The sequence below is a fragment of the Vipera ursinii genome, assembly GCF_947247035.1.
Source record: "Vipera ursinii genome assembly, chromosome: 1".
In the NCBI taxonomy this organism is placed as follows: domain Eukaryota; kingdom Metazoa; phylum Chordata; class Lepidosauria; order Squamata; family Viperidae; genus Vipera; species Vipera ursinii.
Genome location: NC_139512.1, coordinates 291,828,429 through 291,972,607, shown reverse-complemented (window position 1 = coordinate 291,972,607; position 144,179 = coordinate 291,828,429).

Here is a 144,179-nt window from a genome sequence, read left to right as displayed (position 1 = left end):
TTATTATGATTAATTCTATTTCTTGGCAAGAAATCTTTTCTAAACAATTCTCTGAAAAGAGGAGGAAAGTATATAAAAAGGTATGTGGTTTTTTTTTTAAAAAAAAAATAACTGATTGTTGAGTTTTTCAAACAACAAATGAGCTTGCTTCAGCTTTCAGCAAGGGGACTCTTTTGGAAATCAGTATAGGATAATATAGTAGTGCACCAAGGATCATGATGCTCACAACATTGAGCCTCCCCCAATTTCCAATTTTAAAGAGATACAAATTAATAGTTAGTGCACACTGATCACGCATAATCCCTATATATTTGTGTATATCCCTGCTGCAAAATGTCAGCCCATTTAGCCTCAAATGTGACAAGAAGTAATGGCCATGCATTTGGTTTTCCATTTGCTGATTGTAAAACCTTTGGGAAAGGGGGATTGAGAATCTCATTGAGAATCTCTAACTGTTTCTGGGATCACACCTAGGCAGGACACAAGAATGAATGATCAAAGCAGAAAGTGTCCATTGTAAAAAGTAACACATCTTTCTTCTACCTGAACTGTAAGGTAACTCTATCACTTTGGCATCCATTCCATCCCATTTATCCAAGGCTATGATTGGGGGAAAAAATAACTTCTCTACTGAAAACTGCTTTAGGATGGCAACTTTGGGAGATGCAAGTTGTGCATCCATGGTGAATGGAGGACATAAGCTTCAGAAAACTGAAGTGGAAAGCCATTTTAAACTCAAAGCAGAATCAAGTTTTTTCTGGAACAGTCCAAAACAGCATGGCAGCTCCCAAAGGATTTGTTTTCCCCTATGCAAATCCCAATATCCTGGAGTGCTATGCATGTCACAGTTCCACAGTGTCTCTAAAATATACCAATTTTATGAAAGATAGCTGGAAATATACAGTCTAGGTCATATAAGAAGGTCAAAATGGTGCCACCGTGGCTAGAATTCTTTCAATTCTTTGAGGGCTGACATTGACATGGAAACTAGGGCTACCATATTTGGGCTTTAATCTATATAATCTACAGCTACATTATACTATATATGGATGTGTATCTATATCTATACATTTTTGTGTGTATGTTTCTGTGTCTCAGTGTGTAATCTAGATAACTACTAGAAGAATTCATAATGTGATTGTCATCCAAATTGTTTGCAGCCCAGATCTGGTAGGTCCAATAGGTAGAAGCTATTCTATATTAGAAAACACAGAAGGAAGAAAGCCATTGCTTGACAGTGAAGTAATTAACATTAGGTCCTAAAAATGAAGTTTTCCAAATTGCATATGATATGAAATGTGAACTACATAGGATGACAGTAAGAGCTTCATAAGTCTAACTTAATGAGGCAAGAGGGTAGGTTGAGGCACATATAGTAAAGCAAACCAGCAGTGTTCAGCAGAGATTCATAACAATAAACATTTGTGACCAGAACTAAATAATATGGATATCCTTTAGGGTTCTGTCCTGAGACTCTAGTCAAACTAAACTGATTTTGACTTCTTTAAGATGAAACAAGGTCTACAAACTGAGCTGAGTTGTTGTTAGGTTGTGAAACAAATTTAACATTTGTAGTGAGCAAGAGTATCTGCAAAAAACAAACCTTCTTTTGGTCTTGCTTTTCTAGGATAGGGGAAGAAGAAAGGACAAAAATAAAAAAAAGATGGCATATTACAATCTAATAACTTGAGACTATTCATTGGGGGGGTCCATTTAGATTACTTTGGTGAATTTTTGGACTTAAATATCATTTAACTCTGTCCATAGTTATAGTTCTTTCATAAATCAGAACTGAAAAGATTCAACAGACCTACACTTGTACCCCTGAAGTATAAGTGTTAGGTAGTGTGTAATTAAAGGTATCTATCACTACATGGAATATTTTCAGTTTGCCTGCTAAACAATATGGAAGATTACTGAAGTCTTTAATGCTCCCTCCAAATATGAGAAAAATAAAACTGAGAAACTTAATTGGTGGGGGACAGCAGCTTTCAGGGTTCTTCCCCCCTGCATTGGCTTCCAGTTGCCCTCCAGGTGAGATCCAAGGTGCTGGTGATGACCTATAGAGCCCTAAATGGCATGGGTCCAGACTATGTTCGGGAGCACCTGCTGCCAGCATCAACTTCCCATCATCCTGTGCGCTCCCACAGGGAGGGTCTCCTCAGGGTGCCACCGGTCAGGGAGTGCCGGCTGGCGGCCCCCAGGGGGAGAGCGTTCTCTGTGGGCACGCCTGCCCTTTGGAATCAGCTGCCTGTGGAACTCCGGATGGCCCCCGACCTTCGCTCGTTTTGCTGGGACCTAAAAACTTGGCTATTTGAGCTTGCCGGCCTGGACTGAGGGTTTTGGGTTAAGGTTTTAATTTTTAATTATTTTGGGGCTATTTAATTTAATTTTATTTTAACCTGTATATATTGTATTGTTTTAATTTGCCCTGTAAACCGCCCTGAGTCCCTAAGGAAAAGGGCGGTATATAAATCGAAATAAATAAATAAATAAATAAATAAATAAATAAATAAATAAATAAATAAATAAAATTGAAATAAAGCCCTATCTAATAGTCCCACAGAAAATTTGCTGCCCTGATTGTATCCTCTCTCAATGCTAAACAATAATGTTCTTTAGAGGACAGAGAGCAGAAGGATCCCTCAGATTTTGTTTACTTCCCTATCACAAAATCTCTTTAGTGCCCACCAGCCTAAAATGATCTAGGCTCACCTGACTATGCAACCAAAATAATGGTTGATGAAGCATGGTAGATAGCATCCACAGTGAAACCCACCTTCTGAGAAAGAGCAAAACACAGCTTTAATTCTGGTAACACAAAAACAATTTAAGGCTGCCTCAGTATGGGGTGAGAATCAAATGAAAAACTCATCATGAAAATAAAGTAGACAAGATGTTGGTTGTGGCACAGTTAGATTCAAGTGAGAAAAGATTTTGAGATGCTCCAACTCTGTCCATTTTGAAGTGGATCCAAGTGAAAATGACACCCTCCAATTTGGTCCAAGCTAGATTATTTTCCAAAGGACCAAATCAAGCACAAACTCTCTGTTGACCATATTTTAGCATTATTAAGAATCCCTTTGCTGGCCAAGTTTAAAAACTGGCATTCAGGTTGTGCAGCTGACATCCTTCCTGTCATCTGTTCTGAAACTTACATAAACCTGAGTGCAGAAATCACCTATTTAACACCTAATAGAACAATCTCATTTGAGACTTCAAAGATCACATTAAAAATAGAAAAGGATAATAAAATATAACAATTTATTAATATTGACCTATGACACATGTAGCAGGCCTCTCGTTTGTGGAGTTCCTCAGGGGTCGGTCCTCTCGCCTCTCCTGTTCAACATCTATATGAAGCTGCTGGGTGAGATCATTCATGGTTTTGGAGTTGGGTATCATCAGTATGCCGATGATACCCAGCTTTTTATTTCGACCCCAAACCACCCCAGTGATGCCCTCGACGTGATGTCCCGTTGCCTGGAGGCGGTTCGGGTCTGGATGGGGAGGAACAGGCTTCAGCTCAACCCTGACAAGACTGAGTGGCTGTGCGTACCGGCATCTCGGGAAATTCAGAATATTCCATCTCTTTCTACAGGGGGTGAGTTATTACCCCCCGTAGATAGGGCTCTCAACTTGGGAGTCCTCCTAGATTCACAGCTTTCTTTAGAAGACCATATATTAACTGTGACTAGGGGGGCCTTCGCCCAGGTTTGCCTGGTGCACCAGTTGCGGCTCTATCTAGACCGGGATGCCTTGTGTACGGTCACTCATGCGCTCGTGACCTCTCGATTAGACTACTTCAATGCTCTCTACATGGGGCTGCCCTTGAGGACCACTCGGAGGCTCCAACTGGTGCAGAATGCAGCCACGAGAGTTCTGTTGGGAGTCTCCCGATACTCCCATGTTACACCTTTGCTCCGTGAGCTGCATTGGCTTCCAGTTGTCTTCTGGGTGAGATTCAAGGTGCTGGTAATGACCTTTAAAGCCCTACATGGCATGGGTCCGGAATACCTTGGGGAGCACCTGTGGCCGGCATCAACTTCCCTCCGCCCAGTGCACTCCCACAGAGAGGGCCTCCTCAGGGTGCCACTGGTCAGAGAATGCCATCTGGTGGCCCCTAGGGGGAGGCCCTTCTCTGTGAGTGCGCCAAATTTGTGGAACCATTTACCGGTTGAGCTCCAGACAGCGCCTGACCTTCACTCCTTCCAACGCGATCTTAAGACCTACTTGTTTGAACAAGCCAGCCTGGCCTGATGGGTTTTGGGTTTTATTATTGCTTTTAATGTATTTTAACTTATTGTTTTAAGGTATTGGGCACTTTGTTTAATCTTTTCTTTATTTTTGTATCCTTGTATTAGTATTTATTGCCCTGTTCACTGCCCTGAGTCCTTCAGGAGAAGGGCGATATACAAATAAACTTATTATTGTTATTATTTTCTTTTGACTTTTTAAAAAAACTGCACTTGCATCTTAAACATTTCTTGCTAATAAATTAGATCATTGTGGAGTGGGCATATGTATTTATTCTGGACATACATACTTATTTTTTTCATCCCATATGCTCCTCATTCTAATATCCAAAACCAATAAACAATTAGGGTATCTTCTCAACTCTGAACTGAATTTAACTATCAGAATTGTCAAAGAACAGCATTAGGTTAAGATGTTTCTAGCCACTTTCCAAAAAAATAGTTCTACAAAATATAAATAAATTCAAAAGGAAGGCTAAAGTGGATGATTATTAGAATTAATATAATGGTATTTTTAATGGGCCATTGTTACAATGATGGATTGTTCTTGTATAATCAGTGTAGAGCTCATAACAGCATTTAATTATCAGTGTTAATTAATATTCTATTATGATTGTTCTTGTATTTCATAGTTAGTTGAGAACAATTCTTTATTAAAGAAAAGTTTTATGAATTGTAGTTTCATCCTTTTCATGCAGCCCTTAAATGCCATTCAGCCCTTGCAAAGTGTTAGCTACTCTGAGAATTCAGAGTAATCAAGAAATTCAAGCTGCATTGGAAAAATGTGGACTATAAGGCCAAAATTACTATAAAATGAAGAAATAATGCAAGAATATACATTTCCCTGCCTATATTTCAGAACATTTCATTGACTTGTTAGTTTATGATATACGTCTATATTTCTTTATAGATTCATAATCACCAGATGAGAAAAATAGAAGGCTAAGACTCATAATGCAAGGTTGATTGATTGATTTTATAAACTACCATAATCAAATGGACCCTTGCCAGTTTACAATCCAGTGAAAAATAAATCTACATTAAAACTACAATTTAAATGTTAAATGCAAATCCCGATACAATCCTGGCACCAATCCCAGCAGCCACCATCTGGATATCAAAAACTCTAGAAAAGAACCTGTCTTCCCTACTGCGTGAAACGATTCCAAGGATGATGTTGATTAGATTTCACATGTCAGGCTATTTCACTAGTTGGGAGACCCCAGAGGAAGACATAGATTACCAGCCCTGACCCTCTTAGCTCCAATAGTTAGGAACTTAAACATCTCCACTTGGGAGAAACATATCAGTGGAACTGTTCTAAGAGAAGGAATGAATCCTGAAAATATCCAAGAGCCAAGGCATGTAAGGCTATAAATATTAAAATCAGCATTTTGCCTTGTAATCCAAAACCTACCAAAAACCAGTGCAACGTAGATATTTTGGCTTTACTGATTCTCACCCACCAATGTCTGTACTATTGCATTTTTCACCAAGTTCATTTTACAAGTAGATTTCAAAGGTAGCTGTTGGAAAAGTACACAGCAATGGTTAGTATTTGTGTTGATAAGGCTGTGAATCTTCCTTCAGGCTTGTTTGTCAGGCTTTTTCCAGTCTACATTTTAGGAGGTAATAATAAACTGCCTGTTTCCTGCCTGGATCTCATGTAAAACAAAACAAAACAAAAACAAAGCAAAATAAAATGAACAAAAATCCCCAGAGCCCATCTTATTGAAGTCATGGTTGCACTGGAGAGTGGGAAAAGGTGAAATTCCTGAGCTGCCTATTATTATGGGAACCTTGATGGTGCAGTGGTTAGAATGCAGTATTGCAGGCTAACTCTGTCTACTGCCAGGAGTTCAAGGTTGACTCAACTTTCCATCCTTCCGAGGTCAGTAAAAGGAGGACCCAGATTGTTGTGGACAATATGCTGATGTTGTAAACCATTCAGAGAATGTTGTAACGTATTGTGGAGTTGTATATATGTCTAAGTGTTGATATTAAACCTGATGTAGTTAAAGAATAGGATTTTGCTTTTCAAAACTGGGAAGGATTATGACAATTAGTTTTATATGTATGGCAGTTTAAATATTTGTAATTCTTTCTGTATTTTAAATGCATAACAGTAAGTGTATATCAATTTCATGCCATGATAACCCTTACGATTGTGTAAAACCAATGTGATGGATAAATGTTTTTTTTAATCCCACCTTTATTATTTCTATAAATAACTTCAAGGCAGATAATATACCTAATATTCCTTCTTCCTATTTTCTCAACAAAATCTCGAAAGCTAAGTTGGACTGAGAAAGTAACTGACTCAAAATCACCCAGCCAGCTTTCACGGCTAAGTTGGGACTAGTATTCAAAGCCTACCGGATTGTAGCCTGGTGCCTTAATCACTGGCTTGTGATATTTGTTCACGTAGCTCTCCACCCATCAGAGTCCTTGTGTACAAGTGTGATTCAGGTAGGAATTTAAGCAACTCTACTTGGGAGAAACATGTCAATGGAACACATAATGTTCCTTTTCTTATACCCATTTTTGCAGTATGACAAAAGTCCATGAACCTGGTCATGAATAGACAATCACAGTATTGCCAGGATATTTGGCTGCCCTAAGAGAAGTAAGCTTCAGTTATCTTCTGTTTCATATTGCCTTTTTTCCATTGCCTCCACTAGCTAGCTCTTCCTCTTTTTCCTCCTCATATGGTCCAGTATGGAAGAACTATGTAGACCTTGGGAAGAGAGTAGAGAGCAACAAAGTGTTATGTGAGAAGAACAAATGACTCAGCCTTGAGAAAGAAGAAAATGTTAGAAAGTAATTCACTATAACCCTGACTTGATATCATTTGGTATAAAACAGAGTAGAAACTCTGAAAGATTTTCAAGATTATGTTATGGCTTTGCACTGGCTTGCCACAGGGCTGTGTGCTTAGCCCCTACCTGTGTTCACTGTACACGTACGATTGTGTATTGTCTGACACATCCACTGGGATCATTAAGTACACAGATGATACCACCATAGTGGGTCTTATTACAGGTGGAGATGAAACAGCGTACAGGGGGGAGGTACAAAAACTATCCTTATGGTGTTTAGAGAACAATTTGCACCTGAACATAGGCAAGACAAAGGAAATGATGCTAGATTCAGAGGAAAAGAGAGGAACCTGCCCCACTCTACAACGGGGGGGGGCTGTGTGGAGACAGTCTCCTTCTTTAAATTCCTGGGAGTCTACCTCTGTGAAGAACTTACTTGCAAGTCAATACAACCCAGGTGGCCAAAAAGGCCCAATGTAGACTCCACTTCCTCATGGTCTTGCAGAAGAATAGGGTAGAACAATGACTAATGACCTTCTTTTACCGGTCTACTATAGAGCACATTCTTTCCATTGCACTCATTTCACAGGCTAGTAAAGTTATGCTTAAAATCCTACAAGCTAGACTCCAGCAGTATGTGGATCAAGAACTACCAGAAGTACAGGCAGGCAAGTTCTTAAAGAGATGGGAGTACCAGACCATCTTATTTGTCTCTTGAGAAACCTATATGCGGGTCAAGAAGCAACAGTGAGAACTGGACCCAGAACAACTGATTGGTTCAAAATTGGGAAAGGAGTCCGGCAAGGCTGTATACTGTCACCCTGCCTGTTTAACTTATATGCAGAGCACATCATGAGAAAGGCAGGGCTAGATGAATCAAAAGTTGGAATTAAGATCGCCGGAAGAAATATCAACAACCTAAGATATGCAGATGATACCACTCTAATGGCAGAAAGTGAAGAAGAACTAAAGAGCCTCTTGTTGCGGGTGAAGAAGGAGAGGGCAAAACTTGGGTTGAAACTTAACATTAAGAAAACCAAGATCATGGCATCCGGCCCTCTCAATTCCTGGCAAATTGATGGGGAAGAAATGGAGGTAGTGACAGATTTTATTTTCCTGGGCTCCAAGATCACTGCAGATGGGGACTGTAGCCAAGAAATTAAAAGACGCTTGCTCCTCGGGAGGAAAGCCATGGCAAATCTAGACAGCACACTAAAAGCAGAGACTCACCCTGCCAACAAAAGTGCATATAGTCAAGGCTATGGTCTTCCCAGTTGCATTGTATGGCAGTGAAAGTTGGACCATAAGAAAGGCTGAGCACCAAAGAATTGAGGCCTTTGAACTATGGTGCTAGAGAAGACTCCTGCAAGTCCCTTGGACTGCAAGGCGATCAAACCGGTCAGTCCTAGAGGAGATCAACCCTGACTGCTCTTTAGAAGGCCAGATCCTGAAGCTGAAACTCAAATACTTTGGCCACATAATGAGAAGGAATGACTCACTGGAGAAGAGCCTAATGCTGGGAAAGATTGAGGGCAATAGAAGAAGGGGACAACAGAGAATGAGGTGCTGGATGGAGTCACTGAAGCAGTAGGCGTGAGCTCAAATGGACTCCAGAAGATGGTAGAGGAAAGGAAGGCCTGGAGGAACATTGTCCATGGGGTTGCGATGGGTCAGACACGACTTCACAGCTAACAACAACAACATGCTGGCCTGACAGCCATGGATAGAAAGATATTACAGAGGGTGGTGAGCACAGCACAAAACATCATGGGCTGTCCCCTGACACAACTGGATGACATCGCCAGGGCTTGCTGCCTTGGAAGAGTGAGGAAAATTCTCAGGGACGACTCACACTATGGTCAGTACCTCTTTACTCTCCTACCATCAGGTAGGAGATATAGAAGTATAGCCAGACGTACCAACAGGCTGAAGAACAGCTTCTATCCATGGGCTGTCAGGCTCCTGAACAGGAAATAACTCTATGTATGATTGACTTGTGAGGCCAGTGTGTTGTGCAATTTGCTTACATGGTGGGTTTGTTGTCACTGTGAGTGGTGGTGGGGGTGGGCACGAAGGGAGGCTCAGCCAATCATACTGTATACATGTTCATTCCTTCCTTCCTTCACTACCACAATAAAGGGCATTTCTGAAATCCAGGCTGCTTCCTTTTCTTGAGCTTGGGCTGATATCAGGTGCTTCTGCTGGTAGGAGATCTATCTTATCCTGTCTGATGATACATCACATTGATGCATGAGTTTGTGATTGTGCATGCATCTATATGCACAGTATGTGTACATATGTTTTGTGTGTGTAGGAAAGGACACAGTAATAGAGACAAGTAGAAGGGGAAAAGAGAGTCCCTCTTTAAGGGAAATGGATGGTTCCAAAATGTGAAAAATAAATAAAAGTAAAGAGAGCTGCCTGCTTGAAGTCTACTGATATGATTGTAAGCCCCTTAGAGTTGCTTTTGGCAAGGTGAGTAGCATATGATAGATAGATAGATAGATAGATAGATAGATAGATAGATAGATAGATAGATAGATAGATAGATAGATAGAAATTGTAATATATACTTTTTTTCCAAAAGAAAAAGAAAATGTTAAAGGTCATTTTTGAGGCAATAATATCTGAAACACATACATTATCAATTCAGAGAATCCATATAACATATGATCCTAGCTAAGCAAAAGGAAAACATGCAATATTCTGATGATTGTGTTGGAATTATTTCTGTCATAGGTTTCATTCTCTGAAACAATTTTATATAGTTTTCTATATGTTATTATCTGGTCTAATACTACTGCTGAAGGGGAAATTAGCTTTTATGGGGGTGTTTTAAAGCAGTGAAGCATTTACCACTGCCAAGGTGATAAACAGAAGAATATCCAAAATATGCTTTCTAGCCTGAAGGAATAAATTGTTTTAAAAATAATAGGCTTAATAGGCTTACAAAGCTGAGGTACACTTTTTCTTTTTTATATTTGTACCCAAATCCCTCCCCCAAGCAAATGAGCTGTAGTACATATAATTAAATCTACTGCACAGGCAAAGTGAAGATAAGAATCAATAAATGCCTCTGTTCGAGATCTTGTCATTTATTGATTAATGGGCTCTTTATCTCCTTCTAGCTGCCACTTTAAAAACAATAATCAGTTAATCAAATTAAACAGATGGAGATAATAGAATGGAGACTAATAGCATTCCATAAGTGATTTGTAAAAGGAAAGGGACGTTCATGCTGGCTTGAAACCAAAGTGATGGAAACATTTTTTTTACTCTGGCAGATAAATAATGTGTCTCTCAAAATGGTAAGCTAGGTTTGGCTAGCACTGCACCAGATAACCCAGCAGAACCCACCCATCTGTGGTCTTATGGTCACTTGGAATGCTGGTCACTGACAAACATACATGTTTTGATATTAAATAAATGTATGATCAAAATGACCTTTCTTGAAGTTGAAGATTTAAGCCTCCTTATATCATAAATAAAGCTGGCAGCACCATCCCATTGGAAGATACATGAAATAAGCTCCACAGAGACCAGGATATGGCAGGCTTCAGATAGGTTATTAATAAAATACCTTGAACAACTAGACAACATGAACAATGACTGTGATGACTAGGAATTCTGTGAGCTACATAATCTTAACACTTCTGGAAAGGAGCTGTTTATGAAAATAGGATTTCCGGCTAAATTTTTAAAGAAGAGATTTGACAGCCAGGCTTTAGTCCATTGCTTTTTGAGAAACAATGGATAACATTTTAATGGGACTGCAATTTTTTTTAAAAAATGCTTTATTTACCAATCCAAGATTTGTAATATGACAAAGGATAACTATACAGAATCCTTTTAAGAAGGACTTATAGGCTGACTTTTATGAGACATCAATTAATTTTGTTGATTATGAGAAAAAATGAGATTAGAATCCTTGTGAGAGTATAGTATATCAAGGCTACCTAACAACCTTGATCACTATGACTTAAAAAGTAAACCATTCTACTTGTTCTAATTTCTTCAGTTCATAGACTTTTAAGAGAACTTTTACATTCATGCATTTCCAGGAGAGAAAATGCCACCCAAAATAACATGTACATCAATGCTTTTAAAATACCAGATATTACTTACATTTCATTGCACCCAAATTTGTTACCTTTCAAAATCTAAATTGCTTGTTTTTCTAAAACTATAACATGAATTAACTGATGTATAATGTTTTACTTTGGTTTTATTCTGTGACTCTTCAATCTAGCATTGTTTTTTTATGTTTTTGCATTTTATGGCTTTCTTCCTCCTTTGTGACCCATCCAGAGAACATTCTGAATACTTGGGAGTAAAGTAAATACATGGCTTCCATCTTACAGTTATTTACATGGGAACAAATCCCACTGAATTGTGAGAAGCTATTTATTTATTTATTTATTTGTGCAATTATTTATAAACTACCACTTCCATAAAGGACTTTAGTAGGTTTGCAACAAGCATTATAACAACCACTAAAAATAACCAACAGTCAATATATTCTAATTCAATAAAGCAATACCAAATGCTTTACGGAATAAAATAGTTTTTAAGATCCTCTTGAAGACTGAGGACATTGAGTCTTTCCTCATCTTGAGAGACAAGGTTGAAAAGATATAGACCTGCATGTAAGTGTTATGAAGAGCATAAAGGAAGAGTTGTATCCTCAAGGAGGCATCAGCAAAATGTTGGGTTACAGGGTAATCAAAGCCATGGACACCAAATGCATGCAACTCATGACACGTGCATTTAAAAAGGACAGCACTTCAATTCCTTAGATGTCACCACCATTTTGATATTATTGATGATCCCCTTTCTGCAAATGTCCTTGCACTGAAACATAATATTGTTACCTTGTCATTATCAATTCATTATGTATTATCTATGTAGTTGATTGGGGCCAAATGAGATTATTGAGAATTGGGGGCAATAGGGTTATGTGAGGATATGAATATAGTCAAGAAGACAATTATCTATTTCTGTATCTATATTTGTATAGTAAGGCAGACCCTACCTCCTTTATTTTAAAAAGGAGCTCAATCTTGATATCACAGTACTTTCTTGTTTGTTTATTTGCTTGTTGATGTAGCCATTCATGAATACTTACCCAGTGGTTTGACAACAACAACAACAAAAAACCTTCTTACATCCTGTCAGTTGGACCATTTGGAGATGCTGAAGATCAGAAATGAAAACCCTCAGAATGGAATGGGTAGAAGTAGAGTACGGTAAAAAAAAGCCCATGAAGTGGGAGGTGAATATAAATGTTTTGTTGCTTGCCACATCCTTTATAAGTCTAATCCACAAGTTCCTGAGAATAATGAGGATTCAAAGTAGGTAAAGAGAAATGGCCACATATCCTGTTTCTGGGTCCTGTCTTCCACTTATGTGCCCACCTGTTTCTTTCTCATATTGTGAGGCAAAATACAAATTGGACCTGCGTTTTAACTCTCCACACAATCCTGACATCTAATAAGATAACTGTGAGGAAAGTTTCGGTGTTCAAGTAAACATAATAGTGTACTTGTTCAGAGGCTGTAGCAAAGTTGGAACTACCCTGCAAGGCATCAGGGGAAATGGTGATGATGGGAGCCATAGATGGCATAGCTAGCATGAAGGAACCCAATGAAAACTGAATAAGATCATCCCACCTCCCAAATCCAATAATTAACTTGTAAACAGAGGCCAATACTGCAAAATACCATAAACTCTTATGCATTTGTTCCTAGTATCAGCAAATCTACTTTTAGGCAATGACACAGTGTAACATGAATAATAACAGTGAAACAGCATTCAGAGGTTCAGTTGTGAAAAAAAAGATAATAGGGGAACATTGGAGGAAGTAACACTGATTCTGAAGCCAAATGGTTTGATATGGAGATCACTCGCATAGAAAGAAGCACTTTTCACTTTTCCAGGGAGGCATAGAGGAAACAGCACCAAGAAAATCAAGTCAGGATAGAAAATAAAATTGAACCAAGGAACAAACTGTGAATCTAACTTTTGTGGCTCAGATGGAAAGAGCTAATGGCTTTTGTACCAAGGGCACCAGGAAATCATAAGTCTCAAGAGGTACTTTTTAATAAGTGAGAGAAGAGATTTCAAAGGTGTTGTGCTATTTGATAGCAAGCATTTTCCCTTACAAACCAAAGCCCTGATTATGGAATTAGTTTCTGCAAGGAAGGAGAATTTTCACACATATTTGAATTCCATGTTCAGAGAGATAATGGCTTCAATATGTGTTTTGAGTTCTGAACTTAGAAACTTTATTGGGAAAAGGGACTTTTGTATAATTGTTTGTGAGAGATAAAGGTAAATAATGTAACAAAATTTAGGGGAGCAAGAATATGAGTTTAGAGGCAGGTGGATGATATAAAAAAGTTAATATATATATTTTTTAAAAAAAAAGTTAATATATTTTATTAAACTTATTGCATTTATCTTCTGCTTTTTATCAAAAAGATGAAGGCAGCATACATTAAGGCCTGTCTTAATTTTATCCCTAATCTTATGGTGTATATAATAATAATAATAAGTTGGAAGGGACCTTGGAGGTCATCTAGTCCAACCCCCTGCTCAGGCAGGAAACCCTATACCATTTCAGACAAATGGCTGTCCAGTCTCTTCTTAAAAACTTCCAGTGTTGGAGCATTCACCACTTCTGGAGGCAGGTTGTTCCACTGATTAATTGTTCTAACTGTCAGGAAATTTCTCCTTAGTTCTAGGTTGCTTCTCTCCTTGACTAGTTTCCATCCGTTACTTCTTGTCCTGCTCTCAGGTGCTCTGGAGAACAGCCTGGCTCCCTCTTCTTTGTGGCAGCCCCTGTGATATTGGAACACTGCTATCATATCACCCCTCACCCTTCTCTTCATTAAACTACACATACCCAATTCCAGCAACCGTTCCCGATATGTTTTAGCCTCCAGTCCCCCAATCATCTTTGTTGCTCTTCTCTGTACTCTTTCTAGAGTCTCGACATCTTTTTTACATCGTGGTGACCAAAACTGGATGCAGTATTCCAGGTGTGGCCTTACCAAGGCATTGTAAAGTGGTATTAGTACTTCACGTACTAATATTAGGTTGGTGGGGTTTTTTTCCAATTAGGGGTTTTTGATAGTTACAGAGCTTCCATCTGTGCAGTAACAAAGTAACTAGCTTCTATTATAGTTAGGGATCTGCGCTGAAATAATCCAAGTTTAGAGTACACGATAATTCACTTATCTAGGATGAGTGGGCAGGTCCAAAATTGCCCTATTCTGACTGAATTCCATTATTATGTTTCTTGGAGCTTGGTTGTTGTGTGAAGGGTTCCAGGACAGTAACCCACAGTCTTTTCATCAATGGGAAAGACAGGGAGATGTATTGGATTTAGTAATGAACAGATGTGCTTATAAAGCAAGTGACTCTTGTCATCATAACCCTCTTTTCTTGATTGATTGACAAGTTTTTTTTTAAAAAAAACTTAGTTTCACCAATTGTTCCCCTTTGTATAACTTCACATTCTTCAGTCATGTCTTCTGAAGTACCTGCTAGCCTAGCCTAATATTTTATAGGAAAGAAAAAATGAGTTAACTATTCCTACCAACCTCTAGCCATTCACTGCATCAGTTGCATCATATACAAGAAAAGACTTCATCATACTTCATCATACCATTTCCTTTGGGATGAAACCTATCTGTCTGAAATCTGGCACTAATATTCCCTATCAATGGAACCGCGTCTCTTGAAATTCCATTACAATCTGTCTTTAAAAAAAGAGTAAATATCGTTATGTTGATAAAGAGACACTTCTTTATTTGACATACTTTAGCACCACTTAGAAATTTAAGGAGTTATGTAATATATTATGCCTTTTTCCTGATTCTGAATGTTTAAATAGTGAACTGACATTAGTTATGAAAATGATATTAGTTTGATTAAATACCTATCCTAGATAATTCAGAACAGTTTTAGTTACTGAGTAATCAAATTATTAAATACATCTAGAGGCAATCCAAATTAATTTTGCTTTCAATGAGGAAGATGCCAAATCTAATACTGACAATTAACCTAGATGGGACAATGCAATTTTCATAATTCCTTATTTCTTCATCAAAAGTATTTTCTCTATTATTTTTAAGTACTAGAATAAGATTCTTTTGAATATTGAATTCAAAATCACAATGTAATTAGAATTCTTAGAGTAGTTAATAATTGGAAGCATTACATTTGATTGCCACTGGGTGCACAACAGACATTTTAATAACACTTTGAGACAGATTCTACCTCTGTATCTGAAGAAAAGTGACTTCAGCTTTCATATGGGAAACATATATCTACCAGCTATTGCTCTAAGAAGTGGCATCCCAATTCAGACCAATGTAAATACTCTTCTGTAAGGAGCAGATAATATGTAGGAATAGTCCAGAAAGCAGGAATTGTGCTATCAAAAGAAACACTTTGTATATATCCAGAATCCAAATTTTCTGGTGCTATTCAGCCAGAGTTTTATTAAGCACCAAAACAGGTGATGCTGATAAGGTAAGACCTCAATGAGCCAAATCATCATTAATTTGTCATCTTAGGGTAGAAGAGAATCTTTCTAGCAAAGTAAGATGGATCAAAGAAATTCCTCAATAGACTTGCCAAATTCTAAGATGGCAATATCTTATTAAAACCCCAAGAAAAACACAGCCTATTTCCAGCCATGTTAGTATATTAGAATAAGGAACAGTCATATTTCAAGTGTCTTGACTGCATGGCTTCCCAACTAGGAGACTTTTTATAACTATAAGGATGAGCAAAGTACAATGTAAAATTCAGAAGTTTGGCTTTAAATAGCTTAGTTGCTGCTTGGACATAATTATCACCAACCTGGCCTCAAATTTGGCATTTAGAAAGAATGTATTTGGTGCTTTAACTAAAAGCCCTTGAGTTTGAAAGAACCAGCAGGTAGAATATTGAAAACAGATACCTAGATATTTAAATGTTTTTTTTGCCATTGAACATCCATTTCATTGGGGCTTTAAAGTGCTTCCTGGAGAATACTGATACTTTTGTTTCAGAATGGTTATTTCAAGGAATTCTTTAGATAAGCAGAAGATAAAGCTTTAAGGCATCTTTGAAGTCCTACTTGAGTTACAGTATAAAGGAGACAGGGGTGGGAGTAGGCAAGGGAGGGATGATGGAATTCTGATTTAACAAACATCTCAAAATATTATTAATGTGAAGGCTGAATACTAATAGGGTATGTGTACATGTACCTTTGCTAGTGAGGATGGATTACGTTAAATCACCAAAGGGTATTAACCTTAACTTGAGTGACTGTGACTTGATGTAATAGTATTAGCCTGAGAAGCCAGTAGTGTTGGATTGTACTAGCTAATTTCCTCCAGTCATTGTTATTATTAAACTTCTATGCCACCCATCTCACCAAAACAACTGTATAGAATACAATAAAAAGCCACTCTAAGATTTATAAAGGCTACATAAAGGGCACCTTTAGTTGGCTGTAATTAAGTGATATAGAAAGATTTTTTAAAGGTGGAGATTTTACTCAAGTTAGATGATTAGGATTTAATATTGCAAGGCAAGTGTCAAACTTATCAGACTGATAATTTTTAACCAGAAAGGTAATGCAACATTTCCATGTATAAAAAGCATAATTTGAATGTTATACCTGAGCACTTTCTGCAAAAATGTTTACCTATATTTATTGTATAGTAACACTTTGATTTCACTTGAGTTTTCCTTTCTTCTGCTGTTTTGCTTTGTATAAAAATACTTTATCAACTGATAATGGCATCCTAATGAAAGTAATTATAATTACAAGTTTAGATAATACAACCTCATGTTAAAATGAGTACAATTAAGCCACCACTTTGTTGAATAAAGTGATCTGTACCAAGCAATTTCATACATGTTCAAGTTGAACATTGTGGCATAGTTCAAGTTACTTTGCTGTTTAAGTAAAATATGCAGTGTCCTTCCACCATCTCATTCAGAAATTATCTGAACTAACACCTGAACCTCATCCAGAGTTAGCTTGGGGCAGTGTTTTTCAACCACTGTTCCGCAGCACACTAGTGTGCCGCGAGATGTTGCCTGGTGTGCCGTGGGAAAAATTGAAAAGTAATTATAAAATACTTTCTTTGTGTTTATTTGATTCCTATTCAAGAGAATTACTTTATATATAGTCAATATAGGCACAGAGTTAAATTTTTTAACATTTTCTAATGGTGGAGTGCCTCGTGATTTTTTTCATGAAACAAGTGTGCCTTTGCCCAAAAAAGGTTGAAAAACACTGGCTTGGGGGATCCAGGGCAGGAAAATTGGCTTATATAGCTTAGTTCCCTAAGAGTGTGATATGACTTGCAAACTGAGGATTAACTGAAAAGAGGGCTGCTAGCAGAGTACCAATAAAGGAGAATATTTGTAGATCAGGGTTAAAATGAGGAGTCCTTGGTGCTATCTGAGCTTGGTTGTTTTCTTGCACTGATGATGTTACCTGGTTTGGGTAATGAAATGTCTGCAAGAAAACAACCAAGCCCAGTGAGTACCTCATGCTAGCATAGTGTTTTGAAACCATCAAATTTGCTTGTAATATTTTGATAATATATAGATTCGTCTTCCTATTTTTTTATCAACTCAAGGGCCTGCCTTTCTGAGGAAACTGTCCATTTTCCCACCTTCTTTTGGTAGCCACTGGCTATCTCTAGAGGCTCATAGCTCTTCTGCTACTCCTTAATACCTAATTGGCCCCTCTGAGAGAGAGCCAATTGAGATGGAAAGCAGGAGAAGCCATTATTATGTCTGAAGCCTGTGTCATCTGACCAGAAGAATAAAGGGAAATAACAGTATCAAACAAGAAGTGAGAACAAACTTATAATGACATTTCCTTAGAGGGCACTTTTGTAGAGGGCACCAGGCCCTCTACAAAAAGAAACAGAGCATTGTGTTTTATTATTGCAACCAGAAACCTTTTATTGAAGGATAATTAACAAGAAACTTTGAATTAATAAATGCTGAAGAAAGCTTTGTAAACAGAATGGGGTTAACATACTCTGGAAGAATGAATACTGTAGAGTGCTGAAGAACTAAAATACATATGAGATAAAATATTAATAATGATAATATAATGTCTCAGAACACTTGAGAATCATAGAATTTTGCATACTTTATTCTGAGAGACGCTTTATCTTTATAATATGTATTGTTTTATAATACATATTATAATGCATTTATAATATATATGACATATTGTATCATACATTATACATGATTTTTACTCCTACTTGTTTGTCTCAACAATTTATATTATCAAATGATTCTTGTGTATGACATTTTCTATTGGATACCATATCTATACAATGATTTCTCAATCTGATTACACATTTCAGTGACATATCCATATAATTGGTGCGCTTTTTTCAAGGTAATATTTGGTTACTTTAATATGTTTTCATAATTATCATGGCCTTACTATTAATCTCTTTTAATTGTAAGGTGGGGAAAAACCTACACCGCCATCATGTCATAAAAATGTTCATCTTTTTTTAGCACCAAATTCTGCCTTTGACAACAGATGTGCTTTGACTCAAATACTGCATGTTTCCACTTGATCAAAAGAGATTTTCAAATATTAAAAACATGCATAAAGATTAAATGTAAGGCACAAATATATTTTCAAAATGACACCAACAATAAAGAAAGTAATAATTTCTGAGAGGAAAGATGATGGCTTCCCTTGGGTTAAACTCTATATATCCATCAGCTGAAGAAAGTGACTGAAATCAGCCCAAGAAGAACCAAGGTAATAAAAATGCAACAAACATTAATTCCCAAGTCAAAGAAACCACACAGGAAGACAGAGTTGTGTATAGAAGTACAAAGGTAAAGTTATAGCTTAGAATGAACATCTATATTCATATTTTTTTTATGTACTGACAGTCTGAGGTGGTTTGTTATATTGTTTCTTCAGTGATACATGGAATGTGCTTAAGGTGACAATAAAAGGCTGGAGATAAGTCTGCTGTTGACACATGATGGAATTTTAGAACAAACATTTATTCACAAGAAGTGTGTGCCTGCAAAATTTTCTAGGGCATACTTTGAAAAGGCATTTTGAAATAAGGGTACACAGTTTTATTCCCCATTTCAGAACAGATTCTAAACATCATTCAGAGGATTGTATAGAGATTCATTAATGCAGCTTTTCAGGCTTGCTAAGAAATGAAGTCAGCTACTAAACTTCAGCCCAATGAACTGGTTCACAATATGATAGGAGATAGAGGAAAACTATCTCCTATCCCAGGGGTCGGCAACCTAAAAAAGAAAAAGAGCCACTGGGAACCGGTTCCATCACAAATTAAAAAAAGAGGGAGCCGCGTGCGTGTCCATGCACGCGCATGCGCAAAAAGTTTTTTTGCGCATGCGCGGACGCACGCGGCTGCCATTTTTAAAAAAATGAGATGGAACCGGTTCCCGGTTGCCCGATGGCGACGGCCCGTCTGCAAAGCTGCCGCTTTCGGCAGCTTTGCAGACGGGCCGTGGCAGCTTCCGCAAAGAGCGGCGCCCCTGCCCATTCCGAGAGGTGCGCGCGCACCTCTCCGAACGACCGGAGGTGCGCGTGCACCTCCCCAAACCTTTGGGGAGGTGCGCGCGTACCTCCGTGCGAAGGGGCAGCGGTGCCGCTCTTTCAGGAAGCCCGCCGCGGCCCGTCTGTGAAGCTGCCGAAAGCGGCAGCTTAGCAAACGGGCCGCGGCAGCTTCCGCAAAGAGCGGCGCCCCTGCCCATTCCGAGAGGTGCGCGCGCACCTCTCCGAACGACCGGAGTTGCGCGCGCACCTCCCCAAACCTTTGGGGAGGTGCGCGCGTACCTCCGTGCGAAGGGGCAGCAGCGCCGCTCTTTCAGGAAGCTGCCGAAAGCGAAGGGGCAGCGGCGCCGCTCTTTCAGGAAGCTGCCGAAAGCGGCAGCTTCCTGAAAGAGCGGCACCGCTGCCCGTTCGCGCGGAGGTACGCGCGCACCTCCCCAAAGGTTTGGGGAGGTGCGCGCGCACCTCCGGTCATTCGGAGAGGTGCGCGCGCACCTCTCGGAATGGGCAGGGGCGCCGCTCTTTGCGGAAGCTGCCGCGGCCCGTCTGCTAAGCTGCCGCTTTCGGCAGCTTCACAGACGGGCCGAGGCGGGCTTCCTGAAAGAGCGGCACCGCTGCCCATTCGCGCGGAGGTACGCGCGCACCTCTCCAAAGGTTTGGGGAGGTGCGCGCGCACCTCCGCCCATTCGGGGAGGTGCGCGTGCACCTCTCCAAACGGGCGGTGCCACTCTCCATTTGGAGAGGTGCGCGCGCACCACTGCCCGTTGGAAGAGGTGCGCGCGCACCGGGCGGCTGGGAGCCGCAAGAGACGGCTCAAAGAGCCGCATGCGGCTCCGGAGCCGCAGGTTGCCGACCTGTGTCCTATCCTATAGCCAAAAAGATCCAATTTGTTCCACTAAGAGAGCTACATTCAAAAGTAAGCAAATAGTTGTCCTCCTCCTCCTCCTCCTCCTGAATTTTGACAAAGCTAGTATAAAGTTTAGCTCCCAAATTATCAAATAAACCATTTAATCCTGAAATAATGCAAAAAAAAAAAAATAGAGCAAGTTTATTAGAGCTATGGAGAGATCTGAAATTTGTCACTGTGTTCTTAACCAGCCCACTTTGAGAAACAGGGAAGGAGAATGCAGCTGTGGACATTAAGCTATGGTGAAAGCTACTTTTTCCAGTTTAGCTGCTGCCTAGCTATGCCTCTACCTTGAAAAATCAGATTGTTACATTAATAGGAGAAGAAGGAACATTGTTTACTACCTGGAGCTACTTATAAAATAATAAAGGCAGCATTAAAAAATAAAATCCAGATAAATTATCTCCTGTTGAGCCTTTGTTTTTTATTTTTATATTCCTTTTTTCACAAATGTAAACTATTCTGACTGTTTATAAAACACTAGGTCAATGAAGATTATATTTAAAATTAGGCAAATTATCAGTTGCTCACAAAATGTAAAATAAAATGGCAGCTTTCTTTTCAACATTCTCAAGTATAGTAGTAAAAACATAAACAATTATATAAGCTCTACTATAGCACCCATTTTGTAGAATGTCTTCCCGACATGGGTCTTCATATCTAAAGCATCTGACCTAAACATGATCGTTTTAGCTAATGGTTGTTTTGCTTTTAGCATTTAATGCTCATCCACCACAATTAAAGTCTGCTGATTTAGACACAGGGGCATAACTTTATTGCAAATATAATTTATGTTATATTTCTTCAAAGGTTATAATTGACAATAATACAGAGGTCTTATAAATTCTTCAAACACCTGGTTCTTAAATGAACAAATAACTCTAGAAACCTAATAAAATATCTGTTCAAATACAATGTATAATTTTTGAAACTGCAATTGGAACTCATTTATTCTATTTTTTTTCCTATATTTTCCATATGTGTCCTTAATGTCAGCTATTTACAAATATTAATATATTTATTTTAGTTAGTATAGAGCAGTGTTTTTCAAACTTTAACCTGTGTGGACTTCAATTCCCAGAATTCTTGAAGTTAGTAAGTTTGAAAAAGACTGATATAGAGTATCTGATTGAAGTGCTTTGGCAAATGAAAAAAAATAACCAGTCTTAGCTGCTCAGAAACTAAGCAGGCTTGACTTAAGTTATCAGTGAACAGGAACTACATGGAATCTGCTATACTGTTCACTAGAATAGGAAGTTTAAAGCAACTTGCTGGAAGATAGAAATGGAAATAAATTTCAAACTTCTTTTGAAACAATGTCAAGAAAAGTGCATGGCTATAGCTACCAGGAATCAAGTCTACTGTAGCTACAGGCTTGCTATCATTTTGATTATTATTATTCCTATTATTCTGAAATAGCAACTATACCAATTTATTATTTTTAGCTTTATATTTCAGGGAGTTTAAAATAAAATGAAGTTAGGTTGTATGCATACCTCTTAGAAATAAGAATATAACCTCACCAACAAAAACTTCAGAGGTCAAGTAAAAATGTGCCTTACTACAAAATCTACTTATTTGTACAGTCAAATTCATAATAGAAAGCAGACATAAATGAAAAAGTTGTCGTGGATGCTAGGAATAACATGTAGGCGTACATATTTCCACAGCGAAACCTAACACTTCAATTTCATGTTACTGTCTGATTTACTAGAGATTTCTTTTGCAAGAGATGTGCTTTCTATCAAGAAACCAATAAACCTACACCCCAGTATTTGAGTATATGATACTTCCCCTCTGAACAAAAATCATTTCCATTGCACTGTTGTATTTTCAGAATAGATTTTTAATTGAATTTCTTCAGCAGCATTTTTCCTCATATTCCGTTATAATTTTGAATAAATCTAAAACTAGCTGATTGTCAGAGTAATGGAAATATTGTAAAAGTGATCCAGTAAGGAAAATATAAAATAGCCCAATAGTTAAATACAAAGAATAGTTTGGATCACATCCATTAAAATATTGTCATATATTTCTCCTAAGTATTAATGTGCCCTCCCGTAGTTCAGAGTCACTCAACCACTTCCCTGCCTAATATATTGCCCTGTTCACCGCCCTGAGTCCTTCGGGAGAAGGGCGGTATAGAAATCAAATTATTAAATTAAATTAAATTAAATTAAATTAAATTAAATTAAATTAATGGAGAACTGGAATCTGGGCCTCCCATTCCTAATTCTACATTTGTATGCATGTCTCTGTGTGTGCATGTGTGTGAGCATGTGTGTACGTATGTGTGTGTGTGTTTGCATATTGCACTTAAGTAACAGATATATTTACATATCATGCATAACATTCAGTCAATTAAAAGTCAGCCTATGATCTCTCCTAAAGAGAATAACTTTACTTCTTTTTAAATTACTTTCCTTTTTAGACACAATTTGATGGCAACATACCTTCCTATCTTTTCTTCCTCATAGTTCTCAGCCTGTAAATAATAGATTGTACAGCAAGAGAAAGGACACTATTGGTTATGTGCAATTGAATGAATTTACACCAAAAATATGTTTTGCAAATCATAGGAAATAATCACTCTACTTCATTCTGTAGTTGATTCAGAAATCACTTTAAGCATTGCATCCATTTTAGGGCATCACACTTTTTTCCAGGAACCCAAGGAAGCATAGCTATTTTTCCCCAACTCTAAGAGCTGTGACAGTGTTACTGGCCTAAAATCACCCAGTGAGCTTCCAAGACTGTGAATAGAAGCAACAGATAAGAGAGGAATAGCCTCCATAGTGGGTGGAGAAAGAGTTTCAGAAGGACCCCTTCCTGAGTTCTTAGTCTAGAACAGGGATGAGCAACCTTGGCTGAGCCAGCAGGAATTCTGGGAGTTGAAGTCCACGAGTCATAAAAGAGCCAAAGTTGTCTATCCCAAAGTTGTCTAGAAGGAAGGAGAAATCAGGCAATTTATACTTTCAAACTTCCCAGATTCTGTAAATAATAAAGTGGAATTAGCTCAACTTGTCATGTTTCCTGTCTGGCCTACATGGGAAGGCTGAAAATAGCTGAGCAGTGAATGATTTTACAGATGAAAGTGGTAGTGCTAGTATCGGTATTTTCAGAATAACCTAGATTTACACTGAACATTTCATAAAGAAATGTTCACAGTAGAGAAGAAGAATATATAATAGAAGCAGAATATATAAACATAGTAGAGGAGAAGCAGAATACACACACACACACACACACACGTGTGTGTATATGTATATATATGTACATACACACACACACATATATATACAGAGCTTGTGTCAAATGGTAAATGTATGTGATGTAAAATATGGATAAAATGGTCATTTATGGTTATTTAATAATCTATTATTTAAGTCATATTACATTCATATAGAAGTAAATAAAATTCTGACTTTTATTGTACTTCCTTGAAGAACACAATCTAAACAATCGCATCTTATGGCTGCTTATAAGTCACTTGCAACACTCGCTCCCATAAATTTAAACTGCTATTCTATAGTTATAGATATATGGATGCTAGCAACAGCAATTTTGTTGGATTGTATTTGTACAAAAAACACCCAGTGGATTTCATTATGATTTTGCAATTTATTAGAACTTTGAGAGGTCTTTTCCTTGAGAGCTTAAGGTGGCATATATTAATGTTAGATGCCCATAATGAAAAATACAATTGTCCACTAAATGATTATGACAAGCATAGTATGCCTTGAATATATTTCCACCCTTTTCTTCATTGTATGCTTAGTGGAAACAGATCTTCATAACTCACAAATCCATAAAGTGTTTCTTTTATCTTGAAAGGCCAAGTGGACTTCATCATGGCAAGGCAAAATTATTTGAGTTTGTTGACATTCATTGTACTTGTGAAGAATTTTTTTTTTAGAAAAGTTCTGTAAAATTACAACAATAAATGCCAGGGAAAGTTTGAGATTGTTGTGTGGGAGAAAAAGTACAACTGGAGAGTTTTATATAACTTTCCAACAAAAATACACACATTGTAGAAAGGTGCACTTCAAATTTCTGAAATAAAATTAGGGGGAAAAAACTAGACACATAAAGCTACAGCCAGAAACAACACAAAGGACTGCGTGAATGTATCCATAATTTATTATGTTGTATTTTCCTCCTGCATGAAATACCATGTCCAAGATTATCCAAAATACCTCACTGAAGCCTAAAAAACAAGAAAGGAAAAGAAAAGCAGAGTCACTAGGCATTAATCAAAATTATATTCAAGTTTACCTTGAAGTAACAGCTGTATAAGAATGATTAATTCCCTTAATTTGAATTTAAATAGAGATTAATTGGTCTAGTTGCCAACTGTATCTAAACAATCCCTAAACAGTGTTGAAGGATTCACAGGCACCTGATTAACAGTAGTTTTATCTTGTAACAATGCTGAGTTTAACATGGTAAAACATTAAACAATTATGCCCCAGAGTTTTGACTCCTGTGCTAAGTTCACCTCCTGCTGGATTCATGGGAATGCAGAGCAGGGGATCAAAACCTGGGTCTAAAGCTTGCTGAATTCAATTTTGGAGAATGCATGATAATTACACCACTGGAATTCTATGTTGAAAATAAAAGCCAATTCAAGCCAACTATAGTTATGCAGACTGCTTATTTTTGTTCTACCTTCTTGGTAATTTTCTTGTTTACCAGAAGTATTATAGAGAAGGATATAGAAAGGAACATCCCTAAAGGTTTAAATAGTGAATATGTTGTCACTAAAGTTGATCTGAAATGATTGACCTCCTGAATTTGACCAAGAGAAGGATAGAAATAATATGAAGATTATGAAGAGGAACTGGCAGTCTCTGAAAATCAGACACAATTGAATTAAAATAATAATAATTATGATGATGATGATGATGATGATGAGCCTTGGTGGAGCAGTGGGCTAATGCCTCCTTAAGTAACACCAGCTGCCTGCAATTAGTGCAGGTTCGAGTCCCACCAGGCTCAAGGTTGACTCAGCCTTCCATCCTTCCGAGGTAGGTAAAATGAGGACCCAGATTGTTGGGGGCAATAAGCTGACTTTGTAATAATGCCGCTTGGGGTGTGTCTGAAAGCCCTAATAAGCAGGCATATACATAGAATGAAGGCTACTGCTAAGCTTGTAAGCCGCCCTGAGTCTTCGGAGAAGGGCGGGATATAAATGGAATTAAAATAAAATAAATAAAATAAAATAAATGATGATGATGATGATGATGATGATAGTAATAATAATACTTTACAGTCTATAGGTTGTAAGAGCAGGCTTCCTCAAGGTCATCTGAAAAGGGCTTTTCCAGAGCACATGTATGCATTGGTGAGAAAATGTGAATGATTTTTAAACCTTACCTGAATTATGTTTTGCTGGAAATTTAGGTAAAACGAAGAAAGTTTCAAATATAGATATAGTATAAAGGTTATATAAATGCTCAATCTGAATATTATACCACTGCTGTGATTATAGAGTACATAGAGATAGAGGACCCTCCATAATATCTGCGCACCCCTAGCACACGAGACACCAGCAGAAAACCTTGCTGCATTTAAAACTTACTCTGAACAATTCCAGTTTTACTGTTTTCCTGACAATGAGGCATAGCCCCCTTTTTTTGTCTTAGTGATCAATTTATCAGAGCATTGTGAATTTGGAGCCTCTATAGATCTAATCCTTAGAGGCAAAATTATCTCCAGCACCTTAGATTTTCCTTTCCCTCTTTCCTTTCTAAGGCTTGTGCACAACTGTTGTGATTCAGGGTCAGCCTGTGGGTCCGGCAGCCGGGTCGGATGACTCGGATGACTCAGACGAGGGGGAGGAGGAGGGTGAACTTGCTGATGATGGCTTGGAGGCTTCGCAGAGCCCCCAGCCAGGCCCCTCTGGCTTGGTGGAGACTCAGCTGCGAGAGGCCGACAGTGCAGATGAAGAGGACCCACAGCTGGCCCTGTTCAAGGACGCCCGACGCAGGAGGCAGACCAGTAGAAGCAAGCAGAGAAAGGCTGTGGGACTCCTCGGAAGGAGGCACAGGGAGGCCATGCCCTGAACTCTAATAAAGGGAGTGTTTGGGGAAGGGCTGGTTGCTGAAAGCAACCGCTCCGTTTGAGGATCAAAGTTCCGGTATCTTGTTTCTTGTTCTGTTGTTTGTTTGTGAATTAAACTTGGCAGACGTTTTCCAGCCTCAGACGTTCCAGCCTCTGCCGTTTGTACAGGGGTTGCCTTTCTGCAAGGCCGGTAGCAGGCTGGTACAAAACAGTTTGCTTTCAGCCTCCCACCCCTTACAACTATTATGGAGCAGCTTCGTGCCGAGAATGCTCAGCTCACTCAGCAACTCACTTTGCTGGCAGCTCAGGTGGCTCAACTGCAAGCACAGGTTCATGCTGCACCCCCACCGAGGAGAAAATGCCAGGTAGCAATGCCGGACAAATTTACAGGTATTCCTGAACTGTTTCCTGCTTTCCTGGGACAATGCCAGCTCTTTATCAGCGTGAGAGCGGCTGATTTCCCCACCGACCAGGATAAGGTGGGGTTTGTGTTAAGCCTTCTTTCGGGGGATGCAGCTCGTTGGGGCACGCCTCTGCTGGCTCAACCTAGCCCATTGTTGGACAACTTTGTGGGGTTTTGTGACCATATGCGTCTAATGTACGAGGACCCAATTAAGACGCAGACTGCCACCCGACGCCTGAAAGCTCTGAGGCAGGGTCAACGCCCCCTACAGGCCTATATCAGCGATTTCCGGATGCTTAGCCAGGATTCCGCCTGGAATGAGGCTGCGCTCGTGGATGCCTTCCAGGATGGATTGTCGGAGGAGATGTTGGATGAGCTGGCCCGTGTGGACATTCCCTCAGACCTGAATGGGCTGATCCATCTTTGCCTGCGGATCGATGCCCGGTTGCAGCAGCGAAAGAGTCGCCGTGCCACCCCACAGACCCCTGCCGCCCCTGTTGTGCGTGAGCCCCCAGTCCAAAGGGAGGAGCCAATGGAGCTGGGTGCCTCCAGGTCTCGTCTATCGGTGACGGAAATGAGCAGACGATGATCGGGGGGGTTGTGTTTTTACTGTGGGGACCCTGGACATTTGGCTGCTTCTTGCCCAAAGAAGTGTCAGCGGGCATCAGTGACCAAGCCTGCCCCGAGACAGTCCCCTACTTTGCTGTCGGGAAACGCCCCGAGCCCGATCTAGACGGTGTGATAGATTGGGCATCCCACAACAACAACACCGAGCGACGCCGTTCCGATGGTGCCTGTGAACCTCCACGGCATTTGATTCTGGAGGCACGTCTGATCCTTCCTGGCAAGCCAGAGGGGATTCCAGTCCATGCCTTAATTGACTCTGGGGCTACCACAAACTTTATGGACTCAGCCTTTGTGGCCAAATGGGCTGTTCCCCAGTGTCCGGTAGATCCACCCATGTTAGTGGAGACTATCGATGGTCGAGTGCTCCTGTCCGGGCCTATTACGGCCGCCACGCAACCAGTATGTATGGCCATCAGTTCTCATGTGGAGGCCATCCAGTTCTACATCACTTCGGATCTGCACTTCCCTGTGGTCTTGGGACTGGCGTGGCTCCGGGCGCATGACCCACAGATCTATTGGTCACAGAACTTGGTCACCTTCCCAAGCTTGCAGTGCATGGACCACTCCCGCCATATCTGTGCCGGCCAGGTGGAGGGTTCCCCAGGGGTTTCCTTGCCTCCCGAACTGTCCGACTTTGCTGATGTGTTCAGCGAGTCAGAGGCGGATCAATTACCCCCGCACAGGCCCTATGACTGCTCCATTGATTTAATCCCTGATGCGCCTCTCCCAGTGGGGCGTTTGTACTCCATGTCGGAGCCCGAGTTGGCTGCATTGCGGGACTTCCTGGAGAAGAATTTGGCTCGCGGTTTCATCCGGCCCTCGTCCTCGCCAGTGTCTGCACCCGTGCTCTTCGTCAAAAAGAAGTCGGGTGAATTACGGCTTTGCTGCGACTACCGGAAACTCAACGCCATCACGGTGTGCAACCGTTACCCGCTGCCCCTCATCCCTGAGCTCTTGGACCGACTCCGGGAGGCTAAGATCTTCACGAAATTGGACCTGCGTGGAGCTTACAACCTCGTCAGGGTTCGGCCGGGTGATGAGTGGAAGACGGCGTTTGGTACTCACTATGGACATTTCGAGTACACGGTGATGCCGTTTGGCCTGACCAACGCCCCCGCTGTGTTTCAGCATTTTATGAACGACATCTTTCGGGATTTGTTGGACCAGTTTGTCGTGATCTACCTGGACGACATCCTGATCTACTCCCCGTCGCGTGAAGTGCATCATCAGCATCTCCGTCAGGTCCTGCAGCGCCTCCGAGAACATCGGCTGTTTGCCAAGTTGGAGAAGTGCCAGTTCTACCAGGTGACCATCGATTTCCTGGGTCACCGCATTTCTCCTGAGGGCATCGCCATGGAGCCGAGTAAGGTTGAGTCGTTGCAGAGTTGGCAACCCCCGCGTCGCATGAAGGATGTTCAGCGACTTCTTGGATTTGCCAACTACTATCGAATTTTCATCCCTGGCTTTGCTGCCTTGACAGCCCCCCTCACCCGGCTCCTGCAGAAGAAGACTCGGTTCCAGTGGAACGCACCAGAACAACAGGCGTTCCAGGCTTTGAAGGAAGCCTTCATGAAGGAGCCCATCTTGAAGCATCCTGACCCGCAACGGCCGTTTGTCGTGGAGGCAGACGCCTCCGACATTGCCATTGGCCAGTGTTACTCCAGGCAACGACGCCCAGCGGTACCCTTTTCCCTTGCGCGTATCACTCTCGGAAATTGAACCCCTCGGAGCGCAACTATACCATCTGGGAGAAGGAGCTGCTGGCCATCAAGGCGGCGTTCGAGGCTTGGAGGCATCATCTGGAGGGAGCGCGGCATCAAATCGAGGTCTGGACGGACCATAAGAATCTGGAAAGCCTGCAGACCGCTCGGAATTTGAACCAACGCCAGATCCGGTGGTCTCTTTTCTTTGCGAGGTTTGACTTCCGGGTTCGGTACATACCAAGCGGGCACAATCAGAGAGCGGATGCTCTGTCCAGGAAGCCCGAATATACCCGAGTGGAAGACAAGCTTCTGCCCAGGACAGTGATCCCCGTTGAGTCTTTTGCTGCGGTACAGGAGCCGGTTGATATACGGGCTCGGATCCGGGAGGCGCAGCAGCAGGAGGCGTGGGTGGCTCAGAGGAAGGAGGAGGTGGGGCCAGATTCGCCTTGGACGGTCACGGATGGACACTTGTATTATCGTGACCGGCTCTATGTTCCAGGAGGGCCACTCAGGGGACTCGTCCTCAGCCAGTGTCATGATAACCCGGCAGCGGGGCATTTTGGCCTGTTCAAGACTCTGAACCTGGTCTCCCGTACCTTCTGGTGGCCCCGAGTCCGACACGACGTCCAGTCTTATGTCACCTCCTGCATCACATGCAGGCAGGCCAAGTCAGCGACAGGGGCCCCGCCTGGATTACTGCAGCCTTTGCCAACACCCAAGAGACCCTGGGGGGCTGTGTCCATGGACTTTCTGACGGATTTACCCCCATCCTCCGGCTTCACGACAGTGTTTGTGGTGGTGGACATGCTGACCAAGATGGCGCACTTCATCCCCTGTCGCGGCTTACCGTCAGCTCGCGCCACTAGTCGCATGTTCATCCAACAGGTGTTTCGGCTGCACGGCCTCCCCGATAGAGTCGTCTCCGATAGGGGGGCCCAGTTTACAGCCCGCTTCTGGCAGGAGTTGATGCGTGCGTTGGACATTAATGTTTGCCTCTCGTCCGTGCATCATCCTCAAACTGACGGGGGTACCGAGAAGGTCATCGGTATCCTGGAGCAGTATCTGCGCTGCTACGTCAACCTGCAGCAGGACAATTGGGTGGACTATCTGGCCATAGCCGAGTTTGCCTTTAACAACTCGCAGCACACCTCCACGCAGATGACACCGTTCTTGGCCAATGTGGGTTATCACCCCCGGTTTGTCCCCCTTTCTCCCGTGGACTCACCGGAGCCAGCAGCGAACGACTTCATGGCAGAGTTACAGGCGATCCATCGATTGGTGCGACGGCAGTTGGAGAAGGCCAAGGCCGATTACAAAAGGTTTGCTGATCGGTCAAGACGGGATACGCCTCCGCTATCGGTGGGGGATCGGGTCTGGCTGTCCACCAGGAACTTACCGTCCACACGGCCGGTGAGGAAGTTAGACCACCGATATTTAGGACCGTTCCCAGTCGAGGCTGTCATCAATCCGGTCGCCTATCGCTTAACTCTGCCACGTTCCCTGCGCGTGCACCCCGTCTTCCATCGGTCTCTGTTGATCCCCGAGCAACCGGCTTGTCCACTCCGCCAAGCAGAACCTCCCCCATCAGGACCTCGTGATGGAGGCAGCACCCCCGAGTACAAGGTCGCCAGCATCAGGGATTCCCATTGGCTGAAAGGTCGTTTCCAGTACCTGATCGAGTGGAAAGGTTACGGGCCAGAGGACTTCACCTGGGAAGACGCGACCGCCGTTCATGCCCCTGCGTTGGTGACTGCTTTTCACGAACAATTCCCATCCTGACCGCATCCGGATCGGCAGCCCCGGGGGAAGGGCCCTGCGGTGTGGGATAGTGTTGTGATTCAGGGTCAGCCTGTGGGTCCGGCAGCCGGGTCGGATGACTCGGATGACTCAGACGAGGGGGAGGAGGAGGGTGAACTTGCTGATGATGGCTTGGAGGCTTCGCAGAGCCCCCAGCCAGGCCCCTCTGGCTTGGTGGAGACTCAGCTGCGAGAGGCCGACAGTGCAGATGAAGAGGACCCACAGCTGGCCCTGTTCAAGGACGCCCGACGCAGGAGGCAGACCAGTAGAAGCAAGCAGAGAAAGGCTGTGGGACTCCTCGGAAGGAGGCACAGGGAGGCCACGCCCTGAACTCTAATAAAGGGAGTGTTTGGGGAAGGGCTGGTTGCTGAAAGCAACCGCTCCGTTTGAGGATCAAAGTTCCGGTATCTTGTTTCTTGTTCTGTTGTTTGTTTGTGAATTAAACTTGGCAGACGTTTTCTAGCCTCAGACGTTCCAGCCTCTGCCGTTTGTACAGGGGTTGCCTTTCTGCAAGGCCGGTAGCAGGCTGGTACAGAACAACAACGTCTCTTTCTCTTTTTCCACTAAGCCCCTTGATTAACTAAGCCCTCCTTATGAGTTGGGTTAATTAATATTATAAAATAAATAAAACTCTTTTGTATTTATTATAATACATTAACAATTAAGCATATCTTAATCCTCGAGTTGCAGTAATTGCCCAAGATGGCGGACGTGCTCGGCTGAGCTCCGTGCGGAGCTCCGGCAATATGGCGACCTTTGGGAGCCTCACAGGATTTTCCCCTGTGATGGACATGGGATGGAGGACGAGGTGAGCTTCTGGATTATTATCTTTTGGCCCCGTGAACCCCCCACGAGCCCCGCGAGCCCCGCGAGCCCCGTACTCTCCGAGGTTTTCCATCTGAGCCCGGAAGAGTTGCTGGAGGCCCTAGAGGACGCGGAGGAGCTGAGCAGTTCCCCGTGCCGCACGACCAGCTGTTTGTCGGACCCCGGGTGATCGGCGGACTCGGCAAATTTTAGCGGAGGCGGCTGGAGTGCCGGGAAGACATAGATATTTTTTGGAGCTCTGCTCTACGCGGCGCCGACCAGTGAATGATGATGCCGGGGGAGTTTGAGAGTTTTGAGAGCCTGACTAAGAACTCGTTGGAGCCGGGTGGAGGATCTTGGAGGCCTGCGCTCCGCCGACCAGCTGATTGTCGGCCCCTGATGGACCAGCTGATTGTCGGCCCCTGCTGGAGTCTGCGGATCCTGGTGGTGTTCTGAAGCCTGCGGAGCCCGGGACAACTTTCTAGAGCTTGGTGGTGTTCTGGAGCGCCTTTCAGCTGCTTGGGAGAGCCGCGTGTTGACTGACTAACTATGAATCGCGGCTTGGAGCAGTGTTGGCGTAGAAGTGTTCAAGTGGTGGTTTATCAGCTGTTTATCGGTGCCGCAGGGACCCGGCGAACTCCGATGGAGGCTGTTGGGCGCGGAGGAGCTGGGCGGAGCCCCGATGGAGACTGCTGAGGCTGCTGAGGTGCCCGGAAAGACCCTGATTTTTTGCTGAAGCTCTGTTCAGCGTGGCTCCGACCGGCTGACCGTTTGTGCAACGGAGGTCCCGAGACCCCTTCTATGGAGCCTGGTGGTGTTCCTGAGATCTGTGACGCCTGGATTAATTTCTTACAGCTCGGTGATGCTCCGGAACGCCTTCCTGCTGCTTGGGGAGCCACGTGTTGCTGGACTGACTATGAATCGCGGCTTGGAGCGGAGGGGGGGTGAAAATGCTGGAGTGGTGGAGACGTTATCTAGCTGGTTTCCGAGATGGCTGACGGTGAAGGGAGTGGGCCTTTCTGATATGGTGACCTGGCCTGGTGGTGGAACGCGGACGCTGTTGCCTCGGACATTTGTGAGGCAAAATTTAATCTCTGCGCCGCCAGAAAATCATTGGACCATGTTGTGGTTTCCTTCTTGACTGACTATCATCCAGTCTTTTTTGCAACATGGAAGTGACTTATATAATCGGAATCTCTCCTACCATTTTGTGACCATGCCGGCTTATTAATTCTGATGTATTTTATAGATTTTTTGCTCTAACTCCCTCCCCTTCTCCCCCCTCCCCTATAATAGAAGGCCCGGGTTGTAACCACTGTGGGAGAGTGGTTAAGTTTTTACATCTGCTGCCTCCCAGAGGTGAGAGCTCTGGGGGGTATTGCTCCCCCGGTTTGTATGTACCAGGTTGCCCCCCGGCTTTGACCGCCGTGAGAGGGCGGGATTCGATCTGTTCCGGGATTTCCCAGCTCTAGTGGCAGTGGAGCTGGGCTGGCTCTCTGGTCATTTGCCTTCGATTTATTTATTTTGAGATCCTCCCATGTTGATCTGGTCTGCCTTGCTGTTTTTTTGTCGGACTTGTTAAGATCATGCGTCTGACTTATTCTAGCACGACCTTATACGCTCTCAGGGGGCCCCCCATCCTGGGAGCGACCCACCTTACTCTTTACACCTCCTCTTGATGAAGGGCCCGAGTGTTGGGACCCTGAGAGATGGCTGGGCATGGGTAGGGGCCTCCGATATAAGTCAAATAAGAGGCCCCTGGTTAGTTTTTTGGTTAAATTTTTTAGGAGGTTAGGGAGGGGGGTGGGAACTTCTTTTGGTTGTTCAGATACGGGGGGCAGTCCAGCAACCACTGTTCAGGCCAGGGCCGGGATTGATCGCGGAGGGGAGGAGTGGGGGTCGGTCGCCCCCGGGGCTCCAGGGCAAGTCGTGGGAATGCCTATTCCCACGACGTTAGGGAATGGCAGCGGGTGCAGGAACAGAGGGCCGTATCAATCTCAGGGAAGGCCTCTCCGCTACTTGCAAGCGGGGAGGTGTTCCGACCCTCTTGTTCTGCCCCGAGGTCCCGGGAGTGAGGATGTGCAGCCTCCTGAGCTCCGGCTGGTGTACTTGAATGCCAGGTGTGTCGTTAATAAAGCTTCTCTCGTCCGTGACTTGGTCGAGGGTGAGCAGGCGGACCTGGCTTGCATCACAGAGACTTGGTTGGGCCCAGAGGGCGGTATTCCTCTGGCTGATCTTTGCCCACCAGGTTTCCGGGTGCTACACCAGCCTCGGGCTCAGGGTAGGGGTGGGGGAGTGGCTGTTGTTATGAGGGAGACCTTAGCTCCGCGGGAGGCCACCGTTCCGCAGATAGTCGGGTGTGAGTCTCTCTTCTTGAGATGCGGCCCTGGTGCGCAGTTGGGCTTGCTGCTGGTGTACCTTTCGCCTAGTCACGCAGCAGCAGCCCTGCCTGAGCTTCTCGATGTCCTCTCTGGGTTGGTGGTTGAGTTCCCGAAACTTATAGTTTTGGGGGACTTCAATCTACCATCTCTGGGAGGATCATCTGAGTTGGCTCGGGAGTTCATGGCTTCCATGACGGCCATGGACCTGACGCAAGAAATTTCAGGACCGACTCATGAGGGAGGCCACACCCTTGACCTAGTTTTCTTATCTGGTCGGTGGTTAGATGATCTTGGTGGGGGCTCCCCAATTATTATGCCCCTGTCATGGACCGATCATCATCTCCTGCGGCTGGTCTTCCGCTTTGCCACCCCCCGCTGTGGGTGTGTGGAACCAGTTAGATGGTACCGCCCCAGACGCTTAATGGATTCCGCGAGGTTCCAGGCAGCGCTGGGGTCCCCACCTGCCTCCCCCACTCACAGCTCGGCAGATGCCTTAGTGGAAGCTTGGGAAAGGGCAGCCACTGAGGCTCTTGACCGAGTTGTACCCTTGCGGCCCCTGACCCGATGCAGATCCCGTCGAGCTCCATGGTTCTCCGCGGAGCTCCGGGAGATGAAGCGCCGGAGACGGGGCCTAGAGAGCTGTTGGAGGTCCAGCCGATCCGAATCCGACCGATTGCGACTAAGAACCCATATTAGGTCTTATCTCACTGCGATAAGGGTGGCGAGGTCTAATCACTTCGCTACCCTTATCGCGTCCGCAGATAATCACCCGGCCACTCTGTTTAGGGTGACTCGCTCCCTCCTTAATCAGGAGGTGAGGGAGGAACCCTTGCAGGGTCGTGCCGAGGAGTTTAACAACTATCTGTCGGACAAAATCGCTCGGATTCGGACCGGTCTGGACTCTGACTGGGCAGAGTCTGGTGATCAGGACGCGGGTGGTCTTGTCAATATCACTTGGGAGGAGTTTGATTCTGTGACTCCAGAGGAAGTGGACAGGATTATGGGGAGACTGAGCTCCACCACATGTTTATTGGACCCGTGCCCTTCCTGGCTGGTTTATGCAGCCCGGGAGAGGACACGCAGCTGGTTCCAGGCAGTTATATCTGCTTCTTTGAGTGAGGGTAGCTTCCCTGCCGTCTTGAAAGAGGCGGTGGTGAGGCCCCTCCTCAAGAAGCCTGCCTTGGACCCAGCTGTATTGAACAACTTTCGTCCAGTCTCCAACCTTCGCTTTCTTGCGAAGGTTGTTGAGAGTGTGGTGGCGCATCAGCTCCCTTTGGTCCTGGATGAAGCGGATTATCTAGACCTGTACCAATCGGGTTTCAGGCCCGGACACAGCACGGAGACGGCATTGGTCGCGCTGGTGAATGATCTCTGGAGGGCTCGGGACAGGGGTCATTCCTCTGTTCTAGTCCTATTAGACCTCTAAGCGGCTTTCGATACCATCGACCATGGTATCCTGCTGCGGCGTCTCAGGGGATTGGGAGTGGGAGGCACGGTTTTACAGTGGTTCTCCTCCTATCTCCAGGGACGCTCGCAGTCGGTGTTGACAGGAGGGCAGAGGTCGACTGCGAGGTCTCTCGTTTGTGGAGTTCCTCAGGGGTCGGTCCTCTCGCCTCTCCTGTTCAACATCTATATGAAACCGCTGGGTGAGATCATTCGTGGCTTTGGAGTTGGGTATCATCAGTACGCTGATGATACCCAGCTTTTTCTTTCTACCCCAAACCACCCCAGTGATGCCCTCAACGTGATGTCCCATTGCCTGGATGCGGTTCGGGTCTGCATGGGGAGGAACAGACTTCAACTCAACCCCGACAAGACCGAGTGGCTTTGCATACCTTCATCCCGGGTCCATTCGGATATTCCATCTCTTTCTATGGGGGGTGAATTATTACCCCCCGTAGATAGGGCTCGCAACTTGGGAGTCCTCCTAGATTCGTGGCTCACCTTGGAAGATCACATGGTGGCTGTGACTAGGGGGGCTTTTGCCCAGGTTCGCCTGGTGCGCCAGTTGCGGCCCTATCTAAGCCGGGATGATTTATGCACGGTCACTCACGCGCTCGTGACCTCTTGTCTAGACTACTGCAACACTCTCTACATGGGGCTTCCCTTGAGGACCACCCGGAGGCTCCAACTGGTACAGAATGCAGCCGCGAGAGTTGTGTTGGGAGTCTCCCGATACTCCCATGTTACACCTCTGCTCCGTGAGCTGCATTGGTTGCCAGTTGTCTTCCGGGTGAGATTCAAGGTGCTAGTAATGGTGTTCAAAGCCCTTCATGGCATGGGGCCGGAGTACCTCAGGGAACATCTGCTGCCGGCATCAAGCTCCCTGCGCCCTGTGCGTTCCCACAGAGAGGGCCTCCTCAGGGTGCCACCGGTCAGAGAATGCCGACTGGTGGCCCCCAGGGGGAGATCCTTCTCTGTGGGCGCCCCGGAGCTATGGAACCAGTTACCGGTTGAACTCCGGACAGCACCCGATCTGCGCTCCTTTCGCCGCGATCTGAAAACATACTTGTTCGAGCAAGCCGGCCTGGCCTGAGGGGGGATTGGTGGGGTTTTTTATTATTTTTATTGGGGTTTTTTACTATGTATTAATTGTATTTTAATTGGGCATGCATTTAATTATCTTTTAGTTTTTGTAAATTTCTGTGTTTTATTCTTGCCCTGTACACCGCCCTGAGTCCTCCGGGAGAAGGGTGGTATAGAAATATTAATAAATTAAATTAAATTAAATTAAAATCTTTGCATATCATGCAGTTTTAATGTAACATGATTTTTTTTGAGGAAACAAACAGGCAATTTAGTTTTTAAATCCGTTAATGTCAGCAGATAAGACAGATCAGAAGCTGATGGACCATCATGTTATATAATAACATCAATTTATGTTTTAATTGTGATATTTTATTGACAGGGCTGTCAGAAACCATAAGTTGTTTCTTTGTTCAAATGTTTTTTTGTTGTTGTTGTTCTTTTTGACCTCTGAAAAATATGCCTTTGACTCAGCTTTGGCTCAAGTCTTCTTTTCTGTCCTACGGACTGTAAAGATGGTGTAATGGTACTTCAGTAACATTTCACTCCCATTTAAAAAAAATAAAAACACAGAAAGTGGGAGACTTTTCCTCATGAATCTGTTCATTCACCTTTGTTAGTTAAAAAAAATGCATGGCAAATTCATGTTTATGAAAGAGGAAGATCCTCACCTAGTCCTGGTAATAATAATAATAATAATAATAATAATAATAATAATAATAATAATAATAATAATAATAATAATAATAATAATAATAATAATAATAATTTTATTTGTATACCGCCCTTCTCCCGAAGGACTCAGGGCGGTGAACAGGGCAAACATATAAAAGTACAAAGATACAAAAGTTAAAAAAGTTAAACGAAATGCCCAAGCTAAAACAATAAGTAAATATATTTAAAACAACAATAAAATCCCAACCCATCCCCCATCAGGCCAGGCCGGCTTGTTCGAACAAATAAGTCTTCAGATTGCGTCGGAAGGAGCGAAGGTCGGGCACCATCCAGAGCTCAACCGGCAACCGATTCCATAAATCCGGGGCACCCACAGAGAAGGACCTCCCCCTGGGGGCCACCAGACGACATTCTCTGACCGGTGGCACCCTGAGGAGGCCCTCTCTGTGGGAACACACAGGGCGGAGGGAAGTTGATGCCGGCAGCAGGTGAACCCTAAGGTACTCCAGACCCATGCCATGGTAATCACACAATCAGTTAGTGTTAGATTTCCAAAGATTTTACAATATTCGAGACAGTTAATCTGTTAATGTTGCTCACTTTATACCTAAATTAAAATAAATAATATACAGTATATTATGTTCCAGTAATGAAATTGTGGCTTAATATCATATAATGCTTCTAGTATTCAAAGGACTTCTTTGACATCAGCATGGCTGTTCTTACAACAGCCATCTAAATCAGGGGTCTTCAAACTTGGCCCTTTTATGATTTGTGGACTTCAATTCCCAGAATTCCTCAGCCAACATGCCCTAGAAAATGCCTGGCTGAGGAATTCTGGGAGTTGAAGTCCACAAATCATAAAAGGGCCAAGTTTGAAGACCCCTGATCTAAATTAAGCAGCTATCTAATATCTCTGACTTAATCTCTCTCGTTTCCTAAACATATATGCTATCATAAAGATAGTGAGTGATGCAGCCTGCCAGATAATAACACATTGTCCTAGCCATGGTGAGACACAGATGACATCTGCTTCTATACCTCTATGCATGAAATGTTGGAGATGTCAATTTTATGCCTCTAAAACTCCCAGAAATCAGTGTCCATAAGGGAAAGATTTTTCTTTCCCCTATCTACAGAACACATCGAAATAAATACAAATAAATGAATTTTCTTTGACCATATTCATTCTGTCACAAGTAATTTCAGGTCAGATGACCAGCCAGTTTAGTGATTACTCAAGTATTAAAATGGTGCAGTCTCAGGCCATTCTACTTCAGGTTCAATTACTGCCTACCCATTCAAACATGATCAGAACTAGAGAACAGAAGTGACATCAGAAAATTCCATACACGCAGGTGTCAAGTTGTGGTTCAGGTGGAGAGAGGGAAGGTATTCTTGGTTAATGTTTCAGTCAATTTCTAAGATACAGGACAAAATAGTGCATGCTCTCTTCATAGTTTGAGATTTGAATCTTATCTCTCTATTACCTTGGCTCTGTCCTCTAAGAACAAGCTATGGCTCAGGGACTGGGGAAAGCATGTGCTACTTCTGGGGCCAAGTGATTTTCCAATAAATGGTGGTAATAGCTGGCAATAAAGTTATTAGTGCTTAAAAAAAATCCCTTCATTTGTTTTTCAAGTAACTAGCATGGAAACAGATGCATTGATTTGATTGGTTCAGTGACCACCATTTTCACTCCATCACAAAATCTCTGGGCTTTAAGGTCACCTTACTAGGTAATCCTATTTCAGGCAGATACAGAGTTGCTGAAGAATCCCCGCATGGGAGTGTGTGACTTGTTTTGCTATCGAGCCAGAGACTAGAGAGGATTTTCTTGAAAAATGAAAATTATTAAAATTTCCAACTTTAGATCTTTTTCTATTTTCCTGCCCTTGATACATTCCAGTCCCACTTCCCTTAAGAACGAACTGAAATTTTGATGTTCTCAAACAGTTAAAATGGAAAAATCATCAATCCATCACATATGTTAAACCAAATTTTTGGTTAAATCTTAGGAGACTTGGCACTGCATGAAAGCATGGATAGGAAAATAGCAAGATCCTCTTGTCTAAGTGTCACCTACTAATACTTTAATTTGACAATGTTGTAATAGTGGTGATGAGAAAATGTTTTCATACTATTTTGCTTGCTTGGCCGCACAGTATTGCTGTCGCAATGTTAATGTGAACAGTGATTTTGTATCTATTGGAAGAGAAGCCACAACTCTGAAAATAATTGTCTCCCTGGGGCATTTTGGCTCTCCCACTAAATGCTTTATAAGACCAGTAGCTTGTCAGAGAAGTTATTAATGTTCATGAAAGTCTAGAACAGAGGAAGGAAAGTGAAAGCAGCACTTCAGCTTTGGTAAAAGGGGTTTGATTGAGATATGAGTTCTCCCCGCCCCCTCCACTGGAAGACATTGAAGAGCATTTGCATTTTCAGTGACTAATTTTTTGATTTAAGACTCTAGAAAGTAACTTGGTGTTCATTGCCAATAATAAGATTCATACTGAATATTAAGAAAGAAAACAAGTAATTAATCTTACACAGAGGTAGCATTTCTGCTGTTTGCTTTTAATTTCTAAGTCTGCCTCCTGTTCTAATTGTATGAAATTTAGATTTTTGTTTCCAAAAAAATAGAGAAGGTGGTACCTGAACTGATTACTGCGAGGTGGGTAGTATGCTAGGCCCCAAATCTGGCTTGTAAAACAGCATGAAATTTGAACATGTACCTCCTGGAGATCAGTATTAGGCTAATTGGAGACTATATATAGTGTTAGAAAATTGTTAGTTCGGGGCTTTGATGGACAGCTATGGAATGACAGCAAAAGTCTCAAAAATAAAATTGTGAGCACTACCCCATAGGAAGGAGAATGTGATGGAACTTGGGCAATATCTTGGCTTACGACTAATTCACACTACCAGATTGCCATGTTGTTAAGTAGAGGCCAACATTTTCAGAAGGCAGGAAGGGATGTCATTACCCTGCATTCACCCTTTGATCATTTTGACTGTGATCTCTGAATGCATTTTCTTGTTTCACTTCCAAAATAGTGTTTTTCTACTTCTCTCACTTCAACTGCTGCTGTCTATTTTGCCTGCTTTATTTTGATTTCTTCTAGGTCAGCCATTGAATTCTGGCTATTTGAGAGAGATGAGAATGTCCGCCTCACTGCATTTTTCCTCTGATTTTCCAGAGTAACCTTTGCTGCAAATGCTATTCTAGCAAGTCTTTCTTACTAGCATAATGGTTATAATACTTGTTTTACATACAGAATATCCCCAGATTGAAACACAGCATGTTTTTTTAATTAATATTTTTTTCTTTCCTTGAGCTACCTACTTCTCTGTTGGAAGGTTTTTTTTCTTTTTCTTTTAATAAGTCTATCCATGTATAATTTAATGTTGTTATTGTAGTTTTGCTTGAGTCAAACAAGCATGAGAATAGGACTGGAACAACATACTGTATTTTTCCATGCATAAAACATTATTTTTTCCTGCAAACACCCTGTTCAAAAATCAGGTGTGTCTTATACAAGTGCAGTGTCTTATACATGGAAAAATAATGGTAACCTCCACAGCCCAGGGCATACCTGTTTGGGTTGCCATGGCACCTGGTGCAGGTGTCAAGCCCCTGTGGGCTTGCCACTAATGGGAGGGGGGAGGGGGAGAGATCCTTGGCCAGCTGAACTTCTGGATTTGCCGGCTTAGCTGTTTGGTGCTCTGCCAAACAGCTGATTGGTGCGGAGAAACTCGCATGCCAGAGTGTCTTATACAAGGGTGCATCTTATAGACTGAAAAATACGGTAGGTATGCAGTGTAGATTTGCTCTTAGAGTATGACTTTCTCCCTAACATAGTTCTTTCTTATTTACCCTTTATCTTCAGCCACAACTGGAACTGATTCTTCAGCCAAAAGCTATTTTCGAGCAAGCTTGCCTCTTTAAAGTACCTTATTCTGTTTTGTAATGAACAATAAGTATCACCACTCATAATGCTTCTTGATGTTAATGGACTTGGGTCTGAACAGCATTTCATCCACAGATCTTTTAATAATTACAGTAAAGCATAACTGAAATCAGTGGTGGTTCAGAGGAAAATGCTATGATTTGCATTTGGCAGATCATGCTTAAGGTTCAGGTGTAACATCTCCAAGAAGGAACAATGTTTCAACAAACTGCTAAAAGGCAATGTTGAAAACACCACATTACTGTAGTATGGCTTCTTTAGAAGGCACATTCCTTATGCTATTATTACAATCAAACTCACTCCATTTGAATAACTGATTGGAATCATGAGAAAGAGTTTTCCCCACCCCCCACCCCCCAAAAATGATTGGTGCTGGAGATTGTTGAGAGAAAGTTACAGGTAGCCTAATGTTATCCCAGTTGGTATCCTTCAACTTCTGAAAGCAACCAAATAATAAAATGAACTAGACTGTACTCAGCATTGGCATGAAACGCAGACCACTGGTCTTCCATTGGAGAGAGAAATCCATATACATAGTGAAGGGAGGGTAGAGTTTCTTTGACTGTACACAGTTCAGGGTCCTTGCAATTTCAGGGAATTAAGATTGTGAGGCTTACAGTTAGTTTAGATGGCCTTCCTTTCCTCTCTTTTCTTTGAGATAAGCTGATACCATTTTAGTTTTCTTCCAAACTTTGGTGTCTCTTGAGTTGACTCTTAGTTTGTCTTTCTTGCTCTGCTACACATTTTAACATTTCCTGCTTGCGAATTCATTTAAATTTTCCTCAGATCAGTCAAGTGTACTTAATAAGGAGGAGCTGCTGCAACAGATAAATCATAAAAGCATATGAGCTTTTTAATGAAACTACTACTTCTCATTTACTTTTTCCCCACAGCATTTCATCCATGTTTTTCCTGCTCCTTCAGACAAGTCCATATTATCCACTTGATCATTTACCCACAGGTGCACAAATTGCTTTGATAAAATGCAAATATTCAAAAGAGAACAACAATAACGACAATGACAACAACAACAACAACAACAACAACAACAATAATAATAATAATAATAATAATAATAATAATAATAATAATAATACAACTCAGGTTGACAAATAGCACACTTGTTACCAAAGACTTTATTTAGTATGAATATTCATCTTTGCAGTAGTGCTGGATGAATTCCCTCTAATAAAGTGCTAAGAAATCTTCAGAATGCAAGATTTTGCCATAACTTTATTGTTGAAATAATTGTGCATGAACCTTGATTCCTTTTGTAATTCCTACCGAGTAAGCAGCATTCATAAAGATGTATTTCATGACTAATTCTTAAAGAGATTAATATTTATTTATTTGCAATATTTATGAGCCAGCCCATCCCCCAGGTTTCTCTAGTTAGTTGAGAAATCCCAGAGAGTTAAATTTAACCATACCATTTAAAACAAAATAAAATACAAATTGCAGCATAAGTGCCTTAAGGAGCAGAGAAATTCACAACATTGCCAAGCGTGATAATCTTACTTAAATATTTTTACAAGTAGTAAAAAGACTACAGAAAATAATAATATCCCCCAGTGATTTGGATGACTCTCAACCTGATCATGTTCAGGAAGCTATTAAAGATCTGGCTATTTTCTCAAGCTCTAGGGCAGAATGAAAACTGGATGGTGGGGTGGCTTTTTGGGGGGTGGGGGGGTTGATTATATATTGTTTGGGGAACATTTGGGGTTTTTTTCTTTTTTGTATTTTTTAAAAAAATATTTTGTAATTGTAAGCCACCCAGACCTGTTGGGAAACAAGTGTCCTATGCCTTATACAAGCAAATGAATAGACAAATAAACAGACATTAACTTTAAGAAGCCAAAAATGAAAACTTAGTAGGCTTTAGGATATGTGATAAAATGACAAAATTGTATGAAATGCAGAAAGGAAAGAAGAAAGAGAGAGAGAGAGAGAGAGAGAGAGAGAGAGAGAGAGAGAGAGAGAGATGCAGAAAAAGGAAAAAAGAAAGAGAAAAAGAGGGAGGGAGGGAGGAAGGAAGGAGGGAGGGAGGAAGGAAGGAAGGAAGGAAGGAAGGAAGGAAGGAAGGAAGGAAGGAAGGAAGGAAGGAAGGAAGGAAGACTAGCACTAATTACAGCAGCCATGAAGACCTTGGAAAAGATATTCAAATGCCATGATTTGTCTATACCTACCAAGATCAGAACTATGTAAAACATGGTATTCTTATGATACTCGATGGAAGAAAAATTGGACTTTGAATAAATAGGATATGAGGAATATTGACACTTTGGAACTTTGCTGCTGGAGAAGACACCTGAGAAAGGCCTGGAAAATAAAACATATGAAGAACGGGTTGCAGGATTTGGGAATGGTCAGCCTAGAGAAAAGAAGGACTGGAAGGGGGGGACTAGCAGTATTCCAGTATTTGAGAGGCTGCCACAAGGAAGAAGGGTCAATTTATTTCCCAAAGCACCAGAAAGCAAGACAAGAAACAATGGATGGAAACTAATCAAGGAGAGAAGCAACCTGGAATTAAGAAGAAATTTCCTAACAGTAAGGACCACTAACCAGTGGAGCAGCTTGCCTTCAGATGTTATGGGTGTTTCATCACTGGAGGTTTTTAAGAAGAGACTGGACAGTCACTTATCTGAAGTGATATAGGGCCTCCTGCTTGAGCAGGGGGTTGGACTAGAAGACCTCCAAGGTCCCTTCCAGCTCTATTCTGATTGAATGTTAGAGAGTCATGAGAACAAACAGATTATTAAACAAATCAACCCAGAGTTCTCACTCAAGATACAAGTAATGATGGTATCCTCCTTCAGATGCATTATGTGAAGGCCTAACTGTCTGGAAAAGTCTCTAATGGTAGGAAAGGTGGAAGGAAAGAGAAGAAGATGACAACCAGCAGCAAGATGGAGGGTTTCAGTTACAGTTGTGATGAAGGAGCCATTGCAAAAGCAAAAGGACCAGTCTGGGGGTGGATCATCATGGAGAATGGATTATCGGCAGGAAGGACAAGGGAGACGCGTCTTCATTAACAGGTTGTTTATTCAGTTAGCCCGGACAACAGAACAGGGAAAAACATGCCTTATATAGGCAGCTGTCAAACGGGACAGCAAATCAGCTGGGCGCGTTTTCCCGCCAAGAACAGGGGGCCAATCGGTCAGCTGTTAGGGCAGAATCTCCCCAGAGACAATGCTAGTGCGTTAGCCAGGCAGGGGATCCCGTCAGCTGGTTTTGGCGCGCGGCCGGCGTTTTGACAGCTCGCCGCTGCTACTGCGCATGCGCTAACTTTGACAGCTTGCGGCGGCCGCCGGGGGCTTGCCGCGGTTTTGACAGTTCAAGTGGTAATGCGCATGCGCGCCGTTTGACAGCTGTCAAACGGCCGCGTGTGCTTGTAGGCCGCGTGGGCGGTTGCGCATGTGTAGTCCTTTGACAGCTGTCAGTGCGGCCGCGTAAAAGCGGCCTATGACAGCTGTCATTATGTTTTGAATATAATGCAGAGAAAATCTATTTGGTTGCAAAGAGCTGATAATAATTTAATGGCACATAGTCAATCAATCAGTTAAAATGCATGTTGTATAGCTTTTTCTCCAAATATACACATTGTTGCAGCATTCATCAAAAATTTACATTTTCTGGAAATATACATTTGGATCCATTTCCCCCCCTCTAATATACACATTTCTGTATGGAGTGCAATAGCTCAGTGATTAAACATGCTGACCTTGTCAGCTGGAGAGCTGATAGCCAGGTTTTGACACCTGAGCTCTGTGCAATGGGGTGAACACCCACTACTTGCCCCACCTCCTGCCCACCTAGCAATTTGAAAGCATGTACATAAAAGTAGATTAATAGGCATCACTTCAGTGGGAAAGTAACAGTGTTCTCTGTACCTTTGCATATAACTACGCTGGCCATATGACCATGGAAATGCTGGCTTCCTCAACCGAAAAACAGGAATAAGCACCATTCCTTAGAATCAGACATGACAGACAGGGAAACTTACCTTTCTACACATTTCTATACATATTGTTTAAATTGCAAAGTGTATGCTAACATACTGACCATTCCAGTATTTAGACTGTACATAATAGGCAAACACAGAGAAATTGTATAATCTACTACAACGCTGCATGCTTTCAAAGATTTCAGAGTACTTCTTTGCATTAAAATCTTTATAGTGAAATGCTATAGCAGTTATACTGCCCCCCCAAAAGATCCTTTATATTCAAACATCTAACATTGGGTTTTTTAAAAAGAAACATACAAAAACTTCCAGAACTGAGTCTTTCCAGAAGTGCAATGATTATTTAAAAGGATGGTTCAAATGTATCTTGCTCTTTCATAGGGAATGCTCCAAACAGATGCACAGCGTTCTGTCTGTTGGTTGTTTTGATGGCACAACATTTAGTAGGGCAGCAGCTGTTTTTGTGGCTTGTGAAGTTATTTGCAGGAATATTTTGTAACCCTGGTGCTGTAAGTGTTATTTACTGATCTTTTCAGAATGACATCTACAAAGATTCCCTATGGTCACTAATTTATCTAGCTTTATTAATACACAATGTATGCTTGTACTGTTTACTGCATGCCTTTGGATCTGTGTTTTGCATTGGAAATATTGTAGGTATACTGTGACCAGTAATTACTCCACATGCCTTGTATTAATAGACAGAAAGAGGTTTCAAGCCAGCTGAAATTAATTGTGACTTTGACATAGGTCTCACAATCAGCAGATAACCACAATGAACAAGGGCCTGGACCATACCACTTCTGAATATAAATGGACTATCTCTCCCAACTTCTATAAATGAACTCTTCTCCCTTCCCACCAATCCTTAATGCAATGTTTAAAATTCAAGTTCTTCCTTAGACATGGAATCTGAATGTGTATCAGGACATGTTATTTCCTTCAGCCCAACCTACCCCACTGAGTTGCTCTTGTGGGCATGATCTTGAGTTCTTGTAGGAGAAATGGAATAGACATCTAATGAACATATAAATAATATTACCACTGACTGATCTGCTCCAGTAATTGATTACACCCAGGTTGAAATTCTATCCATGGTTCCCTTAGAATAAGGGAAAGTTTTGCCTCTTTTGTAGTGAACAGTTTCAGTTGGCAGAAAAGAATAACATTATCACTTAGCTTTATTATTGTATTATTTTGAATCATAGAAGCTTTCTGATGATAACTAATTACATTTTTAAAAAAAATGCAAAACGAAACTGTGGCACTGTCTTCAGGGCAAGAAAAATAAAGGAACCTCAGGGCACTGAAATGGGGATATGTGTTTCAAAACTGGTACAAGAATACTCAAAGCATTAACCATTTTAAGAGACAGAAGGAGAAATGTGTTTCTGTTTGGCACACAAGGCCCATTGGCAAAAGACTTTGCAGAGCCAACTTCTTTATTTCTGTTCCTTGAAGTCCGTGTGGACTCTTGGCAACTCAACCAGTCCCTGTGGTTTTCTCCACAAGTGGTTTATCTTTGCCTTCCTCCTAAAGCAGAAAGAGAGACAGAGAGGGAGAGAGAGGGAGAGATTGGCCCAAAGACAGCCAGTTACTTTTTAGTCTAAATCAGGACTAGAAATCACATCATCCTAGTTTCTAGCCTGGTGCATTATCCACTACACCAAACTGGCTCTCAGAAATTATCTACTAGTTAAAAGACTGTTCCCTAATCACCATTCACTGTGGTTTAGATGGAGGTATTATTTAGGAACAAACCAGAGTGACCATCTCAATCAGCAGGCAGACAAAATATCCCAGCTTTAAATCATATAGAGCTTTAAAAATCAATCCAGCTCTGAACTGAGCTCACAGTATAGTGGGAATTAATAAAAGAATCTTAGTAGTGGCTTAATATGTCAGTCAGATAGTAACCACAGTTCCTGAATTGACATCAAGCAGTTGAATACATAAAGATCATTGCAGTACAAGGTTCACCTTTGGGGCCAATATCCCTGAACCGTTGCTAATAATCTGAAAACTCAAGAAGGTCCACCAGGACTGAGCAGAAATTATAATCCAATATGAGATGTACTTCTGGCCAGTGGTGGGATTCAGCTGGTTCGCACCATTTTGCCAGTACTGATAGCTAATTTTTTGTTGCCCAGGCCCAGAACAGACTTCTGGAAGTGGCATCGACACAGAGAACCAGTTGTTCACATATTTGAATCCTACCACTGCTTCTGGGTAATTAAAATCCAACAGGTGCCTGTCTCCCACCTTGATTATGCAAATCCATGAACCTTGTCCCTTTGGTATCTAGGAAGACAATTAGACCGCACTTGGAAACTTTTTTTTTCTTGGCCAAACATTCATATTTCATCCTGATTCAGTTCCACTAAATTAACTGCAGCAGTTACAAGTGTGCAGGAAATGCATTGCAGTGTACTTCTAAAGCACATTCTCATAAATGTTATCTGGAGTACCCAGCAGTGAGAAGTCACATTTATAAACTACCAGAGTAAACAATTGGTTAATTGGGGTATAACAATCTAGGTGGTGATGACAATGGGCAAGAATTATCCTCTTGTGGACATTTTGGGACCCTTTCTCATCAAGAGATGATTGGGCAAGGGGTAGGAAACAAGTTGTATGTAATACAGCATTATGAATTTAAAAACATCTACATCTTTTTCTTTCTTCTATTCAGCACCGTGATATGCAGTCTTGTCTTACCTGGAAAAAATGCTAAGGACATACAGGGGAAAACAAAAGACCAAAACGGTAAAAAGAAATTCTTATTTTAGGAGGTTAAAATGCATAAAGACACCAATAACATGATTAGACCTGATTCTGTCCTCCCAATAACTATTGTTTAGCTGTACAACAAAGTCATCAGTGTACATGGTTAGTTTGTGCTGGTGTAAAAAAATGTTTGAATTATGAACAATCCTGGGAATATTTCATAAAATTTTATTGACCTATTTGGACTAACAGAGCAAATATAAGCTTCCTACTTGAGGTAACATCCATTTGCTGAGGCTTTGCCATCGGGAAACGGACCTATTATTCTTTTCTGTATCACTCACTACCACCCTACCAACCAAGTAATTAGACTTCCAGTGTGTTTTATTCAAGTCACAGTTGAAAATGTGGTGAGGGGGAAGGTGGGAGCTGTTGAAAAGCAATCTCATTTAAAGAGTGAAAAGCATATTTCAGCTTTCAACTCTATCTTTGTTTAGCTGGTTTTGTTATATGGATGCTAGCAGGTAAGCCAACCTAAATTAGAGTACAATTCATTTCTTAGGGCTTTGACTCACCACAAGAGGGGAGGAGAGGAACTGGTAGGGTCTGAAGTGAATGGCCAAGGAAAGGAAAGGAAGTCAACAAAAACAAAATTGAAAGGACTCCTGTTCTTTTCTGGCAGCCACTACATAAAATGGTAAAAGACGGTATGTTTGCTCCTGAGTAGATTATAGCTCAAAATGATAAGTGAAATTGGGTAATAAATGAAGCAGCTAGTGTAATGTATGCAATAGCCTACTATGAGTAATACACTGCAGTAGTATCTTAAAGCTTGGCATTCCTCTCGGAATATGTTCCAAAGGATTTGGAAGCGATAAAATACAATTTTCCTCCCTGTGTCTCCATTACAAAGGAGCACAACCTCAGTTGATGGCATGTCAAGCAGATGATTATTTGGGCACAAATAAAAGAAAAAGATGGATCCAATGAAAACTTTTCCTGGTATGTCTATGTAACAATCTAGCTTCATTAACATTTTGAGGAACAAAAATAAAAACTATCAAGAAATAATATTTAGAATAAAGAGAAATATAAAGGGAAAAAAAGCTAAAAGTGGAACAAGAAAGGAAGGAAGGAAGGAAGGAAGGAAGGAAGGAAGGAAGGAAGGAAGGAAGGAAGGAAGGAAGGAAGGAACTTCTGATTGTGTTTTACAATGGCTATAAATATAAATGTAAATTAACCTGTTACTCTATTGTATAGCTTGACTTACATTTTTTTACAATTTATTTCTCATAATCAAAATCTTATATCATAATTTCTTTTTTTTTGCCAATAGGGAATCTTAAGCATTACTTTTAGTCAATATCTTGTCTTTAATCAAAGCTTTCAGTTTGGTCTTCTCACAAGTTCCATCATCTTCTCCATTCATTCCTCCATTGTGGGCAATGTTCAATCTTTCCACTTTTGTGCATATATCTTGCTTCAGTTTTCATATATAAAGTAAAAACAAAGTTCTAGTTGAACTGTTTGTCTCTCAGTTCCAAAAGAAAATCCAAACAAATCCAAAAGCCTTTTGTTTCTCAACGACATTCTTTTTTTTTTCATGCAGACTAAGTAACAAGCTTTCAAATCAGGTATTCTCAATCCTCCTACTACATTTACATTTTGTAACACCTTATATTGAACTCATTATATTGAACCCCACCCCTACACATAAATTAAGACCATGGAATCATAGTAGAGACCTTGAAGGTCTTCTAGTCTAATTCCCTGCCTATGACAAGAGTCATTGTGGGCAAATAGTTGTCCAATTTTTTCTTGAAAATCTCCAGTGATAGAGTACCCACAACTCCAGAAGGCAAGCTGTTCCATTACTCTCACTGTCAGGAAATTCCTCCTTATTTCCAGGTTGAATTTCCCTCTGATGAGTTTCTATCCATTGCTTCTTGTCCTGGTCTCAGGTACTACAGTATGCAAAATAAATCAATGCTGTCTTTCCTGTGACAGCCCTTCAAGTACTGGAAGACTGTTATCATATCTCTCAAGAGCCTTTTCTTCATTAGGCTAAACATGCCTAGTTCCCTTAGACATTCATGGGTTGATTCAGCCTCCAGACTACTTATCATCTCTGTTATTTAATTGGTACATCAAATGTCAAAACAGATATTGCCTGAAATAAAAATAACATTCTAGGTGAAACACACATCTTAATCACAGAAATTCCCCAATAATGACAATTGTGCTCACTCTCATTTTAACATATCTTTTTTATCTTCATTCCAAGTGGCAACATAATTATTTTGAAATAATGTTCAATTCATATTTGTCATATTAATACCAAGGTATTGTCTTCTTGATCTTAAAACTTATTTTATTCATTAATTTGTAATATTTTCATCAGAGTTGTCAGGAATAGTTCTTAATCTTAGACAAAATTCTTTCAGTTCCAATAAAGCCAAATTATCCAGCTGTCATCCAAAAACCTCTGTTGCCAACATCAGCCAAGCTGGCCAGAACACTAGCACCTGGCCCTGCTTAAAGTTCTTAAATAATTCTTAAAAATTCTCAGACCAATAAAATTGGTAGTCAATGACTTGCTTTTCTCACTCTGCCATTCATTTATTCTGCTGAGGGCAGTAGAGGAGGTAAGTTAAAAGTTTATTTGAGATTTAAGATAAGAAAATCCTAAATATCCAAAAGAAATATCGTAAATGACCTCCAGGACACTGTTGTTTTCATATTGATTGGTTTATAGTAATTGTATGTTGTCTTTTAATAAGATTGTAAATGGAATAAATATATATTCATAGAGCATAGAATAATAGAGTTGGAAGAGACTTTGGAGGTCTTCTAGTCTAATCCCCTGCCTGAGTAGGAGACCCTATACTATATCAGATAAATGGTTGTCCAGTCTCTTTTTGAAAGCCTTCAGTGATAGAGCACTCACAACTTCTGAAGGCAGGCTATTCCATTCTTTGATTGTTGACAGTAAGGGATTTTTTCTTTATTTCTAGGTTGCTTCTCTCCTTGGTTAGTTTTCATCCATTGTTTCTCAGCTTGCCTTTTGGTGCTGTGGAAAATAATTTGATCCCCTTTGTAGGATCCCCTCAAATGTTGGAACTCTGCTATCATATCACCCCTACTCCTTCTTTTCACTAGACAAGACATACCCAATTCCTGCAACAATTCTTTGTATGTTTTATCCTGCAATCAATGTATAAACACTCCTTTTCCACCAGGCTGACCTGGACTGACAGGCATTTTAATTAATTATATTTACAATTTTTAATTTATTTTTAGTTTTTAATTTTAATTTATTGCACAGATGATTTTAATTTTATTTTTATCTTAATTTCTGTACTTATTATATGTTTTGTTGTTAGCCGCCCTGAGTCCTTCGGGAGATAGGGCGGGATATAAATCCCATCAATAAATAAATAAATAAATAAATAAATAAATAAATAAATAAATAAATAAATAAATAAATAAATAATCAATTTGAAAACAGACGAATAGTTCCCTATGAATTGCATGAGAGAATGTGCACTACAAAAATTATTTAATGAAACTTTTACAGTTATTATGACTGACAATTCTTTTGTACACACAAAAAACAAAATGTAAAATGCTGATTAAGAGACTATAGTAAATGAAATAAAAGTGTCTTTAGACACATTTTGCTTTTATGCCATTCTGTTTTTTTCTATTCCAATTTTTATTCAGTTCTCCATTTCTATAAAACTATTTCTGTTGGCATATAATACCCATGAATGATTTACTTAACGGTTCTTCCTGGAAGATTGCTTTCCTTCTAATGATAATTGCCTAAAATCTTTAGCATGAAACAGTATTTTTGCCAAGAGATGATTGGTAGTAAAATATGAAATGACAGTAGTAAAAGTATAAAATAATTTGATGACTATTTGCCTACAGGAAAGTTTTATTGTGAAGCTTCAATGTTTTTCTCAACCATGACAGATTTACAAACTCAGAAGGGAATTTCCATAGTTCGAAAGCAAAAGTCTCTGCTAAATATTGTAACCGCAAGATGAAATGGCTAGAGAAATATGAAGCACTTCATCAAGGAAATTCATATTGCCTCCTCACCTTGGCATCAAAAATCATGTTCCCTTTGAGGTTCCATATGATTCAAACAAAGTACAACCAATTTATACAGTCCAAAAGCAAAATTCAGGTTCATTAAAACCCCGTCATCAAAAAGTATCTAGCTTTCTTAAGATTATTCCAATATATGTTTTAGTAACTTCCATTAAAATGTGCAGTATCATATTCCTGTGGCATTCGTATTATTGGCTATTAGAATGAAACCACAGGACGTAGTTTAAGATATTTTGAATTAGAAAGAAGGAATATCCACAAAGTTTCAAATATGGCAAAATGGAGAGTACAGCTAGGAGATCAACCTTTTCAGTATATGTGTTTGTCTGTGTATCTGTGTTTAAAATGCATGTTAAAAAAGTGGTGGAGCTTCACTCACCTGCTGTTATGACATCATTGGTAGTCTTAGCCTACACACATTCATAGTCTTGCTGGAAGTCCTTTTCAGGTTTAGGACCATAAGAAGTGAAATAACCTACTTTCCTATGTATTTCTACCAAGAGCTAAAATCATTTTCAAATGCCTTTCTTCAAGTGCTCTCTTGTTGTCCAATAACAAGACTTTTCAGTGAACTCTGAAAATAGTTTTCCCAGAAATTACATCCATAACTATTTTATGATGTGCTACCTTGTTACCAAAAGCTGCTTTTTCAAAAGGCAACTGGACTTTCTTGATTATTTTCCCCTTGAAAATGTTTCACTTCTCATCCACGAAGCTTCTTCAATTCTGGCTGAATGGTGGGGAATCAAAGGATTAGCAGTCATCATCCAGTTAATATACTTCAGATATTAAAGTACAGGGACAAGATATAACATTCATAATATCAGCCCTAAAGGTTGCACCTCCAGAAAAAGGTGAACTCTTTATTCAAAATGTTTTACTTTTTCCTCTCTTTAAGAACCAAACAAAGACTTGCAGTTACTAAATAAGAGTGTTCTTTGACCTAAGCAAAAAAAAAAATCAAGTCCAATTACCAGTTGATATAAAGTAAAAGTAAATAGCATTTTATACCGATAGAAGAGAATATTTGTAGCTCGGGGTTGAATTGTGGAGCCCTTGCTGCTCTCTGAGCTTGGTTATTTTCTTGCAGAGATTTCATTAGCCAGCATCATCAGTGCTAGAAGGCAGTGGGTAATGGTACTTGCTTATTAAAGGATACAGCAAAGAGTATTCAAGAACGTTTAGTGGTAAGTTATATAAAAGGTAGATTTTGCTAATTGAAACTTATCAGGTGTAGCTGTGCAGACAATATCAGGTTACTTAATCTTTGATTATACTTACACAGCAATTATCTTTAATACCTTAGCAGGGTTTTGCCTTTACTCCCTGTTAGCTCTGGAACACAGAAGAGTTTTATTTAACCAGAGGTTTTTGAGAGGATGGGAGAAGCTTTTAAATAAGAAAATTCAATCTGACCCATCAATGGTAGACCCTGAATGAGCTGATCATATGTCGTCCAGGTGCTTCTTACAGTTCTTCTTTATCATAATCCAACTGAGAGATAGCTTCAGTGAGATTTGCCAAGGGAGTGACTGAGTACTCCAGGATAGGTCCTTTGTTTAAAGGATGGCTCTACCCAAAAGACAGGGGAATCTGGATTCATGCAATGGGATTCACAGCAAACTGCAGTCGCATGAAGATGATCACGTGCAAGAAAACATCACCATATAAATATCACAGCTATGCACTTGCTCCTTGATATCTGGTTCTAGTTCATAGGGCAAGCATTTGTTGAATGCCATCACCTGCATTTCAGCATTTGCCCTCTCATGGATGCAGGGATTCCAATAGAAGGCCCTATTTTCTTCATGACCTTTGCAGAAACTGAATGTTTGACCTGGAACCTGTACAGATAACATTATTGGCATCAGGAAAAGACATTTTTATTCTCCTGGGCCTTTCAATGTTAACTTTCTGTTCATGCTGCAATGGAGCTTTTAAATTAGTCTTCTGCTACTTCAGTTCCTGCTGTCAGAGGCTGTTTTAATTGCTCGTTTAACTTACTGCTTTATTTATGTTTGTGCACTTAACTGTTTTTAGGATTCCTTTTATAATAGCATTTTTTACTTTAAACATTTTGATGCTGTTTGTTATTTTGAAAGTCATCCAGCCCACCCACCCCCAGGTGGATATTGTTTTGAAAAACACATAAACCTCTTAAATAATAAATAATTTTCATGGATACAATTAACATGCCGATTTTCAAATTAATGGGCACTGCAGAGAAAGGTCTCCCCAATTTAGGCTGAAATGTGAATAACTACTAGATGCCAGTAAAGAAATATCGGGGTGGAAACCTTTTACCCGTTACTGCCCTCATCTGGATGTCTGGATAACTGTAGTTTAGATCTGTTATGCCTGTCCTGTTTAGGGATGTTACTCTTCCACACAGGATCAAGAAAATGGTATATAAGGAAAGAGTCTTAAATTCTTTCCCCTGTTGTAATCTCAGTAACATTTCCTCCCAAAGATCCTTTTAAATTTATTAGACAGGTTCCTTTTGGTGGAAATAATGCTATACTGATGCTCATAGTCTATCTTGGAGGGAGGAGTATCTCTACTCTTCATTCTGGATGAGTTAATTTGTTCAGCCATTTTACGTTTGTTTTTCTTAGAAAAAAAGCTTTGCTTTTCTATTTAGAAGCCATGCTTACCAAGGGCTGAAAAGGTCAACTCAGAAAAGTCAAGCCTCGGGAGGAAGGAAATATATTTTCTATGGGAACAGGCAGTTATCAAAACTTTATCACCCTTGTAAGGGAGAAATAGAATTATATGTGTAAGCGCTAGAGGCAAGCAAGAAAAGGCATGTTAAGGAGAAGGAAGAGGAGGAGAAAAAAGAGGAGATAGGATAGTTTTGCAGAAGAACTTTAGGCAGGAAGAAAAGAAACTCATCTGAATGCAAAAAACAAAATAAAGCAGAACTACAGGACAAGTAGAGTAAAACAAGCTGAAAGAAATTGCTTCAGTACTAAATCTCACCCGATAAAGGGAAGCCAAATGATTATACTTAAACTGAGGTGTTTCTCTGAGAATTTTATGGTGAACTGAAAAAAAAAGTGATTTTACATCTCTTTCCTCTCCCTACAAAATATCTCTGTAACAACTATAAAATTGCTTTTTCACCAACTATAGCGAAATCTAAATTTATTTTTGGTTTAACATTGGTCTGATGACTTGATCCTGGTCCCATGCCCAATCACCTCCTTGCTCTACCAAGTAGAAACAATATAGGAGGTATTAAAAATGTAGTAAATGACAAAAAGTTGTTTCCGTGAAGGCAGTCAGAAGTGGTTTCTTCCTCCTTCCCTTTTACAGTTCAGACCATCACAGGCTTGGTAGGAAAAAAATAAAATATACATTTCCACATTCTAAGTTTCCAGTTCTGTTCAACCTACCTGCATTTGTTATTTAAGAATTTGTACATAGAGACAGTGATTGGTATGTTACTGCCAATAACCTGGACTGAAGAAGGAGAAGAAAACACAAATTAAGGGCAGTTGACTACTTTGTTGAGAGAAAGTTGATCTGTTTTTAAATATTCAAGTCATCTCTAAGTGAATAGTATTTACTCTACATTTTATTAGTGTCTTGCAGACACGGGGCAAGGTGAGACTGTGACTGTGAATGAGCTGATTGTAGTGAACTGAGACCAGAAGACTAGCAATGCAGTTATTTTCATGAGAAGTTACAGGTTCATCTTATGTTACCATTCAACATTCCTAATGATGCACATTGAATCAAATCTGATCCTTAATGTACACCATAAATAATTGAAAAGTGAGTTATCAACTTCTCTTGACAGATCAAAGTTAAAACAGCAGAGTTTGCAAACTTCTTTATGCCATTCTGTGGGTTTGGAAGTGAGTAGAATGGAGCTGTCTATTCATGAAACACAATCAGATTTCTTATGATTAAGGCAAGAAAAAGTAAAAGAACTGCATTGCAACATTGTCCTATAAAATAAAATCATATTTTCTGATTAATGAAATAGAGACATATGGCACAATTACATATGTTTATCCCAAACTAAGATGCTATAATGTTCAGTGAGATTTACCCTCAAATAAGTGTCAACAGACTATTTAAACCACAGATTTGTTTTGCCTAATCTTGCAAGGAGAAAAAAACAATAAAGAAACTTGGCTATAATAAATAGATATTTCTTTAAGGTGATAAATGACTTATTACTGAGTTGGAAATCATAGCTTAAAAATCTAAAAAAAAAAAATGTTCTATGCCAGGGGTGTCAAACTGCTGGCCCACGGGCTGGAGCATCACGGAGAAACCGTGCCCATCCCATTGCCGGCAATGGGAAAAATTTCCAATACGTCGTGCGACGTCACATGATGTTGCGAGTTTGACATGTCTGTTCTATGCATATTGTAATGTATTGGGATTTTACTTGAATTGTTTCAAACCCCAGAAAGCTGACTTATTTCCTAATATTGCCATTAGAAGTGTGCAAAAGCTATTGTTTATTTTCTTTGTACCCGGATGTGAAATATTAATGTACACAACTCTTTCCCCAACCTGGAGATCTAAAGTTACTTCAAAATACTGGAATCTGTAAACGTTTGCATTGACTGGTCATAAACACTTAATGTTTACTCTGTGTTTGTGAGAATACAAGAGACTAGAATGATGCAGTATTATTTACACATATGCTGCTGAAGATTTTGTTTTTTGAATAAGCATTTATAGGATTACTACAATTGCAGATTGAGGATATAATGAACAGAGGACGTTAGCAGACTGGTTTCTGTAACATTTTAGCCAGAAAGAGCAAATGCTGTAAACAAAACTAGCATTATACCTATAAGAAAGTTCAGAGAGTCAATTATCAACAAAACAGACCTTATTTTTTTTAAAAAATTGCCTCATTAAAGTTGTGACACTGTGTTTTTGATGAAATAATGTTGTTTGCAAGTTCCAAATGCTTATCCACAGGTTTTGAAATAAACTATCAAATATATTGTTGATAGAAAAGCAAAAAGGACAGTAGATATCACAGTTTCCAAATTCGTCTGTAACCTTTCTCTCAAAGCTAGTATTCAAAGTTGCTGATTGGTTCAACAAGCTATGAAATTCAGCTCCTCCATCTCATATCTTGCTAAGCTCCAGTTCTCATTAATTCACCCAATTAGCCACAAAGCTAGTCATTCAATAAAATAAATAAATAAATTATGTTCATCTGATAGGAATACAATCAAGCTAAATAGGAAAAAAAATCACCATTTGTGGAATCCAAATTCATCCCTCCCGCCACATTTTCCAAAATCCACCTAGTATTTCACAAACGCTTCCAAATGTCTACATTGTCCTGACCCAATTGAACATGTTATTTGAATAGGCCATTGGGTCTGTCTGTTGTCCTTTTAGTCCTTTCAAATCACAACAGGTAGTTGAAGCCACAAATGGAGGAATGAAATTTTTAGGTTTATGATTACTGATGGGCAAGAGCAATCCAATAGCTCAGGTAGTCCCTCTGCCCCCCTTTTTTGGTTCCTTAAGTATCCCAACCATAGTTGTTGTTCTTGCTATTGTTGTTCTGATGCGAAGTTTTGAAGGAAAAAATGGTGCACAACTCCAAAGAGAAAACTCATATTTTATTGTGTGGGAAGAATCCAGAGAAATAAACATATTGGGGAATATTAAAAAGGCAGAATATATTTCTCCAAAGAAATAATGGAGAAGATCTTTTAAAAAGGCAGAAATGTCTCCCTCCCCCAAGCCACAAAACTCAGCAGAAACAAGCTTTTAGAAATGCAGATGTAATAATCCATTCAGGAAGGTTGGAGCCAGGAAGCTAGAAGCTGATGAGTTTAGGAAGACAAAGACCCCTAAAATCTACATACCACACCCAAACTCTAAAAAATATAACCTTTGGGGACATAATAGGATTAACTCACCAATAGCAAAAGGGCACACTCAGACTCAGGTCAAAGTACATGACACAGGAAATACAAAGCCTCAAACAGGAACAGAAAACAACCTTAAAAGCCCAAGAAGGTATAAAAACCGACCACTCCCAGAAACATGTGGTCAGCTTTCCCAGAGCCTCATTTTGTCTGGCTCTGCTCTTCAATAAACTACAGCCTTCTTTCTAAAGCAGTCTCCATTTTGTTTATTACCGCCTTGGACTGGACCCTGATGAAAATTTTCCTTTCAACAATTGAAATGATGAGCCCTGGGTTTCAGCATACAAATGAAGAGAAACAGAGAAGAGCAGAAAGGTAAAATAAGAATCTGATCTGCCATCATATCTTGGAGATATATAAGAAAAACCAGGCAAGTTTTGTTGTGTAATGAGACTTTTATTATTAAGGAAAACTGTGTTTTTTAGAGGTGGCAGCAGTGTTGGAAATAGCCATTATCTCTTGTTAATGAGTGGAGGAACATTGATGGGACCTGGCACGTGCTCTTAATTGACAATGAAACATCTGCAGTTTTGCACAGTTATATTGCCACCTTTTTCTTATTAGATTTGCTTTGGAAAATTGCATAGAGCTGGATCTCCACTGCCTCTAGTCAATTTCACTCTGCCTTTGTTAAGGTGAGCAACATTTCTTTCTTTTTGGCAAGGAAAGGACTAGGGAGAGCTTTGTTCTGGGAAAGGAATCATTTCCTAGGGGGTGATGGGATTATGTAAAGAGGGAAGATAAATCTGGTCTCTGTCTTGTCCTCAGGGCAGAGAGAGAGATGTGCTAAAAATACTTTTTATTTTAGTCATAACACCCTTTTCCTGCCAAAAAAGGTACTCCAGCCTTTTATGGTCAAATATAGTGTCTAATTTCTTTATGTACTAGCAACATCAGGAACTGAGCTGACAAATGCAAGAATTTGAACAGAAGCACCTGTATGCATCTGTAACACTTTATTTTGCGTCAGCTGAATGAATGCCTCATGTGGACTGCATTGCAGTGGTCTGTGCACATTGTGATGAGTGTATGAGCTACATGAATTAGGCCATATTTGTTTTATTAGTTGTAGTTGAGCAAAGCACACCACACTCCCCAGGTCAAAATTTCCATCTGCTCATTCAGCAGAAGCTGCTATTCCAAGAATAGAAAGAATAGAAAGAAAAGGAAGGAAGGAAGGAAGGAAAGAAGGAAGGAAGGAAGGAAGGAAGGAAGGAAGGAAGGAAGGAAGGAAGGAAGGAAGGAAGGAAGGGAGGGAGGGAGGGAGGGAGGGAGGGTGAATCATCTCTTTTTGTGCTTCTACTAGCAAAGTGAATGCTTTGCAAGTATCTATCTACTCAGTACTAGCTATGCAGGTTGATTCCCCACTCCAAGCCAGAGATAAATAGTATACAATTTCAGAAAACAAATAGTGGGTGTAAAAATAACTTAATTTGGAGAGTTAGAAGGTGATTCAATCAATGCTCAAAACTGAATTAGAGTTCCAAGTTGACAAGTCAGCATGGGTTATTAAACAGAAATGGATGCCTCCAAACTGATTCAGTCAGATGAGAAGACTTGTATGAATAATCAGAAATGTTTTTTTCCCCCAGATCAGTTTCAGATTGACTATTTGAGGGTCCTTTGTGCTCTCTCAGCTTGCTTATTTTCTTGCAGACATTTCATTACCCAAACTACTTAAAATCATCAGTGCTAGTCATCAACTAGCATTGTTGATGTTACCTAGTTTGGGTAATGCAACATTTGCAAGAAAACAAGCAAGCTCAGAGATCACCAAGGGCCCCTCATGTCAACTCTGAGCTACAAATATTCTCCTTTATTAGATTATTTGATTTTTAAATCCAACTTGGATTGTTGAAATTTCAACTGAATCAGACACAAAGTTGGGTTAATTATTCAGATCACCTTTCCCCAGCATGTCTTCACCTGCATCCTTCTGTAAAATGGAGTGGTTAACCTTGAATAAAGCCTCTGGACATGAACATGTGTTGCTGTCCTTACCACTTCAATATGCTCCTGGATGTGACATAGAGCTGTGGGTTGTTTTCACATTTTGTTCTTCTCCAATTTTGAATCTGCTGGGAATCTGCTGATTTCATCAATAAATCAAGAAGGTTGCTGTGATCTGCAAGAGAGGAAAGTCTGCTCATCTTTTGAGCATTGTATTAATTCTAAGATCAGGAAGAAGAGATATCTGGAGTGTTGTTGGGCATATAAACAGCAACAAACCTGACTGAACACATTCTAGAACCACTATCAAGGCCTACCTTGTGGTAAGGCAGCAAAGTGGTGGTACTTCACCATTATTGCATTCGCAGGCTGAAATTCTACAGCCCTGGTTCAGGTGACATGAGCCCTCTTGGGTGAAGGGTGGCTGGGAAATCTTTTGCAATTCCTCAGGATCCATTGGACAAAAGCACTCAGATTTTTCCCAATTGGATGCTGGTTGTACTCCAGGTTGAGAAGAGATACCTGGAGTGGAGCCTTGAACAGTTATCTGGGAATGGTTTGAGCTTTGTTGGACCCAAGAAACTTAGGTCTGTGACCTCAGCCTCCTGCTCTTAGATCTATGCTGCTTTTTTATGCTTGTTAAAGTGGCCTGGTGGTTATCAAGTGAATGCGTATTAGCAATTGTTAATTATTCTTTCACTGATGGGGTTGTTCTGTTACACCTTAAAAAGCCTTGGTTCACTGCCTTCTCTTTTTTTATATACAAGTTTTATTATTTTTTTAATATTTACATTCAAATATTTGTGAAGCAATACCGTGGTTGGGTAATCAAAAGTAAACAATATCAAATAACAAGTTATTTGTAGATAGCTCAGGTTACATCAACAAGGATTCCCTCTCCGATTCCCTTAGTTATAACATAGTCAAATTAATCAAATTAATACATTCCTGATTGTGACCTAGTCAATTAAAAGAATTTTCAATAAATTTTCACTAATACATATCAATATCCTGCTTTTAAGTTTTACCTAATTGCAATAAAGTAATCTAGGTTAGCCTATGATAAATGGAAGAAGGCTTACTTCTTGGGTAACCCACATTTCCCTATTTCAATAGAGAATAATTATCCTGTTTACAAAACTTACATTGTTCATTTCAAAACATTCTTATTTTTTACCAATGTCTATTTATCAACTTAACAATTCACCAATTATAGCAAAATATCTTATATTATACCTTTCCAAGTTCTATAATATATATCGATTCTAATAACCAAATTTCCTTTAAAAGTTGAATACAAGATGAGTTTCTATCTATATCATTACAACTAGTATATTCTACATGTCATTCCAGATTCTATAATATAGTTCAGAGTTATATTCTAAAAGTTTAATTTTGTTTTCCCTTACAGATCTAAAATCTAAATGTAAAATCAGTTTATATTTTTTAGAGATTCCCCTTAATCCATTAAAAGATATTTTTAGACTCTATCCTTAGGAATCCCAAAAAGAGAGACAAATTCATTTTTTAAAATCTAACTGTCACCTTCCTTTTGTGCCAATCAGGTTTCCCTTTTGGTGTCTTTAAATTCTCAAATGTATCTCCCTTTCTTTCTACACCCCTTATTTGAATCCAGGGAGACCATCCAAATATCAGTTTTGCAAAGAAAGTGTCCCCTTTGTAGCCATAAAAATTTGCTTTAATAGCTCAGTTTTTGATGTTTGATATAATATAGTTGTCATTAGATCACTCTGATCTTTTTCTTCTTCCAATTCCATCTGGGTTGGGTAGAAAGTAGTAGTTGGTGTTATGGTTGTCATTTGATTAGCTGAATCCTCAACATAGTGTATTTGAAGGCCTTTAATATCTTCACTCTTAATGTTGCTTTCTTCAGGTGCTGTTACTTTTTGAGTTGTAAGTTTTGTAGTTGACTTTAAAATTTGGACTTTAAGGTTCTCTGTAGGTTGCATTTGTTGTTCTTTGAAGTCTCCTATTTTAGTGTTAGTGTCCACTTCTTCTGTTTGCTTTTGTATTGTCAGTTCCTCATTTAAGGTCAGAGTTTGATTTGGTGGCTTTAAGATGTCAGATTTATCTTGCAGTTTGGCTTTAATTTGCTCTGTCATTGCCAAAATCGTGTCCAGTATCAGTTTGTAATTAAGTGGTGGGATGTATTCATCCATTTTGTTGGTGTTTACAGCTAAATCTTTCATGGAGGCTATTTTAATAAGAGTCAATGATTTTCCACCTCCAAAAGAGTTGTTTTCAGTGCGAGGTGTTCCCTCACTTATCTTTGAAAGTAATGTCAAGGACAGCTCTGTTATTCAGTCAGCTCTCACAATAAGAAAAAGATTTACTTGCTGTACCACGTTTCGCCACAGGATGTCATCAATAGCATATAGAATGCAATGTAAAACATTTTCCCCCAAAATTAATATAAAACTTTTGTAGCATTAGTTCATTTTTCCCCTTAAACACCACTTAAACAGAAAATAGGGTAGTAGATCCCCACAAAAAATAGAAGCTTTTTAGTAAGTACAGATAAGGTAAGGTAAGGGTTCCCCCGCACATGTGTGCTAGTTGTTTCCAACTCTAGGGGCCGGTGCTCATCTCTGTTTCAAAGCTGAAGAGCCAGCACTTGTCCAAGGATGTCTCTTTGGTCATGTGGCCAGCATGACTAGATGCCAAAGGTGCACGGAACGCTGTTACCTTCCCACCGTAGTGGTCCCTATTTTTCTACTTGCAATTTTTACATGTTTTCGAACTGCTAGGCTGGCAGAAGCTGGGACAAGTAACAGGCACTCATTCTGCTACACGGCACTTGGGATTTGACTCACCAAACTGCCGACCTGATTGACAAGCTCAGCGTCCTAACCCACTGAGCCACCATGTTCCTAAGTACAGATAAGATTGCTTAATTTCTTTGCTGAGTCATTTGACTTTTTTAAGGCTTTAAGGCTTTGAAATTCCTTAAGTATATAAGCTCCATTCTTTCAAAAAAAAAGGGGGGGGGAGAGGAAGTTTTCAGAAAAGTCCCATAGGAAGATATTTAGGGGAATAAGAAAGGTAATATCTCACCCAGATCCTCCAGATTGCTTCTTAGTGCTAGGTAGTGCTTTTGGCTTTCGGTAGGGAGCGGCTTAATGATCGGCCATGTTAATGGCCAGTCTCTTCTTCTTTGGGCCAAAGGAGATGCTCTGGATTTAAGTGGAGGGCTCCCACCCTTCTGCAATCACAGGGAGGGCCTCCTTATAGTGGTTACCCCTCCAGGGTGACTTTCGACCCTTTTCAGGGTCCTCCAAGGAAGAAAGATCGGACGGCAGGGAGCAGACTCTTCCTTTACGTCTGGAAGCGCCGTGCGCGCAAACCGGAATCCCAGTTCACTGCCTTCTTAAGAAGTCATTGCTAAACCCACCATAATGGACCAATTTTACCCAGTATCTAATTTCCATTTTGGGGGAAGGTAGTGGAGAAAGTGATTGCAGACAATTTCCAGAGGAACTTGGATGGGATGGAAACAGCATTGCTCATGCTTTTGGATAATCTCTGGTATGAGCATGATGGCAGCGGGTTATGCATTTGTGTCTATTTTGATGCCATCAACTATGGTACCTTCTAGATTGGCCCAGAAGATTGGGGGGGATAATGATGTCCTGGTTTGCCTCCTTTCAAGATTGATTCTTGTCAGTGTTGATTGGGGAGGTAAGGTCCTGCCCTAGGCTCCTTCTATGTAGGGTGTTCCAGGATTCAGGGTTGTCTCTTTTTTAATATCTACTGTACATGTGGCCACTAGGTGAGCTCATCCATCACCTTGAGCATATTGATGATACCCAAGTATATATCTTAGCCCCTGGCAAATTAAGCAATACCTTGGTTAAAATGATGTATTATTCTGGTGTTTGGAGGTTATGAAGATCTGAATGGGGAAGAACAGGCCTCAGCTGAATCCTAGCAAGACAGAGTAGGTTTGGATTTAGGTAGCCACTAGTTCTTGGATCATGCCACCTTCGACACTGGATGGGGTCACAATTTCCCAGACAGACCCAAAGTGCCATCTGGGGGTCCTCACAATGCTGCTCCTAGAGCAAATGGCAGTCATTTGCCTTTACATAGTTTCATATTCTCATACCTTAATGACCTCCATGTTGGACTACATAGGGTTGCCTTTGAAGGATATTCAAAAACTTCCGCTAATGCAAGCAATTTTATGTGCTCCCAGGACAGCACGTATTATACCTTTGGTTTGCAAGCTGAATTGGCTGCCAGTTTCCTTGTGAGTCCAATTCAAAGTCCTGGTTCTAATCTTTAAAGCCCTTCATGTCATGGGATTTGGTTATCTGAAGTATCATCTCTTTCCAATTATATCAGCCTGGCCCAATAGATATGGCAGAGAGGGCAAGCTGTGAATGCTATCTGCCAGGGACCTACATTTGCTAGATCCCAGAAAATGGGCTTTTCTTTGCTGCAGCACCCACTTTATGGCTCCTTCTTTCCCCATAACTTAGGTCAGCTCCATCCCTTTTGATGTTCCAGAAGTCCCTTAAGACCTAGTTATGCCATCAGGGACTTGTTTAGATGGCTCCACTATTGAGTTGGATGAACTCTTTCTCTCTCTGCTTCTTGTTTGTATAAATTTTAATTAATCTCTATTTGTAATGTTGATTTTTATATTTTTAAATGCCTGTTTTTATACAGTATATGTATTTTTATTGATTATTGTATGCCACCTAGTGTCACTTTTTTGTGAAATTGGCAGCTATATCAATTTGATAAACAAATCAATAAGATCATATCCTGGATTTAAGTTGATGTCTCCTTTGGAATAATTAGGATCCATACTGAGAATGAGTCAAAGGAAAACATCAAGAGGGGTGTATGGGTAACATTCACAAAGTACAAGACATTGTAATACCAATTCTGTGCAGCCAAAATATGACACCAGAAATCTTTGTAAGACTAGACTCCTACAGTTTACCATAAAGGAAACACATCTTTGGATCCAAAAACCTGAACAAAATGGCTCCCATGCAATCCTTTCTTTCACTCTTAACAAGATTTTATACTGTATGTTCTGGATCAATACAGCCTGTGGAGAAACTAATGTACTATTGACCCTGTAGAGCTTCAAAATGGGTACTAATGTATTTTTGAACTGTTGTGCTCTTGTCAAATAAGCCCTTATTAATAGAAACACAGCCAAAGGGCCTACCTGAATTTGTATAATTTGTATAACCAAAAGACTTCTGCAAGAACGGAGTCTTCCAAACTCAAGTACTTGAGTCAGCATTGCAACAGGAAGATGTAGAATATTCTCTGGAAGCAGAAAACCTAAAATTGGCTTATTTGTTCTAGAGGAATATACAGATACTTGTTCATTGCTGAATGATTTAATTGAAAGGTAACCTTCACCAGTTCTCTCTTATTCCAGTGCAGGGCAGGTACAGAGAATGGCAGTTTCTGAATGAATATTAGGTGGTGGGGTGAGAAAATGAGAAGGCCAACTTGCCAATTATCTAGAGAGGTGGTTGGTTTTCCTTCAACACTTGTGTTGAAACAGAAACAACCATATAACTGGGATCTTTTAATTTGATTTTCTGCCCTGGGAAGGAGATTAGACTCCATGGCTCTAGTACTCTTTTTAACTCTCTGGTTCTCTGATTCAATTCTATTTCAGTGACATTAACTGGAACAATCCTGTTTTACACTGTTAGCAGTAGGCATGGTTTCTGGAAAAGAGAATAATTCAGCTGCATAATAATATTAACATGATATTACCATTTGCTTAAGAACCTCCCCCCTCTCTCCAGGAATAGGAAAGATTTTTAGTTATACATTTTTTGGAAGTATAGTGAAAGAGTTATTCAGCTGGACTTGTGATATGCCATTTAAAACATTTAATTGGACTCAGAGTGATTGCTTAAAATTTGGTTTATAAAAATTGAAGGTAGCACAAGACCACTGGTCATGTTATCAGTTAGCACAATGCCAAGTAGTTACTCCAAAGCTGTCTTCTTAAAAGTAATTAGTGGCCTTTTCTCATTAAGAAACACCATGTCGGGGGAAATTGATGCACAATTAAAAAGTTTTGATTTTACACAATGTAAGGTTAAACAGAAAAGCACAAGTTGAAGAAAAATATTAATGTAATGGTTGAGCTTTTGGACTAGCACTGGATAGACCAAGATTCTAGCTTATGGGAGGTTATGGGACTTTCAACATCAGGATTATTGTGGGTGAAGGGGAATAACAGATAGCATAATGTATGCTGCCTTGAGCTGCTATACAGAAGGCAGGAAATACATCTAGTAAATAAATATTAAATGAATCTTCTTTGTTCCTACCAGACTCAGCTATCACTTGATTGCACTCAAATCAGTACAGTGATGATGGAAGCAAAGGAGTTGACACAAATATTGAATGATGATTTTTTTCCAGAAAACCAGTGTCCCCTATCAACTCTGTTGGAATTACTCTTCATAGTAAAGATCTGATTGATTTGAAGCCAAGAGTTAAGTTTTGCAGGGGTTTAATGTAATCATTCTGTGCCCAGTTATCCAATGTGTCAACTTGCTAAGCATCTCAAAGGTCAGTATTGTCAGCTTTTATAAAAGCAGTCAAGTTTTGTGTTTTTTGCATAAAGTGACACTTTAACAAATGAGTTGATTTGCTGCTGCTACTTGTTTAAAATTAAACAGCACAGCTTGAATCCATCAACATCTAAGTCAACATCTAACTGCTGTCCTGCGGCCCTGTTGCATCATGCAGAGGCTGCACCCACACCAGCTCTGGCAATGTAAAAAAAGGTGTGATACATCGCAACATGTCACGTGACGTGGTGAGTTTGATACCCATGATCTAAGTCCTCCTGTGATGATGCCTCCTCTTTGTTATATAGAAGATATGGGCTCTTCTGAGGGAACATTGAGCTGTATCACTAAAGCTGTTGACAGTATTAAAAAAAGCAGGTGACTTATTCAGTTGTGCTAATTTGCTCAAGATGAGAAGAGGAGAGCATTTTCAAACCTTGCTTCTCTAACTCTAGTTCCAGCAACAATTTCAGCGCAGCATAGCATATTTGTTCAGAGTGGGGGAAAAAATCTATCTACTTTGCTTTCTGTTTAGGAGTTGTTTTCCTCTAAAAGTGAACATGCATACATTTTTATTGCTCTGCTGACTTTGAAGTAATCAAAGCACTCAGGCTTATTTGGTTGTATTCTTTTTTTCTTCCCATTTAATAACTATGTATATTAAAAATACAGGTAGTTCTTGACTTACGACCACAATTTGATCATATATTATATAAAAAAGATGTAGAGACTCTGGAAAGAGTGCAGAAAAGAGCAACAAAGGTTATTAGGGGGCTGGAGGTTAAAACATGAAAAACAGTTGCAGAAATTGGGTTTGTCGGAGTCTAGTGAAAAGAAGGACTAGGGGTGACCTGAAAGCAATGTTCCAATGTTTGAGGGGCTGCCACAAAGAAGAGGGGAGGCGGTCAACCTATTTTCCAAAGCACCAGAAGGCAAAACAAGAAACAATGGATGGAAACTAATCAAGGAGAGAAGCAACGTAGAACTAAGGAGAGATTTCCTAATGGTGAGAACAATTAACCAGTGGAATGACTTGCCTTCAGATGTTCAGAAGAGATTGGACAGCCACTTGACTGGGATATGGTACAGAGCAGGGGTGTGAAACTCGCAATGTCATGTGACATGCTAAGTTAATAATATAGTTGTTAGTCAATCTGACTCCCTCACTGACTTTGTCAGAAGGTCGCATAAGGTAATCATATGACCCTGCAACCATCATTAAATATATGCCAGTTGCCAAGGACCAAATTTTGATTACATGACCATGAGGATGCTGCAATGGTCATTAGTCTGAAACATTATCAAAAATCACTTTTTTCAGTGCCATTGTAATTTCAAACAATCATTAAATCAATGGTTATAAATCTAGGACTGTAGAAAGGAAATCATCCAGCACCCACTGTGATCCATCATAGCACAATAGCTGATAATCCATAAGACAGCCGGGACAGCCTGAACGAATTACAAGCCATGGCATCAGCACTCGAAGGTACTGGGTCCCCGCAGCGCATATCACCGAAATCTGGGGGGAGCAGGCGGACCGTGTCCCATACGGAGATCCACCAGTTGCTCAAGCCAAAAATTATGATACAGGTCCATCTGCAAGGGGTACCTTGCACAGTGGAGCTCGACTCCGGTTCCGCAGTCTCAATAATTTCATACAAGACATTTAAGGGAATTTGCGACCGGAGCAAGCGGAGGGTTCCTTTAAAGCCCACCACTTTGCTGTTGTCTGATTTTCAGCACACCCCCATTAAAATCAGGGGAAAGGCCACCGTGATGGTGGGGTTCAAGGAGTTCCAGGGTCCTTTGGACGTCCTGGTGACCGATAGTCTAGTGGGTCTGGACTGGTTTGGTGCCCTGGGCATTTGGTTGGGGAGTACATAACATCCAGGCCAAAAGTCTCAAATCCATCTGCAAAATGTTTGCAGATGTATTTGATGACAAGCTGGGTAAATACACGCCCCCCATTAAATTTAAGCTAACCCCAAGGGTCCTACTGATTCGTATCAAGCCCTGGAGAGTCCCATTCGCCCTCAAGCACAAGATTGAGAGTCAATTAGACAAGTTGGTGGAACAAGGGGTGTTAGAGCCCGTGGATGGAGGAGACTGGGAGACCCCTATAGTGACCCCACTTAAGGCTAACGGGGAAGTAAGAATATGTGCAGATTATAAGGCCACGGTAAACCGGGCCTTGAATCTGCACACTTACCCAGTCCCGACGGTCCGGCATGTCCTCTCTGCAGTACAGGGCGGTGCCATCTTTGCCAAGCTCAATCTTGCGCAGGCATACCAGCAGCTCACAGTTACTAAGGAAACGGCAGACGCTCAGACAATAGTGACATATAGAAGTGCTTTTAGAGTTAACCATTTGCAGTTTGGCATCTCTGTAGCTCCAGGAATTTTTCAAGAAGTGATGGAGAGGACTTTGAAGGGTATACCTGGTGTATGTCCTTATTTTGACAATGTTCTTATTGCTGGAGAGTCTGAAGAGATCTTGGCTGGCAGGCTACAGGCTGTTTTAACCAGGTTTCACTCTGCTGGGCTCAAACTTAAAAAAAGTAAGTGCAGTATTGGAGTGGCATCCACTGAATTTTTAGGGTTCAGGATTGATGCCAAGGGAATTCACCCTACTGACTCCAAGGTAAGAGCAATCAAATTGGCTCCAACCCAACTAATAAGGCTGAATTGCAAGCTTTCCTGGGGTTACTTAATTTCTACCATGCGTTTTTGCCCCACAAAGCAGCAATTGCAGAGCCTTTACACAGGCTATTAGATAAGAAAACCCCATGGAATTGGACCATGGTCCACAAAAAGAGTTTTAGAAACCTCAAACAACTATTGTCCAGTGACTCCACCATCACACATTTTATAGAAAATAAGCCCATCTGCATCGCATGTGATGCATCCCCTTATGGTGTGGGCACTGTATTGAGTCACATAGAGGAAAACGGGGAGCAAAGGCCTATTGCGTACTACTCCCGAACACTGCAAAAGGCAGAAAGGAATTATGCACAAATTGACAAGGAAGCCCTGGCAATTGTGACAGGAGTCAAGAAATTCCATGACTACTTGTATGGCAGTGAGTTCACTATTTTTACAGATCACAAACCATTGTTGGGGCTGTTCACAACTGATAGACAAACACCACAAATTCTATCCCCAAGGATGCTAAGGTGGTCCATATTCCTATCTGCATACACTTGCAAACTGGTCCACAAACCAGGGAGGGACATGGGCCACGCAGATGCATTAAGCAGATTACCGCTATTGATCACTGAACCTGACCCAGCACCTGCGGAGCAGGTACTAGCCATCCAAGATCTTCCAGATTGCCCCCTCCAGGCGAAGGACATTGCTGATGGCACCACAGCAGACAAGGTACTGTGCAGGGTCTGAATGTGGGTGATGTCTGGATGGCAAGAAAAGAGTCCGGGTCCAGATTTCCAGGCATATTTCATGAGAAGGCATGAGTTGTCTTCTCATAAAGGATGCCTTTTGTGGGGTAGCAGAGTTATTATTCCGGAGAAGCTTCGAGAGAGGGTTTTGCAGTCGCTACACAAGGGTCACCCTGGCATTGTTAGGATGAAGGCATTAGCTAGGAGTTACTTATGGTGGCCTGGTCTAGACAAGGCCATAGAGGAGTAGGTAGCGGGGTGCTACATATGTCAAAGATCAAGGCCAGAACAGCCGCAGGCCCCCGTACACAAATGGGAAGCGACACACACCCCGTGGTCCAGGGTGCACATTGATTATGCAGGGCCTTTTCAGGGACAACTGTTTTTGGTGGTGGTGGACAGTCACTCTAAATGGCTGGAAGTAGTTCCAGTTTCTAGCATGACCACTGCAAAGACTGTTCAGGTGCTCCGGGGACTATTTGCCACTCATGGGTTGCCTAATGTGTTGGTCTCTGAAAATGGCCCACAGTTCACATCTGCTGATTTCCAGGCATTCACCAGGGCCAACTCGATTAGGTACGTCACATCTACACCCTTCCACCCATCATTTAACGGTCTAGCAGAACAAATGGTGAGATCGACCAAGGACGCATTGAGGCACATCATCAGTGGAGACTGGCACCAAAGGTTGGTTCAATTCCTCCTGGCACAACACATCACACCATGCACAGCAACAGGCAAGAGTCCTGCTGAGTTACATTGGGGTCATCGCCTCATTACTAAGTTGGACAGACTACACCCTGACAGAGTGGTCACACAATCAGAACAACCCCAACCCAACACCGCCAGAAAAGTCACATAGGAGAAAGGGTTTGGGCCCAGAACTATGGGCCAGACCATGCTTGGATTCAGGAGGTGGTGGTTGACAAAATGGGGCCTGTATCATACATTGTAGAAGTGGAGGAAGGCCGCCAGGTCAGAAGACATATAGACCAATTGAGGAAGCGTTCCCCCGAAAAACCACAAGTTTTGAAGTCAGATCAACTGGCCTCTTTGGAATTTGGGGAAGGGGGTATTCAATCTGGCACTGGACAGTTGCCCAGTGACGTTGGCTGGGCTGAGCAACAACAGGCCGGGGGGCCCAATGACATTGGGGAGGATAGGGCTTGGAATCAGGACTCAGTTGATGACTCAATTGAGGACCCGGTCAACAATGATGACTCAATTGAGGACCTGGTTGACAAGAACATGGAGCAAACCCTGAAACGGTCAGCCAGAGCTCATAGGCCACCGGCTTACCTAAAGGATTTTGTAAGGTTTTGAGGAAGGGGTCATGACGTGTTTCAAATAACCGGATTCACACATTGGATGTTTCTCATTATTTTTTTTTTATTTTGTATTGTTATTGTTTCAGTATCTCTATCCATGGGAAATAGGGAATAGGACTAGATGGGACAGCATCTGATCCAACAGGACATTGCTTATGTTCTTGAGTAGAAATCTGGGAATCCATGACCTTTGGGCATGGAAGAACTCTCTGAACAGCAATAGTTACTAATTCTAAACCAGATGCTCTCAGGCCATTTCTGTCTTTTAAGGTCCTAGAAATAAGAGTATGAAATTCAATTGAAATGGTTCTATATACCCATCCTACTAACTGGCTTCAGTAACACGTCTATGGAGATTCTCAGTCATTCAGGTCATGGTTGTCCCAAAGGTGATTTTTTTTCAAAAGGCAATTGGATTTTCTTTGTTTTTCTTTGAAGATGTTTCGCTTTTCATCCAAGAAGCTTCTTCAGTTCTGAAGTCCAATTGTCTTTTGAAAAATCACCTTTGGGCTTCAGTGGTTTTAACGTAATAAATGAAGAACCAGTAAAGCTCTCACCTATACTTGAGTACATGAGTAAAAATGGAACCTTTTTTTTAAAAAAAAACAACAACTCTTTTGAGAATATAAGACAAAACTTTCTGATGCTACTAACTAGAAAGAAGTTACAAGTCTACTTGCTGAGGAGGCTGGACAGATTTTCAGAAGGCTAAATTTCCTCATTCCGGTGCTGCCTTGAAAAAAAATACGCTTTCCTAAGTATCTAATTCTGCCCAGATTATTTCTTAAGGTGGAAATTAAGAAAGGGAAAGAAACAGACATCTATTTTTGCAAACATTCTGACTACTGCAAATATTTCTCCCATCAGTATTAGATGAAGCTCATATATAAGGGGTGAAATAGAAGCAGACTTTGCTAACAGAAACAGATTATTGGATGTCTACAATAATTTGTATGGCTCGACTGGAAGAGGACACTTTAATACAGAACATTTTAAAATGCTGTTCAAGAGCAAGAAGTTATTTGAAGTTATTTTCAAGGGAGAGGCCAGATAATAGGCATTCATTGCAACAAATGAGCTGGCACAATCTGCCACTGAGAGTCGGCTTGAAAACAAAACAAAATGAAAAAAGAAGAGAATACAGTTTGTCATTATCAGCAATGATGAAAGCTATACAAAATAAGATGAGCGTGCCAGCAGCTAAATGCTGAAAGGTTCCAAGAGATTTGCAAAATTAAGATTCATTGTTAGGGGCTTCCTTCCACTCTTTCAGCAGTGGCCTGCAAATGGATTTCTCTGTGTGCTGAAATGCAGGCTTATCTCTGAAAAAAAACAAACAAAAAAGGAGGCAGGTAGTATCTTTTCCTTCCCCATTTCTTAATAATTATTTTAATAATTTACAAAAAACCATTAAAGAGGTTTGGGTCAAAAAGGAGATGTTAATAAATACAATAATTATGCAGCATTTAGATAAAATTATTATCCTATTTGAATTCTATAGCTGCCCATCTCCACAAGTGACTCTAAGTGGTATATATGATAAAACCTAAAAAATATTATAAACTACTAAAATTATTAAAAGGATTGAAACAGTATAAAATAAATATATATATGGCACCAAGTAAAACTGTGACTATGAATGTTAACACAGACAGGTTATAGGGTCCTTGGCACACTCAGCCCTCCCAGACGTGAACATACAACCAAGTCTTCACAGATATGTGGAAGGCCAACAGAGTTGGAGTCATCCTGATATCTGAAGGGAGATGATTCCAGAAGGCAAGGAACACAATATGAAGCCACACCTCCTGGTTTCCACCAGCCAACATTTCTTGGTTGATGGGACTCACAGTATGAGCAACTTGCCTGACCAAATTGAATGTACAGAGAAAACTGGGGGAAAAATGGTCCCTTAGGTAACCTGGCCTCAAGGCAGGGCTATAAGGGGCAGAGCTTTAAACATTTTGAATTGCACCTATAAACACACAGTCAACCAATGAAACTCACAAATGCCTCATCCCTTTACTGCAGTACTCATATAGCCACATTCTGCACCAATTGAGGTTTCCAAATGTTCAAGGGCAGCCCCATGGAGAGCACCTTGCAATAATCCAGATGAGAGGTCATAAGGATAAGAGTGAGTGTGAGGAAAACCTCCTGATCCAAGAATAAGAGAAACTGGTGTACTACTCTGAGGTGTGCAAACACCCTCCTGGTCATGGCTTCATCTGCACTGCTAGTGAGAACCATGAGTCCAAGAGAATTCCCAGACTGTATAATGGGTTTGTCTGGGGCAGTGCCACTCTATCCAGGACTAGAAGTGGAAAAAAACTTCTCAGTTTGTCTTGTTTGGGTTGATTTGAAGCCCATTGCACCCCTTCCAGTCACTTATAACCTCCAGGCACTGAGAAGAAGACATCAGCAGCATTATTCAGGTAGCCCAGGTTGGAGATATAAAGTTGGATATCATCAGAATGTTGATCAATTTTGATCAACTTCAGGGTCAATAGGTCAACTTTTAACTTCAGAAATCTGAACATCAAATAAAGAACCAAAGATGTCAGAAGAGGAAGACTGGAAGTTGAAGCTGATAGATCCACCAGGGTTACTCAATGTTTTATTCTACTCTAGAATGAAGATAACTACCTACTTCAAACTACACTAGAAGCTCTAATACTATCTTATGCTGAATGAAGTGAGCACCTCAGAAAGCAAATTGGGATGGGGTGATAAAAATATTAAACATAATGTACTAATATACTCAATACTCAGTTTTTATCACAAAGAAACATGTTATATCCAGCTATTTTTGCTTCTTGCTGCAAATATTAATTCCTCATGATATTTTATTTATTTAATTTTAATTCCATTTATATCCCGCCCTTCTCCGAAGACTCAGGGCGGCTTACAAACTTAGCAGTAGCCTTCATTCTATGTATATGCCTGCTTATTAGGGCTTTCACACACACCCCAAGCGGCATTATTACAAAGTCAGCTTAATTGCCCCCAACAATCTGGGTCCTCATTTTACCTACCTCGGAAGGATGGAAGGCTGAGTCAACCTTGAGCCTGGTGGGATGCGAACCTGCACTAATTGCAGGCAATATAATGATAGGCAATATGCTATTCATTATAATACTACCATTATTTGCACATCCATGCACATTGATTCCATTTATTCAATCAATCTTAACTATACAATATTTATTTTTGATACATTAGTTTTGAGCTTTCTATTGCTTGTTGGCACCATACAGTTTATCTGACACCTGCTGAAAGCCAGTCAGTTTCTCAGAATGTACATCAGCTAACATGCCTATAAAGTCACTACACACATTCATTTTTCATTTATGCATAAATATATCAAAGGGAACCTGATGCATGCTTGTTATATTCTCTCTCAGTGCTAAACCATTTCACTAAGCCTTCCATTTATATGTTATGCATGTTATATTTCCATCACATACCAGTCTCATTACATTGAATAACCAAAACTTGATCCCATATTCATGCAAACTCAGACCTATTTGTTTTATCATATTCTTTATCTAAATCAACATATCTGTAATAAACTTTATTTCTCACAATCATATGATTCATAGTGATTTGCTGAAAAAGCAGGTCTGCATGCATCCTGCCTGACATAAAGCCATACAACATTTCCCAAATTTTGTTCACAGTCAATTCTCACAGTCTTTCTATCAGGATTCTGCCAAATATCTTCCCTGGCACATTTAACAAATTAATTTGCCTATTGTTGTTGCATTTATTTCTGCTATTTTTCCATTTGTATGGGGAAGAATTACCCCATTGTTCCAAATGTGAGCAGATATAGTCTTCCACACATATTAAATTGCATAGCCATTCCATAAGCAAAGAAGTGATTTCTAATACATTTCCAATTAACACCATGTATACTTCCACCTTTAAATTTTCAACAATCTCACAGCATTTATGGCCTGCTTTTCCTCCCTGCCCCCCACTCTTGGACTCTTATACTTATAGCATCCATTTTTACTCCATTTTAATTTCAATTTTCAACATAGCATAATTTTTACTACGCACATCTTTAAAATAGTCCACCTACCATTTCATTGCTTCAGTTTCATCCCAAATATTTTCATCCCTTTCATTTTGAATTCCATTCACTCTATAGGGCAGCTCTTTGTATAAACCTCTAAAATTCCAAAACTATGTTTCACTTCCATCAAAATTGTTTGCATTTTATCTTTCCTTTACTTATAAGTGTTGCTTGTTCAATTTAACTACATTCTTTGCAACTGTCTGTCTATTTGTCTATATTTCTCTCGTTCTCATTTGCTATAGCAATAATTCTCTTTTATTGAGTTTCTCCCTCATCCGCAGCCTTTTTCGTTTCATCATTTTCCATACTTTCCATACTTCCATGACATAATTTCATGCATCTCATCCAACTTTGATATTTTTCTTATATTCATTTTCTATTCATTATATTGGGGAAGTATTCTTTATTACATTTTCATAGAGAACTCATATTTTTCCTTCCTTTTATTGCTTGGTTTTCACTATAGACTCTTCTAGGCCCATTTTTTTCTCCAAGACCTTACTCTTGACACTATCAAGTAATAATCTGCCCTGTATTTAGAACCTCTTGCCATTAATTTGTTTTAGTTTTCCATCATAAATGATTAAATCAATCTTGCTTTTAAATCTGTATTCATTCCATTGCTGCGAGTACATGTGAATATGTTTACATAATATTGTCAAAAGGAAAGACCTCTTTAAAGTCAATATTTCATAGTCATGTCTCTCATTCATTTTAGATTCTATGAATGACCAATCACTTCTTCCATGCTTTTCATCTTATTTTCACTCATTTATGACAGCTAATAGAGTATTTTCCCTCTTGAATGTGTTGATTGATTTTATCATCAACTGGTTCTCCCGTTAACACTATTTGCTACTGCACAACATGCATCTCTATAGAGATCTATGCAATATATTGACACACACTTGGAATCCAGATTCACTGACTGCTTCCTCTAGCGGAGAGCAGATCTATGTATGCCATAGCTGAATATTCTCTCCCATACCAAATTAGCCTGCCACCTCAAGATATTGAAGGTTGCATTCCACTGCCCATGTTTAAACCAGCTTATCCAGTGGGTATATACATATGTGAAAGAGGTTGCCTAGGGCTACCATTTCTGAACTGTAGAAATATGGATTGCCAGGAGACAGTAACAAAAAGATACAGTCCAGATATGGTAGTCCTATGCAGGGAGCCCCCATTTTTTAAAATGTGAAACATCGGAGAAGCACCTAAGGATTGTAAAAGGGCTGATGTGGTCCCCACTTCAAGGAAGGAAAAAAAATGGACCGAGGAAACTACAGACCAATCAGTTTAACATCAATACCTGGGAAGATCCTAGAAAAGATAATAAAAAAAACAGATCTGCAAACAATTGGAAGCAAACAAAGTCATAACTAGTAGGCCAGCACAGGTTTGTTAAAAACAGATCATGCCAAACCAATCATCTCATTCTTCAATAAAGTGACTACCGTATTTTTCGGACCATAAGACGCACCTGACCATAAGACACACCCAGTTTTTAGAGCAGGAAAACAAGAAAAAAAATATTCTGAACCAAATAGTACCGGCATACTAAAACAGGGCTTTTCAACCTTTTCATCCATTGTACCACTTTTAGGACAAGGCAATGTCCGAGTACCACCAGTCGCCCAGCAAGGTATCAAAAACTTGACACACACACCCCAAAAAGGAAAAAAAAATGATAAAGTACAGGTAGTCCTCAACTTACAATGATTCACTTAGTGACTGTTCAAAGTTACGACGGCACTGAAAAAAGTGACTTATGACCATTTTTCACACTTATGACCGTTGCAGCATCCCCAGGGTCATGTGATTTACATTCGTATACTTGGCAATCAATTCATATTTATGATGGTCACATTGTTCCAGGGTCATGTGATCGCCCTTTGCAACCTTCTGACAAGCAAAGTTGTGGGGAAACCAGATTCACTTAACAATCATGTTACTAATTTAATTTCTCTCTCTCTTTCTCTTTCTCTCCCTCTCTTCCCCTCCTTCTTTCTTTCTCTCTCCTCTCTCTCCCTCTTTCTCTCTCTCTCTCCCATTCTCTCCCTCTCCCTCTTTCTCTCCCTCTTTTTCTCTTTCCCTCTTTTTCTCCCTCTTTCTCTCTCTCCCTCTATTTCCCTCCCTTTCTTTCTCCTTCTCTCTCTGTCCCTCTTTCTCTCCCTCTTCATTTTTCTCTTTCCCTCTATTTCTCCCTCTTTCTCTCTCTCCATTTCCCTCCCTCTTTATTTCTTGTCTCTCTCTCCCTCTTTCTCTCTCTCTCCCTTTCTTTCTCTCCCTCTCTCTTTCCCTCTCCCTCCTTTTCTCTCCCTTTCTTTCTCCTTCTCTCTTTCTCCCTCTTTCTCTTTCTCTCCCTCCCTATTTCTTTCTCCTCTCTCTCCCTCTCTCTCTATTTCTCTCTCTCCCTCCCTCTCCCTCTTCCTTCTTTCCTTCCTTCCTTTCTTCCTTCCCTCCCTCTTTGTCCTTCCCTCTCTGCATTAGAGCAGTACCTGCGGAGGTGGCCCTGCGGCCCGGCTTTCTCTTGCAGAAAGCAAGCTGAAACAGAGCGAGGGAGATTGCCAGGAACATGAATCGGCCACTCGCGCTCCTGCAATCTCCCTCGCTCAGTTTCAGCTTCCCTTGCTACAAGAGAAAGCAGGCTGAAATGGAGCGAGGGAGATTGCCAGGAACATGAATCGGCCACTCGCGCTCCTGCAATCTCCCTCGCTCAGTTTCAGCTTCCCTTGCTACAAGAGAAAGCAGGCTGAAATGGAGCGAGGGAGATTGCAGCAGCGCAAGATTTGCGTTCCTGGCAATCTCCCTTGCTCTGTTTCAGCCTGCTTTCTCTTGTAGCAAGGGAAGCTGAAACCAAGTGAGGGAGATTGCAGGAGTGTGAGATTGGCATTTCTCAGCACGTGCCGATTCATGCTCCTGGCAATCTCCCTTGCTTTCCACTTGCAGAGGTTGGGGCTGGCCATACGGATCACCTTCGGACCATAAGATGCACCCTCGTTTTTCCCCCACTTTTGGGGAAAAATTATGGTCCACTTATGGTCCGAAAAATATGGTAAACTAGTACACCAGTGAAATGCAGCGGGCATAGCATACTTAGATTTCAGTAAGGCATTTGACAAAGTAGACCACAACCTACTCCTTGGTAAGCTAGGAAAAAGTGGAATAGACAATATCACCACCAGATGGATCTGTAGCTGGCTGACAAACCGTACTCAATGAGTAGTCCTCAATGGCACTACATCCACATGGAGAGAAGTAAGCAGTGGGGTACCACAAGGGTCTGTCTTAGGCTCAGTACTCTTCAATATCTTCATCAATGACTTAGATGAGGGAATTGAAGGGGAACTCATCAAATTTGCAGATGACACCAAACTGACAGCCAACACCCCAGAACACAAACTTAGGATCCAAAAAGTTCTTGACAAACTTGAACAATGGGCCCTCTCCAACAAAATGAGTTTCAATGTGGAGAAAAGTAAAGTCTTACATTTAGGCAGGAAAAACCAAAGATACAAATATAGATTGGGTGAAACCTGGCTTAAAAACAGTAACTGTGAAAGGGACCTTGGAGTCCTAGTGGAAGATCACTTGACTCTGAGCCAGCAGTATGCAGCAGCAACCAAAAAAGTATAAACAGAGGCATAGAATTAAGATCACACAAAGTACTATTACTGCTTTATAAAACCCTAGTAGGACCACACCTGGAATACTGCAGCCAATTTTGGTCACCATATAATAAAAAAGATGTTGAGAGTTTGGAAAAAAATCAGAGAAGAGCAACAAAGATGATCAAAGGCCTGAAGACTAAAATATACGAAGAACTGCTACAGAACTTGGGTTTGGCTAGTCTAAAGAAAAGAAGAAATAGGGGAGACATGATAGCAGTGTTCCAGTATCTGAGGGGCTGCCACAAGGCAGAGGGGGCCAGGTTGTTCACCAAAGCACCAGAGGGAAGGATGAGAAACAATGGTTGAAAACTGATCAAAGAGAGAAGCAACCTGTAATTAAGGAGAAACTTCCTGACAGTGAGGATAATCAACCAGCGGAACAGCTTATCCCCAGATATCGTGGGTGCTTCATCACTGGAGATTTTTAAGAAGAGACTAGACATTCACCTGTCTGAGATGGTATAGGTTCTCCTGTTTGAGCAGGAGGATGGACTAGAAGACCTCCAATGTCCCTTCCAGCTCTATTCTCCTCTCTCTCTCTCTCCCCCTCTCTCCCTCTCCCTCCCTCTCTCTCTCTCTCTCTCTCTCTCTCTCATATATGTACTACAGTAAATATTCAACTGTTCTCCCCAGTACAACTTATGTTCCATGCTTACTCAATATGCTCAGGACTGGTTTGTAATAATATTTAAAAATGCAGTGCTATATATGTTTATCCAAGGAGCACTACTGCATTCAGGAAGATTTATTACCAGCCAGCAGTCAACACCACTGCATTCTTTGTTGGTTCTTGAGATTATTTCTCTAAATTTACTTGTTCCTGAAAGTTTGCTGAGATTCCCTATATTATATATAGTAGCACCATTTTGGCTACATAATGCTCCATGCTTGGGGAATTATCTTCCAGAGGCTTTCAAAAAGCTGCTACCAAATGAAGTTTAAATGAGCCTGCATGGGGTGTAATAAGATTAACCAAGTTTAATTAATTCCATATTAAATGAAAATGTATTTATTTCTGAGATCTTACCTACTTTTTGAGATTGCCATTCTAAGGCTGTATAAAAGACTAGTCATCCTGGGCAGATAGCATTTTATGAAATACAATCATGTGCTCAGTAAGGGCACATATTTGTAAGGAAGGCTTGCAAACCAAATGTTGCAAAACCATTATTTTTCTCTTTGCTATATGTGTAGGTAAACTAGAAGTGAATAGTTTTTTTTATCATTTATGATAATTTAACTTTTCCAGGAGTTGGAATTTATTAAGTCTGTTTTTGTATAATGGAGTGGATGGGGTGCATAGTTTTGGTTTGGTGCAATAAGAGAAGCATGAAGTTATTCTATTTGGTTGCATAGTTAGCCAAATGTTTAGAATGGATTTGGTATTTTTGTCTGTCTTTTAAGTGCTTCCCAAGGACCCAGGGTAGGCAAATATTGTTTGCAGTGTTAAAAATATTGCCCTAGGATATAAGCTATTCCAAATAAAATTGCTTTTTGTAATTAACTGGTGGTGATTTTTTTCAGTGCTGATAGAGTTCCAATGGTACTCCAGATGAATGAAGGTGAATATATGTGTCCCAGGATAATGTTGCAGGATCCAATTTTGGTCAGTCAGCAGGACCAGGGGTTTTGTTTTCCGAGCTTTCGGATGCACGCTGGAGCCCATCTTCAGGGAACTTCTCTCTAGCAGACTGTGTGTTTTGGGCTATTCTTTGTGTGGTATTTATATGCATGTGGTCTCATGTAGTGGGTTATGGAACGCAGGAAAGACGCCAGGCAGAGGAGTACAGCATGCAGTACTTTATTGGTGGTAGAACAGTACTGGGCAATAGGGGTTACAGTACCTGTCCCCTTTCATACCTGGCCAGGTGTGTTTCCAGCCAATCAATTTAAACCTGGTTTTCCTGCTGAAAACTGACCCATACCACAGCAGTTTGGTACAGCGCCACCTGGTGGTATTGGGGAGCTGCCGCTTGATATTGTTATTTAAACCCATACATAACACCCCTTCCCCCTTAAGCATAGACAATACATCTCGACATTGCACCCATGCAACATTAACTTGTACATAGTCGATTCATGTGACACGCTTGGCCGCCCTCACGACCGCACATAGTCTGCAAGATAGGTGGGTGGCCTATGAGTCTGTGCTGACCATCTAAGGGGTTGCCCCCTGTCCTGGGCAGCAGAGTTCGTGGGTAGGTCTGGTCTGGTCACTTCCGATGGACCCGCCCCCGAATCTGTTCCTGTTGTCGGGTTGTCATGATGGTCCTGAGCCCGTTGTTGGCTAGGCAGGACAGGTCTCTCTGAGAACAGTTCTGGGTCCATGTAGTCCTCCTCAGGCTCAGATTGGCTGTGCTGATTTGGGGGTGCCTGTTGGCTATTGCCCTGTGGTCTTTCAGGAACCCACCTCCTCACTTGATATATGTGTCTTCGGATCTGACTGCCCCCCTCCACTCCTACAATGTAGGACAAAGGACCAGTTTTGTCAACCACCACACCCGGAATCCACACGTGTCCCAGCCCATAGTTCCTGGCCCAAACCAAGTCGCCTGTGTGCAGTTCCCTAAGGGGGTTGGGTTGCTCTGTCTTTGCAGCCACTCTGTCAGAGTGGAGCCTGTCCAACTTGGTGATGAGCCGTCTGCCCCAACAAAGTTTCACTGGGCTCTTCCCTGTGGCTGTGCAAGGTGTGGTGTGTTGTGCCAGTAGAAATTGGGCCAACCTTTGATGCCAGTCACCGCTGATGATGCACCTCAATGCGTCCTTGGTTGTTCGCACCATGTGCTCAGCTTGCCCATTGCTCAATGGGTGGAAAGGCATGGATGTAACGTGTCTAATCCAGTCGCTCTTCGTGAACGCCTGAAAATCAGCAGATGTGAATTGTGGGCCATTATCCAATACCAACACGTCAGGGAGGCCATGTGTGGCAAAGAGCCCCCTGAGCACTTGGATTGTCTTTGCCGTGGTCATACTAGTGACTGGTACTACCTCTAGCCATTTGGAATGGCTGTCTACCACCACTAGGAATAGCTGTCCTTGGAACGGACCCGCGTAATCAATGTGGACCCTGGACCATGGAGTGTGTGTTGCCTCCCATCTGTGGACAGGTGCGTGGGGGAGCTCTGGCCTAGACCTTTGGCAGACGTAGCACCCTTGCACCTGTTCCTCTATGGCCATGTCTAGCCATAGAAAGCTTGCAGCTCAGCCTTGTTCTTGGGGGTGGGGCCCATTTTTATTGCCCTTACCTTGAAGTCAGCAGGATGAATTCCCTTGGCATCAATCTTGAACCCTAAGAATTCTGTGGATGCCACTCCAATGCTACACTTGTCCTGTTTAAGTTTGAGTCCTGCAGAGCGGAACCTGCTTAAAACTGCTTGCAGCCTCTCAGCCAGGACTTCTTCTGAGTTACTGTTACTGTCTTCTCACTTCTGGTTGCTATGAATTTGTTCTTAAGGCTTGGTCTTGTACAACCCCTCTGTCTCTTTCTTCAATTTTTCTCTTAGCCATTCTCAGGTCTTGTTATCTGTTTTACCTATTATTTTTTTATGGCCATGTAATTCTTTGCCTTGTCATTCTCCTTACTTTATTTGGTGTTTCTTGTAGGCCAATTTGGTCTCTCTATTACTCAGCAAGTCTTTATGGTATACTAGCTTTAGTGCATCTTCATCCTTGTCCTTCAGGTATTCTTCCAATGTCCTTTTTCCTCAACTGTCTGGTGTGGTTGCAATATTCCATGCACACCTATTTTCCTTGATACATAGAATTTGTCAATGTTGCTGTGTAGATAACAACAAAAACAACAACAAAAACAATAACAATAATATTCATTGTCATTATTTTTATGATCTTCCTCTCTAGGACCTTTAGTTGAGTCTAAAGTATATCTAATGTCCAGTCTGATGACTAGAATTGCCCAGATGTTAATTGGCTTGACAGTATTTGCTCCACTCTGTTTGGTTTTTTTAGATCTTATTCACTCTCATGATGTGTTCACTTCAAACCTCCTTGTTGATTTCAGTATGTGGTTGATGGTATCAGCTTATTATTATCAATTTTTGCAGCCAGAACATTCTTCAAAGTCAGATGACATAACAAATAAATGCAATTCTTATTACTTTTTTTTTAATCTCACAAGTTACCACTGTTAGCAAAGAACACCTGTCAAGAATCCTTAAAGCCTGATTCATGAGTGCATATTCAGGTCTCATAGATAGAACATATTAGCTAGAAGAAACATGATAATGTGCCATCACAGATGTATCAGAGCCAATAAAACTTTCACATTCTCTTACATTGCCTGTAAGTTATTGCTTTTCTACAGCATGAATTCAAATATACTATGGGTACAAACTAGACTCAGAAACATATCATATTAAAGCAATGGCAAACGACACCAAGAAAATGATATGGATGTGTCCATGAAGTCACCAGGAAGAGACAGCAACTTGAAGAAGTCTTAATTTCAAGCATCAAAACTCCTTATCAGTGTTTGTAAAGATTGAATCCTATTGATGTAAGCATAAATGGCTAAGTGAGATTGCAGTGTCCTAATTTTAGTTAGAGATAAAATGTTTGCATTGCTTTAATTTTTTTTTGCCTTTGATGAACAGTACTTGGTTGGCTTTTTTGCTGAATTTGATCTTGCTACTTTAATGTATAAATATATTACATTAATATATATGATGATGAAAAAAGTGCTCTAGCAACTGACAGCAGATCATTCTGGATTGACATTTCCCATTCTGAATTATTGATGTAGAGAAATAAACAGCTGTATCCACCTTCTTTTTCTCTTTCTGACAGAGAAAAGTGGAAATGGATAAACATCAACCTGCAGATATAGTAATTTGTGTATCTGCTAGCCTGGGGCCAAAAATTCAATACTTAGGGTACACATGCCTTCCATCAAACTCCATGGTGCTTTGAACTGGTGTTAACCTCTTAGGTCCAGTTTAAATAGAGTCCTATGAAAGGAGAACCGATTGATGAAGATAGCATTTATACAGTTGATTGAGCAACTGATTGTGCCTTAATAATTTTTACAGAAGTCCTCGTAAAAAAATATATCAAACTGATAAAAGTCATTTAAAAATATATGAGCAAATTAAAGTGGTTTTTGATCTACTTCAAATCAATGGCCATCCATCTTCTTTCTGGAAAATGTTCCAGAGTTGAGAAAATTCTCACTGGTACGTAGATATACTGTATAATGCACCTCTAGTAATGATCAGAGTGTTAGAGAAGGAACTTACTCTTTTGAGAATGTAATATGGAACCAACAGAAAACCCAATGCAAGATGAAGGCTGTTGGATGAAACATTTTATACATCTAATCTGCAATTCCTTAGCCCAGAGCCCCCCAAGCTTTCCAAGTTGGCGACCTGGAGGGAAAGGGAGAAGCAGGGAAATGTACATGCCTGTGTGCAAAATGGGCGCATGCATGGTGGCGCTGCTGGCACCCGTGCACCTGCACAAATGGGGCTGCTAGCCCCCGCACAGTTGCATTAGCGTGAGTTGGGAGGATGTGTGCACACATGTGCACACTCACCAGCCATTCCCACAGCCTGGTGGCCAAGAGGCCACGGACTAGTACCAGGCCACTGGCCACAGGTCTTAGCCAATTATGCTTAGACTGGTAACATAATTTAAATAAATGAATAAACAAATAAATGCACAACATATATGTTCTATTTTTATGGAATTGTATCAATAATGGCACTGAAAGTTGTAATTAATACCATGAGGGTCTATATGGCAGAATCACCCAGTGTTTCAGTTTTGCTCTTTACTAGACCAAATTACAATATAAATGGGTAGCAAAACCCCAAAAGGTACCTAACTGAAGTTGATGGTTTGCTGAAGACAAAGCCCCATAATTTGGAGCAGATGGTACTATTAATAAGGGCAACTTATAACAAGTTAAAAGCCATCAGAAAGTAAAATAACTGAGATTCCCATATGACACCCCCCCCCCCGATTTAAATTATGTGTCCAATGTGAAACTTCTTTGCTAAATGTTGCTGATATACAGCCAATTTCAAGAAAACTAATTGGGATGTTGGTACTATTTTGCTTTAAGACAGCCTTATATCAAACTGTGAGGCAATCACTGAACAGTCCTATTTCAAACAGGAAGGAAACTGTTGCAATCAGTCCTCCATAAAACCAAATGATTTATTTTTTTTAATCTGAAAATGTGAATTGACATTACAATGATCATGCTGTCCATTAGTTTGTAATCTAATTAAGACAGGGGAAAAAACATTTGCAGGTAAAGATCTGAAAGAGGGAAACATGCTTTTATTCACATGAAGCACAAATCTTAAAAAGGGAAGTAAAATTCAGGTATGAGCCAAATATTTATACATTATACTGTCACCATGTCACAATGTCTATGGAGATTCTCAATTATCCAGGTCATGGTTGTCCCAAAGGCGCTTTTCCTAAAGGCATCTTGACTTTCTTGATGAAAGAAAGAAAAGAAAGAAAGAAAGAAAGAAAGAAAGAAAGAAAGAAAGAAAGAAAGAAAGAAAGAAAGAAAGAAAGAAAGAAAAAAAATTTCTAATGCTCCTTGCCAGATACCCAAATGGGGAAGTCAGGAAGTCAGATGACACTTCTGCTCCCACTGTGGGGTGGTGGGGTTTTGTGTTTTTTTTTGCCACTTTTGGTCATTCTATTTCTCTGTTTAGATAAGGAAATATCTCTGAAATGATGACCCAGTGGGGCATGGTTTGCCTAATATTATTACATTACAATGGATTGCAATATTATTTCAGATAGCTTCCACCGGTGTAAATGGTGAGATACCCTTCCCCATTCCATTCTTCACTTTTCTAATCTGTGAGAAAGTAGCTTGCAAGGAACTGTCATCTCATTTTTATGAAAGAGGGATTCAAAAAAGGGATTATCTATTCAAAAGTAGTCACCGACCCAGTGCAAATGGGAATTGAACCACAAGCAGTAAGTATGAAATATTAAATCAACTTCGTCTTGAAGCTTAAGGCAAATGGAATGTCATAGCCTGTGCCTGTTGGGCTTCCAGGGAAATGGAAAAAGAGAGTTAACTTTGGGTCCATAGAAGCAAAATTCTTTTGTAGGGTTGTATTGCTTTGATTGTAGCTGAATGGATATGCATGTTAGGCAAAGGCCTCTCTTGAATGAAATTTAATTTCTTGTAGTGTGTGTGTGTGTGTGTGTGTGTGTGTATAAGTGAAGTGATTTAAAAGCTCATCAAGACCAAATTTGAAATATTTTCCTTATATCTAATTGGCCAAACATTCATCTCCACATTCCAGCTTTCCCCAATTTAGTGGTCTCTTAATATATTGCAGTCATCTAGATGAGAGTTGTAATTTGATAAATATGGAGACCAGGGAAGCATGCCACACACGGGTAAGTCATTGGATATATGCATGCAGACAGACAGACTCATTCATATTCTTTACTATCTGTATCCTAGAAGTTAAGATCAAAATATTTTAGCTAGACATGAAAAGGAGTTTTACCACCAGTTCTCACACTTACAACTGTAACAGTATCTCCACAGTCACGTGATTAAAATTTGGGTGTGTGGCTACCAGCATGTATTAATAATGTTGTAGTATATGAGGGTCACATGACCACTGTTTGTAAAGTCAACGGGAAAACTGGATTCATTTAATCACCCTGTGGTTCACTTAACAATTAAAGCGATTTCCTTAATACACATGGCAAAAAAATGGGTCATAAAACCAGGCATGACTCACTTAATGACCTCCTTTCTTACCAATGGAAATTCTGATTCCAATTGTGGCCATAAGTCAAGGACTACTTCTACTTGCTGCTGAATAGGAAGCACTGGTGAAGTGCTATGTAGCAGTGAACTAACCTAATTTGTGAATTTGAAATGGGTACCACCTAGTATGCAAAGTCTCATCTCAAGAGCCATCTAAGTCTTATTGGTGTGAAAGTAGCCTCTCCATTTTGCCCATGATATGTAATGCGGTATGCACAGTAGGATATATGATTGTATGAAAAGCTTAAATGGGATTACAATTTGCACAAATAAGCGGGAAGGTTTAACTTATCATCCATTGAGCCACTTTATTTATTATTTAAATATTACCTTCCTGTAATTGCTTTCTTCCACTACCTAACTTTATCTTCTGGGAATTGAAGAATGTTAGACTGAACGGTGGCATATGGAAAGGGGGAAAATATATACAAGTGAGAAATGATATTAAGAAAAGTAGGAAAAAAATTGACTACTTGTCAGTCCACAGAACAAAATATAATATAGTTCTACTTTGAGAATCAACAACAACAACAACAACAACAACAACAACAACAACAATAATAATAATAATAATAATAATAATAATAATAATAATAATAATAATAATAATAATATAAAGTTGGAAGGGACCTTGGAGGTCATCTAGTTCAACCCCCTGCTCAGGCAGGAAACCCTATACCATTTCAGGCAAATGGCTGTCCAGTCTCTTCTTAAAAACCTCCAGTGTTGGAGCATTCACCACCTCTGGAGGCAGGTTGTTCCACTGGTTAATTGTTCTAACTGTCAGGAAGTTTCTCCTTAGTTCTAGGTTGCTTCTCTCCTTGACTAGTTTCCATCCATTGCTTCTTGTCCTGCTTTCAGGTGCTTTGGAGAATAGCTTGACTCCCTCTTCTTTGTGGTAGCCCCTGAGATATTGGAACACTGCTATCATGTCACCCCTCACCCTTCTCTTCATTAAACTACACATACCCAATTCCAGCAACTGTTCCCTATATGTTTTAGCCTCCAGCCCCCTAATCATCTTTGTTGCTCTTCTCTGTACCCTTTCTAGAGTCTCGTCATCTTTTTTACATCGTGGTGACCAAAACTGGATGCAGTATTCCAGGTGTGGCCTGGAATAACATATGCATCCCTGCATAGTTTGTTGTATGATCTCAATAACATAATCCTCAGTTTTCTGTTAGTTTTCAGATTGAAAGATTGAGTTTCTGGATTTATGTCTTAGCTTGCTGGGCCAAATTGTATCTGGAATGTAGTCTGCTACTATATACTGTACTCCATGGGGAAGATTATTTTTGAATGCAAGGAAGTTTTCAGGATTCATGCTTAATTTATTGGTTCTCATCCAATCTATAGTTTCCTGCAAATATTGATCAAGAAGTTCAACTGTCTCTTCTTGGTGCAGATGAAAAGGAGATACAGAGATGAAGATCATCGGCCTATTAATATTTCACTTTAAACTTTTCAAACATATATTAAACAGCTTGGTAAAAAAGATTTGTAACAGTACAAACACCATGGGGCCGAAGGCAAGCATCCAGCACCACTTTTTAAGGACAAAGCTGAACACAGAAATGGAATCACTGCAACACAGCACCTCCGATACCCAGCTGTAGAGTTGGTGCAAGCATATCCATGATACTAAAAGTCAGTAAGGTTATCTACCAGCATAACTAAGTTATGCTGAAACCAGTTCTAAATCTGGACTGTGACAGATTCAGAAACTCAGTTTCAGCCATTACTTCCTATAATTGTCAATACACCACTGAATAAAACTAGATATCAGCAGTGGTGAAGTAGATCCTCTAGAAGAAGTATAATCTCTGGGTTCAGACAGGCCTTTTCAGGTTAGGTCAGATAATCAACATCTCAAGTCTGTTTCAGATCATCTCTTAATGAGGCATTCTATGCTCTCTCTTAAACCACTCCAACAATCCTAACCAGTTTACCTTTAAGAGCCACAAAGAACAAAAACCAAGAGGACAAAACTGGGAGGAATAATCACAATGTGGAAACTAGTCCTGTCAACTCAACTTTAATTTGGCATTCTAAATTGATATGGATTTAAATGATTTCACCCATAAAATGCATCGTATACTCATTGCATTGCTTCCAACACATCTCTTCATTTTCAGATCACTAACTACTAGAAAGATATTAATCTACTGTTCAATGTATGGATGCAGCAACAGAGGGAAAAGTTAACTTTTTTACCTCTAAAATTGCCAGTGATGGCGATGATAATGCACTCTCACCTTGTTCAATAAAAGTACATTGGACCATTGGCACTTTAGCCTTTGCTCTCTTTGTTTCAATCTGCTTTGCTCCTCAGTTAATCAAGAAGCCCTCTGGGCAAAAAGTGAGTGAAGGGAATGTTTTGATATGATCTTCTCTATCCCCTGGGCCATCTTGCTGTTTTATAAGAAGGCTAGAACTTCAGTAGGAAAAATCATTCGTACTGATCAGAAAATTTCCCCAAAGCATTCAAGAATCATTCAGATTTCAGAGGAAGTCTTCAGAGGGAAGTCAGCCTAAATGATCCTTCACTCATAAGAAGGGAGTAGCAGTTAAACCAAACCATACCATGAAGTGATCCAACTATGATAACAGGTTAACACTTACTTTTACAGCCTACCCAGATGTTCAAAAGTAACAGAACAATAACAGAATAACAGAATTGGAAGGAACCTTGGAGGTCTTATAGTCCACCCCTCTGTTCAAGCAGGAAACTATACCATTTCAGACAAATGATTGTCCAGTCTCTTCTTAAAAACCTTCAGTGTTGGAGGATCCACAACTTCTGAAGGCAAGCAAATTCCACTGGTTGATCGTCAGGAAATTTCTCCTTAGTTCTAGGCTGCTTCTCTCTTTGATTAGTTTGCATCAATTGCTTCTTGTCCTGCCTTCAGATGCTTTGGAGAATAAGTTAACACCCCCACTTCTTTGTGGCAGCCCCTTAGATATTGGAACACTGCTATCATGTTACCCCCGTCCTTCTTTTCATTAAACTTGACATGCCCAGCTCCTGCAACATTCTTCATATAATTTATCCTCCAGTCCCCTGATCATCTTTGTTGCTCTTCTCTGCACTTTTTCTAGGGTTTCAACATGTTTTTTTATATCTCAGTGACCAAAACTAGATGCAATATTCCATGTGTGGTCTTACCAAGACATTATAAAGTGGTATTAACACTTCACATGATCTGGATTCTATCTCATCTGCATAGTGTGTCAGGCTTTTGAACCAGTCTCATATCTGTCAAAGCAGCATGAATATAGAGCCAGGCTATTTCCAAAATCTCCAGCTTTGATATTGAAGTCTCCAAGCCCCCAAACTGTAAAAATTTTCAAGTATTGATTATCAGTTAGGGTAGATTTGATTTTTTAAAAGTAGACTACCAGAACATCAACAGCATCATCCCACAAACTGTCTTCTTCCCCCAAATCAAACATAGCATTTCCCAAGTGTACCACAAAGTTTCCCTCCCCCCCAAAAAATTGTTTCCCACTGAGGAAAAATAGGTCCCTAGGGATGATTTCAACTCTATCTCCCCTCACCCCACCTGTGTAGTATGGCTACCTTGATATCTGCTGGTAAGATGGAGTAACCCTGGCTTCAGAATAGTCCTAAGGTTATTGTAGTTTATCTGTCTTGGAAAAGTTTCATCTTTTCCCTTCTGTATTACAACGCCTATGCAGTTTCCTCCTATCCCTATTTACCTTGATACAGTTGAATAAATTTTAAAGAAATCTCACCTCACTCTCCCACACATCTTCTGTCAGGGAGATGGTCTTAATCAGAATCAGAATAGAGCTGGAAGGGACCTTGGAGGTCTTCTAGTCCAACACCCTGTTCAAGCAGGAGTCCCTACACCATTTCAGATAGGTGGTTGTCCAGTCTTTTCTTAAAAACCTCCATTGATGAAGCACCTGCAACTTTTGAAGGCACGCTGTTCCACTGCTTAATTGTCAATACTGTTAGGAAGTTTCTCCTTAATTCCAAGTTGATTCTCTCCTTGATTAGTTGCCATCCATGTTTCTTCTGTTGTCTTCTGATGCTTTGGAGAATAATTTAACCTCCTCTTCTTTGTGACAGCCCCTCAAATACTGGAATACTGTTATCATGTCACCTCTAACCCTTCGTTTCTCTAGACTAGCCATATCCAAGCCCTGCAACTGTTTTTCATATGTTTTAGTCTCCAAGCCCTTAATCACCATAGTTGCTCTTCTTTGCACTTTTTCCAAAATCTCAACATCTTTTTTGTAATGTGGTGGCCAAACCTGGATGTAGTGTTCCAGGTGTGGTCTTACTAAGAATTTTGATTCTGTGCCTCTGTTTACATTACAATGTTTATTTCCTCTTCCTGTTTTGCAGATGGATGCTCTGAAAATGCTTCCTTTCTTTTTAAACAAAGCACAACTACTTAATCCTTCAGCAACTAATCTTAGCTTTTTTTGTGGGGAGGAAGCATGGAATAGAGAAAATGGACTGTTATATCAAGGATGTATATGTAGCTTTCTGAATCGGAAGTCTATTGTTGTTTTGCTAGAGTTGCAAAATAGTATTTTGCCCTCAATATGAAAAAAAAAATCTTTTTTCTGCTTCCCCAGAACTTCAGCCAACAGGAAAATAAAGTGTGGGAATTAAAATATGATAATGTTTCATGGAAAGGAACAGAGAATTATACTGGTGAAAATATGTTTTATAGTGGATTTTGAAACCTTTGACCTTCTGCTTTGGCAAAAGTCATGCAAATTTTGATTTATAGGCCACCTAGCAGGTTGTTCAACTGATGTTTTCAATAGTGAAGAACTTAAAGGATTTCTTTTTCAGCCCATTTATATCCCTTAAGGGAAAATTCTGTATGCAAAGATTATAACTTCATAATAGCTTCCCCCCCTCCCCAGCAGTAGAATGAAATGCTATTTTGTTAGAAAAACTGCCTTACAGCTCTTCTGGAAAGTAACTTAACTTACGTTTTGATGAATCTATCAAGAAGAAAGTTTTCCAACTTTTGTTTTGCTTTAGCTTTGAACATGGAATGGTATTGCAACAGGTGGCAATATCTAACCAACCTAGGCTGATCTAGATTAGCCCTGGTTAGTACTTAAATGAGTAATTATCTGGAAATTCTAGGACTATTTGCTAGACTGGAAAATTATCCAGAAAAAGGCAATAACAAACCTCTTCAATAACACTGCCAAGAGAATGGCATGGTTGTAGTTACTAGAGATTGAATTTGACTCTGGAGCTTCTCTACTTTTACCTATAAGGTGCATGATGAAATATATCCTCAACTGAATGAAGATATCTTCTTGGATATCTTGTTGGATCCTGTAATGAATTCTGACTTTTAAAGGAATCTTTTCTCTAGGTTACAAGAACCTTACTTAGAAAGACTTATAAATTAGACTTAACAATGAAGAATATTTGTAGGTCAAATATGGTTGAAAACAGAGTCCTTGATGCTCTCTGAGCTTGATTGCTTTCTTGCAGACGTTTCATTACCGAAATTAAGTAATGTTACCTAGTTTGGGTAATGAAACCTCTGCAAGAAAACAACCAAATTCAGAGAACATCAAGGACTCCACATTAGACTTAACAAAATTTTACCTGTGATAGCATGCAGTAGTGCATAGTTATCTCTTTGGTATTGCTAGACCCTGAACCAAGATGAGTCTGATTGTTCTAAGACAAAGGGACGCAACATAAATTTATATACTGGGACATGTGTTTACTCACTAATACAGCAACTCTGGGTGGGTTACAATATAATAAAAAGGTACAAAGTGCTAAAACAATTAAAATTAGACTAAAAGGATTAAAGGTTACAAATGCATGATGTCTTTGGCAAGATTGAGGGGAGTAGAAAAATGGGGAGTAGAAGAAGGGGAACACAATGGATAATGGATTAAAGATATCACAGGAATGTCCTTGAATAAGCTATAAGTTATTATACAGGCAGGTCAAGGGAATGAGAGTTAGTCTATGCATCATGGGCAAATATTTGTCAGGTAACTATGACCTTTATAAAAACAAATCACTGAGACTTACTACTGAGGAAATAATGACTGCAGACCCAGCCCTGCCAGAAAGAACGAGTCAATAGATGAATGTATAATAGAAGATCAGAATGGCAACATAGCCTCTGAGGACAGGGGAAGATGTGAAAGATCACTATTTTATTTTCTATTTCAGTATATAAAAGTCTCTTTTTAAAACTCCAATAATTACCTAAGAAAGATTAGGGAAAACACAGCCGTCTCTCCTCTACATACAGTTCTAATGACATTACATTTAGGTCCAGGTGCATCTCCATATAAATATGAAATCTAAATGGCTTCCATGGATTTCCTGGAACAGAGGGTGACAGAGGAAAGGGCAATTCTAAATGCTACATAGATATATATTTAAAGTGAATCCCAACACATTTTAAGAGCTAATATAGAGTCCTTCCTTCCTTCCTTCCTTCCTTCCTTCCTTCCTTCCTTCCTTCCTTCCTTCCTTCCTTCCTTCCTTCCTTCCTTTCTCTTCCTTTCTTTCTTTCTTTCTTTCTTTCTTTCTTTCTTTCTTTCTTTCTTTCTTTCTTTCTTTCTTTCTTTCTTTCTTTCTTTCTTTCTTTCTTTCTTTCTTTTCCATATTGAAAAAAGCAAAGGCCATGATTTTGTCTAAAATGTACTGAGTTTCACACTAAATGCATTTCATATTTGGAATGTTCTTCTCTTTTTTGCTTATCTATATTAGAAGTACTTTTTGTAATATTAGTATTGCAGTGTTTGATTATATGCCATCAAATGTTGTCAGTTTTTTAACACAAAGGCCTTCTCCAGGATAATTTATCCCTAATCTGTTCCTTCGGGTTTTCCAACAATTATAATAGAGTCCACCCACTTTACTGTTGATTGTTGATTTTCTTCCACCTTTCCTAGCATTATAAAACATCTCAAGAGAATTTTCTAATCAAATAACCAAAATATGACATTTTAACTGTGTTTATCTATCAGAACCATGAATTGATTTTTTTCTATGATCTCTTTGTTTTTTTTTTTGGTGATCCATGATGTTTTAATGGTACTTGGGTCTGGCAGCACTGTTATCAGCACAGTATTTTGATTTTGTGAGTAAATACATATGCTAGTGAGGTACAGACATAGAGGTTGTATACATACTTTGTTTGCTCAATTTATCCTGTCCAGGAAGTTAGAAAATCAAATGTAGCAGAACTAAAAGGGAACATGCTTCTCACTTCCAGGTTGTGATAAAAGTAATCCAGTATTGTTTCTATCCCATGACTTCATGGGCCTCAAACCTGAAAGGAAAGAATCAAGAGATGACTTATTCAAGCAAGGTATGCATTACTTCTTTAAAGCAAGTGACATAACAACCTCCCTTAAAAAAGCAATGATCTCCAACTACGCATATCCCATCTACTTGGAGAAATTAAAAGAGGCATGGAACTAACTTACATAAAGGCCTATCCACTTCTTCAAGATTCACAAACTCCAAAGAAATGCAAGCTGTAATATAAGACACAATCCTACACAGTACAGAGATTCTGCCTTGCTAGTGTCCAAACACAGTGAATTCATCTGCAGGAAAACCCACAAACTCAGCTGGATTGTCTGCTGGCATCTTGTTCCACATAGTCTTTTATGAAAGGATTTTACTGTATTATCTTAAAGTCAGTGGGTGGAAATCTACAGACATAATAAATGTAAACAACAAATTCTTTGCCATTCTTATAGCTACTAAGTTCAAACTAGCTGATATCAATATTTGGTTACTTTCATGTTTGGTCTTAGGACATCATTATTCTAGCCAATCTTTTAGGTGATTCATTTTTCTCAGACATTTGGTAAAATAGGGAGGTGCCTGCTAATGGCAACTGAGAAGAATCCTTGCAGGAACAATCTTATGGTGGGAAAGCCAGCAGGAAAGGTTGCAAGTTGCTCTCATTCCCATCATTTTTTTTCTCCCAAGGAAGTTCTTATACTCTATGGCATCCACCCCCATCTGCATTTACTCTGTACTCATAATACACTCCCATCCACTGCTCAGCCACAGTTGTGCTAGGCTGCAGCACCAACCCCTGGTCTGCCACTCCACTCCACTCCACGGCACTCACCCACCCACCATTTTGCTCACTAGCTGCTTAAGGAAAGGCTTGTTGTGACTGGAAATTGCAATTTTCTACCAGCTTTCCCATTAATTTTGCTTGTTAGAAGACAGCAAGAAGTTGCAGTCATATGGGATCCTCATTTAATGACCCATGATCCTAACTTAATGATGGCAATGGGATTGCTGCTTAAGTGATGCAGTCACAGGACATCTCACTTTATGACCTCATTGCTTGGCAATGGAAATTCCATGGCCAATTATTCTTATTAAGTGAGGACCACCTATATTGCTTAGCCAGAAGACTATGGTGCTATTGAGCCCTCCAGAACTGGAAAGCTAGAAACCATATAAAACCATTCACTGGAATAGAAATCACATGTTCAACTACATTGATCTTTCTGTAGTATTACTTATAGTCCCTGTATTTTAGTAGGTTTTCTCCTTGTTACTAAATCAATTGGAGAACTATGGAAATTCAAAGCACAGTAATCATCTGAATGATGGTTGGTATCCAAAGATGAATAATGAGCCTTCTATGAAGTCAACTTCTATGAAGTCAACTCCATAATATACAGTAGAGAGACACTATTCTCAGGACACTTAACTCATTTTCTCCATGGTCTTCTGTCATTTAAAAAAAATGTCCTTCAATTTTCATATCTTTAAACAACATGGAAGCCATTGCAAGATCAGATCAGGAAACAATTCCTTCTCTTTTTTCCCCAATGCTACTGAAATTTTACCTGATAGAAATGTCATGTGGAGAACTACAAGTGTTGTAATTATTCAACAGCCATTGGAATAGCAGTGGTGACACACAAACATTTATCCTCCTTATTAACTGCAATTACTGTGTGTTATTTACTATGGACTTTTATTGATGGGCAAATATTATTCTCAGAAAAAAGTTTAATCAAAACCTATCACCCTTCATCTTTTCACCATTGGATTATTTCATCTAATGACCCAGCATGCATTCCTCTAATGTATATCTCTAGAGTCAGAGGATCAGAGGATCAACACCTACTACAGTATTTCAGGCTACTTAGATGAAATCCTAAAGAATTTCAGTTGATATCATTTTAGCAAAAGAAATTTCTCAAAGTATGATGACAAAAATTGGCATCTTGGGGTTTGTGTGAAAGCCCTAACAAGCAGGCATATACATAGAATGAAGGCTACTGCTGAGCTTGTAAGCCGCCCTGAGTCTTCGGAGAAGGGCGGGATATAAATGGGATTAAAATAAAATAAATAAAAATAAAATGTTACATTTAAATAAACTGCACCAAGCAAATGTGGGAAAAACTCCATCCTTCACTGGTTCTTTAATTCTATTATAACTTACTGCTTTCAGCCCCATTATCCTTCACTTTGCTTAGAGTATAAATATCTCTCTTCCCTTTGTGGAGTTACAGCTTTCAAGCCAAGGCAATTATAGCAGCCTGCAGATGGATTTTACTTTCCGGTAAGGTGGCAAATGGCAGAGCCCTGCAAAAGATAATATAGTGGTGCTTCATTCTTCACAACAGGGTACAGAAAATGTACAGAATGATCTGGACTTCCCTGCTATTCAAGACATGTAGGCCTTGCTTAAAAGAGTGGCGAATAAAAAGTGGGGGGGGGAGAGAGCATAATAGAATAGAAAGGCTGGAACACTGGTCTTTTAATTCATGAATCATTTTGAGAAAGGAATGGCCAGAACATCATTCTACCTTTAAGAAACAATAAGCAGTCAAATTAATGTTGGAAGCAGACAGACAAAAAACTGAAACATTAGAGCAAAGTACTGGAGCACATAACACCAGACATGTCACTAAAAGGCAAAACCACAAAAGTGCATCTCACTTATTTGGGCCATATCGTGTGGGGAATTCACTGGAGATGGCAATTATGTTTGGAAGAGTTAGTGGTAAAAGGAAACCAGGTCACCAAAGAACACGGTTGCGGGCAACCTTCAAAGCTGACATCAGCCAGAGTATGGAACAACTCAAAGAAGTAGTGAAGATGAGAAAATGTGGAGGCACTTGGCCCATAAAATCACCAAGAATCAGACATGACTGAATGGATGACATCATAATTATCATAGAGGAATAGAGCGAAAGTGGGATTCTGATGCAGCTGCTCCTATTAGTTGTAGATTGATTAATTGATTGGTTCATTCATTCATTCATTCATTCATTCATTCATTCATTCATTCATTCAAACCATTTATATGGTCACCCATCTCCTGACTGTAATTCTGGGAGGTAAACAAGCAATTAAAGCCAGAAAACAACACAAGTGAATTAATTAAAAAGAAATTATAACCACAATAATTCTGTAAACCAGGTCAGAGGTCCAAGAATATTGTTTAATATAGTTTTGCTGGTTTCTAAGTTTTAGTTTCCTGTCTATTTATTGATTCTAGTTTTGTCAGTCATCCTGTTATTATGTTATCATAAAGGTGGGGGCATATCTTTCATTTGACATAAAATAGAAATATAAACCATGTTTTGAATTCTTTGGAATATTTGCCCCCCTCTTCCCTGAGAGAAACTAATTCTGGCATCTTAACATAAGGATTTGAAACATTAATACTAAGAATAGGCATGCTTCCAAAATTATTCTTATTCAAATATCCTCTTGACATTTTTTTGCCTCTAAACAAATTAGGTTTCTAATTGTTTTCATATTTTTATTTCACTTTGCTATTTAAAACTTAGATTTATAATGCCACCCAATTCAACACCGAGGCTGGGCAGCATACAGAATTAAAAGCAGATACAATTCCTAAAAATAAACATAACAGTAAATATAATGGGGAAATAAACCTACTGTTCCTCTGTTCCACTGTGAGTTCAGAAGGATACCATGACCGAGAGATCAAGGAATCAGGACAGCTGCAGCATCCCTATCCTGTTCCACCAAAGATCATTAACAAATGAGATCAATATTGTAATCAGTACTGATTACTGAGTGAAACCTGAGTGAAACTGAGCCAGAGAAGTCCCTTCCCCACTGCAGCTCTGATTGCCTCCACACTTAAGAAATTGAGTGGAAGATCATGATATCTTCCCTGGCAGGTAAGCAGAAGATGTTCAGTTTCAATCTGCAACTGTTCTGCAGAACATACAGGCAGAATAAGGCAACACTCCCTGGGTCCCTTGAAATGCCATTCGGAGTCCCATCTTCAAGTGGGAATGGAAATCACTCTCTTGTATCTCTAGTAAGCCCCAGCATCAATTACTTTGCAGAGTGTTGTGGTTGATTAGCAACTGGAAATGGTGGTCTCCCTTGACTGGAGTATTCTACTTTCTGTTCCAACTCACTTCTCTTGCCCTGGTTGTTAAATTTTACACAGCATTAGTTTTTAAAAAAACTAATCTGGAAACACTGGACCAAATTACCTAAATAACAATCCTGGAGCACCACCCTTCCAATGAAATGCAAATTATCACCATTTCCAGTTGCAAACAATATCACTTTTATTAGGACTGAATTCCTTTATTGATCCACATCATGTCCATTACTGATTCTAAATAGAACTCCAGCTTTTCCAAAGCATTAACTGAATCAGATAAGATATCAGGTTAATTGGTAATAAGACTGTCTGTGGCTTCTAGTCACAAGGATGCTGGCTATTTATTACTTCTAGTATCATTAGGCCTCTAAATACCAGTTGCTAGGAAACACAAGGAGAATGTATTATTGCACTCCAGTCCTGCTGAGGAGATCTCATTGACACCTGATTGGACACAACAGGAACACTGACTAAATCAACCTTTGGTCTGAAACAGATAGATAGATAGATAGATAGATAGATAGATAGATAGATAGATAGATAGATAGATAGATAGATAGATAGACAGACAGACAGACAGACAGACAGACAGACAGACAGACAGACAGACAGACAGGTAGATAGTGTTATGTATTGAATATATATAAAGGAGCTACTTGTGGTGGCCAGGCCTGGACAAGGACATTGAGAATCAAGTAAGGAGTTGCCAGGTCTTCCAAGAACCCGACTGGAGATGCCAAAAACACCAGTGTACCACTGGGAGACCACACACGCCCCATGGTCTAGTGTGCACATTGACTTTGTGGGCCCCTTCCAAGGGCAGGTGTTCCTAATTGTAGTAGACAGTTATTCCAAGTGGTTGGAAGTGGCACTGGTCTCATCGATGACAACCAGGGTCATCCAAGAGTTGTGCCGGCTGTTCGCTACACATGGTCTGCCAGATGTAATCATGTCCAACAACAGGGCACAATTCACAGCAGGAAAGTTTCAATCTTTCCTCAGTGCCAACATGATTCGGCATGTTACATCTACTCCATTCACCCCACGATCAACGGTTAGGCCGAATGAAATGGTCAGGACCACAAAGGAGGCGCTGAAGAAGATGATGACTGGGTACTAGAATCACCACCTGGTGAACTTCCTCCTGTGTCAACACACAACTCCCAGTCCAGCAACAGGTCACAGCCCAGAGGATCTGAGGTGGGGCTGCCGGCTCACCATGAAGCTCAACCGACTTCACCCAGACAGAGTAGTGGCAGAAACAGCTCAACCAAAGTTCCCCAGGAACTTACAGCTGGATGAATTGGTCTGGGCCAGGAACTATGGAAGTGGGGCACCTTGGGTAACTAAGATAATGGGGCCTTTGTCATACGAGGTTATTCTGGAACATGATTGTGTGGTCAGGGGCCACATTGATCAGTTACAGCATCGGCAGGCTGCACCAGTCCCGGATGAGGATCCTGAGGTTTTATCAGACACACAAGAGAACTGTTTTCCTCTGACTTTGCCTACATCACCCATGGCCACTTCTAGGGAAATGGAAGGGCCATAGAGCCACCGCCACTCATGGGCGACCTAAACGGCCATCACGACTCTGTTCAACTGAAGATGGATAATACTCCATTTGAACAGGACTCTCCAATAACATTGCAGTGGTCCACCAGGATCCATGGGCCCCTGGCCTATCTCAAAGACTATGAATCTTGAACTCAGGATGATAACTATCCTAGGGAAAAGGGGTGTTATGTATTGGATATATATAAAGTTGTGTTAATCCCTGCTAAAGTGAAACTAACAACTCCAACTGCTTGTGACGCTAAAATGAAACTAACCTTTAGATGACCCTGACTGTTAACTCCAACTGTTTGGAGGGAAACTTTGAACATTCATATTTCAGTGGGTTTTTCAAGTATTGTGATTGGTTAAGGCCCTGTGGGTTCAGAGTATAAAGTACAAGCAATTGCCTGCAGTTCTACAGTTCTAGTTTGAGTCAATAATTAATGTTGTAACTATGCTGGTCTGCTTCTTGCCTACTGAAGCCCATAGATAGATAGATAGATAGATAGATAGATAGATAGATAGATAGATAGATAGATAGATAGATAGATAGATGATAGACAGACAGACAGACACTATAGTTAATTATCAGTGCTTTTTTTGTAAAAGAAAAAAGTGCCGGAACTCACACATGTCATACAACCTACCTTGCCTACCCTACAAGGTTCCATCCAAAAAAGGTGCCGGAATTCTGTTCTGAGCGTTGTATGACAGAAAAAGCCCTGCTAAATTATCATCTTCTTAGCAATGGCACCTCTTTCAAATATCTGTTGCTCTTGTTGCTTTTCCAACTCTGTTAAAAGAGAAGCAAAAACAGCTTTTCAGTCTCCAAAAATTCATTACTGATTCATTACTGATAAATATATTTTGATACGTAGTGTGCATTAGTCACTTTGAAGATGATGACAATGCAGACTCTTGAATGATGGGATATTCTTTTTGTTAAGTTGGGTTCGCGGATCGATGAGACACAGACGTCAGGTGTGCAAGAGCCTTTATTAGGCGATAGCGTGGTCCGAACTGGGGAACAAAGGTTACCTGCCTTATTTTATACCTGACCAGGTGAATGCCTGGCCAATAGGTTTAAACTCAGGTTTCCCGCCGGCTGGGCAGCCAATTCCTTTAAATCCGGCTTTCCCGCCGAACGCTGTTCCTGCACGGAGCTGTCCAGCTCCGTGCCTCCTATTCAGCTGTCACACGTGCATGCTATGCCAGCATACACTACACTTTTTGTTTTGTTTGCTAAGATTTTTTTTAAGACCCGATCAGTGGCAGCAGTAATGAAAATGCAAGTAACCTTCACACTGCTGGCATTTGCTTCTAAGCTAGCACATCTGAAAGTTGGAAGATAAAGTAATGAAGGACAAGTATCTTTTTCCAATAGCTTACTTCAGTGTCCTTTTTATAATGGGCTTGACAGGAAATTGCAAGAAAAGGATAAGGTAGGGCTTGAGTTTATGTCATTTTTCAAGCTAGAATAAGCTAAGAATTTCTTAAGAACTCTCTCAAACCTTTTTTTTAGCTTTTACACAGGATATAGCATAATGATCCATATTCATGCTGAAGCAGAAGCAAGTTTAATGCTTCCATTTTTGTGCCTCTAGTCTAACTTCATTCTTTACCATTAATAAAGTGTGAGTGGATTTTACAAAAGGGCTGCATTTTCAAGCTGGAATAGCTGGATACTTCCTTTTTCTGCCCAGTGTCTTTATAATCAGTGCCAAAACTAAATAGGTTTCAGTGTCAGCTATAAAGTACCCTGTTTGTCCAGGTTAAGGGCTGAACTCTTGCTGATGTATCAGTTATGGTTTGGCTACAATTTCTACACAATTATAAATGAATACATTGGGGTTGTTTTACACCTTGAATTGTCTACAATTTGCTGTTACTGTTCCATATTCTGAATGAAAAGCAAAATAAAAATCTTATTACAGGGAAAGCTGATTATACCTACAGATTTATTTTCAGCACCTGTACAGGTGCATGGAAGGGGTTTTTGGAGTTATGGGCTCAATATTGCATCACCCTCTGGAAGCCAAGAATAAGGAAACAGAGTTTGCTTTTGCTGTGTAAAAATTAGTTTGCCAGCAGTTTGGCAGTTCAAATCTCACTGGCTCAAGGTTGACTCAGCTTTCCATCCTTCCGAGGTCGGTAAAATGAGGACCTAGACTGTTGGGGGCAATATGCTGACTCTGTAAACCGCTTAGAGAGGGCTGTAAAGCACTGTGAAGCAGTATATAAGTCTAAGTGCTATTGCTACAGCACCTCATTCTTTGGAATTTGTTCTTGCCAATGTTGTTGTTGCTATAAGCAATATCTGATCATATTTTTCAGGTACTTTAAGACCTAATGTATGGGAGTATGGGTTGTAATCTTTTTCTTGGGGTCATAACTTCAAGCAGTTACTAAGCGACCCATCATAAATCAAACATGGTCTATAGTTTTCTTGTAGAACCTTGTTCACAGCAGTTATTTTTGAAATGCCAAAGATATTAACTAGAACTAGGCTTAAGAAGTGCTGCTATATTAATTCTTAGGGCAACCATTAATGTTACTAATCATCATCATCATCACCACCATCATCATCCTATTGAACTACAAGAAGAATGGCCTCTTCTATTGGTGATAAAAGAAAGAATTTACAAGAGGAAATTCCTATGAATAAATTTTAACACAGAATTACCATCTGTTTAAGATAGTGATAAGGTGGAATAGCCTGGAATTGATAAGTGGATTTTTCATTCCTGGGCTGTAAAACTCCAGAGATCTATGAGGTGGCAGCAAAGAGATATTAAAAACATACTTTTTTTACTCTATCCAGTGCAATCCAAATATGGCATGCTACTTGATTGGTCAACAACTCTTCCTTTGAAGTCTTCTTGCCTTTTGGAGGCAGGGAAAAAGCAATTAGGCTATTCAGTGCACAACAGAGTTTCTCTAACAAATTTCTGGAGAAGCCTAAAAGGTGTAGAAAATGTCAATTTTGGCATTTAGTTAAATTAATGAAAAGAGCACTGGATAGGACTCAGAATCTACTTCAGTTTGCGTTTTGATGTAGTTTTTTTCAACTCTCCAGTTTGATTGTTTATTAATCAAATTTGTAGAGCCGTACATTTCTGGAAAATATACTTGAGTAGCATACCATAGTGAATAAAAAATAATACATATATAATGCACAAATAGATTATGCAGAAGATGAGAGTGTTGAAATGAGTGAATTGCAGGAGAATATAGAAGCCTTTTAACAGTAGTTTCTTCTACATGTAAGAAGCACTAAAACATTCCTTGCATTTGTGATTTTAAAATATAAAAGATGTGTGAAAGGATATGAAGAGATAGCGTTATATCCTATGGCTTTTAGATTAGAGTACTTAGTCAAATCTTGTACTTAACAGAAACAGCACCATCTGCTGGTGTTTAATATTTCATAATTCTATAAATCAGTATTATATCCATGCAGATGGCTGCTAAAGAGACTTTGTGTCTTGCTGCCCATTTCTGGCATGGATAAAAAAAAAATCATAATAAAGAATACACTGGTAATAATTGTTGAACTTACAATATGAAGAATAATAGTATTGGAGAGTGGGAGAGAATCTAATATAAATGGGACAATATTTAAGATTCATCTTCTCCCTCCATACAAGCTAAGCTGGGCCAGGGAGCCTTGAAAAATATGGAAAGGCTTCAACATTTGATATTAAGTTTCCTTTAATAAAATCTATTAAGGACTTCATCTCATAAATTAAGGTTCATAAATAAAAGTACCATCAACTATATTGCAATAGGTTTCTGTATCATACCACTCTACAATTTTAAAAATCCGCATTTTTTTTCCTGGGGACCAATTCAAAGTATTGATCTTAATATTACACTGAAACCTATCTTCTAATTTTTAAAAATCAGTTTATTTCAGGATATTCTACAATTTCTTTGTTCTGTCCTTTGATGATTTTAATTTAATTTAATCTCATTTTAATTTTTATACATTATGTGTTGTTTATAGTGTTTTAATTGCCCTGTACACTGCCCCGAGTCCCTTCGGAAAGGGGCGGTATATAAATCCAAATAAATAAATAAATAAATAAATAAATAAATAAATAAATAAATAAATAAATAAATAAATAAATAAATAAATAAATTTTCCTAATTTTATTTCATTGCAGCTATGGAGACTGGAATTTTTGTTGTTCATCAGTTCATCTTTTTGCAATGTCCCTGCTTCTTACGCTTTCTGGTATGATGGGTTTCTTCAATTAGGAAAATTTTACATCCACATAGATGTTTGTGGAGATTTTCAGTCATCCAGGTCATAGTTATCCCAAAGATGCTTTTTCATGTGGCAACTATAGTAAGGTAAAGGTTCCCCCGCACATGCGTGCTAGTCGTTTCCGACTCTAGGGGCCGGTGCTCATCTCCGTTTCATAGCCGAAGAGCCAGCGTTTGTCCGAGGACGTCTCCGTGGTCATGTGGCCGGCATGACTAGATGCCAAAGGCGCACGGAACGCTGTTACCTTCCCACCGTAGTGGTCCCTATTTTTCTACTTGCATTTTTACGTGCTTTCGAACTGCTAGGTGGGCAGAAGCTGGGACGAGTAACAGGCGCTCACTCTGTTACGCGGCACTCGGGATTCGACCCGCCAAACTGCCGACCTTCTGATCGACAAGCTCAGCGTCCTAACCCACTGAGCCACCACGTCCCTTCGTGGCAACTATACTTACTTGTTTTTCTTTGAAGATGTTTTGCTTGTCATCCAAGAAGCTTCTTCAGCTCTGACTGAACGGTGGGGAATAGAACATCCACATAGAATTTAAATGAGCTCATTTTAGGATATACTAAAGATTCAGACCCCTTCATGGATTTCTGCCTTGTCATGGTGAGGGGGCTTGCATAATTCAATGAAACTATGAGCTATGCTGTGCAGGAACACCCAAGATGGAAAGGTCCTAGCAGAGAGTTCTGACAAAATGTGATCCACTGTAGAAGGAAATGGCAAACCACTCCAGTATCGTTGCCATGAAAACCCTATGGACAGTACCAAAAGGCAAAACAATATGACGCTGGAAGATGAGCCCCTCAGGTCGGAAGGCGTCCAATATGCTACTGGGGAAGAGCAGAGGGCTAGTACTAGTAGCGCCAGAAAAAATGAAGCGACTGGGCCAAAGCCGAAAGGATGCTCAGCTGTGGATGTGTCTGGTGGTGAAAGGAAAGTCCAATGCTGTAAATATTTTTTCTCCATAGGAACCTGGAATGTAAGATCCATGAATCAAGGAAAGCTGGACGAGGTCAAACAAGAGATGACAAGACTGAACACTGACATCTTAGGTATCAGCGAACTAAAATGGACAGGAATGGGTGAATTTAATTCAGGTGACCATCAGGTATACTACTGCGGGCAAGAATCCCTCAGAAGAAATGGAGTAGCCTTCATAGTCAATAAAAGAGTAGGAAAAGCAATACTGGGATACAATCCTCAAAATGACAGAATGATCTCAGTTCGAATCCAAGGCAAACCATTCAATATCACAGTAGTCCAAGTCTATGACCCAACCACCAGTGCTGAAGAGGATGAAATTGATGGGTTCTATGAAGCCCTACAGCACCTTATAGAACTAACACCAAAAATTGATGTCTTTATTATCATGGGGGATTGGAATGCTAAAGTAGGAAGCCAAAAGATAGCTGGAATAACAGGCAAGTTTGGCCTTGGAGCACAAAATGAAGCAGGGCACAGGCTGATAGAATTTTGTCAAGAGAATACGATGGTCATAGCAAACACTCTTTTCCAACAACCCAAGAGACGGCTCTACACATGGACATCACCAGACGGTCAACACAGAAATCAGATAGACTATGTGCTCTGCAGCCAAAGGTGGAGAAGCTCTATACAGTCAGTAAAAACAAGACCAGGAGCTGACTGTGGCTCAGACCATGAGCTTTTCATTGCAAAGTTTAGACTTAAACTGAAGAAAGTAGGGAAAAGCGCTAGGCCACTCAGGTATGAATTAAATCACATCCCTGTTGAATATACAGTAGAGGTGACAAATAGATTTAAGGAATTAGATCTGATAGACAGAGTGCCTGAAGAACTAGGGACAGAGGTTCGCAACATTGTACAACAGGTAGCAACCAAAACCATCCCAAAGGAAAAAAAAAATGCAAGAAAGCAAAATGGCTGTCTGAGGAAGATTTGCAAATAGCTGAGGAAAGGAGGGAAGCGAAAGGCAAGGGAGAAAAAAAGATACACCCAATTGAATGCAGAATTCCAGAGAATAGCTAGAAGAGATAAGAATGCCTTCTTAAATGAACAATGCAAAGAAATAGAAGAAAACAATGGAATAGGGAGGACCAGAGATCTTTTCAAGAAAATTGGAGAGATGAAGGGAACGTTTAATGCAAAAATGGGCATGATAAAGGACCAAAATGGCAGGGACCTAACAGAGGCAGAAGAGATTAAGAAGAGGTGGCAAAATTACACAGAAGAACTGTACAAGAATGAGCTTAACGTCCCTGATAATCACAATGAGGTGGTCACTGACCTCGAGGCAGACATGCTAGAATGTGAAGTGAAGTGGGCCTTAGAAAAGCTGAGCAACAACAAAGCTAGTGGAGGTGACAGTATTCCAGCTGAGCTATTCAAAATCTTAAAAGACGATGCAGTAAAAGTGCTACACTCAATTTGCCAGCAAATTTGGAAAACTCAGTGGCCAAAGGATTGGAAAAGATCAGTTTACGTTCCAATTCCAAAGAAAGACAGTGGCAAAGAATGTTCAAACTATCACACCATTGCACTAATTTCTCATGCTAGTAAAGTTATGCTTAAAATCCTACAAGCTAGACTCCAGCAGTATGTGGATGGAGAACTACCAGAAGTACAGGCAGGATTTCGAAGAGGCAGAGGAACTAGAGATCAAATTGCCAACATAGGCTGGATCATGGTGAAAGCTAGAGAGTTCCAGAAAAACATCTACTTCTGCTTCATTGACTATGCTAAAGCCTTTGATTGTGTGGATCATAACAAACTGTGGCAAGTTCTTAAAGAGATGGGCATACCAGACCATTGTATTTGTCTCTTGAGAAACCTGTATGTGGGCCAAGAAGCAACAGTGAGAACTGGACACGGAACCACTGATTGGTTCAAAATTAGGAAAGGAGTCCAGCAAGGCTGTATACTGTCACCCTGCCTATTTAACTTATATGCAGAGCACATCATGAGAAAGGCAGGGCTTGATGAAACCAGATTTGGAGTTAAGATTGCCGGAAGAAATATCAACAACCTAAGATATGCAGCTGATACCACTCTAATGGCAGAAAGTGAAGAAGAACTAAAGAGCCTCTTGACGCAGGTGAAGAAGGAGAGTGCAAAAGTTGGGTTGAAACTAAACATTAAGAAAACCAAGATCATGGCATCCGGCCCTCTCAATTCCTGGCAAATTGATGGGGAAGAAATGGAGATAGTGACAGATTTTATTTTCCTGGGCTCCGAGATCAGTGCAGATGGGGACTGTAGCCAAGAAATTAAAAGACGCTTGCTACTGGGGAGGAAAGCCATGGCAAATCTAGACAGCACACTAAAAAGCAGAGATATCACCCTCTCAATAAAAGTGCATATAGTCAAGGCTATGGTCTTCCCAGTTGCAATGTATGGCAGTGAAAGTTGGACCATAAAAAAGGCTGAGTGCCAAAGAATTGCAGGCTTTGAACTGTGGTGCTGGAGAAGACTCCTGCGAGTCCCTTGGACTGCAACGCAATCAAACCGGTCAGTCCTAGAGGAGATCAACCCTGACTGCTCTTTAGAAGGCCAGATGCTGAAGCTAAAACTCAAATACTTTGGCCACCTAATGAGAAGGAAGGACTCACTGGAGGAGAGCCTAATGCTGGGAAAGATTAAGGGCAATAGAAGAATGGGATGACAGAGAATGAGGTGGCTGGATGGAGTCACTGAAGCAGTAGGCGTGAGCTTAAATGGACTCCAGAAGATGGTAGAGGACAGGAAGGCCTGGAGGAACATTGTCCACAGGGTCGCGATGAGTCGGACACAAGTTTGCAGCTAACAACAATAACAAAAAGATTCAGAGGATATAAGTGTTAGGATGGACTTTAGAAATCAGATAATCTAGTGGTTTAATGGATGTGCATAAAGTCAAGGAGGCTGTAGACTTCCAGAGAGATTATTGCAGAGTTAGAGACAGGGCACTGCCATACACAAGCTTTGAACATCTGCTGAGCAAAGTGGGTACAAATACCTTGTAGCTCATCCATGAGAATGTCACCAAAATGTTTTTCTCCTTTGATCATCTTTTTGGAAGTATTTGTTTTCCATCAGATTTGAATGACAATGGTAGAAACATTTTAAAAAAGTCAGCACAGCACTAATGTTAACCCCTAGCTGAATAAATTGCTCTCAGAAGGTTTTCTAGCCTCGTGAGCCTACAAATTTATTATGAGAGGCCCTTGGAAAAGTTAACAGAAGTCTCTTTAGGAGGGCTCATGGAAAAGGGGGCACAACACTCTCACCCTATGGAATGCAAATTTCTTTGGAGTTCATTCCTATTTCTCTTCCTTCTTTAAGAACAAGCATCTTTTAAATATATTTTTATAAAAAATTTTTGAATCAGAGTCTTTAGATGTTAACGATCTAGTCATTGAGCGCATCATAGGTCTACCCCCCCCCCCGCTCTCCCATAATTAACTGTATTGATCCTGGTTCGGCTGCACTGGCCGGCATCTGCTTCAGTTCTGCTGTTCTGCCTATGTATATGTATATATGTATTGCCAAGTATTTCTGATTTACTAACCAAAGTTGGCTTGTAAGCCTCTATTTGTATTGTTTATGAAATGTTTCTAGAACCTAAATAAATGTTAAGTGTGAGCCACTACTTCTACAGGTGAATTTTCTTTCACTTGTTGTCAACATCATAGTCATCATATTTGGTAGTGAAACCTTGTACATCTCACTCAATTCTACACATTAGAAGAGCTCTGAGACCTGACAGTAGGGCAGAAACTGACTATAACAGAAAAACAAGGCAGACTGTTAGGGTTTCTGCCATAGTCATGACTGTAACGTGTAAACAACTGATATTTCATGGTCTCTGGTATTATTAAACAAAAGATGTTTAATACTCTTGTTATCCTCAATAGACCTTCTCAAGCATGTAAGTATTAAGTGCACTGTCTATGACTAAAAGCAATATTGCAGACTACTTCTAAAGTTAAGGACAAATTATGACTTTGATGGATTTTTTTAAAAAAAACATACAATCTGGATTTGCATTTCCTCTTTGCAGAAATGTAAATCTACAGTCTTGTATTTTGGACCAACCATTCACCAGTATTAGAATTAATTCAAGAATCACTGAAAGCTTTATATTTTCTCAGTATGCTGTAACTTTACTATACTCAATGGTAAATTTACATACACATACACAGAAACAAGAAAGGAAGATTTTAAACAGAAATAGTGCTATTTGAATTTCTACAGACAAAAATGCTAAAACTAAGTTCACAGAGGAGGATATGATAAATACAATTAACACTAAGGCAGCTCTAGGTCTGACTAACTCTTGATTATAATTATGCGGTCAAACACTGAATTGCACAAACTTCCAATGACATTCATAGATTGAACACTCATAATAAAATTCAGGCTACATTATTCAGAAATGTAAGTAGGAGGAGCACATCCTTCAATATCTACTGATTTCAAATAATGTACTGTGTCACATTTACAAAGTAAATTCATTAGATCATTTTGCTTTCAATGAAGTGCTGAAGATTAATCAAAATATCTCTCAAAATCAGTAAGGAATCTTTTCAGATGGCCTTGGTTTCAATATAGTTTTATTTGCAACAATATGTAGGTAGTTTACTACACCTACAGTACTGTATATAGTACCAGGGGCTGAAGGAAGAACTAGAGCAGGGGTGTCAAACCCACAACGTCATGTGACGTGTCACGACGTATCGTGACTTTTTTTCCATTGCTGGCAATGGGGTGGGCGCGGTTTTGGCATGATGCCTGTGGGCTGGTAGTTTGACACCCCTGAACTAGAGGATGTGAAAATAAAGGCCAAAGTGCTCCCAGTGGTGGTAGGAGCACTGAGAATGTGATTGCTAAATTGGGAGAGTAGCTCCAATAGATCCCAGGAATCTTCTCTGTAGAGAAGAGTTCAGTGCTAGGAACAGCTAAGATCCTACACAGAAATGATAGAGAAATATTAAGAGGTTCAAATCCTAGTAGAAAAGTACTAGGTAAGATATGGTCTGATGCGAGGAATAAATATGTATTGAAAACTGCATGCTTCTACCCACCTTGTAATAAGGAAATAAGAAATGGATAGGTCAGGAGAAATCTAAAACTACGTTCCATGAAATGGACCTGGGATATTTAAATGGATAAAAGAAGAGATATTGCCAAGAATAAATCAGTACTGAATGAACGTTGACTGTATTCAAAACTGGTTGACCAATAGACAGAAGTATAGTAATGTAGCTTGTAAAAACAGTAGATTAGAACTTTGAGAAGAAGGAGAAAGCTAAAAATGTTGTGATTTGACAGAGCTGATGAATACTTAAGAATGCATCCTTGAAGAAATTGAGAAGTTTAAAGAACAAAAGGCAATATTTGAGTCCATTTATAGATATAGTAGATGCAAATATGATTTTTTTTAAAAAAATAGAAAGGGATGAAAAAGTATAACGAATTGTGTTGGTGTAAACTAGATTTAGCTGTATTTTCTTTTCTTATGTCATGCCTTGAATTTATTTAGCTTAATTCCATTTTTATTCCCTTTCTGAAGTTTGCATACTATTGCCTACTTGAAAGTGAATGGCGTGATAGAAAAGAGAGAAATCAGCACATGAGAGGATGACATGAAAATGGCATATGTCAACATTTGGAAAGGATATGCGTTTATTTGACAATAACCCAGGGTTTCTGAAGCTGGGATTTTCCCCTCATTTCTGAAATTCTTCTTCCTCTTTAAAGTTATCAAGAGTATGTGATGCTCTCCGTAACTATTAAATATACAGAACAAAGACAGAGATGTAGGCATGGGTAGAAAATGCGAAGTTCAATCAGATGGAACAGAATATGTATAATGGCAAGATGCCCTGGCTTATCTAATACACAGTATTCTGCTTAACATGATTAGACTTTTAAAATGATTCACTGCCAACTGTGTGCAATGCTAACTAATCAGTTCAGAATTACCTCCTTTTGTATAAATACAATCAGACCTAATTCTTGAAAATAATAAAAATGGCTTGCATAGGGGGAAAAAAACCCAGTAATGAATCAGTAGTTTGTAAGGGACTAAAGATAAATCTGAATAGTGATGTCAGTATGTGAACATTATGAAGTGATGATCTCCAGCCCAGGAAGCCCTCAGATCTTTTGTTAATGGCTCTCAAAACTTTATACCCATTTCCCCCCCCACCATCAGATATAGCAATCATGATGAGAAAGAAGGCAGGAAAAGTTCTCTTCCACTGCCATTTTTAGTGACTGTGGTGCTGTACAAAAAGAACGCCATCACCAAAAGGGCAGGGGGAAACCAAAAACTAAACCTGTAGATTAATGCATTAATCATGGAAAGACCATCTTTTACCAGGACTGCTTGTGAGTTTGTGCACTGTCTTGTAAGGTCAGGATCTTGAAATCCTTCTGCACAGAGATCCAAAATTTTAAAGTCTCTAACCTCAAAGCCTTGATTTCACTTCTCAAAATGCCAAAAACCCTGTTTGAAGATGGCATATCCTGACATACTAAAATCATCAGCTTCTTTCTTTCAATAAGAAACGCAATGGAAAACTAAGTCCACATAAAAAAGGTCATAATTTATCAAAGCTTAGCTTGCCAAAAAGACATTAACTCATAGAATCCTAGAATTTCATTTTTTTAGAGAAATTCCAAAATAATAATTCTCCTTTTCTTTAAGGCATTGCTTTCCTTGTTTCTCAGCTGAGTTTATCTTACTTTTGAAGACATGTTCCGGTCTATGATTAAACAGGAAAAGGCTAGCAAGGGATAGGCTCCAGTAAGAACAACAATATGGCAAAGTGATGGAGTTGTCTCACTTTCCAACCTTGTAAGCATGTCATGAAAAAGAGCGAAATTGAAAATTGTACCTACATATTGACACCATCCTGCTTACATCATGAGATTTCATTCCACATCCACCAATCTCATAATATACTGTATACCATAATATTAGTTACTATCTATGAGTTATTCCAAGGGTGGATTCATATGTACTAAAATACAAAGTTTGGGACTATTAGATACTGGAAGTCTACAAAGTATAATTGAATTTAGCTCCAATATGAGTACCCTGAAGCAAAATTTAGGTAGAATTAATGAACCATTATTCATATTAAATGCAGAACAAAATTGTCACAATATTAATTACTAGGGATGTGCAGATTAGTCTAAATCTGGTCCATGTCAATGTCACAGATGTTCAAGTATTATTCTTTTCTGTCTAAATTTGTGTGATCTGTTCTGAATGCTGGAAAATCTGCATTCAATGTCTTTTTCCACATTTCCTTAATAAACAATTTGATATGCAGCTTTAAGAGTTTTGTTCACAAATTCCTTCATATATTTCAAACTTTATTGCTTCTATAATACATTACTTTAAGTGTATTTTTTAATGTATGCTGGGGAGATGGGATATTTTTTTGCATGCATCTTTCACAAACTGAAGGCCTTCTTTCAGATTATTGATTCTAGAGGACAGATAAGGTTATTGAATGATGTTACACATGTCACATCACAATTCATTTTGGATGGCGAAATCTTGATAACTGCTAGATGGCAGTAAAGTGGGATGAAAACCCTTAACTCTTTTTGCCATACAGTACACATATGGATTTTTGTCTATGGAGATTCTGGGTCATGGTTGTCCCAAAGGTGCTTTTTCAAAAGGCAACTGGACTTTATTTTTCCTTGAAACATTTTGCTTCTCATTCAAGAAACCTTCTTCAGTTCTGACTGATGATGGAAGATGGAACTTCCTTATTTCCTTTAAAGAAAAACCTTACATAGATGTTCAATGTCTGTTGGTTCACAAAGTCTTTCTTGATGAATAATGCTGAGAGTTCTGGCTTGTTCCAGTTCTTCTTCTGTTTCCTAACTCTATTACAAATAAGTTGCCCACTGATAAGGCCAACTTGATTCAATAATACATATTAGGATAGAAGTAGGAGGGTGTTGTGTTTGGATTGCTATTTGTGGGGGAGGAAGAAAAATCTTTTGTCACTACTGTTCTTAATATTTTGGAGGAAGAAAATCCTCAACATTTCTCTGCAGTAAGAACAAATATAATCCCATCTTTATTCCCTATCTTGCACACATTCAGTTTGACTAATTTCCTAGGCCACTTACTTTCATAATTCAATTATTTCACTTTCCTGTCTTCTCAATGATTTCTTTCTTAAATGATCAAAAGCAAAGACACTGATAAATGAGAGCATGTGCTTTCTTGACTGTGGAACCCCAGCATCACCTGAATTAAACCTAATCATATTTTACTTGAAACAACTTCCAGATGGAAAGTCTATAGCTATAAATCAAGTAACCAAGAATGGAAATAAATTGTTAAGCAAAAATCCTTTATGGATATGAACTTTGAAGAATAAAAATCTGAATGCTCAGTTAGTTCTCCTCGAGGCATTCATCCTTTTTAGATGTTCTGTAGAAAATACATGAGGGAAAGTAAGTAGGGGGCAATGTAATATATGCTAGCCCTGCCCCAGATTCTCCATATAGGTCCTTTATGGCATTTAGCCATAAATTATTAAGGGATTATGTTCTTGCATTTATCTGGTACAGCCCCCTTTAATATTTTAACCCTCAATTTTTATAGAACATAAGGTAAGCTAATTCAAATAAGAATTAAATGCACACTTCCCTGCTTATATGATCCTGTTTTGGAAAATCTAATCTTAATATAAGCAATTAATATCTGCTGAGCCAGAACAAGGAAAACACTGAGATAATTAAGTGTGTAAGAAAGAATCATTATCCTAAAATGTACAAAGTATAATTCTCTTCTTAGTTACCTCATGCTATCTCTCATCTCTAGTACAACTTTTCTAGCAGGATCAGTTCAAATAGCTTGATCTCTGCATGTGCAAAACACAAGCACATCTAGTTACAGAAGTAGATAAGAGTATGAAGTCCGAGTAAAATTGCAGCAATCTTTTGTTTTCTTATTAAAAGTAATCATTACTCGCTTCCTAAACATCTACTAAAGACAGGAATACCTTTAAGATGTTTACAGTTAAGTCGGTAATAAATATTCTGTATTCTAGTTCTGCTCAGATTTATCATTATTTGTTCATGGCAGTCCACAGTGATTTTTGACTCTCTGAAGATGAGCTGGAGATAGAAAGTCTGAGAAACTGCAAAGCATGTGATTTTAGCAGAAGGTAAAATTGATATAGTATCTCAGACCAAGCAGTACTAAATTCAGATACATGGGGCCGGCTTCAAGTTACATTAAACATGTCACAAAATTCTTTCCATTCTTCTGTTTGGAAAAAGAAGCACATAAGTCCTGGGGAGCTGACTGTCTGATTGAACTGGTAACCATTGGCAGAAAAAAAAGAAAAAAAGAAAAAAAAATAATGAAGCACATACAGAAACAAGCCTATTGAACTAAATTCACCTTGGATTTTGCAAAGGTAAATTCTGCCTCATCAATATGGAGGTTCTTCCCCCCCCCCCCAAACTGTCAAGATACACGAGGATGCAGGTGATTCTGAAGTCACTGGATTTTCATCTGTGATTCTGGAATAAATCAAATAGTCATGGAATGAGGATCTTTTTATACATTTCTAACTGGTTAAGAAAATATAAAAAGGGGAATAAATAGCCATTTCCTCAGTTGTAGGAATGAAGTGGTTTCCTTCCAATATTTGGGTTGGGGCTAGTGCTTTTTAACTTATTCATTAATTATCTTGCCTTTGGGCTAAGCACTCAGTTGACTACTCAGTGGAGAAGTAAAACTGTCCATGGTAGGAAAAACCAAGAAATTGTGAAAATCTTAAAATGGATTTCCTTAAATTGAGTGGTGATGCTCAGTGGGGCCAAAATGTACTGATGGAGTCTGAGCTATTTATAGCTTACTAGACAAAAAATTTGGGGCTTATCATAGGTTTCTCAGTGATTAACGTTAACTCACATGGCAGCAGCCCTGAAACTTCTATGTTTGGGAGTGGAAATAAAGCTTAATACCCTTATTAAATCTGGATTACCATCTGAAGGTGGAATACAGTATACCATTCCGGTGGTTACATTTCAATAAAGTTAAAGGGCAGAAAAGGTTAATCAAAATGGTTAGAAAATTTGAATAGCCACTGAGAGAAGACCTGATCAGGGTATATAACATTGAACATGTCATGGAGAAACTGAATAGAGAAAAGATTTCATCCTCTCTGAAAGATCTAGGTCCAGGGATCATCCAATCCAATGAGACTTAGAGAAATAAGAAAACACTTTTCCATACAGCACAAAATAAATCTGGGAAAGCTCTTGCAATAGGCCTTGGTGATGATGAGGAATTAAATAAATTACTAAAGTGTATCAAGGGCTGCTAATTTTAAAATTGAACATGTCTTCCAGGTTAGGGCAGTACTCTTTTAAATTCTAGTTGCAAGTGTAGAAGATGATCAGGCTGAGCCCAAAGGAGGAGTCAAATGTGTCATCAGTCATGAATCCCTTTGTGCCCACAAGAGACCTAAGCCCAGCCCACATTGAATTCCTTTGACTCTTATCTACTGCCAATTGTTTTGGCCATTAGTAGTTCAGATTCTTGTAGAGAGCTTAAACTTGCAATAAATATTTATACCCTCTTGAACTGCCTGGATCTTCTGATTTCCCTGATACTTTATAGCCAGAGACAATGGCAAGATAAAGGTATGTCTCTACTTCCTGCATGTGAGCACCCCAGAGACATCTGGTTAGCCACTGTGAAAACAAAATGAAGGATGGGCTTTGACTGATAATAATAGCAGGGCTATTATTATGTCTGCATGTTCTTACCATTACATGGTGATGGTAGAAAAACAGCTGCTGCCCCCCTGCTAATTGCATTGGCAATTTTCTTCTTCTTTTTTGTTTTAATGAAACCAAGCACAAAAGAGAGGAGATATTTCTTTTGAAAAGAGGCAGTTTTGTACAGATTTGCATCATTCAAAAAACAAACTTTCTCATAAGCAATGGACTGGTTGCTTAGGAAATAGGGTGCAATCTGTCTGGGTGCCATGGTAACCAACTCATTTACTTTCTCCAGGATGAGAAGCCTACAGAGCCAAACTTCTTGCTCAGTGAGATACTCTAATGTTGGGGAGCTCCAATGAGTTCCCTGTACTGTGACTGACTGGTTAGGAAGGTGAAAGAGAGAGGGGCATGGCATTTTGAAGTGCCATGGAGCAAAAGAAGGCAATGTTTTTTACACCAGGCAATGATTAGTTTCAGTGGAAGAGAATATCTGTAGCTCAGGTTGTACTGTGAAGTCCTTGGTGCTGTCTGAGCTTAGCTGTCTGTTTGCAGACATTTCATTATCCAACTAGGTAAGATCATCGGTGTGAATGTGCAGTTTGCTCCCTATATTATATTCAGTAACTTGCCCTGCCAGTTTTGGTGAGAGAGTGATTTTTTTTTCTATAAATGATGGTAAAGAGTTTGGAGAATTTAACAACTTCTGTATCCCTAAGCATGCTCAAATAATGATACCAGAGTAGCATTAAGTATTATACTAAATTGATCATTTAATAAAAAAATACTTCAACCTCCTCATCTTGAGTGGAGTTTATTAGACGGAGGTATATTAGCTCTGATCACCAATGAGAATACAAACAATTTGTTTTGCCCAGAATCTTAGCTAACATAATCTTACATGAGCCTGACATACAGCCTAGCTCTAATCTGATGATAGTATTAGAAGTCAAAAAAGGAATATGTTCTGTTGATTTTAAGAAGCGTCATTCAATTTCTGACCTTTGTCATGGCACATGTTTTGGGGCGCACATGACTGAATCAAAATCAAAAGTAGGGCAACTCTAGAGAAGAGAATGAGCAACTGAATCTAACATTTGGTTGAAATGTTCAGAACCGAGCCATACAGTTTCCATTTGTCCTATGTTTGAACTTCTTACTTTCTGTCAGTGTCTTTTCACTCAACATTTACACACACACACACACACACACACACACAGAGAGAGAGCTTCACACTTACCTGTTAAATATGGATGTGCATTTTTTTTCTCTCTTTTGGATAGAAGGCAGCAATGATATAAATGTTCAATTAATACATACCAAAGTCATTTTGCTGGAATCAGACCTAATCAGAGCTCTCCCCTTGCCTCAAATCAATGTTGTTGGGATTTGGTTTAACTTTTATTGCTCCTGGAAGCTTGTATTAAAATGCCTTTTCTCGCCTAAGAGCTCTCTGTAACAATAAGACTGCACGTCTCCAGAGTGTATATTGTGAAGGATTAGCTTTCCTAGCTGATTTTACTTCACAGCTGCCAGCTTATTTCTAATGCTCAGATTTTCAGGGATGGAATTTTTCCTTTTCCTTTTGTTGTTCTCTTGGCACTCAGTCATTCTGATTATAACCTGCTTGGACATATGCAGACCTTCATGCCTAAACTTCCTCTTCTTGTTGTGGAAACCAATACAGGAGAGGGTAGAGATATTTGGCTTAATATACAATGACACTGTTCTCAAAAGCAGTACATGGATAGAACAAAAGCCAATGCCCTTCCTGTCCTAGCGGACCTTCCTACAAAAGCTGAAAATTCTAGCTTCTCAGTGGCATCTGAGAAAGACAAGGGGAGGGGAAAATTCATGATACACTTATGATGACGTGAAAAAAAATACTGAGAATTGTGAAATTGCATCACATTCAGGACATAGTGGTATTTGCACTCAAGCTGGCATGTTGGCTTCTTTACAGTTTGTTGCAGATGGTATTGGCCTAGCCTGAATGCCCACATTCTTCTGCTAAAATCACCATGAGGATGCAAAATGGCAACAAAGCATTATTCAAATGCATACCTAAGTACATTTTCAAAGCAAAGCAGGCATTTGTACCATAGGATCTTTAAAACTTCTGGATAGGCCAAGACGTATGGGTATCCATCCTCTGAAGGAGAAAACTGAGTTTTTCCTACGGTAGCCTCCACAACATACATTAGCATAGCTTCACATGAAAATTGGGGTAGTTCCCTCATTTTTATCCTTTTAGAAATTGGAGAGAACTGTTTCTTCCATATAGCAATTAAAGAGAAAAGGGTTTTTTTGGGAACAGTGAATAACATCTAATTTAATTTTGTTTGTGGAAATACAATGCTTAAATAAAACATAATTCATAAACTGTATAGAATCTGAGTGGTGGGCAACACATAATGTATGCTAGTTAAGTGATAAATGATCTTATATCAAATCATATACAAATGGAAAGCCTGAGCAACATCAGAGGAATCCAGTTTGCATAATTGTATGGAGGGATGCATGTACACTTATGTACACAGATATGAACAGACTTAGAGAAGCCCAAGATTTGTAGATGCAATTTCTCCCTCTCCATAATGTACAGTATAAATGAATAAACACTGTTTGTGTATACGCACACACACACACAAACACACACACAAATACTTTGCCCTCCTCTTTTGTCACACACATATACACATTTTTTAAGCCGGCATGAAAGCAGGCCATTGGTGATAGGGCATGATCAATGGCTGTGGAATTCTTCAGTTATGATAAAACCCTCCCAGGATATTTGCAGGAAGGCAACTATAAAAGCAATCCATATTTTGAAAACAAAAATGAATATTACAGTCACAAGGTTTGTTGTGCCTGCTTATCCATGCTTAGAACTGAATGACATGCACATCTGTTCTGCTTAGAATTATGGGACTAGCATTAAGGCCGTGTCCTGGCTCTGTGGGAGGGAAGCTTTCAAGGTTCTTAGGCATATCAATTGTGAGATTCGCTCTGCCATCCCAACAACTGAGGCAATACATTTACCTGCTTTATTGTTCTCAGCATTTAAAGAGCGATAAAAGCACATTTTAAAATTTATTTTTACTCTTCCCTTAATAAACATATTTAGCCAGAGTCGTTCTTTAATCAAAGCTCTTCAAGTATTTGCTCATACAAAAAAATGGTGAAATAGAATTACTCAAATACATCTTTCAAGGAGACAAAAGGGCTGGGCTCGAATTAGAATCAATTAGACACTAGAAACACTCAGGGAGAAAGATGTTGTGAGTAGAAACATGATAGCAAAAGTATTAACCACAAGAATGCTAATTAAGGCAGTGAGGAGTTAAAAAATAGCACAGGTAACTCAATGTTTTTAAATAGTGGGTAGAAAAATGTAATGGTCTCAGATATGGTTTCTTCAACACTTTGTTTCTATACAAGGGTGCTATTTTATTTAGACCCATCATTTTATCTCACTTACTATGAATGCTAACACGCATGTGTTGTAACCCAATCAATGCATCTAAAGCAAATGTAATGTATAGTATAATTTATATAAGTCAAAACAGAGGGACTGTAACCATTCCCTCTTTAGGCTTAAGCTTCCACTCCAGTTCCAATCAATAAGCCAATTTATCCTTCAACTTATGTTTAAATGAGTTCAAAAATTCTCTTAAAATTGGCATTTACCTTTTTGGCTTCCTAGTCCCTTAAAAACAGTTTGAAGTTGATCTCCAATCCTTTTTTCAGCCAACACCAAAATATAGAGAATAGGCAAAGAACAATGGGTGCTTCTTCCTTATAACCAATAGAAGATAGGATTGGCACATAATCCTGGCTTATTCAATGCGCTGCCCTCACTTTTCTTGCAGGAAAAAGCAGTGCATTCACATTACTGTATTCAGGTCTTCCCTGCTTGTTATATGTTTTTGGCCATTTGCAAAAACAAAAACCAAAAAACTGACACATTGCTAAAATGGGGATTACCTGTCTGTAAAAGCATCTCTGTATAAAAGCCATTTCAAGTTGCCACAGCAAAAAGAATGCCAGCATTTTGCAAGCAAACAATTTCCACAAAAATTCAGATCGTAATTCTTGCTGCAGTAGCAGGAGACGAGAAATATTGATCACATCAGCTTTCTGCAAATTTAAATGAATATTTAGTATTTATGGGCAATTGTTTCCAGATTCAAAGGAACAAAACAATGAGGAAGGCAGATGCGGAACTGCACTCCCTTTAAGTCAGTAATTTGCAATATCTCCCTTGGTGGAAATAGCAACTTGCAAATATTTCCTTTTGTCAAATAAGACACTTTTAGGCTTTGCTGTTGGAATTTTTCCCACTTGTCTGAATCAGGAGTATTCCTGAGTCTTTTTGCATGCAGTACAGATTTGAGACCTCCCCACAAATTTTCAACAGTAATATTCAAATCCAGATGATCTGTGAAGGTCATTCAAAAACATTTACTTTTCCTCATGGTTAATTTGCAATTATGTTTTAGATCATTGTCTGACTGAAATATCCCACCTCTTTTTACCTCCTCTTTATTTTTTTCTGTTTAGACAATTCATAAAGGTAAAGGTAAAGGTTCCCCCGCACATGTGTGCTAGTTGTTTCCAACTCTAGGGGCCGGTGCTCATCTCCGTTTCAAAGCTGAAGAGCCAGCGCTTGTCCAAGGACATCTCTGTGGTCATGTGGCTGGCATGACTAGACACCAAAGGCGCACAGAACACTGTTACCTTCCCACCGTAATGGTCCCTATTTTTCTACTTGCATTTTTATGTGCTTTTGAACTGCTAGGTTGGCAGAAGCTGGGACGAGTAACAGGCGCTCACTCTGTTATGCGGCACTCAGGATTTGACTCGCCAAACTGCCGACCTTCTGATCGACAAGCTCAGCATCCTAAACCACTGAGCCACCGCATCCCTAGACAATTCATAGAACTCTACAATTTATTCTAGCTCGATAATAAGGCTACTATTATGCATTTAACAGAACTCTATCTCATTACATGATGTTATTGGAAACTTGAGAAATTTCCAAAACCATTTGCAGCACAGCATGGGGATAACATTATTGAAGGAGGAGGCACAGTCAATAGCTAGCTGGACATCTCAAATCTTTGAGAACAATGGAAAAGAATCATTTAAGGAATTATTGCAGCTGAAATGCAACCTTGGATACATGGCTTGGTCCTAAGATCTGCCTGCATTTCTTTTATTGCCTTCATTTTTAAACACTTGGAATTTTATTTTTCCCCAAACCATAAAGGCTACAATCTTCTCTATCCCTGTGCTTCATTGGATTTATTTTGGAGTAGCCATGCATAGATTATTCAAGACACTAGAGAACAATGTACATTTTCCTTCCTATTTCTAGACAGATTCTACCACAACTGTTTTGCGGTGTTGTCTCTCCAGTAATAACACTCACTAAAGTCTCAGTTTTGGAAGACCAGGTTAACTGAAAATCATGGAAGATATCCAAATTGATTTTGAATTCATGGAATTAACATTCATTTTGGCAACTACATCCTATGTTAGGGAGCAAACCACATGTTCTCTCTCCTGATACTTATCTTTCGAATGGACCCAATTAACCAGTAGGAGTGTATTAGATCATTCTGATTTTAACTCATGCAACATTCTCCAATCCAGTTCTTTTTATAATATCGTATCATCATGATCACCAGAATAAATTCTCACCAGCTCCTCAGTTCATTTACCATTTTATAAATCACCAGGGGTTGTGCTGGGACTGTTAATCCTCCCCTCTTAAGTGTGAGATTAGAAAGTAACACTCTACTGAGCAACAATTATTTTGCCTTTGCAAAAAAACACGGTACCTTCATTAAGCCCATGTCGGTGAGACTAAATTGGGTGAAGACTCTTAAGTTTGTTTTTGTTCCCTCAAGGCCCATTTTCTTCTAGTGCCATAATGCAACATTAAAGCCTTGTAGGTGATCATCAGGTTATATTTGTGGTACTGCTGGGTTAGGAAATAGGAAAGTTCAGGACTCCACCACAGGGGAGTAGCTTCCAGGAAAGTGCTGATTAAAAGTCAGATAGATAGTAAACTATGCTTTCATTATTGGGTTGTAAGAAATCTAGAAGGTTGAAAGGCCTCATCATTATTCCATGCACTCACATCCCTTGCCATGTAGTGGAGCTTTTTGATTTGAAAGCAGCAGGATGATTTGGATTTAGATCTTCCAGTAGCTCAGAGAAATATCTCTGAGAAATCCTTTCCTTCCATGCCCATTTGGCTGAGAGGGGAAAAAAATCTGCCTCTTAATGTTGGGTTGAGTTTCTTTTTTACCCTCCTACTTTCCTTGAGTCAGCTTCTTAAGAATTCCTCAGTGTCCTCTCTGCCTATAAGTCGCAAGGCTGTAAATTCTATCCTGGGTACTGTTGCTATTATGTGTAGCCTCCATAACTCATACAACCTTTAATGTGCCTTGTTTTCTGCCGTTCTGCTACTTTCATGAAATCTCAGGTAGCCTGTATTTGTCCTCGTCACCCTGTTCCAAACAATAATTCTAGAGTCTTTTGTAGCCGCTGGAGTAGTTCGGAGATTGCCATTGTTAGTCCTTTAGCTATATGTGATCTTAGTTTCCACATCTTCAAAGCATTCCCTCTAAGCCTGTGAGGCTTTTCTGATCCGACACATCTCCTGTCCTGTTTGTGATATATGCTATGTCAGTGCAGTTCTAAAAGGATATCTCCTGCAGCAGCATACTGGCAAACACGCCAAGTGCACCTTTGAAGATGAGCCCCAGAGGCTTTCACAGATGCTGAATGTCAAGGACTTCATGCACTAACATTTGAGTCTGCAGATTTAAAGCAGATCACATTTTCAGGCTACAACTAGTTAATATTTTTCCCCATTGTTAACTGGAAGAAGGATTCCCTTCCATTTTGCAATCCGCAGAGGCCTTTTTTTAGGAGGTATTTGGAAAAAAATAAAATAAAAATAATTATTTTAAGATTTTCTGAAAAGAGGTTGATGGTACTACAAAATGCATTACTATTTAGAATGAACCTTTTTTTTAATGTAAAGTAACACATGGCTGCATTTCAGGAAGAAAAATAATCATGAATTTCCATAAAATCAACGGAAGGGATAACAGGATAATGAAGAGGGCGGGAAATCCACACATATTTATTAGACCTTTTGAAAACATGTTAAGTAAAGGCTGCCATGGAGAGGCAACATACAGGACATTTTAACAGTTTAACATCCAGAGAAGGAAAACAAGCAAATGCATTTTCCCCTATTTTGGATTTATCAATATATCATGCTATGATTGTTCTCCCTTTTTTCTTTCCAATATTGCCCAAATGATTCTCCAAAATATCTTCCTTGTTTTGTTTTCTAAAAAAGGTACATAGCTCTAAGGCTTCAAAAGGCCTAGCTGCCTCTTAAGGAGTGAATAAAATGTTATTCCAATATTAACCAAGTATTCAATCTTTTAATATTGGGATCCATATTCTAATGATGTATAGTGTTGGATTCTGCATAGTGATGGATTCAGAGGAACCAGCATTGGCATGATATACTTTGGTCCCTGAAGCCAAGGAAAACATGAGGTTTTTTTCTCTTCTCCACTGATTGAACTGCAGTTGAAATTTATTGTAATATCAGGAACAAAACTACTTCTACTGCAACTGAGAACAGCAGGCAAGTTGAGGTAGGTGGGTTAGATTGCATAATAAATAAACACAGCATTGTACTCCAACAACACCATGCCAGAACAGTCTTTGCTGCCCCTCTCACTCACACACAAACATATAACTGTGGTTTAATGCATTTATTAATATTTCCCAAAAAATCCCTTCATCAAAACCCCAGAACTGTCCCTATTAAGTCCAGTCACAAGCAGACCAATGCTAGTCCTCAGAGCAATGGGAAATAAATCCACAAGGCACTTGAAAGTTTTCCAATCAAAATAAATCCACCAGGCAAAATTAAATCCACAATGCAGGAGGGTTCACGAGGCAAGAAAAGTTCAGAGTTCACAAGGCACGATCTAAGTCAAGGCACAGTGTCAATCCAAAGTGAGACAAGAATCACACTGACAGAAAACACACAGCTAGGAAATGAACATGTTGTTCCCAGCATCACTTCCATTCATCTACTGTGCTAAATAGTCAGTTTCTGGTGCAGCCTTCAAAATGGGTGAGGCTTTCTCCTCACAAGTAATCTGGCTGACCTTCTTTGCCTCTGCCTTTTCTCTACCCAAGTGTTCTTGGTCATGTGCAGAAGGCACTTCCTCTTCCTCATCATGGTATATAAATATAATAAAAATAAAATAAAATAAAATAAATCACTGACTGACTGAAGTTTCATGCTTTCTCCACCTGAAGCCTCAGAGCTGTACTGCTGCAGCTGTACTTGAGCCAAATCCCTCAGAGACAGCTGCTTGGAGCCATTAACCAACTCCCCTCCAGACTTGCCTGGAACTGGTTCTTCTTCCTCTAAGTTGACATCTAGAGAGATATCTGGGGAAGTACCCAGGGGAGTCATCACACCCTCTACTTTGAATATAATAGAAAAATATCCTTGAATCTATGGTAAACATTGCAGGATCATAAACACAGACATGGACCACTCTGAAAGCCCCAAGGATTAGAACATGGGTTGATTCATTTATTGTTATTTCTCTACCTCTAATAGAGATGACAGTGCCAAAATGTAAGCATCTGCTGTTTTGACATAAAGCAGCATTCAGACATGGCCAAAACAGGTCTGCAAAATTACTGAAGCAGTAGGCACTGAGGTTAAATGGACTCCAGAAGATGGTAGAGGACAGGAAGGCCTGGAGGAACGTTGTCTATGGGGTCACGATAGGTCAGACACAACTTTGCAACTAACAACAACAACAATCAAATCTGAATGCAACTTTTAAAAATTATTATTATGGTCCATCACATTGTCAGCCAGATGCTCAGACAGGATTTGGAATTTTTATCGACCTATCAAGTCCTTTCCAAAGGCCTGATATAGGCAGATGTGGATGTTTGATGGTATTAAAGGTATTGTCACATGATGCCAGATGTTCCAAGCAAAGCTGTCTTTTTCAATTGATTGATGGTGATTTTGTCAATGCCAATGGTGTTCAGGTTGACTCTGAATGGCTTACAGTGGCTTCTCTGCATTTTCTTGCTGTCCAACTCCTTATCTGAAATTATGGGCTGGATCTTCATTTCTATCCCAGATTGGGAGACATGGATTTTTAGAAATGGATGCAAAAAATTCTCTCTAGATGACTTGGATTTTGTAAAGAACAGGGTTCTAAATAAGGCTGTTGGGATTTTATTTTTCTTTCCCAGTGGACCTCATAATTAGATTATTGTAATGTGCCCCATGAAGGCAGCCCCTGAAGACCATCCAGAATCTACCGCTGATTTAAAATGCAACAGCACAAGCATTATTGGATGTTTCTCATTAAGTCTAAATGTCATTGTTGTTACATGATTTGTACTGACACCAGTTGACCTCTGGGTGCAATTCTCAAGGCGTCTGGGAACTGAAAATAAATGTAAAGCCCTGAATGGCAGAGGACTTGATTATCTGAAGGATAGACTCCAGTTATTTCTGCCCTTCAGTGCATTTAGGCAGATCACCTATTAGAATAGAATAGAACTGGAAGGGACCTTGGAGGCCTTCTAGTCCAGCCCCCTGCTCAAGCAGGAGAACCTATACCATCTCAGACAAGTGATTGTCTAGCCTCTTTTTAAAAATCTCCAGTGATGGAGCACCCACAATTTCTGGGGGCAAGCTGTTTCACTGGTTAATTGTCCTCACTTTCAGGAAGTTTCTTCTTAATTCCAGGTTGCTTCTCTCTTTGATCAGTTTCCAACCATTGTTTCTTGCCCTGTCTTCTAGTGTCCTGCCCTCTGTCCTACCAATTTCACCTTAATGAAATGTTGTCATCTTGTGGGATCAAGTAAGAATGCCTTTTCTGTCACAGCTCCTGGAGTTATGCAGTTTCTACTTTCCGAGTGTTTCAGAAATCTCTTAAGACTGGGATAGGAGTATTTGTGGAGCTCCTGGTGATTTATTGTGGGGGAGGGGGGATTTATGTAGTTTTCCTCAGACAGTTGTATTTCTGTAAATTATGTATTCTTTTTGAATATGGTAAACTGTCCAGAGTCTTTTGGAATTAGATGGCCTTAAAATTAAAAGAAAAAAAAATGAAATAAGCAGTAGTGAGGGCAGGAGATAGCAAAGTACATTATGGAGATAAATAATTTTAACTTCAGTGAGTTTTTTTTAAAAAAAAAAACTTAATGAGTTAAGAATACTAACTTTGGGAATATGAGTTGCCTTTCCTTCTCAGTTAGCAACATGAGTATGAAGGGCAGAAAGATCCAAAGAGGACACAGCCTACGATTGCTATGTTTATCCTTCAATAATTATTTCCAATTTAAGCAGTGCAGTTTTGAAACTTGAAACTGCTGATAATTTCAAGTTATCTCTGGTCATAAAACTGTGGATGAGAAATATCACAATTAAGAACCACAGACTTTTGAGTATCTCCCAAAATACCTAGAGACTCGCTGACATTCTGAAGTGATGTCAATACTGAATGACATTATACTCAAACTGTTTTCTCTCATTTCTCCTGAGAAAAAATTCCAAACTATGTTCCAAAGGCCATTTAGGATTTTTTTAATCTACTAAAATATTGAAACGTGGCTAAGATGTTCTCTGAGCCAGCAACATTTGAAAACAGAAAGGAGAGAAGTCAGGTCTGTAAGGAAGTTTGTATGGGGTGGGGGCAAAGGGCAGGGGGAACCCAGACATTTTATTTTCAAACTGCCAATCACATGATGCAAAGAATCTGAGTGATGCAAAGAATAAAATAAATGTAAGGATGTATTGTACAAGATAGAGTGATGTAAAAAAAAAACCTAATAGAGCATGTAACATAATCACAGTTTGATTGGAGCATTCTCTTGAGAGAAAATCAAGGCTAGAAGAGAGAGGAATCTCACTCTTTCTTAATCTTCAGTGTGTGGCATGCTGGGTGAAATCTAATCACTCAGTTCCTATAGCACTGGGCATCAGTGAATGGAAAAAGAACACATCTAAGGGATAATAAGGGTTCTGGGTCAATCAGCTGGAGAGGTCAGTCAGAGTCTGAACTTCAAGCATATATAAAATCAGATTTGATCTGAATTTTGTGAAGAAAAAAATGCTTTCCGTTCTTGACCAGGTACTGACCTATGCAGAATCTTCACTGATTTCTGGACATCTTAAAAATTAGCTTTGGGTGGTTTTTCTCCTACTTACATCTCCTAGAGTCATGGGTTAGCAAGTCTAAGCAGAAGGACACAACTGGAAAAGCCCAATCGGCACTCTTCACTCACTCTGTATTTTAGCAGAAATAATAGGAGTAGATAATGAATATCTATGGGGGGCAGGGCAGGGCTATAGTGCATGTGAAATACCAGTGATTTTATGCAGTGATAGAAAAGAGGGGGTGATGTATGAGGAGGAAGAGCAGCAGCAAGGTGATTGGGTCTTATTTGGGGGGAAAAACAGGATTGTGATGTAAAGGTATTGGTGAGTAAATGTATCATAACTGAGGATTAGCAAATAAAGCTCTCTCTCTCTGTGTGTGTGTGTGTGTGTGTGCGCGCGCGCACACGCACATGTACACAATGTAATGCTAGTGGGAAAAATAGAAGAAGTGAAATTGTTGCACTGTTGGTTCTGTGATAAATGTATAGGGAAGGTACTTCAACAAGTACTTCTGCAAATGGAATCAGCCAAATATACTTGTACAGATACATTTTCTGCTAAATGGTAGAAGATTTCTGGTAGCAGAATGGTATTGTTGGATACAATCAATGCTTTTTTTTTTCAGGTCTGTTCCAGTATAACCAACACTGATGGAATTTAGAACTTCCTTCATATGTTGACTCTTTTCTTTGTATATTCAGTCAAGAGGAACGAAAACTTGTATTTCTTTTAAAAGAATGGGGGGGGAATGAGGCAACCCCATCATTTAAGCTGTGCAAATTTTAGTCTAAATTTAATTATTTTAATCTAAAGTAATATTAATTGTAGTGTATTGGCCATTTTTTTCTGTGTAAAATCACTTGCTTAATGTCTGATCACTTGTTTAATGTCTGACCTACTTTTGTCTGTGTTATGTAATGTTTGTTGTACTGAGCCAGTCTTGCTGTCTCCAGGCTGATAATGAGGTTTGTAGAGGGAAACTGCTACTTTAAACCTATTGGTCACCACCTAGAGGCCAACTGTATAAATAGCTGCACAGCAGCTATTAGCTTGCTTCTGTTCTAAGTAATAAACTTGTTTGCTGTTTCAACACTTGGTCTCGCTTAATGACTAAAGAACTGAAAATATAATACTGGCAACAAAGGTGGGATGTACTGCTTCATCACAAGAGTCTGAAGTCACTAAGGGGTGAGGCCAGCACAGAGCCTGGCAGGAACTATGTTCCCCCACTCTGTCTGCCAAGCAAGCCACGCTGGAGACCACCCCGCCCTAAGGATCCATCCTAGGGCCTACACAGAAGCCAGCAGCACAAGGCAATATGAGCAACAAGAAACACAAGCAACTCACCATGGCAAAAGTGGGGAATCTCGAAGAGTTTGACATCACACACCCAGAGAGATGGGTGTCCTACATTTCCTGCACCAAAAATTACCTCCGCACCAACCAGGTTGGTGAAGACGGGCTGAAGGCTGCAACCCTTCTCTGCGTGTGCAGCCCAACCACCTTTGACATTGCAAGGAACCTTGTCACACCGACGCCGCTTGAGTCTGTAACATACATGGACTTGAAGAAGAAGCTTAGAGACCACTTCAAGCCTAAATTATCCATCATAGCATGGAGGCATGCTTTTGAGCAGTGAGAGCAACAGCCCAGTGAGACGGCCACCAAATTCATCACCGCTCTTTGTCAAGCGTCCCAACTCTGCAATTTCGCAGATTTGGAGGAGAGACTAAGAAACCGCTTAGTCTGTGGACTCTGGAACTGAGAGCTCCAACAAAAACTGTTTGCCAAGGAGACTCTTTCACTACAAGAAGCCTTGAAGGAGGTCATGGCAGAAGAAGCCACCAGAGGGGCCATTAAAGCGCTGCAGCCCCCCAAAAGCACTTCAAGCACCAAAGCTGTCCACCACAAGGATGCCAAACAGATGGAAGACACCAACTCTGACCACAAGGTCAACAAGCTACAGAGGCACCAGGAGAAGGGACTGTGACCAGCTGACAAGGCAGTTCCATTCCTTAGATGTATGGGTTGCAGAGGCCGCCATCAACACACAGAATGCCGTTTCCAAACAGCAATGTGCCGGGCATGTGGCAAAACAGGCCACATTGCTGCCATCTGCCGAGGTCACCAGAAGGACCGTCAGCAGGAAGACACATTCAGGAGAGGTACCGGGGCCCTGGGGCAACACCGAGTAGGGTTCTGCTCCAGCCGGAGGAGCATAAGGCCAACCGTATAAATAGCTGTACAGCAGCTATTAGCTTGCTTTTGTTCTGAGTTAATAAACTTGTTTGCTGTTTCAACACTTTATCTCGCTTAATACCTAAAGAACCAAAAATATAACATTAATATTAATAATAAAATGGATAGTTGAATTTACAGTTACGGTGTTTTTTGTAAATAGGAGCCCTCGGCATTCTGGTTATTTCAGAAAAATAACCAGAAGATAAGATAAAGATAAATCTGAGCTTCAACAATGGGGCTGTAATTCTAGCAGGTCAGAGTTTAATAATGCATAACAGTAGAAACCTTGGGTTAAAATCCTTAACAAAACTTCATAGAACTTAGGACTTCTGATTCCATATGAATTTAGTTTTGCTCAAAGAACACTGTAAAATGTTTAAAATAAATTGAAGATTTGCCCCATTATAAAATAAAGGAATTATACTTGTGCTTTGAGACCTAGCAAACTAAGATTCCCACTAAGAAACCATATTTGTGCAACCTGCTTTTTCCTCCTTTAATAGCCTGCAGTAGAGAGCAGAGTCCAAATCTCTACTTATTAACTTAGTTTTAATAAGGACCATTATCGACTGACATTATTCTCTTCACACATGCATGTCCCAGTTTTCCTCCAGCCCACTTCTTAAGTGTGAAAGCTTGCCTTCTCTCACTAATTAAATTTCATCATTATCTGTTACTCAAGGAAAGAGACTGAGAGATCCTGGCTGGCTCTTTTTGATGTACTTAATCAACTCCTAGAGGCCAAATAATTATCCAGGGGGTGATGGGATAGCCTCTTTATTTCATTGTCTTCCTTCTGAAACTGTCCATTATCTTGCAGTAATAACAAGTTATATAGCCTATCATTCATTGACTAGGGGAGGCGGAGAATCACATAATCGAATTCAGGACACAAATTGTACATTTGAAAGTGACATAGTAGTTCAACCTGATGGTGGCAGGCTGCTAACGAATATCTGTGTGTGTGTGTGTGTGTGTGTGTGTGTGTGTGTGTGTGTATCCAACTGAAAAAAGACTATAGCTTCAGGCACAGGGAAAGATCTACCAAGGAACCAAACAGAGCAAAGGCTCTAAATCAACATAGGACAAATGTATCAGCTCCAGATACATTTTAGAGTTAGGTCATTATTGCTGGAATCTTTCCTTTCTCTTGACCTGGTCTTTTGTTCCAAGTTGGAGTTTAATGATAGAAAGAATAGATGGGGCTTTCTTCACCGCTTGACAAATACTCTCGCCGTAGTTTTGAAAATTCCATCAAGTTTGCTTTAGTGTGCATAGCACCATAGGAAGCCATTAAATGAGAGAAGAAATGTAGGACCTTGGACTCAGTGATGTCTGAAGTGAGGCTGAAAAGGTTACCAGGGTGTTAGGTTAAGCCTCTCTGACATATAAGTCCCTAGGTGGTACTATTTCAGTGATGGTTCATCAAAATGCCATGGAAGACTCTTTCCATTTCAAAAGACCTATAATTTGCAGGAATGATTTCCACCTAAAGACTTCCACAAGCAGGGCTGTCTCCCCGAACTCCAAGACATCAGTGCTGTGGATTTTGAAAAATTAAAGGCCATACATGTAACGTGAAGAGCCACTGTCAAGTCAGTGTAAGAATGCAAAACCTATTTATCTCAATAGTCTAAATTAACTTAGAGGAGTATTTTATGTAGGTTTTTTCCCTGTAAATTTGGGGAGGAAATAATGAAACAACTATCAGGACAATAAGATGAGAGAAAAGGAGTGATTGAGTCTGTCCAGCCAATTTTTATTTTTATTTTTTAATTTTTAGACAACTGGTGTTCACAAGCTCTTCCCTGCTCAACATGTGTAAAACAAACCACAAATTTCCCTTGCTCAGAAGAATATGGTTTTATACCAACTATTAACACTAGTGGATATATGTGCAAATTAACATTAGAATTTGTTGTATTAGTCTGTCTTAATCAGAATCTTCTATTACTTGTAAAAGCAGAAGTTACATCCTATTTCATGTTTCACATACCAGTCCAGAAGTGGCTACATAGAAATTTGCATGAGCAGCATGAGTCTTGTGACTCTCTTTTTGTTCACCATAGCCCATCTCAAATTCTTAGGGCAAATTTAGTGTAACTTGAAGAAAATATTGTCTCGGTCCAGGATAAATAGCAACAACAAAAGATAGCTCATTTGGTTAAAGAGAGGAAGTTAACCACACTTCTTATCCTTTAAAAGTTCTTCAGATCTCAGTAGAGTTGTGAAAGTAAAACCACAGAAAAACAAAACACATTTTCAGACCCTGTTGCATGCTTTGGATCACAGAGCTGATTGGTTTATTTTTTAGTTAAAATATTTGTACAGCCACATTTATTATATAAAATAACTTTGGGCAGCTTATAATAACTCGACAAACAAACAAACAAACACACACACACACACACACACACACACACACACACACACACACACACACACAATTAAAAAAACCAAAACTTTTAAATTGGATTCACAGTTATGTAGTTATGAGTAAAGGCTCTTAGCTGAAGTGGGCTTGCCATTATCTGCTTCTTATCCATTGATTTCTCTCTCAGAATTTTGTTGTATGCAAGGATGTTTGTAACCGTGATAAAAAGTGTTTTTTGATGGTGCTTGAGATATTGTTTATTAACAATTCTACATTGGGGAGAGCACTGAAAGTCAGATATTTTATTAGCAGGCACTTTCTAGTGCTTCATTCTAATGTTGTAGAATAGAGCATGAAGAAAATTCTGGTTTCTATTCCATAAAAAAGTCAGAGAGCATTTGAAAGAATGGGGTCCTGCACTCTATATTATGTTCCCCATTTCAAGTCTCCTTTGTTGAGAAACCATGTCTCTTGCCTGCCTTCTCCTATATGGTTTCTAGCCTTATGAGAAATTTACCCTTTTATTTTAAAGTCAAAATGCATCTTTTCTTTCACAGTCTGGGTTGTACTTCTCCTAGGAGTGGCTAGCCATGTGCCAAAAAGTAGACACATGGTCAAGGTGAAAGACTGATGAGGCTAAGACAAAACAAAATAACTTTGTTTAACTATTGTGCATTTAAATAACTAGATATTTAATTGTTTTTATTTTTTATCTCATGGGAAAAAGGGCAATCTCCTGGGCTTTTGAAGATCTCATATAGTGTTGTGAACTTCAAGTTACCTTCAAGCGATGGAAGGAGGTGGATTCTCACAAGTGAAGGGGTGCATTCCAGAGGAGTAAGAGACAACTCAATCCAAATGTTACATGTAACAGAAAGAGGGTGAACACAACACTTTCCTGACAGTTTACAAATTATTCATTCATTCAATCAATTTCTATGGTCATCCATCTCAGTCACTGACTATTGCATATTGTATATGCAGACACTACAGTCCTCAGTCTGGCAAACTTTGGTTTATAGGTGTGAAAACACATGAGAACATGACTTGGAAGAATCACCAAGTGTCATCCTTGATTTTGGGCCCAACAACCTCTGTGTTAAAGAAATAAAGAAACCTGGAATGTCCACATAAGTTCTTAGGCCTTCAGATTCCATCTTTGATTGTGGTTTTAAAAATGATTATTTAAATCTTTCTAATACCATCAGTTCAACAGTCAGATTTCTAGGAATCTTTGGGTTGACCAAATCCCATTTCAGATAATTTCCTAGAATCATAAGCAATTTGCAAATTAAACACTATAAAGATTATACTTCATCTTTGGACGTTTACTTTTACTTTGTAGAGGCGTTCCCTTAAGGTCTAATTATCTCAAATTGGCTCTCATTATGGTCATTAAAGCTTAGTAAAAAAATGGTCACCTAGAAATTCTCTACTGTAAATAGTATTTGAAAAAAAGAGATAGTTTTGTTGCAATGTGTAAGTGAAGAAGTAACCTTTTTTTATTGTCATTGGTACCAGTTTCATTTAAGAGGTTGTATAGCTAAAGGCAAAGGTTGAACTGGAACATATTGTAGAAATATTGGAACTTTGTCTTTGAACGTCATCATGCAATAACATTGAAGATATTTTTTTCCTAAAACACACAGTTTGACCTGAAGGTTTGTATTCCGTCACAAAGCTGAACAATTGCAATTTAAGTGACCAAGTATCAATTTAAACTCATCTATTTCTCTGTAGATTTTTTGCTGCTTTCCTAACCCTGAATATATCTCAACTAGAGTAAACCCACAATTCAGAGATTCCACTGACAGGTGGGAAGGGCTGTCAAAAAGTCATGATGACCAGCCAAGCAAAACGCTGTTTCTTTTTTCCATGTGTTGTGTATGCAATACAGCTAAAATAAGGGGCAGAACTTCAATCATGAAACCAGAGCTGCCATTTTTATTTCCCCATCCATGGATGCTTCTGCCTTGGTTTATTGGTGGACTTCAGATGCAATAGGAAACTTTGTTTATCCTTTTATACATCCATAAAATTCCATTTGTCATATTAGAATCTAATGGGCAGTAATAGTCCATTAAATTGACAATTTATTGTAATTTGATTGCAGAGTTAGATAGAATATCTTTTTCAGAGCTCAAACAAACAAAAATCAACGCTAGTTTAACTTTCTTCTAAATAATCAATGTTTAGCTGAGTCTTTAAATATCAAGACCCTGACAAAAACCAAATCAAGAGCTAGGCAAGGAAGCATACAGTATAATGGCTGGGTTCTCACATTGCCGTTTGGTTTGGCTTCAGTTTTATAAATTGTGGTTTATGACTTAGCATTATATACAAACGAGAACACTATGGATTCTTAACAAACAATGGTTTAAATAAACTATGGTTTAATGCACCTTGTGCATCCAGCTGTGTAAGAAGATAGAATTTAGTGGCAGAGCATATGCTTGTTTTAATTTGGGGGTTTCTAATAAAATTCAAGTGAATGTATAAGGAAATCTTTTGATATATCCCTCCCCCCCAAGTGTGTAATGTCATTCACCTTTTGAAGTCACCCTGGTGAATGGGGAAAAAAAACAGTCCAAACCCCAGGAACTCAAAGAAAAAAAATAACTATTTCTGATGGAGAGAATGACTTTACAGACTGAAAGGAGACTCACATATTAGAGAAGTTCTCCAACTGGGAGGCTGAATCATGAATCTCCAGCAAAACCAACTCCAAATAGTTTTTGCATGTTGATGCCAACTTCAACCATGAGGCGTAACATCTACCATCACCTCATTCTTGGCGCAAAGAGTCTTTGTGTCAGCAGTAGCTGCCTTCCACTGACATAAGCATTATTCAGAATGAAATGATTGCTGGGAATAGACTTGGTCAGATGGGGTAAAGTGTGGAGGACTTCTCTGCAAAGGTTATTTCCAGAGGTCTTTGCATGATCCTTCTAGCTTGTATGGTAGTTTTTACTTAAGGGCTGTAATATCTGGGTTGCAAAGAGATGGATGATCACTAGATGGTAGAACAGAGATTAAAAGCTGATAAAATGCTGCTTTCTGGTTGTTTATTTCTGCAGCCCAGGAAGGCCTGGATCAATCTTTTAAATCAAATAAACACATGTTTAGGGTACCAAGGGCAGGGAAGGCACCAGAGTTGTTTTTCAAGTTTAGTTGAACTTCTTTATCCTTATCTACTCTGTTTGACTTTAATCTGCATTGTTTTTGCTTTTAATTTTTTGCATGATCAATGACTAAAGTTCAGAAGTTTGAAGGTGTCAGATATCACATTTGTTTCCATCTCATGGTATAAGAGTTTCAGTTCTGTTAAGGTAGCACCATTGTTGGCCTATGCTTAGGGCATCAGCTGACCTTTATCCAGCCCTGAGCTCAGGTATGGGAGACCTAGCTATACCTGAGCTAGAATTTTAACAATCAGGGAAAAGAGTTTATTATATACATTCGCTGAATGCTAGAGACATCAACTTTGATAGCTTTGTATATGTATGTGAGTGTGCTTGTGTGCGTATACACATACACACACACATACATATTTTCCTTACCTATGTATGTAATTAAATGCAAGTGTTTCTGGTGTTTTAATTTACAAAAATGTAAAAGAGTTTATATTGCATTACATATGTGTGAAAAGTGATATTTTTTCTTGAAGCTAATTATCCAATTTGCAGAACAAACACAAAACGGTAATATAAGCTCACTGGGAAGACAGATCAGCTAAACTGACAATGTTGCCCCTGGATTTCCTTGAGAAAGTATTAAAAGAACCACACAGCCCCTTGGGCGTCCATCAACAAATGTAAATTGAAATGTGGTCTGCAGAAGCAAAAGAAAATATTGGCAGCAAAATATAGCGAAGGGTCATTTCATTGTTTAAATGTCTACGTGAATGGAAAGATTTTTGCACACATCAGGAGAGATGGGTATTCTTTGGAAAAGGCACTCCACAAAGGAAGCACCATCATGAAAGATGCCTTCCTCTTTTAACCACTCACCTGGCCCCATTTGATGAGATTCCAGATGAAGATCTTAAGATATGAGAGAAAACACTTGTGCATAAATATACATGTAGTATATTCTGTCTTGTGGTTTGATAATAAAACCATAAATTCTTAGTTGAATTTAATATAAATATTTGCAGAAAGAAGGTGATTGATTATCATTATCATTCCCCTAGTGCTGGATCAGCAGGCTATTTCTAATGATAGCAAGAAAAAAATGGAGATGAATAATCCCAAAAGTGCTTTTTTTCAAAAACTATGTCAAGAATGAAACTTTGGCAGCTACATGCTCTTTGTTTCCACTTTCCATTAGAGTAAGGGTGGTGTGTGTGGGGTGTGTGTGTGATGCTTTAGAATGGGTTAGATGGAGAAACAAAACCTCTATGATTCTGCTGAATACTGTGAGAGCCTGAAACCTTTGCAAGGACACCGCAGCAGATGTGGAGAAGAAGCACATGGTTCCCATAACAAAGTGAAATTGTTTACATGGACTACATGAGAGGGTGGGGATTTGGCCAAAGAAATTATTGTTCAATTTTATGAACTGGTGTCTGGGAACCACAGAGTTAGTTTTGCTTCAATGTTACCATGTCATGTATTCAATAAACAGTAAGATTTTTTGAAAGGGAATGAACCCAAAGTTTTATTTGGATTCTCAAACTGGATGTTGACACACAACTGGACTTTTCTGGGGGGGTTTTCCTTCAAAAATATTTTGTTTCTCATCCAAGAAGCTTCTTCAGAACTGATCACTGATTACAGAACTGAAGAACCTTCTTGGATGAGAAGCTAAACATTTTCAAAGAAAAAAAAGTATGTCCACTTGCCTTTTTGAAAAAGCAACCTTGGGACAACCATGACTGATTCAACCATGATTGAAAATCTCCATAGACAGAGGTAATGATTATATTTTGCTAAATAAGAAGCAGAAACAATGCTATGGGCATTGCATGGGGAGAAATTTGAAAGAAGAATGGGCAGGGAGCCCTGGGCACAGTACATTTATTTTATTTTTGATCTTCCACGCAGAAAATAGCACTTCTAGGGCTCTGGGTCTTCAGTTTATTTTTGTCCCTTCTGCAGTTCCAAGAAGATCTAAGAAAAGGAGCAAAGAGATTTAACATAATGTTCCTGATAAAGCACAAGAGTGGGAAACCTAATAAACTGGATTTTGCTGACATGGCCAAAAAAGGAACTATAGCTGATTGGAAGACAAACAAAAGTGGTGGAAGATTTGTTGCTTGCAGGAAAGATGTGGATGAAATGGTCTAAGAAAGAGAATGAACAGATTATACTCTACATTCTCATACTGGGGAGAAATCTCATTTATAGGTGTAATAATGTTTGATAAAAAGTTGTTAAGAGTTTTCAAGGACAATGCAGTGAATGAGAATACATCTAAAAGAGAGTAAATGAGGTACATTCTGGTAAGTTTTGGAATAATTCCAGGTAGTATTTAAAACTGAAATAGCTTCCTGATATGTCCAGAAAAGAGAGCATAACTAAGGTAAAATGTATGGTTTTCCCTGCAGCATCAGTAGGAGTGTTTAACAAAGATCCCATCAAATGGCTGCTTTATAAGTCAGGCCACAATAAAAGTGATGAAAATTACAGTAAAAATTGATGAAGTGACAAAGGGGAAGATTTATACCAAATTCTTTACAGCCTTAAATAATTGATGTCTGCCAACAAACTGATCAAATGCAGTTAATAGGCATGCTAAATGTCTTCCGTTTCAGCCTTCCTTAAACAGGAAATTTCCAGATGTGCTTTATCACAATTTCTATTGTTACTAGTCATTGTTGGGCATTGGCTGGGAATAATGCAAATATAATTGAACTCACCAGTTTTGGGAATGATACTGGATTCCAGCCTGTCCTGTTCCCAGATTCCCTGTATGTTCATGAACCACTCCTTTTGGCAGATCAACAGAATGGAGGGGGGGGGGAACTAAACTGGAAAAGAAAAAAAAACTGGTCTGAAGACAAAAGCAGCATTTCTGGCATCATCATGAATTTCCATCATTTTAGAGGTACAAAAATGTCCAGATACGGCAATAACCAAGAAATTCATGACAGGTGAATGATAGCTCCCCCCCAAAAAAAACTTCACATTCAAGACCTTGTCAGAGCCACCTCAACAGCAGAGCCAACATTATCCACCACTGCTAAACATATTCAAACATACTTATAGTCACACTGCCTAGAAGCCACTTCTGCTCTTCACAACCATTGTTTTGGAGCAGAACTCACAAAGGAAGTAAAGAAGTAAAGAAAAGCTGACACATCACAACAATGGAAGACAGACACAAAGGCAGACATAACTTCTATGGCGTAAGATGTCAGGAAAAAAAGGGAAAGATGCAGTATTACATGTAGGTGGTATAAAGCAACTCCACTTTCCTTGCATTGGGGATAGGAGGGATTAGGGGGTAAGGGAGAGAGTTTGGGGGTTGTTCCAAAAATCCCTTCTCCTAAACATGATTGGGGCTGTTCTGACAACTTCCAAATTGATTTGGACATCAGAATATTACAAGCACAGATTTGTTTGCATGTAAGTCTAGGACTCCAGATCGTCTCCACCCAATCAGTATTTGCTCTTTATAACCACTCACTGAGTACAAAGAACTCTCAGCCAGTCAGTGCTGATTGACTGGCTGGGAACTGAATGCCTCATGTTTCACCTTCTCATGAAAAATAAAAAGAGAATAAATTGCTACCATTTCCCTGTGGCAAACCTTAGCCTTCAAAGTTCCTAATATTAATGTGATGAGAATTCTGTACATCAGCTCCTTTATCTAATCAGAACAGCACATTCTTAGGAACTGAGATATGATTTGAACTGGGATTCTACTCTAATGAGATCTACCCCTTAATGCGTAAGGCGGTTTATATGTCACCCTTCCTGAATCAGAATCTCCTGCCTTTAAATGGTTTCCAGGATGGAAACAGATGCATCAGAGGAGAGCTTCATTTGTATTCCTTACATGTTGGGATGCATCTCTTCCCAACAGAAACTCAAGAACTGCCTAGCTTTCTTAGGCATATTTTGGGCTTCTATTAGAATGCAGTGGGAAATGCCTATTATTTAAAAAAAGTAAGGATGTAAAGCATGGTGCTAGCATTTGGAATTTAAAAAGAGTAGGGTGGAGAGAGAAAATGACAGCAAGTTCTGATGATAATATGTATAAATATTAGTAATACATAAAATGGAGACAGGCTCTGTCAGTAGTTAAGCTATATTAGAAAACTGGCTATAACTTAACAAAGACAATCCTGGATGCTACAGTGCAGAAGGGTAAATGGCTTCTAATATTCAGATAACAGAGACAATAAAAACCTTACATTTGTACCCTACTGTGAGATTGTAACAGGTTCTGTTCAAAGTCGTTTTTCAATCTTTCAAGGCTAATGTCCATGTTGATTTCTTTACTGGAGGTATTGAGCATTGCTTCTTATTGCAATTTTTTGCTTCTCCAGTCCCTGCTGAGCTAATTTACAAAACTGTTCACCACAAATATAGTTCTTGTTAAAAAAAACAAAAGAAAAAACAACCCATCATGATGTTTTGCACAGCACAGTCAGAAAAGTAGGATATTTGTAGTTGGACTTGAAGAGTGATACAGTGATACATCTATCACCTTTTCTACTAAAAGAAACCTATTATATGCTGAATGGACAGAGCTTGAAATCAAGGTCAAAATCAAATACATCCAATTTTATCTATTTGAAATGTTCAGTAATCAGAATGGGTCAGGCGTTGTCATTATTTTAACTGGTAAAATTTCAACTTAATGGACAAAACCTCAATTTCTCAATGTAATACTCAGGAACCGCTAAATAGGAATCAAGTTAAAATGAAAGATATGTTTCTTACTTCCAAAGTCCATTAAACCAGGTCTGATAAACTGAGGTTTCACCATATTCGTTTCAGGAGCCTGGAGAACTGGGCACTCTAGTTAGTACATTATTTATTTGCATATGATATATTTAAAGAAAAGAGGGGACTTTAATCATATGCTCATGGCAAGTATTTTAATTTTTTTATACCCTTCCCCTGAGATATTCAAGAGTGAAGGATAGCTGCCAACTAACTTTAGGAAAAGTAGTTGAGCCCACCCTTAGAAACTGACATCTTCTGACCAGTAGGCACTCACCAAAAAGGTGGACTGGTATGTGATGGAGCTTGTCTTTGAGGCAGAAAGGTGATGATAGGAGAGCATTTGGCTAAATACTTGAACTTGATTTCTGGTGCCAGAGAGAAACTGTCTTTAACAGAATTTAGAAGCTGTCAGCTATTCCAGGTATAGGGAGTACCCAGTATTTGTATAGCTTATTGTGCATCATTTATTACTTTATTTTTTAAAGGTTTGCAGATTATCCCTTTGTCTGTCTGTCTATCATCTAATTTTCCAGGAACAGAGAAAGTTCTTTTTATAAACTCAGATGATTTATTTATTTTAACTATAAGGCTGCTTAACTCAAAATCACCATGAGTGGCATATAAATTAAAAACACAACCCAACAATAAGTCAATTAAACCAACAGGAGGACTATAAACTATAAACAGGAGGAACTGATAATCTTATGTATATCTAATAGTTTAATAAATTAATATAATAATGCTACAATAGACAATGTAATATAAGATGGAGACTTATATTTAAGCTCTGGGACTTTAAACAGACAAACAGACAAGCATTTGCCACACTATGCCCCAGACTTAACAACTGTTGATAAGAAAGGTTAAAAACAAACAAACATGGATTTTGCGATACTGGAGACAGTAGAATAGAACAGAAAGAAATGGAGAAAATCACAAAATACAAAGATCTGCAAATAGAAGTAGAACAACTGTGACAAAAGAAAGCAAAGAGAATGCCAATAATAATAAGCAGCTTGGGTGCAATTCCAAAACAACTGGATCATTATTTGAATACTATGGACATTGTCAAAATCATCATTAGTCAGTTGCAAAAGGCAGCTCTGCTTGGAACAGTTTAGAGCAGGGGTGTCAAACTCACAAAGTCACGTGACATGTTACGACATATTGCGACTGTTTCTCCATTGCCGGCAATGGGATGGGCACTGTTTCGCTATGACGCATCTGATCCACAGGCCAGCAGTTTGATGCCCCTGGTTTAGAGCCTACAAGGATGCCTTCAACACCATCAAACAACATTTGCTTATCCCAAGTCTTTGGAAAACAGTTAATAGGCAGACAAAAATGCCACATTCAGCCTAAAGATCTGGCTGACTGAGCAACAACCATAATAAGCCCATTCATGCAGACATGCATCCATTGTTTCCAGAGCAGAACCTGGGAGGAAAAAATCAGGTTTTTAAAGTTTGTTGAAGGGCAGCAGGTTCAGAGATGTTTAAATCTCCAGAGGATGTTCTTCCAAAGGACAAGTACTGTGACAGAGGAGAAATGTCTTCTAGGCATGACATTCCTTAATAGAAGTGAACCAGAGTATGCCCATTCTGTAAGATATTGTATGATACAGAAACAATAAGAGAGGCAATTTCTAAGCTAGACAGGCCTTATGATATGTAAGGGTTGTGGGTGAGAACCAGCCCCATGAATTTTACTGACTATCAATGAGCTGGCACAACAGAGGCATTATTTGGGCAAATTGAGTCTCTGGAAGGCTGGGAGACCCTTCTGAATGGGAGTTTAGGAGAAGGAAAGGAAAAACTGAAGCTGAACATCTTATCACACAAGCATATTTACTCTGAAAACATCTAACCCTGCAATTACTTATAGGGAAAATTCTATAGCTGCTAGAGGTGTCGATAAGAACCTGTCCCCTAATACTAATAAGTGGAGGCACAGAAGATTGTTTTATGACCAACCTCTCCATTACAAACACTGGTTCTGCTACAGATAACTCTTTAAAGAGTAAGCACTTTTTCAACGTTGCGTGGTTTTCTAAGCCATAGCTGCAGATGTGATAATATGTCAATAGAATGGTTTGGGCTTTTTGGCCATGAATTATAACCAGGTGCTGTTTTTGTTTGTTTTGTTTTGTGGAGAATGTTTGGAAAGTTTCTGCTGGAAGAAATTAAAGCTGTTGAGCCCACTGAGCTGGAAAGCAGCTCTGGATAGATGACAAGTTTTGAATGGCAAAGCTAAGAAATTACAAAAGAAAACCTTAAAAAGTTGGCATTTAAAATTCTCATGGAAAGAATTGGTAAGAAGGAGGAGTAATATAGGGAGGATAAAAATAAGAAAGAGAAGTAGCAAGGAATGAAAATTAAATGTAATAACACATTTAGCATGTAGGTATTTCCAACAGAAATTTCAAAAAAATATTTTAAAGTGGAACATTTGTACCTTAAAATATTCCAGCCTCGAAGCTTCTGTTTTGAATATTCCAACATATTTGTTTTGAGAATTTTGCTTGGAGCATAAAAAGAAGCTTCAAGAAGTGTCTTTCTACATCTTCTACTTTTTTTATTTATAACCTGCTTTTTCTCCCAATATACATAGCAGCTAATATGAAAAAAATATTTAACTCCCACAGCAACAACACCTTGTAAATCAGATTGGGTTCGGGTGAAGTAATTGACCCAGAGTGACCCAGTGAATCACTGAGGGGAAATTTGAACCTGGATTGCCCACTGTTAGTCCAAACATTGTATTTCATGAACTTTCAGCTCTGTTCTGAATGCTGGACTGCTTTTCGTGACTTATGATTGGCTGCTTTTTCCCCCAAGATTTTTCCAGACAAGCAAATAAAACAACAGGGACAGTCATGGTTCTGACTGGATGGGGTGATTGGTGATAGGATGGGTTAAATGATGTGTTTTGGGATCTTAAGCACTTAAAAAGACACATGGATTGACTAAAAAAGATTACTTACAGCTTATGTGGGTGGATGGATGAGTTCCAAGAGTATTATGTGTTGCTAACACTGCTGAGGTTGTGTAAATATGAAGCCCAGTAATTCACTCTTGGCTTGGTTAGTTTGTTGAACATTTTTGTGCATGTTACTCTTGTATTTACTTGTGATATTAGGGTTATTCGTGGAATTAAGAAGCATTAGTAGGCTTTCTTACCCCCTGCCTATACCACACAGAATTTTTTAAAAAATAGCATAGTGTACACGGGTTTCCAAAAAGCAAAAAAAAAAGAAAAAAGAAAAAAGAGCACTACAGAAAATTGGCCAAGGTTTCACTTTTGAAATTGTAAGAAAAGCTTATAGGAAAATGTACTCACTGAAAGGAATGTTAAAGGAAATGTTGTTTGTCCTATAATTGGTTGGTTGATTAATCCAAGTAATTAAAAAAGAAAAACTTGAAAAGATTGCAATCTGTTCTTACTCTTTGTAGAGAGACACCTTTTATGATAAGACACTAATCTAAATACATGTTTCAGTTGATTAGAACAAATCTATGCCCCCCTCATTTCCTATGGGGAATTTAGTTTAATATTTTCAAAGTTATGTAAAATGGATACTTGTGGCTATTTTTGCTGGACTTTGGGTAGTAAATAGCATTCAGCTGGTCTTGTATTCCCTTTGTTTCCTATGTCTGAAACAACTGAAATTCTTTGAATTTTATTCTGACAAATGGTAGCCACTGGGAACAGTTTGAGTGGTGTTGTGATTCAGCATCAGCCTGTGATACTGGCAGCTGAGTCTGATGATTCTGAAGAGGAGGAGGAGGAGGGGTTTGGATAGCCTTTGGTGTCAGAGGGAGGCTCTGATGCACTGCAGGACTCTCAGCCTGGCCCCTCCCATCATGTTCCTCATCAGACTCAGCTGTGTGAACACGAGGTATTGGACGTAAGTGATTCACAGCTGGATCTATTCAGGGACACTAGGAGCAGGAGGCAATCCAGCAGAGTAGAACAGAGAAAGGCAATGAGGCAACTCAGTGAGAGGAGGAGAAGGCAATGAGAAGCCTTGCCTTGGGACTGCTGATAAAAGGGGAAGGTGTGGGAGGTGCTGGTTGCTGAAGGCAACTATTTGAAGATCTTCTGCTAGAGTCCTGGCCTGTTATTCCTGTTTAACTCGTTTGAACTTTTGGTTTAACTCCTGTTTGAACTTTTGATTTTCTTTGTAAATAAATTTGGTTGGGTTTTTCCAGCCTGTTGACTATAAAAAGGGGTTGTCCTTGACATTCAAACAGGGCCGGTCGTAGGCTGGAACAGAACAAGTGGGACTGTTTTCTTCCAAACTTGTAACGAAACATATTTTATACTTGAGTAACTCAGCATTAATCATCTATTGACAGTCAATAACCACTAGGATTTTTACATTGGAAAAAAAACATCCACACTGATA